At 48.6% G+C, this 144,179-nt stretch overlaps 1 protein-coding gene across 4 annotated transcripts; it reads right to left on the bottom strand.

Moving 5' to 3' along the window:
• Nucleotides 1-42,788: 42,788 nt before the first annotated feature.
• Nucleotides 42,789-131,066, bottom strand: Igsf3 (immunoglobulin superfamily, member 3). Of its 4 annotated transcripts, none has more exons than XM_039102064.2 (12): nt 130,875-131,066; nt 129,586-130,274; nt 80,548-80,925; nt 77,836-78,246; nt 74,274-74,663; nt 72,891-72,950; nt 70,193-70,594; nt 65,884-66,288; nt 53,654-54,064; nt 51,296-51,703; nt 48,109-48,582; nt 43,191-46,409 (listed from the first exon to the last, which is right to left on the bottom strand). In XM_039102064.2, exons 2-12 carry the CDS (start codon nt 129,626-129,628, stop codon nt 46,159-46,161), a joined length of 3,633 nt encoding a protein of 1,210 aa, XP_038957992.1. In that variant the 5' UTR covers nt 129,629-130,274; nt 130,875-131,066; the 3' UTR covers nt 43,191-46,158. The 4 variants fall into 4 exon arrangements, with proteins under 4 accessions (NP_001099925.1, XP_038957992.1, XP_063137703.1 ...); XM_063281633.1 differs by lacking the exon at nt 130,875-131,066 and adding an exon at nt 130,429-130,813; XM_039102066.2 differs by lacking the exon at nt 72,891-72,950.
• Between the last annotated feature and the right edge of the window lie 13,113 nt (nt 131,067-144,179).

Genomic DNA, 144,179 nt, shown 5'->3' with positions numbered 1-144,179 from the left:
AGCAGGAAAAGCCATCCTCCAAGCCCAATGTGGGAGGGCTGCTAGGCCCCAACTGCAGCATTTCCCCTGCCTCAGGCTGACCACTCTATTGCCCCTTCCTTCCAATTCTTGCCACCTTCCATGTTTGGCAAAATACTGTGGTGAACGACTTAACATTCAGAATTTAATATTCAGCTGTGGACAGGTCACCTGTTGACTTAGGTCTGTGGCAAGGCCTAAATAGAGGAAAACTGCTGACGCACAGAGAGCCAACTAGTGGAAGAGGGAGGGAGACAGAAGAAGGGTTGTGGGGAAGGAAGAGAACAAGAGAGGAAAAAGAGAGGGGAGAGCAACTGGGGGTGTGGGTGGGGAGCCCACCCCCAGAGACCCACTTCCCCACCTTCCAACAGTCTATTTAGCTATAACTCATCAAGAGATTAATGTGCTAATAGATAAGATTGTACCCTAAAGATCTGATTGCCTCACAGTATTGCTACAAGCTAGGGATTAAGCCTTCAACCCATGGTCCTTTTTTTAAGGATTTATTTTTGGGGTGTGTGTGTGTGTGTGTGTGTGTGTGTGTGTGTGTGTGTTTGTGTGTGTGATGCATACGTGCCTACTAATATCCAATAAGGCCAGAACATGGCATGGGATGCCCTGGAGCTGGGGTTACAGGTGTCTGTGAGCTGCCTAATATGGGTGCTGAGAACTAAACTGAGGTCATCTGCAAGGGCAGTACTTGCTCTTAAGAACTGAGACCGCTCTACACGCAAGCAGGCACACATGCATGCACCATTTTGAGTGGCCCTTTCATATCCAAACTAATTAGTCTCTCCACTGAACTTGATGGCCACTTAAAAAGGAATCATAGATTGGAGGCCTGGATTATCTGTAGTGCTGTTCCCTGGATTTTTCTCAACTCCACACAAGCTTCTCCAAGTGTACACTACTCTCCTGGGACCCAAATCCCATTGCTGTACGACTCTGATGGAGACTGCCAGTTCAGGCCCCAAGTCCAAGGCCCTGGAATTCCGGAGACTAGAACTCTGCCTCAGCCTGAGGTTTGCAGCTCAGCTCAGCTCCACTTGAAGCTCAGCCAAAGGAACCTTGTTACTTACCAGTGACTTTGACTGCATCTCTACTCTTGTGCCTCTGCCCTGGGCTTGGCACTCTCTCTTCCTTTGGCAAAAACTCTGAATTCCACCAACCTCACAAGGCTCAGCGGCAAAGCTTCCTCCTCCCGGAAGCTGCATTTTGTTTTTCTTGGGGCTGGATGGCAAGAGCTTCTTTGTTCCCCACTAGAAGGTGAGCTTCCCCAGAGCAGGCTGCGCTGGCTTGCATGCAGCATCTGCAATAGTACTGTCAGCACCAGCCTCCTTGGGGGTCTCAGAGAACGTCTGAAGAACTGAGGGGCAGAGCAAAGCCAGGGTACCATAGGAAAAAACATAGGAAAAATGTCAAACAGCCTTGAATGTGCACGGCTCACGGAATGACCTTCTGGGTATGCTGGGACTCACAAAATTGGCAAGGGAACAAGCATTCGGGCTCTATCTGAATATGCAAATGTGGGGACTGCCAACATGGAGCCCCTTCCGGGCTTGTGTTTGGGGATGGGGGAGGTGGGAAGCTGAGAGGGGTGAGGTTGGTAGTGGTTAAGATTGCTGTCATCTCTCCGTACCTATTTTTTAAATCTTGTTTTCCTTTTTGAGAAAGGACCAGGTTGGGATTATAGCTTAGTTAATCGCATACTTGACTTACCTACGTGTAGCCCTGGGTTCAATCAGCACATAGGTGAGGTGGCATGTGTCTGTGATCCCAGAATGTATGAGATGGAGTGGGGAAGATCAGAAACTTAATATCATCCTTGATTTCTTACTGGGTGAGTTAAAGGCCAGCCTTGGACTACACAAGATGCTGTACTGAAACAAAGAGAGGAAATAAGAAAGGAAGGGAAGAAGGGAGGGAGGGATTGGGACAGCAAGATAAAGAAAGGGAAGGAGGAGGAGGTCTCACTAGGTAGCCTGGCTCTGTCTCCCACACACAGGGATCACAGCTATGCAGTTAGAGCTATGTTTCACCATTATGTATTAATCTCTGAGGCTCTGTATTTGAGCCAAGAAAAGTAGAGCTTGGAATAGTGGAAATATTCAAATTAAGTGATCAAGACAAATGACTTTTCAGATGTGGAACCTCAGTCTTAGAGAAGGAAGACTGTACAAGCTGCAAAAGTCCTCTAGGCAGGCAGACAGCATTCACACACCGGCAGCTAAAGTCCAGTCCTTTCAGGCAGAAACCAGATGTGAACACCAACCAGCCTAAGGTGAGGCCCTCGGAAGTAGCAGGACAGGAGTGTGGGCTCAAAAGTCCCAATTACCACCTGACCTCTTTTCTTTCTTTCTTTTTTTTTTTTTTTTTTTTTTTTTTTTTTTTTTTTTTTTGAGCTGGGGACCAAACCCAGGGCCTTGCACTTGCTAGGCAAGTGCTCTACCACTGAGCTAAATCCCCAACCCCTCTCCTCTTTTCACCCTGCTACATAGCTACCCAGGAAGGCATCATCCCACCCCAAGATCACACCTCACCCCAGGAGCTAGATCACGAAGGTCACACACAGATGTGCATGCTGCTGGGCTCTGCTTTGTGTCTGTGGTGATGGAATGACAGGTTCACACACTGGAAAAAAGACATGTAGCCAGTCCACAGAGTTGAGCTTTTGCCTCTTCTGGTCACTCCTGTGCTCTGGGGAGAGAACTCAAGAGTGTTCCTGGTTACCCTTTGGGACCAAGGACTCTATCTAACAGCTCCAGTCTCCCCTCAGACTTGCAAGGGCTGGATTGGAAAGGAAGAGATAAGACCTGAGGGGTTAAAAGGCCCTTTGTGTGGAGGTCAGAGGTCAGAGGTCGCTAGTTTAGACCACTTAGCATAAGGTCCTATTCTCTGAGATGCAAGGGCAAAGCCTGGGACGAAATGTCCATGGAAGGGAGCAGGAAGCCAAATTGGACTCTGTTCATTCCGGGCCACTTTCACCTCCCTCTGCTGAAGGTTATGACTAAAGCTCGGTCCTCCAATGTAGTGACTCACTACAGGAAAATGACATGTGACGAGAACCTGGCTGTCATGGGACCACTTGCCAGGGGTGCCAGGACAGTGGTGGCATTGTTCAGAGGAGGCTCAGGAAATCAAACATCCGGAGACAGTACGCACAGTCAACTCTCCCACAGGCTGGGAGAGAACAGAGCCTCCTCTCCATTGACCAATCTGTGTATTTACTTGTAAAGGGCACATGGGTATTTATTCCCTTAGGTCTCGAGTGTGAAGTTTCCAATGCACTAAGGCAGGTAGAAGGGGCCATTAACCATGAAGGTGTTTTGCCTGACGTCACTTGAGAGTCTATCCTCCCAACATCCCTTGAGATAAGTGCTTATCACCAAATCTTATTTTGTAGCTGAGGAAATTTAAATACCCAGAAGTAAAAGCATTCATCTAGACCTTCTGGCCACTGAAGATGCCATCCTGGGCCCATGTTGGCAGGGAAATACACTCCCCGAGAGATTACTGGAGAGACCACAGGATGGCTCCATGATTCTGTTATCAAGACCCAGAAGGTACAGGGATGGCTGGCTATCTCACCTTTGGCCATAGAGCACAATCCTCTCCCCAGTCCTTCCTGGGTAAGGGTATTGATATTGTCCTGCCCTAGAACAGCCCCTTGCCCAGTGCCAACTTTAGGAGGATGAAGCAGGGGCCAACCAAATATTCCAGATCTTGGGCAGTTTTATCTCTTTTCTTAGTATTTACAACTCCTCCCCAGGCATCCATCTCTCAGCCTTGCCCCAGACCTTGGCAATGACCATTGCCTCAAATCTCTTCTAATGGCAAAAGCACCCCAGCCTCCCTTCCTCCATCCCATCCTCTTCCTTTCTGTGTGGTCGAGCTTAGGGACCAACAAAGATTCCAGAGCCGCCTCAGCATCCCATCAGCCACTCTGAGATCCTGGAGACATTTGGTTCTGCCCAGCACCACCCTTCATGTTGGCTTGCCACTTCCTGTTTTTAGTCCTATGTAGTCATACATGTTTTGCAACTTAGTTTTAAGAAGAGTTCAACCTCTCTTCTAGCCCACCACCCAGCAGAGGTAGTGAAAGAGAAAAGTTATTAGGATATGGGGGAAGTGGACCTGTTTAGCAATAACTCTTTGGGGGTGAGTTTTATCTTTGTCAGCAGTTCTGTCCCATAGCAAACATCAAATTCGATTCAGCAGCTGCAAAAGTCCTCTAGGCAGGCAGACAGCATTCACACACCGGCAGCTAAAGTCCAGTCCTTTCAGGCAGAAACCAGATGTGAACACCAACCAGCCTAAGGTGAGGCCCTCGGAAGTAGCAGACTGCTACAGGAACCTCATGAGCAGTTTCTCTCAGGGGCAACGTTACCACACGTTGAGCTCAACAACGCTATGTAAGGCAAACCAATACATGCATGTTGCTAGTAAAGAATAGCAAGGTGGGGCTCAGTGGTTAAGAGCACTGGCTGCTCTTCCAGAGGTCCTGAGTTCAATTCCCAGCAACCACATGGTGGCTCACAACCATCTGTAATGAGATCTGATGCCCTCTTCTGGTGTGTCTGGAGACAGCTACAGTGTATTCACATATAATAAATAAATATTAAAAAAAAAAAGAGTAGCAAGGTGGAGTAACCAAACCAATGCTCAGTGCTCGTCCCCCACTGTCTGTGGAGTCATATTTAGACTCCTCCATCACAGGTCCTTTCATGTGTTTGCTATATCAAAGCATCCTGTCACCTGTGTCTGCTTCAGGAACATTCTTTCGCATGTCTGCTTTAGCAAGACATCAGCTGTGCCCCAGCAAAACATCACTTGACCTAACCGACTTTCCAAGGAAACTAGAAGTTTCCACTTCAGTCCTAGGTCCACCTAGTGTACAGAGCCACCTCTTCGGCGGCTACCTGGGTATCTCTGTTCACACCTGAAGGTCAACCTGGGCCCCAGGGGTCTACGTGCCTTCCTGCCCTCTCCCCATCCTTCTGTGAGGGCCCTAGAGGTACCATTACTTTCTACTTTTATTTCTTAGGCCTAATATGGTCACACAGGTGGCCAGTCAATATTAATCGAATGTAGAAATGATGGATGATAAGTGACGTTGGCTCTGCTCTGAAAACATCTGGAACTACGGAAATGGCTAAGTGCTCACTGCACTGCACAAGCATGAGGACCTGAGTTCAAATCCCCAGCACATACAAAGTCGAGTTGGAGACAGGAGTGAGTTCCAGGTTCAGTGAGAGATTCTGCCTCAAAACAATGTGTGGGCTGAGGCTATAGCTCAGGGGTGCTGCTTGTTTGAGGCCCTGGGTTCAGTCCTGAGTACTGGGCAAAAGTAAGTTAAAAACAGTGAGTGCCAAAGAGGAACAGCGGCAGGCATGGTGGACACACCCACCAACAGAGCTTAAAATAAAACATTCTGCATGTCAGTCAATTCAACGTGACACGTTTTATTCTCACTGTATAAACAGGCCTCTGTACCAGACAGAACCAGAGCACGGAACAGTCAAACCACTTCATGACAAGCAGAGGACCAGAACAGGCAGGTGATTAGTGTGCCTGTATTCAAGATGAGCGAGGTGCCCCCTCCTCCTCCTCCGGCTGGGGATGCAGGCCCAGCATGAAGGGGTGCAGTCAGTGCACCTCCTCTTCTGTCTTAAGAACCCCAGGCCCCTCCTTTGCCTGGAGTCTGGTCAGCCCACGGGGCCATTTGGAGGCACCCTCACCGGCACTGTCCTTTTGAGCCTATTAAACCGTTGTCACTGTCTGAGCAAACATGGAAAATTCAGTGCAAGCTCATCTCATTCTGTTCATCTTCGGTGTGAGCGGAGGCTTCCTAGAAAACCAGGTCTCTGTCACTAGCGGTTTCCTGTGTCGCTTCTGTTAGAACCCACCTGATCCTGTCTCTGACAGAACAATTGGTTGCTATGGAAATGCCTACATCACCCAAGGCATGAGCCTGAGAGAAGCAAGAGTGTGCACATGGGGGACAGGGCAGTGTGGGGCGGAGCTTCAGGGACTCTAAGCATGGCTTGGGGCCTGATGCATGCTCACCATCATTAAACTATAACCCCAGCCTGAGTGTGGCTTGTAGGAAGTATTTATTCACACACACACACACACACACACACACACACACACACACACACACACACACTGTATTTTGGCCACGTTCCTATTTTCTCTTTTACCTCTTCCCACTCACCCCACCCCCCCTTCTTCCCATCAAACATCCCCCCTCACACTTCCACGTGTTTCTGTGGGGCCTCTCGTTGGCTACGTGTGCATGAGAGTGAATTTACCTGATCAAGGACAACACAACAGGTGGCTCCACCCCTGAGGAGTATGACTGGCCCTCCCCCCAGCAACCATTAACTTGCTTATGCTCCTCAGGGAAGGGAGTGGGGGAGGGGGCTTACGAGCCCCTCCCCCTTCGTAATGGATCCATTGAGTGCGGCTTTCTACACAAGTGACCAGTCCATCTTGGCATGCCTAGTTTGCAAAAGCACTTCCTACCACTTCCTACCTAAGGCTCAGTGTGTGTTCTGATGTGTGCACAGAGTTCATTGTGTCAGGGAGAAGCATCTATTTTGACACCATGGTTATTCCAGTTTGGGCTCTGACATGCATAACTAACCAGCCTAGACATGATCCCAAGGGCCTGCCTGCTGCTGGGAAGAATAGGAGAACCCACAGGAGCAGGGCACCTTATCTCACACCTGTCTCATCATGCCAGGACTCCTCTGCATGTGACCAGATGAGCTTCAACCCAGCAAGTCTGAGAACTGTGGGGATAGAGCAGGTTCCCAGCCTATTCAGGAAGAGCGGGGGAAGCTGATGAAGCCCTTCCATGAATCTCTCCTAATAGGACTCCATAGCTCCAGTTCATGAAGTAGGTGTTAGTGACTTTTTTTTTTTTTTTTTTTTTTTTTGGTTCTTTTTTTTGGAGCTGGGGACCGAACCCAGGGCCTTGCGCTTCCTAGGCAAGCGCTCTACCACTGAGCTAAATCCCCAACCCCCAAAAGATTTATTCATTTATTTTATGTATATGAACACACTATTGCTGACACACCAGAAGAGGGCATCTGATCTCATTACAGATGGTTGTGAGCCACCATGTGGTTGCTGGGATTTGAACTCAGGACCTCTGGAAGAGCAGTCAGTGCTCTTAACCTCTGAGCCATCTCTCCAGCCCCGTGACTTTTAAGTTCTTAGTAGCTTTCTTTCCTGAGTGTACAAGAGAAAGGAAGCACCTCCACAGCCTTCCACAGGGAGCAAAAGATATTCCAGGTCTTATGTTTGGTTAGCAACTTCATAAGAAGTCCTATGCTACCTTCACAAAGTTCAGCGTTCAGTTCAGGCTGTGTAGCTCACCACAAGATGAGTTCACCAACTTGGAGACAGAGCCACAGGCTGGTGTTTGAAATGATGGAAGGACCTTTCCATGCCCAATAAGAGCCCAATGACAGGCTCAACATCTGGGCCAGAGGTAATTACAGTTTCCAAACTCAGGAGTTCAGTGGGAGAGATAGAATGAGATCCCAACACCAGAACCCCTGCTTCAACCTGAGGCCCATCAGCTCTGACAGGCCGCAGCTGTCTCCCCCTGAGAGCCTCTATGTCAAATAAGAGGCCACTGGGGACCCCAGAGTATGTGGTATTGTCCTGAGGTCTACTACAGCCAAGTGGCTTCTTCACAGTGTGCTGCCGAAAACCCAATACATTGTGAGGAGAAGGACAGGGAGGCAGCAAGAGGAAAGTTCTAGATCTGCTGAAGCTTCTAAATCAGGTCCAGCTGGACTCGGAGGTAACTGCATTACAGGAAAGACTGAAGGGTTAATATGAAGCTGGCGGAAACCCAAAGAGAACAATTAGGAAGGTTAAGGGGCTTAATATTAGATTAGTTGCTGTGAGGATAAAGTCCACAACTTCCAGAATAGAAGTCTGACTCAGAAATCATTGTAGTTGATAGCTCTGGGTCTTTTCTTGTTGATAAGTCTCTCTTCCTGGTAACCAACAGGGGAAAATACCATATATTCATGTACCATTCATGTTCCTTCCCTGTCCTTTCTCTACTGCTTGGAAATGTCTGGTTTCCTTGGGTCTTAGGAGATCCTACCCATATTGGATCCCCCTGGAAGGGTCCCCTCAGCGTGATCTGTGATCCTGAATCTTTGTGGTGGATATATTCTTGGGATAGATCAGACAACAAATGGTTTCTGACATCAATAGTTCAGCCCAGGAGAGATTTGGGGGTTAACACAAACGCAGGGAAGCAGTTTGGGCAGCTGAGGAGACAGGAAAAGTTAAAGAAGTTCGGTGTATCTCAAACCTAGTAGCGCTTTCATTTTCCCTGTGAGAAGTTTCACATGCAGATTCCAAGGCCGAAAGAGTTAGAATCTAGCCAGGAGCAGCATGGGAGTTTGCATACCCTGACACTCTTCGGATGACATCATGGCCAGCCTGGTTCAGAGACCACTTGCTTGGGGCCACAAGGAAGAAATGCAAGGTAAGGAGGGCCAGGGACGCCCCAGATATGGGGCGTGGCCATTTATGTGACTTCCTAGTTCCTATCCAGCAAGTGAGCTTCCCTGGTCTCACCTCACTCTGTAATCCCCACGGGGCACCACACGCAGTTTGTGGGAGCAGAGTTAAATTTCAAAGTCCATTCATTCCCTCCTCAGACCCTGAAACCAGTCCAGGTTTCAGAGACCTGGCTAATGGAGGCCATGCCCAAAGCAATCCAAGCATGATCACACAAACCTGGGCTGAATGATTCCTTAGAGACACTACAACCCATTCAGTTTTGAACTGTATTCCTGGGTACCCTAGGGTTCCACATGAACTCTCAAAGACCACGGAGAGGAAAGGGCAAAGGCTCAGTGAAAAGCCTGCTGTAAAAGAGGTTTTATTTCCCGTCCCCAGGCTCCTGGAATAACGACTCTGAGACTTAAAATATATTTACAAACAACTTAACAATAAATTTTCCGACTAGAATAAATAAATATCACATTTATTCTGATCTAAGTTTTGCCATGAGGCAGGTTACCTCCACTCAGGTGTCTGCTTGGCTTCTGGGAGTCAAATCCTCCCTCACCAGGCTCTATCCCAGAATCCTTTCTGCCTCCCGGATGTTCCGCCTTCTATTCTACCCTTTCCTATAGGCCATAGGTGTTTTTATTGACAAGTGAGGCATCCATACAATACACAAGATATCCTCTCCACAGACTGCAGACCTCCTCTGCCTCTGGTTCCCTTACTTGGGATGTTGCTATAGCGATTACCTGTCAATCCATCTCCAGATGCTGCCATTGCTATCCCAACCCCAGGGCCTTGTTACTTTCCATCCAGTGTCCAGCATGGTTGCTTTCAGACCTGAGGCCAGTCATGTCTCTCTTCTGTTCAAGACCTTAACATTGGGTTTCTGTTACACACAAATGTCAATCCAAGGTCATCACTGTGGCCTGTGCATCCCTATGTGTTCTCTCCCACCTGCCTTGTCTTCAATCTTGCAGGTCGCTTTCAGACCTACCTGTACCAAACAGGCTTCTACGCAACTGCCGGTACTTCCTTTTCCTTCTGTCCAAAGTACTTGCCTCACATACGTTAGGCAAGTGTTCTGTCGCTGAGCTAAGTTGCCCAGGCTGGTCTTGAACTCAGTCTACTCAAGACAGACAAGCTTTGAACTTGCAATCTTCTTGACTCAGCTTCTCAAGTTGCTGAGATTATAAACACATCAAACGGGGCACAGCTCTTTTGTTTTCCTTATTGCCTTTTAGACAATGAACCCTTCCAGACTCACTGGCCTTTCCAAAGCAGGAAGTGAGGGTTGGTAAAACAAAGCCCCTAGGCCAAAAACAACTCACTGCCCATTAAATTGCCCATTATACTAAAATAAAGTTTTATTGAAACACAGCCATACTAGTCTGTTTATATATTGTCAGTTCACTCGCTGTGTGGCCCTTTATAGAAAACGTTTGCTAAGCTCTGCTCCAAGTAACAATGTGGCTAACTCAGAGTGTTACTTTTAAAGGTGTCTCCCATTTGTGCTGGGTTGTTTAGTGTCAACTGGACACAAGCTAGAGTTATCAAAGTGGATGGAGCCTCGATTGAGAAAATGTCTTTATAAGATTGGGCTGTAGCCAAGCATGTAGGCGTTTTCTTAGTTATTGATCAATGGGAGGACACAGCTCATTGTGGGTGGTCCTGGGATCTACAAAATAAGCAGGCTGAGCAAGCCAGGGGGAGCAAGCCAGTAAGCAGCACCCCTCCATGGCCTCTGCATCAGCTCTTGACTCCAGGTCCCTGTCATGTTTGAGTTCCTATACTGAATTCTTCAATGATGAATAGTCATGTGGAAGTGTAAGCCAAATAAACCCTTTCCTCCCCAGCTTGCTTTTGGTCATGGAGTTTCATTATAACAATAGTGATCTGACTAAGACACCATTCACCTCCACTTTTACTGGAAGTCATTTTGATATTAGTCCCAACTGTTCTACAGATGAGGAAACCGAGGCCCAGAAAGGAGATGGCTTGCCCAAGATTACACAGCCAGCAAGAGGCAAAACTAGAAACCAAGCCCAGACACCAGCTCTCTGAAGAGGGCTTAGTGAACAACTACAGCTGTTGCTGGAGCCTGAATCTGCCTCTTGATCTGCCCAGCAGCAGAGCAGTGGCAGCTCTCAGTGTTGAATGTGAGAAAGACATAGGAAGCAACTGTACATTATGTAGATACCCATGAGTAGTCTCAACTAGCAGTGAATGTCACCAGGAGCTTCCTGTGCATAAGAAAGAAGGCTAGCTGAAGAGGCTGTCCACTGAAAGCCAGGTTTGGCTTCTGTAAATCTATAAGAGTTAGTCATATAATTGATAAAGCCACAGCAGCCTTCCCACCTAGGCTTCGACTGGCCTTTCTCTGCTGCCAAAGGGCTGCTCTAGAACGTGAACAGCTGCCACATCACTTGTGTGAGAGTGCCCTCTAGTGTCCGTGTCTGGTATTGCCTCCAGTGTTGCTCTCTTCAAAGTTCCCAGAAGAGGCTGTTACATGCATAGCCTAACAACACTATCATTTCATGGGCTTCCCTTCAGTCCCGGCTCTGTGGCCGGCTCCATGAACTTTCATAGGCTTTGGAGTTCAGATTGCAGACAAATTTGACTTTGCACAACAACTGGACACTTGGGAAGTGGTCTCAGTTGCCTTCAGCCAAGCTTTGTTTCAGAAAGTATTTGTGTTGTCAGTTTGGGATAGTTAATTTTTGGGGAGATTTTAAAATATTTTTATTGCATTTTATTAATTTATTTTGTGTTGGGGGGTATGCACATGTGCTACCATGCTTTTTGTGGAAGGCAGAGGACAACCTGAAGTAGTCGGTTCTCAATAAGTGTCCCACAGATCAAATTCAGACTCGGTGCCAAGTGCCTTGAACTTGCTGATGCACCTTAGTGTCCTCAATTTCTGGGGAGGGGAATGTTCGGGATAGGGTCTTGCTATGCACCTTAGGCTGGTCTTGAACTCCCTGTCTTCCTACCTCTACCTGCTTTGTACGGGGATAATTGGTGTGAACCACCACCTAAGCTGTCATTTTGCTATATTTTAATTGTTTGTCAATACTATACACATTGGGATTGTAGCAATGGCTGGAAGGACCAGGCCATACTTGTTTTGAGTCCTTGTGCTCAAAAGTACTCAGAAGCAATAGCTGAGGCCCAGGAGCTGCTGTCCCATCGGATAGGCAAGGCATTCTGTAGAGGTAAAAAGTCCACAACTTCCTGTTGCTGATTGCTCCCACTTAATCATAGAGAATCATCCTTATGAGAGCTGATGACCTGGGGGGGGGGCAGGCGCGTGCTGACAACCCCCGCCCCTGCCCAGGTGCTCTCACTTCATGGGCTGATTACCAATTTGCAAATGGGACTCGAGTTCGAAGCTCTAAGCAGCTTGCCCACAGCCCAACAACAAGCATCGAGTCTATGTGTCAAAGTGCCATGGCCAGAGAAGCCTGGACTTTACCCAGAAAACAGCAGCCGTCGGACCACACCTCCCTCAGTGCCCAGGGTTGCTCTAAATTCCACCTATGAGCCTGAGCATCTCCCCTGTGGAAGAATGGAGTCCTTTCAGCGTTTCGGGTCACGTGACCGACTCAGGAAGAAGTTCCCCATCACAAGGTTTCCCTTTCTTTCTGTACACAATGAATTTGAGAACAGTTAACCTCCCGCTTTACCAGGAGGAAGGCAATGGCTGGGGGTAAATACACATGTTCCCTTTGCTTTCTCTGAACATCTGCCTTGAGAGCTTTCCGATGCTGGGTGTCCGATGATCTGAGGTCCTCTGAAGGGCCCCAAGGGGCATAGCTTTGACATGGGGTTTAGGTCTGAACTCTGAGTTTTCCCCTGTGCCCTGTGCTTAGCCTGATCAGCTGTTTGAGAGGTAAAAAGCTAATGAACTCCTTAGATCTCAACCATCATTTACTGTTATCCCCCTGTGGGAGTAACCGTGTACTCCTAGGAGACTGAAGGCCCATCTCTTGAGTAAACCCAAAGGCTTCCAGGTCCTTTCTCCAGGCCCTTCATCCTTCCCCTCCTCCTTCCCATATTTATCTTCCTGTCTTCTAGTTCTTGTGACACTCTTGTCCCCATCTACTGAGGCTTTATTAGTCCTGTCCTCGGCCAGGAAAACTCCCCTCCCCCACCTCCCGCCCTAAGCCGTAGCTGCTCTTCTGACCTGTGGCTCTGTTTAGCCACCACCTCACAGGTGGCATCCCACGGGCCTCACAGCCCCACTCAGTTCTGCAGCAGCCACTGGCACTCCGGGACTCTCCTTACCTCAGGCCTACAGTCCTGCGCTTGTTTATTTGATGACCGTATTCCACCCTACCAGGCCATGAGGTCCAAGATGTCCTCATAGAGGAGCTGTATCTGTTTCTACTCACTCTTGCACCTCTAGTGCAGGGCATAATTCAGTTTTGTAGAGAGGAAGTAGACAGGGTGGGGGAGGAGAAGGATATGGTCCCGAGCTTACGCCAATTCAGCCCAGGACTTTCCACTCACCGTGGCATGAAAACCATTCCTGAGTGGAAACTGGTCTCGGGAGTTCTGCTCTTTTCTGGGCTGGTGATACCCGGTAGCCCAAAGTACATTGCCCGGTCGCTGCCCATGACAGGAGGGTGACCCTGCCTTCCCCGGAAGTACTGTGGTGGGCTTGCTAGCTGGGTAACCAGCCTAGGAGAGGGAGGAGGAGGAGAAAGTAAAGGGAAAGCACTCAGAACACTATTTGGTGAGTTGTGCCCCCCCCCCCCATTTTACAGGTAATAAAACTGAGTCCAAAAGTTGAGTTAGCCAAAGTCACATAGAAGTCAATAGGATAACTGGTGGCAGATTCTGCACAATCTTCTTTCTTTTTCTTTACATGGTCTCATATAGCCCAGGCTAGCCTCGAGCTCGCTATGTGGCCAAGCCTGGTTTTGAACTCCTGCCTCCACCTCCCAAGTGCTGAGATTTCAGATGTTGACCGCCATGGCTGGTTCAGATTCTGAGCAAAGCCTTATTCCATGAGGCAATACAGGATCAAAACAGAACAAAATGCCTGCACGCCTCCCCAGAAATGCGAAAACCAGCACAAGGAAGAACCAGATGGAATGAGCGGTTACGACTGGAAGTTCACAGGAAGCTGCTGACCCAGGGTGCCACAGCCCCCAGCTGAATGATACCAGATAGCAGACAGAGAAGAGGGGGCAGACCAAAATCCAGGGTTAAAAAAAGGCCCCACTAGCCAGACATGGTGCTGTACACTGGCGATCTCAGCGCTGGGGAGGCTGAGTCAAGAGGCTCATAAATTGAAGGCCAACCCGGAAAACAGAAAGTTGGGGGAAAACATAGGACCTTCATTTAACAACTACACAAATTCAGTGTGCAGTCTTAATTCATATTCTTGTGATTTGTCTAACCCAAATCCTTCTGCCCTCAGTTGCTTTCTATTGCACTAATGAACACCATAAGCATCTTGGGAAGGAAAGGTTTCTTTGGTTTACACTTCTGGTTCACAGTCCATCCCTGAGGGAAATCAGGGCAGAGCTTCAAGCAGAGACTGTGGAGGGGCACTGTGCACTGGCTTGTTCTCTCCTTTCTTACACAGCCCAGAACCTCACACTTAGACACAGCACTGCACACAGTAAGTAAGCTGTGCTCTCCTATATCAATTAACAATTAAGAAAATGCCTCACAGACATGGCCAATCTGGTGGCGGCAAGGCCTAGATGGAGACTTCCATCAGGTCGACAGCCGAAGACAGTGAGAGACGGTCCTTCCTTCTTAATTCTTTCTTAGCAAACTACTTTCTGTGGAAACATGAATTCTTTTGCAATCGTACAGCAAAGACTCAGGGAGAAGTTAGCGTGGGGGGCAGTCGTACATCTCAAAGGAGATGCAGTGCCACTCCATTGGTCTGCGTGCAGCAGCTTTGCCACTTGGTACTGAAAGGGGACGACGAGGTGGGGGGTGAAGGACGGAGAGTTTTTTAAGTGTTCTCACCAAGAGAAAGCGCCTGCCAGGGGCCTCTTCCAGGGTGGGTGACTTTGGCACTGACTGTTCCGACCTTCTTTTCTTAGCCATAGAGGCCGAGATTCCCAGTCTCTTCTTGTTCTGTGACAGGTTTCATGTAGACCAGCCGTTCTCAACCTGTGGGTCGCAGTCCCTTTGGGGGTTGCAGATCTTGCACTGTCATAATGACTCACGACAGTAGCAAAATTACAGTTATTAACAACAAAATAATTTTATGGCTGGGGGGGGGTGTCACTTAACTGCATTAAGGGGTCGAAGTAAATAAATTAGGAAGGTTGAGAAGGACTGACGTAGCCCAAGCTGTCATCTAACTCACTATGTACCCAAAGGAGACCTTGAATTTTTTTAATCCTCCTGCCTCCACTCTCTGGTTGCTGGGATCGGTGTGTGTCACCACCTGGCAACCTCTAAGACGTCTCAGCACAAGCCTGGGAGTAGAGGCCGAGAGATAAAAAGATGGTTGGGGGTCACCCGAGAGAGAAGTGGTGGGAGAGACAGCCAGTGTGGAGGTTGCCGTGTAGCTGAGTCACACGTGTATGAGGTGTGTGCGGGGACTGTGCAGTGCACACTTGTGACGTGTCCAGGGATTGCCTCCACTCTTTCATGTTTAGTACCAGCAAGCACATGGAAGTGAGCGCTAACGTTCTGCTACACAGATGTAGAGACCAGGTGCAGGAAAGGACCCTTGCAAGCTTACACATGGAGTAACTGAGATTGAAGCTCGGTCTGCTGATGCAGCCCCATAGAGGCCTTTCATGGCCTCATAGGCACAAATCAGACACTGACCTGAAGGCAGGGAAATGTCCTGGGCCACTCCCTGCTTGGCGCTGCTCTGGAAGCCCGTTGCTTACACACACACATACACACACACACACACACACACACACACACATACACACCATACCACACCACACACACACACACACAGAGACACACACAACATACACACACACATACACATACACACACATACACACACACAGAGACACACACAACATACACACACATACACATACACACACATACACATACACACACACAGAGACACACACACACACAACACCACACACACACACACACCATACCACACCACACACACACACACCATACCACACCACACACACACACACAGAGACACACACAACATACACACACACAGAGTCATACACATACACACCACACACGCACACACATAGAGACACACACACATACACATACACACACACACACACCATACCACACCACACACGCACACACACATACTGTGCTTTTTGTTGTTGTTTGGCTAATTGGCTAGTTCTTTTCTTTTAATGATTATTTGTTTTTATTTTACGTGCATAGATCTTTTGCCTGCAGGTCTGTCTGGGTGAGGGTGTCAGAGTGTCAGATCCCCTGAAACTGGAGCTACAGACAGTTGTGAGCCACCATGTGGGTGCTGGGAATCGGACTCGAGTTGTCTAGAAGAGCAACCAGTGATCTTAACTGCTGAGCCATCTCTCCCACCCCTAGTTGGTTAGTTCTTTAAGAGAGTCCTGCTATGGAGCATGGGCTTGTATCAACCCTAAGTTCATGGTAAACCTCCTGCCTCAGCCTCCAGAGTGCTGGAATTACAGGTATATGTTAGTTTACACAACTCACCATCATGTTTTTGGGGGAAGAGAAGTACATGCCAGCATGGAGTAACACCGCCATCCTGCAGGGCAAGTGGTAGTCTCTGCTGCCCCCTTAGCCAGCGAGACCTTTACCTTTACACTGAGACCTCAGAGACATTTGTACTTATAACTCCTCAATGCTCTCTGGGACGTCCACTAACCCCTGTGAGGCAGGTGGGGTTAACGTGATGGCTTCAGGGGGCTTCTGACTTGATGGCAGCAGGCACGTGATCTGTGGGGCTGCCTCAGCTTCTGCACTCATGGCACCTGCCATCGAAGAGGCCCCCTTCCCTTCACCTGTGGGCCACAGGCTGTGGCCGTTCAGATCTCTCTGCATTTTGTTCTAAGAGGTTCTCGTTATGGGAAAGCTGATGGGGGGAGGAAAGAATGTCAGCAAGAGCAGAAGCACTGATTACAAGGTTCTACCCTCACTCTGGGGCCTGAGCCAATAATAGTGACAGCCTCTTAAGTACACCCACCCTTAAACTTGCTGTGACAGTTACCCCTCCCGGTGATGCCCAGCTGAGGGTGTGAGGCAACGTCTGGGCGGGCTGTCCACTTCAGCTGACCAGATGTCACTTGACACAGTGACCCTTGCTAACAGTATGTGTTACCCCTCCCACCCCACCTCGGGCCCTGGGAAGCCAGCCTTATATGGCTGAAACCAGCCGTCTGGTCCCCTGGGCAGCCTCAGGAAAGTGCCCACACCCAATGTCAGCACTCCTGATCCTTCCCGTTTCCCTTCCAACTCCCACCCAGGTCTCACTAGGAGCCCAGCCTCAATCAGAACCAACTCAGTCCCCACTAGGGACAGCCCTTCTGGGTGGCTCTCAGGCTAGGGGCATGGAGTCAGGCACACTGGAGCTAAATGATTCTACACTAGCTGAATCTGACCTTTGCCCTGCTGCCTCACGTCTATAATTCTGCTTTTCCATCAGTACCAACGACTGCTACTGCCAAGGCGTAGGAAGGGCTGAGAGGCAACCAGTACACTTAGCATAGAACCGAACACAGAGAATGGCAGTGTGTGTGTGTGTGTGTGTGTGTGTGTGTCTGTCTGTCTGTCTGTCTGTCTGTCTGTCTGTCTGTGTGTCACTTTGAACTGACTTCATGTTTTCATACCATACTAGTTTGTGTCCTACACGACTCATAATTTCTATCTTTGCCCATATTTTATAACTCCTTGCACTTTCTAGGCTCTTCTACATGGTATACAGGCCTTTTAAGCCTTTGTTTTCTGTCTGTTTTGAATGGTTTCTGATAGCAACAGAGTAATATTTATTACCACTTAAGTCTAACCCATCAGCACAGAACTGAAAGCTATGATTCTGTGTGTATCAAGTTTTCCCTTTCTGCTTTATTTTCAGTGCTGGGGACAGAACCTAGGGTCCTGTGCTAGGGAAGTGCTTTACTACTTTGCTATTTGAAATATTAAATGTGCATACTGACTATGTATTTCTGCAGAAGTAAAAACCCATGGCTGTGTGCATGGGGTGTATTCTGCATTCTTGTTTATGGTGGGAGGCAAACTCAAGGCACACGACCTTCAAATGCAGAGGGCTCAGGACTGATCTTCAGATGTTTAAAAAGATAATTTAGCAATGCCCTCAGATAATTTGGTAATTCATGAATAATTGAGATCAGACCAAGTGCAGAAAACTTGAGTGTAAATCTACTGCATTGATAAAGTCATGGTACCTTCCCCACGTGTGACTGATACATGGTACCTTCCCCATGTGTGGCTGATACAGGGGTAGGGGAAGGACGTCAGGATCCAGGCCCCATTGCTGTCCTGAGCTCTGCTAGCTGGACAGGCTTGGGCAGAGAGGGGAAGAAGGAAAGGAGAGGACAGAATGCACTGAAACAGATGCGAAATTCGAGCTCTAATCTCACTTATGAACAATGTATGACAGGTATAGGAAGGTTCGCGTATCTGTCTGTCTGTCTGTCTCTTTGTTTCTTTGTTTTTCAAGACAGAGTTTTTCTATGCAGCCCTAGCTGTCCTGGAACTCACTCTGTAGACCAGACTGGCCTCAACCAAGAAATCCCCCTGCCTCTGCTTCTCCAGTGCTGGGATTAAAGGTGTGCGCCACCACGCCTAGCTTCCTCAAGATCCCTTCCTCAAGATCAGAGCCCAGATCTTCACTTCGAGCAAGTCTCTTTTGGGGGCTTGAAGTATCTCTCCCTTCATATAGTACCACACCCTGTGTGCCATTTCTAATTTAGCTTTTGAAGAGGAGGTGAAAATGTGGTGGGCACACAACTTCAGCATGGGGGCATTTTAAGTGTGCCGGCCCCCTTCACCTCTTCCGTTGTCTTGCCTACACCCCATTCAACAATCATCTTTTGAGCATCTCTCCTCTAGTAAGTCTTTGTGAAGCTGTCAGCTCATGATTTTTTGCAGAAACAATGCCTCCCTTTCTTTTGCTATCCTACCTCACCAGTTACCTGACATGGAGGAAAACAGAGGTAGCACAAGAGGCTCAGTAGCGCTGCTCCCCTCAGCGTGCACAGCGACAGGAAGATGTCTGTGCTGCCTACGGTGACGTGGGCTGCCTTCTGGCCTGAACAGCCAGTACACCCACAGCAGGCAGAGGGAGTGTGCTTCATAGAGGAGTGTAAGGTCATGTGACCTGGTGAGCCAACACTAGAAGCAGAACTTCTCCTGGAAGCCCTGTGTGCTAGGAGGTAACTCCTAATCTTCCTATCTGGCTGTGCTGTCATTGCCTCTGTAGTTGAAGTGCATGACCTCATGCTGTTGCTGGATCTTGACTGTCCTCCATAGGCCTCTGTGTGGAAAGTATCGGGGCAGACAGCCTATGGCACTCACTGTCTTACTCAAGGTTTCTATCCCTGCACAAAGCACCATATCAAGAAGCAAGTTGGGAAGGAAAGGGTTTATTCAGTTTACACATTGCTGTTCAATGGAATTCAAAGGAAGTCAGGACAGGAATCCACACAGGGCAGAAACTTGGAGACAGGAGCTGAGGCAGAGGCTATGGAGGCGTACTGCTTAGTAGATTGCTTCCCCTAGCTTGCTCAGCTTGCTTTCTTACAGAACCCAGGACCACCAGCCCAGGGATGGCAACACCCACAATGTTTTTAAAGGGATATGCCACAGCAGCAGTAACATCTGGGATATTTCATACTTGGACACATCTGTAGCAATGAGAGGCAACCAGGGACTCTACCCTGCCACAAGGTGCCATACTCCTGGGGAAGAACCCACTGAATGGGCAGGGACAAGGCTCTAAATATTGCTTTCTGGTCTCAGACTAGACACTAAGATCTAAATAAATCTGACGCCCCCTAGCTTCCATAACTATTTCTGATCCGAGTTCATATTTTCCTCAGCTGGTAGAAGATTGAAGCCCAGGCTTCTCTGCCCCACCCCCATCCCGTTCTGGCATAGTGGATAAAGCTCTTACGTTATGAAGGAGTGTATTATGTGTATTCCTTGCCCTGCACAGACTGCTCCCGGGATATATCTGAAGAACACGCCTCTTCATGTATTAGGACCCAAGAAGGAAATGAGCTCACGGCCACAGAGCAGAGCAAGCCTTGTTGGGAACTGCAGGGAGATGCCCCCTGTATCAGACACTTCTCTCACTGCTGCGATCAAATGCCTGACCAAGAAAACTTAAGGGAGGAAGGATTTAGTTTCACTCACAGTTCAAAGGGATACAGTCCATCACAGTAGATGAGATGGCCGCAGGAACAAGAGGCCAGCTGGTTACACTACATCCACAATCAAAAAGCAGAGAATGGGGGATTCTTGTGCCTAGTTCAACTTCTACGTTTTTGTTCAGCCGGGATTCCAGCCCATGGAATAGTACCACCCATGTTTAGGTTGTTTCTGCCTGCCTCAGTGAACCTACAGGTAATCCCTCACAGGTACCCTCAGAGGCTTGTCTCTTTGGTGAGTCTAGAACCTGTCCAGTTAATAACAATTGCTATTAACCACCACACCCGTCTGAAGACAAGTAATAAGAAAGGTTTAGCACTGGGAAGGTTGGGATCAAACTCAACATGGTAGGCAGAGAGCCTCCTCAGTGCTCTGTGAACATGTGGGGACTGCGCCCTCTGCAGGGCTCTGCTGGGAGTGTTCATCCATCTCTCAAACTCGAGAGTTCCCTGCAGTCACCAGTAAGTCCTTCTCTGCTCCTCTAGCCCTCCTTTGCTGGCTTCCCTAGTTGGTTCTTCTCTGTGGACCTTGGCATTGTTGTTTCCTGTAATGTTTAGCCATCCTCACCAAAGGCAGCTCCACGAGGTGGGTTGTTGTTGTTGTTGGACATTGGGCTGTTCACTGTTGGACTAATGAATTGGGTGCCTTCTTTCCTTCCCTGCAACACTGGTGCTAACCTGAGCTGCTCAGCCCCCTGGAGCTGGAGAGTAACACATTTGTCTTGGGAACAAGGTTTAAGGAAGCATCAAACGTCCTGTGGATTTTACTTGTAGATAGGGTCTCATGTTGCCCAGGCTTGCCTCAAACTCGTTTTGTAGCTGAGGGTGACACTAAATGTTTGGTCCTCCTGACTCTCCCTCTGGAGTGCTGGGAGTATAGATGTGTGTCATCATGCCCAGTTTCTAAGGTACTAGGATGGAGCCCAGGCCTTCGTGCATTGTGGGTAATTACTATCTGAGCTGCATCTCCATCCCAAAATGAATAATGGTTTAACACAGCTTTTTCCCAGTAGCGGGGCTGAATTTATAGCCTCACACATGCCAGGCAGGCACTTTGCCACTAGGCCAGATCCTCAGTCCTCTACCTACGTTTTGGCTTGAGGCAGGTTTTCACTAATGTTTTCCATCGCTGGCCTTGAACTCACTCTATAGCCTGGCAGCTCTTGAATTTCTGATCCTTTTGACTCAGCCTCCTGGATTGCTGATATTTCAGACATGGCCACCCAGTCTGTTGTCTCAAGAATTTTCTCCCTAGGCAGGAACAAGGCAACTCCTTCCTTCTAGTGACAAATCCAAGTTGGATTCCACCAAAGTCGATCCTGGGGAACCCAAGGGTTAATCTGCATTAACCCTTATATGGGTTTGGAGTTTCTGTCAGGACTGTGAATGATCTTTAAGCAGCCACACCAGAAGGTCTACACCCAGCATGGATGACGGCTCCCTGTGGCTGCACAGGTCGAGTTCAGCTTCTCCACTCCCCAACATACATTCATTAATATATGGTCTAATTAATTAATATATGTATTAGACCTTTCCACAAGATCATGTGAAATTAGCACAAAATTGAATAAAACAGTTGGGGAAGGTGGCTAGAAACTCAAGTAAGAGTCCAAAGACACTTCCTAGTCACACTTTCTACAAGGGACCCTCAACAGTCAACAGGCTGAGCTGTAATGGTCTGTGGCAAGCAGACACAGTTGAGCTCACAAAGATGGCTGCTGTTTGGTTCGGAGGGTAGGTCTGTACAATTCCTGGTCACAATGCACCACTCTTTGAAAAGTCACAGCGAATGCAATGAAAAATGAAGAACAAAATGATAAAATATCATTCAGAAAACTTGCAGTGGAACGAAAGTTAATTAAAGACCATTAAACATCGGCACTTGGTCAGGAGAAATCCCCAAAGATGGCAAGGTTCTTAATTGATTAAATTAATTAAAACAAGATAAGCAAAGAAGTAGATATTGAAGTTTTTATTAATGGCCTTTCTTCCATTAATGCCAGGGAAGTAGTATTTTAATGTATTCTAGTTTTGATTTTTTTAATAAATAAAATATTTAAACTTAAAATAATGAAGAGTTTTAATATACTTACATTTCAATATTTTAAAGCTACCTTACTATTCTAGAACAATTAACTATTAATAAGAGACATAAAGATATGCTGGTGAGAGCACACATATTTTTCTTTTGCTCCAGGCGCCGTCTGTGCTGGCTGGATGCCAGATCTCAGGAGCCACGGGCTGATGAAGTAGTTTAATGAGCTGTCCCTCCCAGAAAGATGCCTGTGAAGTCCAATGTTACATCACAGACATAACACACAACTCGAGGAGAGTTGAGGGGACCCCAGAGGCTGGTGAAAGAGACCTTGGTGACTGGGGTGCTTTTCAGCAGTCTCCACATCCAGACCTGACGGCCAGCTCTGATGAGCACTCTCCTTCCTCTGGCTTGTAGGTTAAGTGCTCCTGGCCGCTCTTTCTGAAGACCAAGGTTTAGTTCCCCGCACACACACGGTAGCTCAAAACTGCCTCTAACTCCAGTTCCAAGGGACCCAGTGGCCTCTTTTGGCCTCTGCAGGCACTGCATGTGTATGGTGTACTCACATACATGTAAGCTAAACACACAGAAAAGAACATCTGAAAAAAAATACATTTAGAAATTCGTCCTCTCAAAACATTGTACTCCTTGGGTAAAAACTTTTTCAACTGCCTTCTCCGACATTGTTTAGTGGAGAGCCAACAGGCTGACACTGCGTACCAAGGGGGCTCTTGGTGCTATTTATAGCTTGTAATATGGAAACAGTGCCTTGGGAAATTACATTCAAGTACTAGTGCTCTCAAATAGCCCCTGTTCAAACTGGCAAGTGGAGATTTCTGCACTGATGGACTGCACACCAGCCACCGCTCACCACCGCTCACTACCTTGCACTAAGCTATTCTATACACCAGCCACCACCATGCACCGAGCATTTGAAATGTGCCTACCATGAGGCCGAGGACTGAAATTTAACTTCAGGGGTATGTGCTGTTTTTGTTGTTGTTTTGTTCTTGAGGCTTACAATGTAGTCTTAGCTGGCATAGAATTCACCATAAAAACCAGGCTGGCCTCAAATTCCCAGAAATTCACCTGCCTCTGCCTCCCGAGTGCTAGGATTAAAAGCATATGCCACCATGCCAGTCTAACTAAAAATGTAGACTTAAAATATAAAAGCACGATTGTATTAAGTCACCACATGTGGCCCCTATATAGAAATGGTATGCTTGGGGAGGCTGAAATCTGGCTTGTAAATCTGATTGTAGGATCCCGGAAGCGAAGTGGATCTGGGTCTTAGATGCCATTCACTATCTCAGGGAGAATCTTCCTGTGGGGGGGAATCGGTTTGGCAATTTCACTTTGGTGATGGCTGGTGGGAATCACTTGCCCCTCGCACTTTCATCCTGGTTGATGTCTTTTAAGACTTAGGGGGTTCCTGGTCAGTAGGAAGGACAGGCTGAGACCAGGTCACCAGTTTTTCAAGGTACATGGCTGCCTCTAGTGCTCCAAGGGGACGGAGATGTTAGGAAAGCAACACCAGCATAATTACTACATGCTTCACGTCAACGTCCCACTTGGTACAGCTCCATCATCCCTGGACGGCGACCTTCACCATCCCGTGGAAGTTCGACAAGTGGCCGGCAGCAGAGAGAGGCCCTTGGCAGAGCCTGGCTTCGGGCCAGAAGCAGAATGTGTTGAAACAGACCACAGCCACGGGGAGGCATTGGAATCAGTCCCGAGATCCCCAGGCTGTGTTACCAAGTCTACAGAGCGCTCTGTGACTGCAAGCACTGAGCTCTGTGGAGGACCTGGCACAGCAGACAGCAAAGAAGACAGGAGGGCTTTTGTTTCTTTTCAACTGCCTAAACCGTCAAACTTCAAATTCTTCTTTGAGACGTTTAGTTTCTAGCCTTTGAAAAGTCAAGTTAAGTTTGAAATTAATTTTCTTAAGAAGCGTTTGCACCTTTTAAAAACAGAAAAACGCCGGTCACGATGACAAGTAACAGAGCTGTTGTGAGCAGCAGCCTGGACCCTGAATAAACAGCACAAGGGGAGAAATGGAATTAGCCAGAATAATCAGAAGAGAGACTGTCAAAACAGGGCATGCTGCTATCCCAACACTGGAGAGACTGAGGCAGGGGCATTGCTACTGAGACCAGCCTGGGCTGCACAGCAAGACCTTGTTGCAAAACAAGACAAACAAGCCACCTATACTGGGGGCCAGAGAGATGGCTCAGCTGTTAAGAGCACATTCTAGTCTCCCTTCCAGAGGACCTGAATTTGGTGCCCAGTACCCAAGTCAGGGAGCTCAAAACTGACCATTAACTCCAACCCCAGGGGGTCTGATGCCCTCTTCTGGCCTATTTAGGTACCTGTGTTCACATGTACATGTGTACACACACATACACATACACACACACACACACACACACACACACACACACACACACCCTACCCCAGCAGTGTTCCTACTTGAAATTTGCCCCTTTGATACGATGTGTGTGTGCTTTTTTAGATTTATTTATTTATTTGATGAGAGTAGTATTCAGACACACCAGAAGAGGGCATCAGACCCATTACAGATGGTTGTGAGTCACCATGTGGTTGCTGGGAATTGAACTCAGGACCTGCTGGAAGAGCAGTCAGTGCTCTTAACCTCTGAAATATCTCCCTAGCCCCCTTAGCTGTTGTCTTAACAAGTCTTGAGGTTGCAGTCAATTTATTTTTTGCCATGCTTTTTTTAATGTGTTTACGATTTTTGTGTTGATTTTGTGGTTTTAAACAGTTCCTATGTGTGGTGTTGAAGCATAGCTAGTCCCTAACTGCAAGAAGGCCATGATGGGTTAATAATAAATCATGTGTGTTAGCCAAGCCTTCCCAGGTAGAAGCTGTAGTGTGGCTGGCTGCGAGCTCATTACTAGTAAATGGACAGTATGTGTGTTGGAGTTGCTTTTCTCATCCCTATGACAAAATACCTGACAAGAGTAACTTCCAGGAGGGGGAGGGGTTTGCTTGGACTCACAGTTCAAGGATGCAGCCTGTCATGGTGGGGAAGGCATAGTAGTAGGGTGAAGCAGCTGGTCACTTAGCAACCTCAGACAGCCAGGAAGCAGGGAGAGGTGAGTGCTGCTTAACTTGCTCTCTCCTTTTAATTCATTCTGAGGCCCCCAGCCCTCAGGATGGTGCCATCTTCAGTGTAGATGCTCTCCTAAGCCTTTATGAATAAACTGCCTTAGACATACCCAGAGTTTGTTTCCATGGTGACTGAAATCCCATCAAGTTGATAATCAACATTATCCATCTTTAAACAGAAGCATGGAACAGAGTTGCCGGGGCTCAGGGGGTGACTAATGAAAATGCTGGGATCAGAGGTTCCTGGGACTCTAACCCTACGCGCCTTAGGAGCAGTGCTTTGGGCTCACTAATTCTGTGTTCACTGTGACTTCATGGGGCACAGCTGAGACAGAACAAACAAGTCTTAGTTAGGGCGACTATTGCTGTGATGAGACACTGCCCATGAAACCTGGGGAGAAAAGGGGACCTGAGTGGCATGTAACTGTAATTTTTTTCAAACCTTATTTTTAATGATAGTTCTTAAACTCTTAACCTCCCTTGTAGATCACCACCCACCATGGATAGTGGGAAAGAAAGGATACGGGGGCCGGTGATGGACCTGTTTAGAAAGGTTCTTTGGAGCAACTCCTGTCTGTGTTTTTGGAAATCAGCAGTTCAGTTCACAGATTAGCAGGCAGCGGCAGATCAATATCTCGATCCACTCACAAACACACCATGGATACGCCAGCAGTGCAGTTCAGTAGAGTTGGATTAGCAACAGTAGTGGCGGGACCTAGCAGAGACAGCCAGGCCTCAGCCTTGGCTCAGGTCAGCAGGAGGGACCAGCAGGGACATCAGGAGAAGTTCTCAGCTGTGCCTCTCTCAGGAAAGTGAAGACCAGCGAAGATACGAGACCCACAAGTGTTGCACAGCTAGCTATACCAGCCACCGAGGGGTCTTGTTTATTCCCTCCAAATATCACTCGTCCTCCATGTGCCTTGCCAGCACATGCATCCAGTCAGCCTGACTCTGGAAGAAACAAGAAGCCACACCACACCAGGGGTTTTTTGGTGCATTTCTCTCTATGGCGTCCTGACAAATGCAGCTCAACTATGCAATGTAAGGCGGACCAACACGTGCATGCTGTTAGCAAAGAATCCTTTATCATGTTTCCTGTCACATGTTCATTTTAGCAGAACATCCTCTCTCCTGTGTCTGCTTCTCGAGTCTGCCTTAGCCTTTCACCTGTGTCCACCTTAATGAAACATTCCTTCACGTGTTTGCCCCAGCAAAACACCATCCAACTGACTTTCCAAGGAACCCTTCAGTTTCCTCTTCAGTGGCAGCTGAACTGGCCGGCACGCCAGCTCTCCCTGAGCCACAGCACCAGGACAAGCTCACCAGCCCTGCTCCATCTAGGCAACTCCATGCTACCACAGGCAGGAGGCAGGGCCAGCTCCACTGTGGTGCCCAGTCAAGGAACAGGGCCCACTCTCTGAAGGGCTGCAGCCTGCGAGGGGCTGGGTCAGCTCTCCACATTCACACCTCTGGACTGGCTCACCAGTGCCTCTGCCATCAGGGCCAGATTCACTGTGGTGCCCAGGCAAGGTGAAGGGCCAGCTTTCCTGCGTGCTTCAGCCAGTGAGGGGGCAGCAATGGCCTTCCTACTCATGTCCTTGGGGCGAGCTCTCCTGACAACCACAGGTGGTGAGAGGGAGAGGGTATCATTCCTGTGCCCGTGCCACCTCATTGCAGACCAGTGGCAGGGCCAGCTCTACTGTGCTCAAGCCCATGGGGCCGGATCACCTCTGCCTCCTCCATCAGGGCTGTACTGTGTGGAGGTGCAGGTGAGATGCAGGCCCTGCTCTCCCGAGTGCTACCACCATGCAGCATAGGGCCAGCTCTCATGACTGCCTCAGGTGGCGAGGAGTAAGGTGGCGGAGAACACCACACACACACACACACACACACACACACACACACACTCACACGCACTCACACACACATATACTCAAACACACATATACACACCACACACACACATATACACATACTCACACACACACACATCTGCACCACCTCATTGCAGACCAGTGGCAGGGCCAGCACTTCCTCTCAGGGTTGGCTCACCAGCTCCCCCTTGACCAAGGCCAGCACTACTATGCTACCCAGGTGGTGTGTGTTTTCAAAGAAAGTGTCTCATTATGCACCCCTAATTGTCACTATGCAGACCAGTCTGGACTTGAACTCAAAGAGTTCTGCCTGCCTCTGCCTCTTGAGTGCTAGGGGTAAAGGTCTGGGCCTCCATCCTCTATTCTCGTCAATAATCTTATGAGCCTGTCAACCTCTCTCGCTATATAATCTAAGGTGTTCATGGATCATAACGGATTGACCTGCGTTGGTGAAACACCTTTAATGTGTGTGGGCGTTTGCCTGTACGTGTGTCTGTGCACCACTTGTATGCCTGGTGCCCGAGAAGGACAGAGGGCATTGAGTCCTCTGGACCCTGAGTTACAGATCACCATGTGAGTGCTGAGAATTGAAGCTGGATGTTCTGCAAGAGCGCCCCTGCCCTTCACCACTGAGCTGTCTCTCCAGCCTCTGAAACAGCCTTTGCCCCGGCGTTGTTCACTGCAGTGGCTGACAAACCGTTCCTCACACATGCACGGATTCTGTATGCACAGGATGAGGATCCAGGAGTGGGACTAGGGTTGCTGAATCAGAGAGCAAATCAATGTTGTCTTAATAAAAGCTGCTGCACTGCTTGCAAAAGAGATGCTACCGTTCCCGTTTCCATTAGGACATATTTTCTCCGTGCCCTTTGGTTTGCGCATCACACTTAGCCACTGGCCACCGGCAACCTTTCGCTGATATTGGAAGCCATGCTTTTCTGACCTTTGGGCTGGAAGCATCTTCTCTGGTGATGGCTTACATCGCCGTTCCTGAGATCAATCTTCACATCCGTTGCTGTCTTCTTGTCTTTTTTCTCATCAGAGTTTAAGAGCTCCTGAAAGATTATGGTTTTCTTTTTTGTTATCAGTATTAAAATGTTTTAAAACCCATCTCTGCCGGGTGACTTTAATAAATGGATGTCTTCTGCATAAAGTTTCTAAATAATCAAAATGTCTTTCTGTCCTGGCTTGGCGTGGGAGGAGCAGAGTGAGAGAGAGACCAGTCAGCAGATCAGTTGGGATACATAGTAAAACCCTGTTTCAGAAAGAATGTCTCTACAACACCCCCATTTCGGTAGTTCAATTATAAGGACTCACAGTATAACTGCACTTTGATTTTTTTACTTTTTTTTTTTTTTTTTTTTTTGGAGCTGGGGACCGAACCCAGGGCCTTGAGCTTGCTAGGCAAGCGCTCTACCACTGAGCTAAATCCCCAACCCCCACTTTGATTTTTTTTACCTTTTTATTTAGAAAATGTGGTTGCTATGCTTCTACCTACGCAGCTAATGAGTGAGAACCCCTCAGCCCCAGCCCTAGACTCTTCTGGCAATTTTCACCTAACTCTTGGGGTTGTAACTGACGGCTGTTTTCATTGCTTTGATCTGATACCGTATGATACATACTTAGGGGCAGGCTAACAGGTCTTACAGAATTTGGAGGGCAGAATTTCTTTGAGTTTGTTCTTAGAAATAAACAAGTATTAAAACTTTATTTTCATTCTCCTCGTGGCCTATAGATTTAAGCAGTTGTGATGCTTAATTTTAACTGTCGATGTGACGCAAACAGAAATCACCCAGAGGGGCTGGAGAGATGGCTCAGTGGTTAAAAACGCTGCATGCTCTTCCAGAGGTCACCAGCACCCAGATGGTGGCTCACAACCATCTATAATGGAGTCTGGTGCCCTCTTCTGGCCTGCAGGTGTACATGCAGACAGAGCACTCATATACATAAAATTAATTAAAAAATTTTTAAATGTTTAAAAAAAAATAATTACCCAGGAATGGATTCTCAATGAGGGTTGCGCTGCCCTGTGGAAGCCTGTGGGGGAGGAAGGGTTCTTAATGAGGTTTCTGAAGGGGAAAGGCCCTCCTGCATGTGGACTTCATCGTTCATGGCCTGGACCTGGAATGAAGGAAAAGGCTCGAGTGAGCTAGCACTGTCACCCATGAGTGTTATCTCCGTTCTTGAGGAGGAGACCACCTGGGTAGGTGTTTTATGCTACCACCACCACCCCACCCCACCCCCACCTTTTCTGCTATGATATCCATAACCTGGAACTGTGAGCTAAAATAAATCTTCTCTCCCCCGATTATTTCTTTAAAAAAAAAAAAAAGTCATCTGACAACAAGACGTCTCCCAGAGTTTCGGCACTCAACTCTGTAGTTTAGATCTTGCCGTTTCCTTCTGGATGTTGATATCACAGGCTAAAGTCTCGTCCCAGCCCTGAGACAGAGGGAGGCAGCTTTGTTCCTCATCGAGCGTCTCCTCCCTGTGGCTCCGGGACCACACAGTGGTTCCTCCTTCCTCTGCACATCTGCATCACAGTGCACGTCCATGAGAAGCTCCTTTGGACAATCAAAGCAATGGCCACCTGGGAGCTATGTCTTCCTCCACATATCTGCTCATCCGCAGGACAAGAAATTCTTCAAATTTCTAGGCCTTATGACATCCAGAACTTCTCAAGTGAGTTGTTCCCAGTTTGTGGGTGAGCCTGCTCCTTGCGTATGTAGAGAGTAAAGAAGACAGCCATTGTCCTTATGCTCAATCAAGTTTGAGTAGCTCATTTCTTCCACCAAGCTCTGTAGAAATCCACTGCAGTGAGACTTAGGCTAAGTCCCTTCGGAAGGAATGTTTAACCGTGGAAGCTGTACAAACATTTGCAGAGAGCTCACTATGTGCCAAGCACTTGTTCTTAGAGATTTACTTACCAACTAATTTAATCCTCAAAACTCCGAGAGTCGGTCTTCTTCCTTTATTCATTAATCAAATGTTTGTGGAGTCCCTCGTATGTGCCAGTCACTAAAATAAGTGAGGCACGCTGGTGAGCAGGGAAGACACTGAGGACGCTGGTGAGCAGGGAAGACAGACCCTTGTGCTCTTGGACTCCACACTACAGTGGCACAGAACACACAACACCGCAATCTCCTATGATGGGTGGTATTAAGTGCTGGTGAGAAAACACAAGCAGAATATGGGGTGGAGGCTATCGAGTACAAATGAGGGGGCTGTGGCTGAGCATGGGTTGTCCTCAGCAGACACCCGAGCAGAGCCCAGATAAAGAAAAGGTGAATCAGAGAGCATGGGCGTGGTAAGAAGGTAAGAATTATCACACTATAGATGAAGACTGTCTTAGAGTTTTACTGCTGTGATGAGACACCAAGACCACAGCAGCTCTTACAAAGGACAGCAATTAATTGGGGCTGGCTTACAGTTTCAGAGGTTTGGTCCATTGTCATCATGGCAGGTAGCATGGCAGTGTGTAGGAAGACATGGTGCTAGAAAAGGAGCTGAGACTTCTGCTTCTGGGTCAGCAGGCAGCAGAAAGAGAGCCTCTGGGTCTGGCTTGAGCTTCCGAAACCTCAAAACCTATTCCCTGTGACACACTTTCTCCAACAAGGCCACATCTACTCCAACAAGGCCATACCTCCTAATCTCTGCCAAGTAGCACCACTCTCCAATGAACAAACATTCGAGGATATGAGCCTATGGGGGCCATTCTTACTCAAACCACCACAAAGACTGAGCTCAGAAGGACTGTGAAGCTGACAGGGGCACTCAGCTAGTCAGGGGACAACAGACGTCCTGGCTTTGACAGTAGCTTTGAGCTAAGTGACACCTTGGCTGGAGTCATCCCCGGGTTAGCATTTTACCCTCACGTTGAGTTGATGACCTCACTTCTCTCTGATGGGCAGAGGCAGAGATCTTCCTGTTTCAGCCATGTCATCACGGCTCACCAGTTCAGACCAGAACTGCAGCCAACTGCCCTGCCAGTAGGTTTCAGACTTCCTGGAAGCTCGCCTCACGTGTACCCTTGACAGCCAATCTAGTTCTCGACTGGTTCATGCAGAATTGAGCTGGAAAATCAGTGTCCTTTTGTGTTTTCTTTTTCTAAAAATATTTAGAAGATTCATTCTATAACTCGTGTGTGTGTGTGGTGTGTGGTGTGTTGTGTGGTGTGTGTGTGTGTGTGTGTGTGTGTGTGTGTGGTGTGTGTGTGTGTGGTGTGTGTGTGTGTGTGTGTGTGTGTGTGTGCACATGTGTGCTCCTAGGTACATAAGCACAGGAGCAAGCACAAGAGCCTGAAGAGATAGGAAGCCGCTGTGTCCCCCAGAGCTGGCATTACAGGTGTTTGTGAGCCACCTGATGTGGGTGCTGTGAACCAAATGCCCAAGAACAGTGCATGTACCTAACCTCTGAGCCATCACTCCTGCCCACTTCTGTGCTTTCCAGTCTCCCATCCAACTGAATTTTTTCTTTTTATTTATTTTTTCTTTTGTTTGTTTTTTGAGACAGGGTTTCTATGTGTAACCCTGGCTGTCCTGGAACTCACTCTGTAGTGGCCACATCTCCTGATAGTGCCACTCCCTGGGCCAAGCATATGCAAACCATCACAACTGAGGTTAAGTAAAATGCATTATTAAAATTAATTTTACCTGCTCCATATTACCTGCTCCATATCTGTATTTGACTGCTCCGTTCCAGCCTGGCCTTTCAAGCCACCAATCCCATCATGCTTGAGGGCCACTTCCCACTCTGCCTCTGTTAGGTGAGAGGGAGCAGAGCTAACGCACATTTGGAGGAAATGACTCTTACAGGGCTATTTAAAACTCCACGAGGCTTTTAAACTACTCTCCAAAGTCTGATACATGGTATTTCAATACATTATTGATCGTTCTATTAAAATCCTATAAGATCCCTGCTATTTTCTAGATACCCAGTGCCTAGTTGGGAAACTCGACTGCAACTCATCCACGGTGCACAGCATTGCCTTCTTACTAATCCGAATGCTTTACTATTTTCTGATTTTATCTGTGGAACTTCTCACCTTCATCTCAGTTTTAATCGTTGCATGGGGAAACATGCACAGACCTACAGATCAGCCAGCTCAGAGGAAACTCAGGCACATATTGGGAAACCCACAGCCATATTGGAGAACACTATGTGTTTTCATTTGGTTTTACAGTGCTGGGGATTGAACCCGGGGCCTTGGGCATGGCAGGCACATGCTCTTCCACTGAACTACATCCCGGAGTTTTGGTAACGTTATGAAAATAAAGCAAAAACTCAGTAGGATCAGGATGCATCCACTTTCTGAGAACAAATCTCTCTGGTTCCCTCTGATGGATATGGAAGAACATAATTTTATACAGCGCTCCCACTTTGATGCAGAAAAGAGGCATGCGGTCATTCCAGTGACTTTAGGCAAGAGATTCTCTTCCTTGCCCTGGCTTCTGTTTGATCCAAAGAACCATGGACTCAGGAACCTCAGCACAGGTCCAAGCAAGGCAAGAGGTCAAGGTAGCAGTGTACAAGTCTCTCTCTCTCTCTCTCTCTCTCTCTCTCTCTCTCTCTCTGTGTGTGTGTGTGTGTGTGTGTGTGTGTGTGTGTGTAAAAAGAACGAGGTCAGAGAAGATGACCTGGGCACCAGGCATGTTTCTCCCGGGCTAGCAGCACAGTTGGGGTGACCACACAGCTCTTTTCCTGACCACACGTCATATGCAAACAGTTGTGTTTGACTTTCACTCACAGGCTTGAGGTGGATGGTTTCATTCGTGACTATAAAATGTGAGAGGCTCCCTCAAGTCCAAGTTTCTGGTCACCACACAGAAGAAGCTAAGGACAGTCTTCTGCACCCAAGCAGAAAGGACCTGGGAAGAAGCCCGGGAGAGAAGTATGTAAAAGCGCTTTTCTTGTTCTAACTGTCGCTTCTCGCTTTGGTAGTAAACAGGCTCGTGAAATGCAGTTGATGCTGAAAGTGCAAGGTTTAATGGAAGCTTCACAGCTCCCATCTCAACGCCAATTCTAACTGCACAGAAGTCTGTTACGTGGTATAGTCTTCCAGTCTGTTTAATTTCGGTGTGTGGTGTTTTTATTTATTCCCATGGTTCCTTTTCTAATAAAGTTAATAATAATAATAATAGTAATAGTAATAATAATAATAAGCAATTGTTCACTGTTTTTCTAATGCTTGGGGAGGGTGGTGGATCCTGTAACTTTCCAAATCTTCACTTCTTCCCTCTCCCCAGGAAGGAATGTGTCGGTTCAGAGGAAGCAGCTACCGCATGCTCAACCCCTCCCTGATCACACATCCTCCCCAGCCCTCTTTCCACATTGTTCTCTAAGGCTTGGAATTGGTAATATAGACATCAGATTATCTTCTTTCTTTTAGTTTACGAGTCTCTGAAGCAGCAAGGGCAGCAGACAGGACCAGCAATCAACGGGTGCAAACACAAATTATCAGAAGACATATTGACAGGCCTATCACACAAAACAGTAATGGCCTCCTCGCTGGGGCCTCCCACCTCCCTGGCCACAGGCTTTTGCCTTGTTTTGCTGTTCTAGCCAAGAGTTCCCTCCTGTGAAGCAGGCCATAAATCCCACCAGAACACCACTGACTGCATTCCTAACCGTGCTGTATCACACCGTGCAGTACTGGCAGTATAGCAGCTAGGGTAACAAGTAGGACTGCTGGTGACCACCCTCCCCCGACAGCATGTCCAGCACCTTCTCTTACTCCAGAAGCCATCCATCAGGGAGGGAGGGAGTCATGAGCTCAGCCTCGGCTTGATTTCCCTGCAACCAAAGCATGCGGTCTCTTTAACAGTGATGTTAGCATAAAACCAATAACTACAGCAATAACTTTTATGGTTTAGGGGACTTCAGGGGGCCTCCATGGCTAAAAGTTGTAGAGAGATTAACTAACCCTTGACATGGGGATTTCTGCCTACATGTATGGCTTTTGAGACTGCCTCTTCCCACCCACACAGGATGTTTTCATTCAAACTCTTTAGCTTCTGTTTTTGCTGCTCTTTCGGCTGCTTCCCAAATCCATAGTGCATTCAAGTGTTAGCGTTGTGGAATGGAATCCTTCCACAGAGTGTGGACCGGGCCATGGAAGGCCGCCGGTCTGCTACGAGCAAGCGCCTGTTGGCCTTCCATGGCTAAAGAGATACTAAAAACACGGCAGCATGCGCAGACCGACACTTGTTTCAACACAAGAACAATGAGTGGGAGACACTGCTCCTGTCTAGCCTTCCGAATCCAGTCTATTCCCATGATGCATTCTGCTTCCTATGCCACGTGCCATTGCTCTTGTAGGGATACTATTCCTCGGTGGGACTGGCTTATGTTGCTTAGCCTAGATCACTGTGCTGGACCAGGATCTGACAGGCTCCAGCTAAAAACGATGGCTCTTGCCTTTCCTCTGGCCCACACCTAGCTTGCGAAAGAGCCCTGATCTGGATGAGCAGTCTCCGTCTCCACACGCCTGTACACTTACTTTTAGGGAAGAAATGTCTACCTCATACTTGCAGACGACCATTGCCCACTTTTCAAGCAAGCTGCACGTGATTCCAAGGGAGTATCTCCTCTCTCCCAGCAATCACTTTCTGCATTTATAATCTTGGAGAGGGGCCTTAAAAACCTTGCGTGTTCCTTCTCTTCATAAGTCTTGCAAGTTGTGAAAGTTTGTTGAGTCTCATGACCTCTGTACCCTCCAGGAATGGAGAGGAAAAATTATACACAGGTAGGCTCAAGCGACCATGCCATTAATGTACTGTGTGAAGTTGGACCAGGTACTTAACCTGTCTGCTTTGCTCTCTTTACCCAAGCAAACTGCCGTCACACCCATGTGCACCAGCAAGCACCTGAAGTCTTGAGTTCTTGGGAGCCTGAGACAGAAAGACAGTTTAAGATCAGAAATTGAAATCCAGCCTAAACAACATGGGCAGACTTTGGAGAAAATGGTAGTGGGGAAGGGGAAGGAAAGAAATGCATGGGAAGCTAGAGAGAAGGATCGGTAGTTAAGAGCATTGCTAGTCCTCCAGAGGACCTCGATTCGGTTCCAGGAACTCACATGGCAATCCACAACCATCTGTTCCTCCAATTACAGGGAATCTGATGCCCTCTTCTGACCTCCATAGTATACACAAAATGAAATAAACCTAAGACAGAAGATGGTGTCTATAAGAAGCATACAACAGGGGTTGAGGATTTAGCTCAGTGGTAGAGCGCTTGCCTAGCAAACGCAAGGCCTTGGGTTCGGTCCCCAGCTCCGGGAAAAAAAAAAAAAGAAGCATACAACAATGTTTTGCTGCTACAAATCGTTACTTACTTGCCCACCCGGCTATAACAGCTTCCACTTGAATTACTGTTTCTGAAGAAAAACACAAGGCTGTCTGCATGTGGCTACAGCAAACCATGTGGACCTGTGTCATACGAGAGTGTGAAGCAACCACAGATGGAGAGACACTGACAAACGTTATCCTCTAACGCTCTCGTTCAACACTCTATAGTGTGAAAGGAAAGAAACCAAAGCAAGTCCATGAGGGGAAACCTCTGAAAGAGGAATCAGTTCCTCAGTGCAAGGAACACAATTTCTGAACAGGGAGACAACCAGCAAGTCGGGGCTTAACCACAGCAGAGTGATCACAGTGTGCTAAAGGGTGTGGATGACAATAAAGCCACTAATGTTGCTTGGTAAGGCCAGGTTAACTTCAGTAGAATATAACACACACTTCAGAAAACATTTCAAAAACTAAGGCTTAGACATTTAAACATTGGCCGGGCAGTAGTGACGCACGCCTTCGATCCCACTGCTTGGGAGGCAGAGGCAGGTAGATCTCTGAGTTTGAGGCCACCCTGGTCTACAGAGTGAGTTCCAGGACAGCAACACAGAGAAACTCTGTCTTGAAAAGAAAAGGAAGGGAAGGGAAGGGAAGGTAAAAAGAAAAAGGAAAAATACCTACACGACGGATTTTGTGTCATATAAGGTATCATTTGGACAATTCTTGTCTTTTATTTAAAATAAAATATAATCCCATCTACCTCTTCCCTTTCCTCCTGGGGGCCTCACCCATGGCCCCCTTTTTAGGCCCTCTCATATCTGGGACTCCTTTCTCTTAATCATTTATGTATACCATATCTACATATTTATATATGCATGCATAAATATATGAATCTCACCTGCTGAGTCTGTTTAGTGTTGCCTTTATAGACCTGATTTCAGGGCTGACCACATTGGCTTGAACCCCTGCTCACCCCCACACAAGCTGAGAAACCCCATCTGCTCTTCTTCCTCCGACCCTGCCCACACAGTTAAGACTCCAGGCCAGCATGTCGTCACTCTTTGTCTCTGCCTTTCCACCCACCCACCCAAGAGTACCTGCCCAGGGGCTCAGTTTTTTACCATTTTCATGCACAATTGCAGCTCCTAGCTTACATGTTATCATCCCCATGCCCAAGACTTAAAGCCCTTGCTTTAGCCCAGGCTTGCAACTCCACTGGCGTCCTCCTGTGAGATCAGTGAACTCACCCGAAGAGCTGCCTCTCAATAAACCTTTTATTCTCTTGATTTGGCTTGAATTGGCTTATTGCATCGGTGGAGAAACCTATTACACAAGGTATTGGATAACCAATTAGAGGACTCATCCGTGGGGAAGACTAACTCCCCCTTTCTTTCCAATTGAAAGTTGCCTATAGTCCTGTCTAGGGTGGGGTCCCACGAGGCCTCCCCCTTGTCACATTAGGTTAGTATGTTTCCTGGTACTGTAACTGTAATTGTTTGTGTCTTATTTAAGCAGCTATATCATTGCAGCATCCTCAGTATAGCTCCCCTGGCATTTCTGGGAGAAACCATTGTAAACAGACTTCCATTCCTCTGGACCTTATGTCCACCCGCTCTTCCCTGAGCCCTAGATGCAGGACTTGGGTTGTAAGCGTTTCTGTCGTGGCTGGGCACCCAGAATCAGCTCTTCTCTGTACTCTGACCAGCTACAGTTTTCTTCGATGGTCTCTGTTGCAAAGAAAGCTTCTTTGAGGGGGGTGGTGGTGGTGGTGGTGGCTACATTTATCAGGAAAAGGCAGCTCGTGAACCACACCCTACCAACTTTTAAGCTCTTGTTTCTTGCCCAGCACAAGCTGGGTCCTGTCGGCATGTCCCTGAAGTCAGCCAGTGCCAACCTGTGCTAGTTCTGCCTTCACAGCAAAGCCAGACATTTCTTGCTCCCTCCGATGCCAGGCCAAGCTTCCACTCATTTTGTATGAGCACTGCTTCTGGGGCCCCTGATCCTCTCTCTCCTCAGGCCAATCTCCACTCAGCAATAAAAATATTAAACACACACAGGTGCGCATGCATGCACGCACACACACACACACACACACACACACACACACACACACGCACACGCACGCGCACATGCATGCTTGTTCTCTCTCTCTCTTCTTAGTACATATTATATTGATAAATCATCATGTGTTCATTCAGCCTTTGGATAAAAAGAGACTCTGGGAATATGCAGGGTGGGCCCTGGGGATCCTTTGTCTCTTTTCCAGAGAAACCCTGTTCCAGTCCAGGCTGGCCCCTTGGCTGTGTAATGGGGAGAGGGAAAAACAGCAAGCCGCTGTTATTAGAAACATTGTGTCCTTGAGAACAGTTAGAAAGGAAACCTTTTCCAACAGAGGTTACTGTTGCTTATTTCAGGATATAAAAATGCCTGCTGTGGGAACAGGAAGCTGGACGCCTATCCACAGAATCTCCCAGGTGATTCCAAGTCCATTTGAGTTGAGAATGAAGTTTAAATACCAAGGAAAACTATTACCCTGACTTGAATGCACTTGTGTTCTCGTTCTCTCTCTCTCTCTCTCTCTTTCTCTCTCTCTCTCTCTGTGTGTGTGTGTGTGTGTGTGTGTGTGTGTGCGCGCGCGTGCGTGCGTGCGTGCTATTGTTATTTATGCTATTGTGTTATTTATCAAAGGTGAAGCTACCAAAGGACACAGAAGTTGAGTAACTTATTCAAGTTCATGACTAAGATATAGGGAGCCAAGGTCCACAACTCAGTCCAACTACAGAGTTCGGGCTGCTTGTCACTCTTTCAGGTGTCTGGGGAGGCAGGCTAGGCCCCCAGGGGGCACACCTCTAATGGGACCACAACGCTCAGTTGCAAGCACTCTTCATTTATGGTTATGCAGAACAGATCCTATACACAGATTTGCTGGCTGAGATGACCCGTGGACAGATTCATGAATTCAAGGGTACAACATCGGGTTCTAGAAATTCCAAAAACCGAGTTCAGGCATCCATCCCAATATGCCAATGAAGAGGGCAGGAAGGAAGGAAGGAAGGAAGGAAGGAAGGAAGGAAGGAAGGAAGGAATTAAAATGATAAACGAAGGGAGACTGATTCAATGCAGTCATTGAGAAGAGGAACAAATAAAGGGGTCCACTGACCCCATAAGTCCATATTTGGGGGTTCTGACATGACCCCCAAATAGAAGGAACAGTTAAGTATCTTCAGCCCATCACTCTTCTATTGCCCTGAAACCTTCTCTAAGGTTCCTGTAAAGCCCTCTCTGACTGTCCCATAGCCGTTTTCCCTAATTGGGAACACTTCGTCTTGGCAGGGGAGAGGCTCAGGGCACATGGATGCAGTCGTCCTCCATCACCCTTCACGCCGGGGGAGGCTTTGTGGTGATGCACTTGCCTCCAAGTCCCCCATGCTCCAGCAAGCCCTTGTCTATGCTGTGTGTGACCCTAGTAAATCCATCTGTTCACCAAGTTTGACTTGAGTGGATTTCTTTCTGTGGCCTACAGCAGCAGGGCCCTGAGTGCATGTGTGGCCAGGGGAGCTGTGGGACTGAGGCCTGGAGCAAGAGGAGGGTGGAGAATGTCCAAACCCTAGAAATCCTATATCCAGAGGTCAGTGGTAGCCAGGTTAAACTTCTTTTCCCCTTGTAAGGCCATGTCCGGCAGCACTCGAAATTCTCCTTATGGGAATGATGTATTCCCAGCACCCTGGCCAATGATATGCACTCACCCCAAAGCCTCTACCCACCGCCCAAAGGCTGGCCTAGTCTTGTTTCTCCCACTTAAACCAGCTTCACAGTGAATCCGGGTGGGAAGGACCAGTGCACAGGCATTTGTCTGTTCACATCTCCCTGGGAATGAAGCTCCCCCTCAGGTGTTCCAGGGATCTTCCTTATATGCTCCCAGAAGCCAGCTCGGAGCAGCTGGTCCAACAAGGAAAAAAGAAAAAAAACAAAAAAAACAAAAAACAAACAAACACTTCTAAGGCAGGTAGTGGCTAAGTTCATGTGGCTGGTTTTTAAACCATTCTGTGGAGCCTGACCACAGAGCAATGGCTGGGGCCCGGATAGTTGTCCAGTTGGATGGCTGTCAGTTTATGTCCTGGAGGTGTGGTGGGTTCATTTGAGAACACCTGGTGGAGAGCTAAGGTGCCTTGGGAAGGATCCTGAGATAGGACAAGTTCCCAAACTGCAAGGAGCCCAGCCCCTCTCCATCCCCAACAGAATGCCTGCAGTCAAGGTTTTCCTCCATGATGAAATAGCCTCTCTGAAAAAAGACTCCTGCCCATTGACCTTCCCTACCCCTACAGACCTGAACCCACCCAAATCCACCCACCCAGGAGCCCCAGGGACCTCTTCCACAAGGGGAGAGTGGCCACGTGACCTTCAAGTCCCTGCTCTGCTCACACTCTTCCACCATTCTCAGAGGTCAACTGTTCGGTCCCTTGTCTCTGGACCTTTTGTCCCCAGCCACCACTGTGCTCAGGTCCCACAGTGTGTTTTTTTTTTTTTTTTTTTTTTTTTTTGGTTCTTTTTTTCGGAGCTGGGGACCCGAACCCAGGGCCTTGCGCTTCCTAGGCAAGCGCTCTACCACTGAGCTAAATCCCCAACCCCCCACAGTGTGTTTTACAACCCAGTGACATCTTCCTTTGAGCTCCACAACTCCAGCATTTATCCTAGACCTGGGGGTTCAGGCTGGGACTGTTTCTCCTAGAAAGCTGTGCCTGTGGGACTGGTCTTGAACTGACATGATGACAGGACAAAAGGTATCATTCCATCGAGAGGTGCTTATTCTCCTTCCCCATTATTCAGTCTGCACAAGATAATCCTCCTCCTTCCCCCTCAACTATTAAAAGGGGCCCTTTGAGACAAGACAACTGCTAGAATGTGGGGGTTCCCTGGAATGCCTCATACAAGCTTCTTTTCCTTAATCCCCCAAGTGCTACCAGTAGCCTTAGTTTCCCTCTTTTGTTGCCCTGTTGCTGGCTATGTGTTTGCATGAGTGCGTGTACACCATGTGCATGCAGTAGCCCTAGGATGCCAGAAGAGGGCGACAGAGCCCCTGGAACTGGAATCACAAGCTCTTGTGAAGCACCATATAGGTGTAAGGAATTGTTGATCTTGGTTCTCTGTAGGAATTGCAAGTACGCTTAACTTCAGAGCGCTCTCTCTAGCTCCTTGCTTTTTGTTTACATACAGGGTTTTTGGTAGTCCGTGCTAGCTGAGAACTTGACATGTCATGAAGAGCATCCTTGATTTCCTGAGCCTCCTGTCTCCACCTCCCAAGTATTGGGGCTACAGACTGTGTTCTCAGTACCCACATGGAATGCGGGGCGGGCAAGTACCCTGTCAGCTGAGCTACATCCCCAGCCCCTCTATCCCCACTGTGCTTCCATTGTGGGATGCCTTCTCTCCCTCAGGATCCCACCTCCCCTACCTCCTGCACCCCAGAAGCAGTCTGTTGATTTAGCTTTCACAGGCTTGGACTCATCCATCCCACTAGACCCCAGGCCAAATTACTATTCTCAGACCTGCACCCTCAGATCCTTTCTCCTTCCCAGAGGTCCCCATTCTTGCAGAGAAAAGCATCATGCTTGACTCTGTGCAGCTGAGAGTGTGAGGGAACACGGTAGTGCGAGCGTGACTCTCTGCCGTCCAAATAGACCAAAGCATGTTGTCACGTTGTGAACGTGAAGCATGCTCTTGCTGTCGTCTTCCTCCCTGTCAGGTGGGGGCCCAGTCACACAGGCAATGTGAACAGGAGCCCCTGTGCCACGTCTCAATTCAGTCTTAAAACCTTAAAGGTCCTTCTGTTGGCGAGTTCCTGGGAGTTCACTAAAGCCCTACCCCATGAAATCTACTTTACATCACCTGTAGATCCTGGGAACCAGGTGCCGGGTGTGGCCCAGACAGTGAGAAAATAAACTCTCTCCCCGGTCCTTGTCAGAAAGGCAGGGGAGGCCAGACTACACAGTCCATCCAGACGCCTGTCAGGTCTTTGCCTTGGAGCTAAACACTGAACATGTTGGGGCGGGGTGGGGGAGGGGCTGGGCAAGCAGATTACCTGTCTGGATATTACAGGATTGCTGCCTCTGTCTTTGCAGTGAGCAAGCTGGCTTGGAGAAAACAAATGGCCTATGGAAGACACAGCACAGAGGGGCCGAGTCGAAAGGCTCTCCTCTGGTCTACCCACACAAGAATATACTGAGATGAATGGGGTTTGGGAATGAGCTGCAGGCCGTTAGGGCGAGCCACAGAGGGACTGCCCTAACTCCCGGGGTGGAGGAAGTGCCTTGGGCCATGGTCTCCATGTACTGGCTGAGGACGAACTTGTTAGACTTTCCGTGATTGTGCTCTGCCCCGTGAGCTGTGCCAGCACTTTCATTAGGAGAAAGGCCATGTTCCATCAAGCCTCTCTAGATGGATGTGCGGAGGACGGGCCCCGCCTAGCAGACTTCATGAATCAAAAGTGGCTTCCGATGCCCCATAATGAATTCACCAGAGAGCTCCCTTCACATGCTGAGATCTGTCTCTCCTTCCCTTTCTAAAAGGATTGCTTGGCGTCTGTTCATCCTGTGAATGGTGTTGTGTGGTCCAGTTTTCCCTTCTTGTCACTGTAATTGTGGATGCGAAGGGTAAGAAAAGATGGCCTAAGAAGTCTGGACGACACTCAGAGTGCACACCACTTTCTGTTGTCCTCGGCTTTAGTTTACCAAACATTTGGAACTATAAAATATAGGGATCTGGAACACGGTGACAAGACGCAGCCCTTAAGCCCAAACACACAGACGTCATTTTCATCACACAGGTCATAGGCATGTACAGGTTCACTTAACCAAGGGCTTCCTGGGGTAATGTCACTACACAAGCCTCTACTTCCCTTTCTTAAAGGTAGCTCCTGGTAGAAAGAGGGCATTTTGGGTGGAGGGCATCATGAAAAAAACAACGCATAAGACTTAACAGGGAGCCATTTCGTGGGTACCTAAGAAATAAACAGCCATATTTTCACCTCATAAGCAAAAATCACGCATTTAAGCCTTAACATGGAGTCATTGTGGGCACCTAAGGGATAAGCAGTTGCAGTTTTAACTTGTGGCCGAGTGAGCAGCTGCAGGAAGGTGATAAGAAGAATGCAGCAAAAGAGGCTGGGACCAGAGGAAAGCACAGGCTGAGCCTCTGGAAGGTAGACTGGAAAAGGGAGGGGGAAGAGAGGAGATGAGAGAGGGGAGGGGAAGAGAGGTGGAGGGGATGAGAGGGGACAGGAATGGAGGGGAGGGAGGGTGGGAGGTGGAGGGGAGGGGAGGGGAAGGGAAGGGAAGGGAGAGATGGGAAAGGGAAGGGAAGGGAGGTAGAAGGGAGGGGAGGAAGGGAGGGGAGGGGAGGGGAAGGGAAGGGAGAGATGGGAAAGGGAAGGGAAGGGAGGTAGAAGGGAGGGGAGGAAGGGAGGGGAGGGGAGGAGAAGGGAGGGGAAATCTCCTCTGCTTTCAGCCTTCTGTCCCCCCCCGCCCCCCGCATGTTCTACAAAATGCAAAGACCCAACTAAGTGTGATCACTTCTGGGGCCTGCAATATTCCAGTGTTTCTCAGTCAGCATCTGACAGCAGTAACGGGTGCCCAAGTCTCACTGCCTGGACTGCCCAGCCAGGAAGAGGGCTGTGGTCCACTTCCGCTCATGAACATCATTAATGGGGCCTAGGAAGGATGTCTGGCCGGGTCTCGCTGCAGAGGCCCTAGTGAGCTGGAAGGCTGTTCTCACGGGTGCTCTCTTACCCTACATTTCCCGCCAAAGAAAAAAGTTACACAACCCATAGCAATGTCAGCTTTCCAGTCTGCCTAACCGGCCCCAGGGGCCCCTGTGTCACAGTTCCAGGGCTGCACTCTTAACCTGGTAGGTGGAGCGTTGTGATACATTTCACCATGTGGCAAAAGTGTCTTGAGAAAGGTTTTTTTTTTTTTTATCATTTGTACAAAAAAACCATAATTTAGGCTGGGTAAGGGCATGCATAGAAAGGCTACAGCTTGTAAAACTTGAATCTGGTACATCAGTGCCAAGAGCAAAACTCCAGGCCACCCACAGAGCACAGTCCCAGAGCAGGGGGCGGTTGGTTCAGTGAGGGGCAGGAGGACATCAGACTCCAGAAAATGTAAACAGCGTATTGTCAACATAATTTACTACAGGTCTCTGCAGTGTATATAAAACGTCTTTGTGCAGTGGCTTACAAATAGCTTCTCCTTTTAAAAAATGAAACAAACCAACAGTTCTCTACTTCATGCACAGATAGTCTTCTTATCCCGTCTCTGTCTTCAACATGAACGCAGAGACGCCATTGTTTGAAACAAATATGAAAACTTGCTACAGAAACACCCTGATGAGAGAGGGTGTGGTCATATAGTGTCCTGGGACATGCCTAGCACAGTGGAGATTTTCATAAATCTCTGGAGAGGACAGATGTCAGGAGTCTCTATTGAGTACTCAAGAGGACCAAAGCCCCAACAGACAATATGCAGTGAAGCCTTCGAGCCACTGGAGGGCGCCATCACCATTTATCTGACAACACATGTCCACAGAACCAGCCACAGAGAAGTCCTGAGGGTTTGGGTTTTTCTTTTTTTTTCTTTTTCCTTTCTTTTTTGTTTTTGTTTTGTCTTGTTTTGTTTTCATAGAAAGCTCAGAGTTTAACCTTTGATTGCATACCCCCGCCCCACAGAAAATACACGCAAAAAAGCAGTTGTTAAAATACTGACATAGATTTCTTTGCTCCTTGCAAACGTCCTGCGGTTGCTTCACATATTTACTTGCAGCGTGAGTTTTCTACGGCTACAGAGCCGATCTGAAATCTTAATCCAGGCCAGCCCTCTGGCGTCAATCTTCCCTCATTGACTCAGCCTAAAACTCAGGAGTCAGCAATTACCCACCAAGAGCCCACACCCATGAAACGAAGGAACAGAACAAAGGACATTCTTTCTCTGTGACTGGGCCAATTTGGTCCCTCTGATGTGTTTGTGCAGCAAAAATGAGAATCAGCAGGGCAGGCACAGGAGGGATTAAGGTGGCACTGCCTGGACACTTCTCAGAGAACAAGAGGACCAGGAGGGAAGAGGAAAGACTGTCAGGCTGCACCTTACCTCCCTTCCTCTGCCCAGCACAGGGCCCATACCCAGCAGACCCCTTGGAGGGCTCCATAACCATCTGGCCCAGTGGCCTGGAAGTCCTGCAGCCTCTGTGTTGTCTGTTTATTCTCAGGAGAAATCACTCATTGCATTTACTCCCATAATCTTGGGTAGCTTTTTCCAAGGAGCTCTATCTTGGGACTCGGGATGAAAATTCCCCAGAGAAGGTATGGCCACTGAAGGATGGGGAAGAGAGGGTTCACAAGATGGTCAGAGTGAGCAAAAGACAAAAGGGAGGATTTGCAATTGGTGAGGTTCTGGGGCAGCTAAGCAAAGTGGAGACAGCGGAGTTTGGATTTGTGGGCTGAAAATTAAAAGCCACCAGTACAATCAAACAACCTGAACGAACACACACACACACACACACACACACACACACACACACACACACACTTATACACACACTCCAACAAAGGAAAGCGACAACTCCTGGTCTGAGTTGTCAGTTGAAAGTAGGGGACAAAAACAACTGCAAAGGGCTGTGCCTGGTCCTATCCTAGGACGATATCCCCACAGCACTGAGATTTGGGAAGAGCAGCGATGGATAAGGAAGCCCTCACCATCTCCGAGGAAAGGCTCACTGAAGGGAAGATAGAGAGAGAAGTGTTCCTCCAGCCTCTCAATGTCAGGCTCTAGAACCCCCTCCCGCTCCCCACTCTCCGAAGCTCAGTATGATAGCTCACCCCACTCAGGGCAGCCCCTTCTAGCTTCACTAGACATGTCCCCTTGAAAATCTGGCAAAGCACCTACAGAAGAAAGCTACCAGCTCAGGGGTAAGTCAAGAGACTGATCTGGCCAAGTCAAGCCAACAACCACCCCTCTCCTGCCCCCAGTCATGGCCTCCAGTACAAAGGTAAGTAAGTATGCTCAGGGCAACCCTCAGAAACAGGTGCCTTCCGGAGCCCTTGGCCCACCCTCCAAGTTGGCTTGTTTATTTTTTGGCAAGGATAGGACTGAAGCCTTTTGCTGCCTCCCTAACCGACTGGCTGGCTGGACACCATCTACTCCTAATGGGGTTCTGTGGGGGTTTCTTCTGCACATGTGCAGTCCTTTGAAGCGAAATTCAATGCTTTCATCTTGACTATAAAGTGGTTCCAACGACTCCGGCTGAGGGAAGAGATAAGATACAAATTGGGCCCACGCTACACATATTTTTCAAGTCTTGCTAAGAAAGTAAAAAAAAAAAAAAAAAATGTTTGGGTGTATTTTGATCCACGGGTGGCATTTTCAAATGTGCAAAAACAAAAATGTCTTGGAAGAGATTCCTTGTTACTATGAAGGCGTCTTCCTCTTGCTTATCAGCTGTGAGAGAAACTCTTCCACAACATTATGGGATCCAAATGGAGAAGACCAAAGGGGCTTCAAAGAGTACATTACGCAGAAGAGGAAACCCCGTAGCACCGATCTGAGAACATGAGACAGACTGGCCAGTAGATGTGGCACCTGGAGCTACGCACTAAGTTACCGAAACCAAAAACTAGGAACCTAGGACTCTGGCGTCACGACACCTGGGTGTGAATAGCTAACCAGTACCCCTGCCGGAGGCAGTCATCTCCGTGACCGGAAGCTTCCAACTCACTCCAGGTCTGACTGGTTCCTGCAGCGAAACTGCAGAGTTCGGGTGCTGTCGCCTGTCCAATCACAGAGCACGAAGCAATGAGGAAAAGCCCACAAGGCTTCCCTGACCCGACCCTGCCATGGGCAACGTCTGTTGGGGGAGCAACCTCCTTAGTCTATGGCTCCAGGGTGGATGCTGAGCACAGGAGGCTCCAGGCAAGTCGGGGAGTAGTTGAGGTGCGGCTCCTTGATCCACAACAGAGGCACCCCGTTCTTCCCCTCTGAGTTCTTGCTGGAGTTCCGGCTTTTGAAGCGCACCAGTAGAATGGTGATGATGAGGATGCCAAAGATGGGGAAAGGGTAGAAGAAGACAAAGTAGAAGAGGGCATCGTTGGAGCAGATGAGCGACTGCAGGGTGGAACCTGGAAGGCAGCAAAGAATCGTGAGGGCGAAGCTTGGACTCTATGGGCCTGTTGGACTCTATGGGCCTGTCCCCTGCTCCCGAGAGCTCACCTGCCCTGGTGAAGCTACACCAGGCACCCTCCCAGCCTTCCCCTGCCACCAGTGACTGGGAGACTTTTGCCTTGCTCTTTTTCTCACAATACCCCAAGTAGTCATGACTCTTAAGTTCAAATGATGCAGTGCCTCCGTTCCCACTGAGATCCATAATGTCTGCTGGGAAAGCCATACATGGAAATTGAGCTTATTGACTGTGAAACTGACGGTGTCTAGGGTGGTGAAGAAGCTCACTCCCATTCCTTCTTACCCTCCTACATTGTAAGAGGGTGGATGACATGTCTGTGCCTAGTTCTACTTGGACTTCTATCTCAGGGAATCTGGCCGATTCCTTTCCTGCCTGCTTCAGGGAATGTCCTAGAAAAGACACTTGCTGAACATTATTAACTCACATATTGTTGCAGACCATTGATGGTGTCTAGTGTCTGTGGCTCCACAGAGTGGACTTACAGCTGGGTATAAAAGAGAATGAAACCCAGAGCCTGACAGCAGCTCAGCGCTGCTCACTCATTATTAGCTTTGGCCTCTCAGTGATCCTATGTTCCTGAAACTTAGTTAACTACAGATGTCTGCAAGGTGGGTCCACAGGTCAAATGTGGCCTCAACATTCCTCTTATTTCCCACACCAAATGCACATTCCCTTCAGGCTTTCTCCATCCTCCCTTCCATTAGGCAGTTGTACACCATCAGAATGACAAAAAGTCAGCACAGTTTACTCTTACAGTTTGCTAATGTGTATCAAATTACTGATGGTCAACCACTTTTAACCCATTAAAATTTCAATTTTACTTAACATGGTGGTAAGGAGGTGGTACAGGCAAAAAGTGAGCCTGGTAGGCCAAACCTCATGCCGAGATAATGAAGTAGGGCATTTTGTTGGAAAGAGGTTGAGCACTTGAGAATTCTTCAGAGCCAATTCTACTAGAACTAACAGCATTTTTGGCTTGATCTCCTCTACATTTTGACAGATGGTCCATCAAAACAGACCTCAGTCTCTGTTCGAGTTAAAGTTCCTCACAGGATGGAAACGGTGTTTGGGACCATTCGGAGGCGACAGGTTACTCTTGCTGCCTCCAAACTCCCAGCTCTGTCCTCCTTCCAGGCTGGTCCCAGTAACCAGGCAAAACGTACTGTAGCCGCCCCTAAGTCAGCCTCCAAAATAAAAGTGATCCAGAAACATGAGGGGAAGTATGAGTAACAGGCGTTACCCCTTCTCCCTCCTGTGAGTCCAGAAACACTCGCTAATTCATGGCATTCTAACGTATGTAACAAAGACACATTGAACAAGACACCTGCATAGTGAAATCTTACTGAAGTGGACTCAGGCAGAGGTCGGGCTGATCGCAGGCCATTGGCATCTCATCACTTTAACTCCTAGCCCTGTTTGGTTTTTTTTGTTGTTGTTGTTTTGTTTTGTTTTTGACATGTGTAACTGGGGGCCAGCTATGTAGGCCACTGTGTCAAATTTTATGTCTCAACCCCTGCTAACAAATGCCCATCGCAGTTCAGAAAACTGCGAATTAACCCACGACCAAGCTCTGCATTTACGTCATAGACACCTCGGGGACAATGATGACACCCTCCTCTGTAACTGGGGAAACTCACTTGTGTCCAGAACCCGGATACCAATGGGGGCAGACTCCTCCTCCGTCAGCCGGTACCATCCCTTCTGAGGGCTGGGCAGCCACTCCTCCACGTGGCAGGAGTAGTTGCCTGTGTCCTGAGGACTCGCTTCGAGCACCGTGAGCCGGTACAGCAGGGGCGAGAGCCTCTGGAAGCGCAGCCTGCCCTCCCAAGGGCTGCCTTCAGGACCAAAGACAGCATCAGGCCCCACACTCAGCAGGACTGTCCTCTCTGTTGGATCTTCGGAGGCCTCCTCTTCCGACACCTCCTCCTCCTCTTGCTCATCAATGCCAAGGCTGCCTCTTTTCCCTCCGCCTTTAGTCCTTAGGGAATACCAGGCCACAGCAAAGCGGGAGTCCTGGCTTGACCGAGACAGGATGCTGCAGTCCAGCTGGAAAGTTGCCTTCTCGGTCACCGTGGCATTGGGGACTACTGTGTCCACCTGGAGGGCAGCATCTGGGGAGGGGCAAGGAACAGAGGAGGGAGAAGGGGCTCATTCATTTCCTCAGAACAAACAAAACAGGACAGAAAGGTGGCTTGGCAGGTAAAAGAGCTTCCCACACTGGACTGACAGCCTGAGCCCAAGCTGCCCCAGAACCCATGTTACTAAGCCAGACACCCTGGGTTCGAAGGAGGAAGGGGTGTGCTGGAGAAATGGCTCCACGGTTAAAACACCTGTTGATCTTGCAGAGGACTGCTGCCATTTCCAGCACCTAAATGGTAGCCTACAACCACACTTAATTCCACTTCCTAGAGATTCAATAACTTCTGCTGACTCTGCAGGTACCAGGCATGTGGTACAGACACACACACACACACACACACACACACACACACACACACACCACACACACACACACACCACACATACACATACACACACTCACACACACACCACACCACACACACCACACACACACACTCACACACCACACATACACACACACATACACACACTCACACACACACCACACCACACACGCACGCACACAAACTCACACACACCACACATACACACACTCACACACACACACACTCACACACATAAGCACACACGCACACCACACATACTACACACACACATACACACACATACACACACACCACACACATACACACACCACACACACCACACACACACACACTCACACACACGCATGCACACACACTCACTCACACACACCACACATACACATACACACTCACAAACACACACACTCACTCACACACACCACACATACACATATACACACACACTCACTCACACACACCACACATACACATACACACTCTCGCACACACACACACACACATAAGCACACACACACACACACACAAAATTTAAAAATTTAAGTACACCTTTAATCTCAGTACTTGGGAGGCAAAAGCAAGCAGATCTCTGTAAGTTCAAGGCCAGCCTGGTCTAAGAATTCCAGGACAGTCAGGGCTACATAGTGAGCCCTTATGAATACATCACCCTATAAACAAATTAATTAAATAAATGCATAAATAAACAAGAGATGAAGGGTGGGAGGGAAGAAAGATGGAGGGTGGATCTAGACTGTGTACAGGGTCTCAGGCTTGGGGCCTCATCGGGATCACACAGATGGCAAGATGGCAGACACTTGCATCCACTCAGTTTCCTTTTGTCGGCTGTGTAGAAACTCCCTTCAAGACTCCTTTCCCTTGTTAGAGAAATCGACTACTGGGAGTTTGGGGAAGACTGAACATCAGTCTAACTGGCTTGGGCATAGCTGGTTCTCTGCAAATGTCTGTCTTCTCCCATTTCATGGGAGGTGGGGGGAGGGGAAGTTCCCCCGGTGACCTACCAAATGGGTGGGAAGTGTGGCAAGTGTGTTCATCCACCATTTTCTGCACTTCCACAGAAAGGCAGCAGCAGTCTCCAGGCAAGCTTTAAAGCAGCAGCCATAGCAGCCAAAACCAGACCGCCAACTATACACACAGAAAACCGTAATTCTGGGAGGGGGCATCTCCTCCAGCCTGGGCAGCTACAGGTGAAGCTATCAATGCCTCTCTCTCAAGACAGAGGTGGCTGAACGGGGCACAGCACAGCTGGAACCACACTGAGTCACCAAGGACAAGAGCAGCTCAAATCAGATTCGGTGGCACAAGGAGAACTTGCAATGGTATGAGGACTGTGAGAGTGAACCTCAAGACAGAAGACACGAGGCAAAGCATCCACACTGACAGGTCACAAGTTCAATTCCGCTCCCTGTCCCTTCTGCTGCGATAAGGATCAATAGTGTTGGGATGCTGCAGGAGACACGGGGACTCTGCTCACCTTAGCCCTGATTATATGTTAAACGTAACAATAATTGCACCCAGTAATTATGTGCATTTGCACACTTTAGGAACAGCCATAGAGACAAGAGGAACAAAAGGCCACATGGAAAAGTCATTAGTGACAATGGGATTACGGGGAGCACGGCGGAGGCTAGAGGTCCTGGCCACTCTCCACTTAAAGAGTCCATTCTTTCCCACTGAAAACCCAGCCGCGTAACCTCTCAACACATGGCTACTGCTTCAAGATTCCTGCCACACTAGCCACCTGCTCTGACCAGAATGTACGCCCTAAAAAGAAAATATTCTTGGGGCCTAGAGTAACTAATTGCTGGCTTTTATTCTAATTAAGAAATCTAATCACCTGAGGACAAAGCCAGATATACAATTTTCCATTCACAGGACAAACAAGTTGAGAATCTAGAATACAAATGTGTAACAGAAATGTTCATGTGCTCAATGGCAAATTCTTTGGTAAATAAACTCATCAGATTCAGGACTGTGATAGTTAACCTTTACTCGTGACTGTATTTGGAATCACCGAGGAGACACACTGTTGAGCATGTCTGTGAAGGATTTTCCAGAGAAGGATCCGGAGAAGGCCCACTTACCTGGGATGTGGGCGGCATGACCCTACGGGCTGGGGTCCTGACTGGACAGAAGGCAGAGGAGGAAGCTGCTAGGCACTGGTATAGACATCCCTCTGCTCCTCACCGGATGTAGCACAACCCGCTGCCTCACACTGTCAAATCAACCCTTCCTCCCTTAAGCTGCATGTCAGGTATTTGGTCCCTGTGGTGAGATGAGTACCTAATACAAGCATCCGAAATATTCTTAGGACGAAAACACGGAAGACGAGGGGTCCTACCAGGTCGCATGACTGTGACGGCCGTCTGTCCAGCTGTGTCCTCAGCCCGTTTATACCACACCCCGCTGGGACTGAGCAGCCACTCCTCCACTCGGCAGCTGTAGGTCCCGCTGTCCTGCACCGCCACATTCTGGATGAAGAGCCTGTACACGCCGGAAGATGGGCTCTCCACATGCAGCCGTCCCTTCAGGTTGTTTTTGGCAGCCTGTTCGCCATAGTGGAAGGTAGCATCTCGGCTCAGGTGGGCCACTACTTCCCGCTCTGGGTGGTTGGGCTTCCACACAAACCACTCCACCACGAGCTGGGAGGCCATGCTGGTGCGGTTCAGGACCACACACTCCAGCTGGATCTGCCGGGTCTCCAGAATAGACAGGCTCCCCTGGGCTTGGCTGAGCTTCAGGCGGCTGTCTGAACAGGGGGGAAAAAGACACTGTGGCAACCCAGCAAGCAGTGAGCGGCACCCTAGAGAGGTGAACAGCTGCCCCTGGGGTGCAGGAGAGTGTCTCAGACATGCCTCCCTGAGTATGCTGCATCCCCGGCTATGTGGGAGCCTAGGGTTCAGCAACAGCTGTCTCTGGTTTAGAACCCTCAGGGGTCCAGGTGTTTGGGGGAGGAAAAACATGAGCAATGAAAGACTAAAGACATAGCCTCCACAGCGTGTGGCTGATGGACGGGGTAGCTAGCAAGATAAGGGGTGGGCAGGGCAGAGTGCCAGCTCCTCTCTTAGTGGGGTTAAAGCTGAGGTTGAACCAGGGTCTTCCAAATGCCAGGCACACACTACACTACTGGAGTATCTGTGGTGGTTTGAAAGAGAAAGTCCCTCAGAGGCTCATGTATTTGAATGCTTGGTTCGCAGTTGGTAGAACTATTTGAGAAGGATTAGGAGGTGTGGCCTTGCTAGAGGAGGTGTGTCACTGGGGGAGGGCTTTTGGGTTTCAAAAGCCTAGACCATTCTCTGCCTGCCTCCCTGCCTGCCTGCACCCCTCCACCCTCCTTCCCTCCCCACTCCCTGGAGTTTGAGGATCAGAAGTAAGCTCTCGGCTACTGCTCCAGCACCCAGCCTGCCTGTTGCCATGCTCCCCACCTTGATGGTGGATCGTGGACTCCCTCTCTGAACCTGTAAGGAAGGCCCTAAGCAATCACTTACTGTCATGAGTTCCTTGGTCACAGTGCCTGTTCCCAGCAACACAACAGTGAGGGGTACAATCACCAACCCTTTTAAAATGGTGTTTTGAGACAAGGTTATACTACATTGCCCAGGCTAGCCTTGAGCTTCTTTGGCCTGGCCAAAGTACACAGAAGAGTACTGGGGCCTACATCCCCGAGTGACGCGTAGGACATGCTCACACTCACTCCAGTGCTATCTAAATGTTTCAGACTGCATAGACAATCACTTGCCAAGAAAAGGCCGAAAACAAAACGAAGAAGGAAGCCTATTTCTCAGCAGTTTGGCCAAAGTATACATGTAAGGTGTTAACTCTGGCACTGTCTCTGAGGGCGTTTCACTGTGGATCCCCACCTCACTGCCTGCAGAGGCTCGGTAATGTGTGCTTTCTCATCAGGATAAAGGGGGAGGGGGACAAGGAACAGAAAACAAGAGAAAAAGATGCAAACCATAAAGTCAGCTGGAAAAGCCAAAGCTGTCACAGTGAGCATCCTGTGAGTTTCCTGCAAAACTCACCACCGGAGAGAAGCCGTGGCACTCATGACAGGATCTTTATGGCCTTTTGCTCTGTCTCACTTAGGTCCATGGCAGCCTCAGACAGGGAAACCCCTCCAGTATATTTAGGACCCAGAAATAGCTTCTTGGCATCAAACCAAAGGAGGAAAGGAAGAAGACTGGAGAACAGAGAGGAGACCTTGGAGGTGGGAGCAGAGCACTGAGAACAGCATTATCCTAATGGAGACGAACTGGGCTGGAAGGCAGACACAGAGCAAGCAAGAGAGCATGCGTAGGCCGGACCACAGCCTCAGCTCTCAGAAGCCCCGAGGCAGCACAGAATGTAACCTCAGCTTCTTGGGGGCTGAGGCAGGGGGATCTTAAGGTCAAGGTCTGCTTGGATTATGTGGTGAGTTGAGAGCAGTCTGAGATTTATAATGTGACCTAGCAGGCAGTCAGACCCCAGTCATGGTGATGGCCACAGGCAGCCCCTCAGAGGTGGACCTCCTGCTCTATGCAGAAGAAATGGTTATCAGAAAATGTCACTGTGTGGGCAGAGGGGATCCTAGAACGCAGAGTGAGTTGAAGGGAATGGTGTCTGTTTTCAAATCCAGCATGGGTCAGGCCACAGAGCTCCCCAAGCCCTAGAGTTTGCAGGAAACCCACAGGACAGTGATGGTCACACCTTCCAGTCTTACCTGGCTGCTTCACGGTGACTTCTGTGCGCCCTGAAACCTCCTCGGCCAGCTTGTACCAGGCATAGTTAGGACTCAGCAGCCACTCCTCCACATGGCAGTAGTAGCTGCCACTGTCGCTGACCTCAGCTCTCTGCACAGTGAGGCTGAACAGGCCCCCTGACACATGCCTCTCGAACTGCAGCCGGCCTCGCAGGCCTTCCTCCTCCGCATAGGTTCCATACTCGAAGGCTGAGTTGTGCGTGGTTTTGAGAATGAGCTTGCCGTCCGCGTCCGAGGGTTTGTGAACATACCACAGCACGGCGAAGTGCGAGTTTGGGCTGGTCTGGGACTTGACTGAGCAGTTCAGCTGAATTGGACGATTTTCCACCAGTGTGAGGGTTCTCTTTGATTTGCTCACCTGAAGCTTTGTCACTGTGAAGGGAAGAGGGCAACTTAGAAGGAGTGACATGGAGCCTGGACCTGTCCCAGGCTCACTTCTAGGCTGGGAGACTGGTTCTGTCCAGCAGGGAACAGCATGACTGAGTATCCTCAAAACCTCCCCAGTATCAGTCGCCCATCTACTGGCCTCTATCACATACTGTGCCCTGTCCACTCTCCCTGTGCCACTGCCCGCACCCAGCCAAGACACCAGTCTGCCCAGAGCCTGACCTTGCTTAAAACATTTAATGGCTCCCAACTGTCTATAGAATCTAAGGGAAAATTCATTTGGCCAGCACAAAGCCCCTCAGAACCTGGCCCAAGTTCAACTGTCTTGACTCATCTCCTCGGACGTCAGCAACTCCAGCTCCCCTGACCCACACACTCTACCCTGAACCCTGGCCACTGTCCCGTTGTTCTGTCTCCTCTGCCACCTCCCTGCCAGACCCTGCTTTCCTTCCCACTCAATCTCTTTCTGCCTCCCATTCCTTCCTCGGTGCACTCTGACACCCAGCTGCCTCCCCGTCTCTCTTCTCCCCTAGACACCGAGCACCCAGGCACAGAGAGGAAGCTTTTCCATTCGTCAGATGATATTTCCGATCATCCCCTGTTCAGGAGACACCCTGAAAGTGGGACAGCCCCAGTCTCAGTGCTCCCTGCCACTGTGTTTTCTCACTCCTGTACCCACAGCCTTGCACAGTGCCTAGGCTTTGGAAAGCAGAAAAGGCCTCCCTTGGTGTTCACTCAGACACAGAGATGTGGGAGCAGGCAGTACAGGAGGCCAGGGCAGGTCCTGAAGCAGTGAGGATAGGGATGGCCAGGGCAGAGCCAGCACCAGCCTCACCTCCCTTACTGTCCACGTCCAGAGGCAACAGGGACGGCCAACTCCAGACAGTGAGAATAGGGACGGTCATTGCTGCCCTGCTCATAACAGAGCAAACATCCATCTTTAAGTTGCCAAGAAGCCAAACCCTGGTAAAATGTATGTTATTGGAGATTATCGGTGATTATTGGAGACTCTCCCCTATATATCATTACCCCTGTGTTCCCTACTAACCTGAGAAGAAAGGAGAAGGCAATTCTCTTAGCGAGCTGGTATTGAGAGCAGCCCCCTCTCCCCCCTTCACATCTTAATTCTGGGCCACTCTGTCAGCTGAGGAAAACCCAGGGTGTGGTACGGGTCCCACAGCGAGGGAAGAGCCAGTGCTTCTGCCGACCAGGCTGGCCCATCTCCAGGCCCTGCTGAGCAGCCCTGGCCTCCTCAGGGCTGGAGTCAGGCGCTGGAATGTGCAGAAGCCATCCGGGTGGACGACTGCACCCTGGCTGCGCCCTAGGGTTCTGGCCAGTTAGCTGGCCTGCTTTGTTCGAGGCTCCAAGGGCTGAGCCCCATGTGTAGGGAAGGAGAGCGTTTGACAGCCACGCACTGCTCCTCCGTGTGCCCATGAACACACAGACAAACGTACAGGATGGACTGAAGCTTTAGTGAGAAGGCACAGCAGGTCCCACAGCCAGCACTATTACTACAAAAGCATCCCTGGGGACCTGTCTCCGGTTGCTGAGGCAGACTGTCCCCTGACGGAGGACCTCTGAATTCACACACAGACCTCGAGCCATGGCGAACACTTCAGGATGGGCTGTGGCCTTGTGCTCCAGTTTCATTGTGTACCAGTCTTCACTTTCCTCTTTCTTCAAACACAAGGTCCTCCAGGGCACTCTGGGAATCCTAGAGCCTGGACGGGCACGGCCTACTGGTCAGCTTTCCTGAGTGGACTCCTGTGAGGCCTGAGGCAACCTGTTCTCTTTTCATCCCTTTCCAACCCAATTCACCACTTCCAAATGCATCTCAATCACCAGACGACACCACCTGAGTTATCTGGTGTTTGGCCAGACGAACTCGGTTGTTCTGTGTAGAGTAGAAAGAGCTTTAAAATGTATTATTAATTGGGGCCAGATTATTTTTGCAACTGTTACTAAGGAAACCTCAATTGCTATAGTAACTGCATATGTTAAACTGGTATCCTATGACTCAACTTCTATTCAGTCACATGGCCAAAGAACCACAAGCCAAGGAAGAGACATATTTCAAAGCGTTTCCAATTTCTTCTTGTTCTCTCTCTCTCTCTCTCTCTCTCTCTCTCTCTCTCTCTCTCTCTCTCTCTCTCTCTCTCGCCATCCCATGTCAAAATATTATGAAGTGTTGGGGGAGTTTAAGAGAGAGGTACTTTTGGAATTTGGTGCATGCCTGACAGATGGGCAGGGGGTCAGCCCTTACTGTAAGCTCTGCATTTCTTCTCTGTCTCAGGGGTGGGGAGGACGCATCCTGGAGCCCCGAGGAGTCAGGAGGTTCCACAGCTCATTAGGAGGCATTCACAGGCAGCCTCAGCATCGCCCTGGGCAAGGTGCTTCTGTAAGCTCCCCGACCTCCCCCTCCCCTTCACCCTAAGGGAATCTGGCCTTCCTGAGGGCCAGTGTTTTCACCTGCTAAAGAGAACAGGGAAAGTGTGTATCTAATTCACCCACAGTGCCCTGCAGATTAAATGCATTAGCTTTGGAGGAGTTTAGTGTGAGGCTGCATGGACCCTGAACAATGGGGAGGTTTTAGCTCTCCTCACTCCTTCTTGGTTTGTGTTTGTGGTCCCAAGCTCAAAGCTCATAATTAGGGGAGACACTGAAAAACCGAATTTTTTTCTTTTTCTTTTTTTTGTTTGTTGGGTTTTTTGTTTTTCTTTTCTTTCTTTTTCTTTTTCTTTTTACAGAGTTTCTCTGTGTGACAGTCCCTGGATGTCCTGGATTTGCTTTGTAGACCGGGATAGCCTTGAACTCACAGAGACCTATCTGCCTCTGCCTCCAGAGTGGTTACACCCAATACAACTAAATTTTTTTTTAAATTAATTTTTAAATTTACTTTATATCCCAATCACAGCTCCACCACCGAACTTTTTACAAGTATTACAGACAGGGCCATCAAGATGGCTCAGAGGATACGGCGCCTGCTGCCAAAATCCAAGGACCCAAGGAAGGAGAAAACTGACTCCTGAGAGTTGTTCTCTAACCTCCACGTGTATCCTATTTCATGTACCTGCCTTCTCCGCACCATATATATGCAAAATAAATAAAACTAATAGAATAAAGTTAATTCTAGGTTAGCAGAAAGGCCCAAGGTCCAATTACCAGCAACCATATAGAAACCCACAATTGTCTGTAACTCCAGGTCAGGTTATCCAATACCCTCTTCTGGTACCAGGCATACACAAAGTATACAGACATACATGCAGGCAAAACACCCATATTCACAAAGTATTAATAAGCAAAACCCAAAAAATCCTAAGCACTATGGATCAGCAGTGTGAGATCCTTTGGGTGGATTTCTCAGAAACAGACTCTCAGACCTACTGCATCACGATCTTCACGAGAACAAGGTTCATGGAGATCCAGACGTGCCTTCAGCCTGGGAAACCCAGAGTGTGGCTGCTCAGCACGTGAACTTGGGAGAGCCAATGAATGCAGAGGTAAAAGTAAGTAAAGACATGCAAAGGTAGGCTTGGTCGGTCCCCTCCAGGAGAGGAGAGAATGCAGCAGCAGCAGGAGGGCCAGGCAGGCTGGATGGCAATGCTGGCCCAAGCAGTACACAGTACACTGCAGCGTCTGGGCAGCTTTCTTCCCAGGACGATCAAGGCTAAGGGAATCTGTCAGTCCTTGAAGGCTGCTTTGCTGGGAGGCAGAGGAAGGCTACAGGGAGGACGGAGAGTGAAATGAGGACTCAGCAGCAGAGAGCGGCAGTTGCTTCCCTAGCCAACCTGCCCGAACTTTGGATGAGTTTTATGTGTGCACTGCTCATGCGGAAGGCACTTACTCCTTAGTAAATGATTCTCCTTAAACTCAACCATAACTGCCTTACATCAAAGGCCATTTTTAAAAGGACTCCTCTTCGTGCAAATGCCTGGGCAACAGCTATGACCCAATGATTGCTAATCACATTAACTAATAGGTGACTGAATTAAAAACCCAATTAATCTCTTTTAATAATTTTTTTTTTTATTAACTTGAGTATTTCTTATATACATTTCGAGTGTTATTCCCTTTCCCGGTTTCCGGGCAAACATCCCCCTCCCCCCTCCCCTTCAATTAATCTCTTAAAATTAATTCTGACTGTGATGAAAGAGCGAGAACCTAGCAAAAAGTTGTGATCCCTGAACCGGGCTCTGAGAAATAAATGAGCAGGGGTCCCACAGGTGAAGGATGAAGAGAAGAGATCAACCAGAGCAGGCAGCAGGGCCAAATTCCCGGTGTACCGATTCTGGCAGGAGCCAGTGGCCAGGCGTGGCAGATGACGTCAGAAAGGGGCAGGGCCAAGATTGGAGGCGGGACTAGTTCTTGACCCTGCCCACCGTGGCTCTCAGGGGGGATTTGATGGATGGCACAGCTACCACAAGTTAAAACTACAGTGGATCAGAAATGGGGGTAAGAGTGACTCCCAGGAACCTGTGGGTTTGTGAGCCTGCAGGCTCTTCTGCGTGGCAGATTCCGTGCAGGCGAGCAAGGGATGAGCAGAAGAGAGTTGAGGAGAGATCAGGAAAGAATGAAGTTAAAGGAAGGGAGACTGCTCTTTCTAAAACATGACAGGAGTAGCGGGGACAGAGGAAGCCAGTGGCTGGGGTGGAAAAGATCCTTCAAGTGCAAGGAATCAGGTCAACCAGGAGACTAGGGGAGAATGGGGAGCTCTGGGGATACCCCTCCCTCAAAATGCACACATGCATGCATGCATGCATGCACACTCTGGGAAGCAAGTGGAAAAGGCACCTGCCACTCATGAAGTTACTGCACTTGAAGTGTCCATGTCCCTCCCTGTCATGCCTTGACATGCCCGGCCATGACCTACCTACCTAGTCCCTAATAAGCTCTTCCTCAGACCTCAGTCTGAAGACAAGACTCCCAGCCTCTGTCTCAGCCTTTCTAAAGGGCAAGTAAGACAGTGGTCACTTCCAAGCTGACGGCCTGAACCTGGGACATCAGTTCTCCACAGGGCAGACAATGCCCCTGGACCTCGATCACCACAGACAATCCCACACCACCACAGGAGTCTGGAGGCAGACGGTCTTGATTCTTACATTGGTTTAAGGAGTGGAAAATATTTAATGTCTCAAATTCTCTCCAATAGAGCTCTGTCCTGTGTCCTATGTCCTGTGTGATTTTCAAATGACACTCATGAGAATTCTGCCTTTGAGCCTGGAGCCTACTTTCCTTTTCTAGTAAACACAGCATTTTTTTTCTTCTTCTTCTCCTTCTCCTTCATGTTTTTAATGTATAGGGCCGACCAGGAGAGACCTTTTCTTTATCTTCTTCAGTCACTCTAATGTGATGGCTGTCATGCTGCTGCTAGGGGCAGCAGTCACAGCCCCTCTGGCCATGACTGTGTCCCTTGTTACTGTCTTCAAGTAATTATATATGAGAGGATGTATTTCGCTAAAAAACTTTATATATATTCATTCCTCCTAGCCAGGTATGGTGGCACACAGCTCTAATTCTAGAACTTGGGAGTCTGAGGCAGGAGGATTGTGGGTTTGAGGCCAACAAAACCAAATGAAAACAAACAAAAAGCGCCACGGGGCGTTGGGGGAGCTGACAGCGGTTAAAGATTATGTGACTAGAGATGTTGCATTGAATCTTATTTAATTTCAGGTTAGCAAAGACTAGCCATCACTTAATATGCCATCTGAAAGGAGTAAGGAGTGCGAGCTGCTCTTGGAGGGGTGTTCAGTTCCCAGCACAGGTCAGACATTCACAACCACCTGGAACCCCAGCTCCAGGAGATCTGACGCCATCTTCTAGACTCTCTAAGTACCTGCATTCCTATGCAAATATACACATACATACACACGTGGTTAAAAATAGAAAATCTTTTGAAAGAGGTATATCAGCTATACATGGCCAAAGCCCCAATTCCCCAGGTTAGGGCGCTCTGACTTAATAAACTTTTGTCCCAGGCTCTCTTCTACCATAAGCTCTTTACGAATGTTAACTATGCACTCCTCACTGGTCCAATCAAGTGAATATTACTCCAATTTTACCAAGATTCTTTCTCAGTCACAGAGCCAGTGATCTGGTAGGCTTGGACTCCCACCAGGCCATGTGGCTCACCCTCATCTTTAACAAGAATGAACTGGGGCCCTCCCAGCTCCCACACATCCATTCCTGGTGCTGGTGCAACCTCCATTCTGGAAGGTCTAACCCTATTCCCATCCACAGTCCACACTGAAGTCCCATGTGACACACCCACAGCTGTAGTGCCAGTAGGTGCTCAAACGTGCCCAGAAGGGCACCAGCAGGTGGGCAAAGGGAAAGCAGCAAGGGTTGGGAGGTAAACATTAAATTGGGAGAAGCCAGGCACACCCTACCCTGCTCAAACTGTCTACAGACAGAGCATTGACCTTAACTGACTGCTGCCAGTAACTGACATCAGGCAGATACCTGCTGCCACCATGGCAACAAAGTTGAAGCATGAATGGACCTTCTCTTAGGGCTCTTACACTCAGGCTTGCTCTGTCCTGCATAGACACCAGGCAGGCAGAAGCTGCAGGGGTTGGAAGGAGGAGAACACAGGCTGTCCAGGGAGAATGCCAGGGCACTTCTCTGGTAAGGACAGCCCATGCTCACATACCCCGGACTCTCAGCTAGCCCAATCTGCCAGGTCAGCAGAGAACATGAAGAAAACAGATTCGGCAACATGCAGAAGGCATTAAATATTCATGCGACTGCCCATCAGTCCGATCCCAGCAGAATATACCCACTGACAGGCAGTCTTCTACCACCGGACGCTGTCCGCCTGGAGGCTTGTTTATTGCTTTGTCAATTTTAATGCACAATATTTAATAGCTAGACCGAGGGATAGCCATAAACATTTGCAAAGTGAGTGCTGACATTTCCCTTACTGCTTCTGTATTTAGCCACGTGAAATCGGAGGGTGTTTTTGGAGCTGGAGAAAATCAGAAGAAAGCAAGATGATGCTTCACAACTAAAAGAAAAAAAACTGAAGGAGAAGAGAATGGAGCACACTGGACTGGCCAAGTCTTGCCTCAGTGTCCCACGGGGTCACAGTATGGGATCAAACAGATAACACTAGACTAATCAAGGACAGAAAGGGAGGCTAACTATCGATCATCGATCGATCGATGATCGCCTTGGGGATCACAGGTTCTGTAGCATGCCTATGGATTGGAAGTAGCCAATGATAAATCTGCAGCAAGCACCTCTGACAGCAAGGCGTCCATGCCAGCCAGAGCCTGAGGAAGGAAGTGAACGGCAGTTCTGCAGTCCCTGTCAGCAGCTCTGGCAGGAAGTAGTCAGGGTACGGACTACACAGAATGTGTCAGGGACAAAGGCCTTCACAGCAGTGGACTGAACTAGTCACCAGGGCCCGAGTTCCTTGTTAATTCTCCTCAGATGAGAACATTCACTAAGATACTCCTTAGGGGCAGAAGACGCTAAACCAGGCTTGGAGAGTCAGGCTCCCCAGGGAGGGTGGAACCCAAGCAGGCCAGCCCTGGTTTCCCTGGTCCTAGAGCCACCTTGTGGCAGAATTTAGAAGAAATAAGGGAATCTGAAAGAGATGGATATTTGGGTTTGTCATTAACGACTTATGTCTCAATGAAGCTCCAAAGGTTTTGTGGCCTTAATGCTACAAATCAAATACCGAGGGAATTCAGACGACAAACCAGAGTGGACACTCAGGGAAAATACCTGGTCTTGGCATCCTGGGAGTAGAATGCTTGTTTGCACACAAAAATCCAAACCTGCATCCCCCCACCCCTGACACACACGTACGTATGCACAAATGCATGCACACACTGTGCCATAGGCTGCCAGGGGGAAAAGAAAGCATGAGTCAGTAAAAATTTGACTCATTGTCTATAAAGTATATAATAAAATTAAAAATTTAGCTCTGGGCCCAGACTGCCTGTTTAGACTTGAATCCTGGCTCTGCCACTCATCATGAATCACCAGGCAACTCATTCACCCTGGGTGGCAGAGTCCTCATCTGTAAGCTGCGCCAGGCACCCACATACCCATTGACCTTTCGTGGATTAAGGAAGACTCAAGTTAGGTTATCAGACGTAAGGCATTCACAATGCAGACAGCCACACATTGCTACTGTTGTTTTAAATCCTACCACAGCTGAGGCTCCGGCATACCAGGAACATGCAAGGAAAAATATGTTTCATAAAGGATGTCATGGGTCGGCTTTGGAAGGAAGTAGCTGAGATTACATGGTTTAAAAAAAAAGGGCGAAGACTTTCCGCTAGCAGTACTCTTCATTAAGGCATGCCTGGGTTCCAATTCCAGTCTCCCACTCACTGCTGAGGGTGTCTCAGTTGGACTGAGAGGGCACTGTTTGACTGTTCACTTAACAAATGGAAGCCGCATTCCTTCTTCTACCTGGGGTTCCTTCAAAGACTCAGGGAGAGAACACACGCCAAGTACCCAGTACTGTCTCCAGCACTCGGTCTCCTTTCCCCCAGACGAAAGCACCTGTGCTAGCCCGTGCATTTTAGAGAAAGCTCTTTGAAAAGTATTCGGTTAGGAGTACATAAATAATTAGCACAAGACAGACGGTAACACTGAGGGAGTGCACTCTCCTGCATGCCTCGGCCACGCTGGGCTCTTCCTAGTCTCCAAGGGGCCAGGACATGTCAGATCTCCTGCTGGCTATTGCCAGGACTCTTGCCAGAGTAAGGACAACACAACATCTCACTCCTTTAAGGTCCCAATGTCAAACCAGAATTCAATTCTACTCAAGTTTGCCTGGAGGAACCAGGATTTTATTTGGCGTATTGACAAAGCAATAGGCCAGGGGTCAATAGGAGGAGCATGGCCTTAGAGCAGCCACACGGGAAGGTCTGCACCTAGCAGTGATGGTGGGTTTACCACAGCTGTGTAAATGGCGTTAGTTCACTCTCCTAAGTCTTTTGGCCACACATATACTCTACCCTGGCCACGGACCACTTACAATTAATGCAGAACTGCAATACAACTAGTTGGGAGGGGTGTCAGGATACTCAGGTCAGAGTATGACCCTTCCTGATCCCTCCCTCCTTCAGTGAGAGAAAGTCAGAAGCCAGCAAGCCCCGGTGTGATGATCTTTTGCAAGCAGGGCCAGCAGCCTCCTGGAGGTAATGGCAGATGCTCAAAAACCCCCCAGTGCTATCCTCTACTTGCACTCACTTCCCAGTGAAACCTCAAACGGTCTCAGAGCCAGGCGGACGCTCAGGCAGATGCAGGTGCTGGATACAGCCTTCTCAGTGGCGGTCCAAGTTTGCAAAGTGGCACCTGCCCCTCCCTGGACCCCTCCATCCCATGAGCATGAGACAGAAAGACCATCCTAACTCTGTGGTAGGAAAGCCAGTAAGATGGTGCAAAGGGCAGAGGTGGAATCAAAGGAATCTGGGCTCTAACCTCAGGCTGAGCTCTACCACTTAACTTGCCTTTGTCTAGGCTCCTGGTGCCTCAAAGTGTCATCGGAAATTTAAATCAGAATCCCAACAATGAGCACCTTAATGAACTAGCTGTGCACCTGTGCTTCAGGGCTCCAATCTTAGATTCTGAGCAGTAAGAGAAACAAGCCAACAGTAGGAGCTTATTCAGCAGGGCAATGACAAGCAAGGTCTGGGGGTCACTGTCTCTGCCACCTTCCCAAGCCGTAAAACCATGTGACAGGTACTGCTGCTCAGAACACTGACCTTGAGTGACAGACAAGACAAGAGAGATGCACAGTTACCATCCCGAGAATCTACTCCAGAAGGCAGCGGGAAGAAGCCACATCTTCCCCAAGTGCTGACATCAAATGGGGTCTCCGCTTAACCTCCCATTAACCCGAACAGCCTCTTAAGAACAGCCTCTTCTCCGGCATCCTGTTGGCCCAATTCAGCTCTAATTGACCAGATAGAGTGTCAACATTTCAAAATCCCATTTGTTCCAAATGTGGTACAGAAGAGGCTTCTGTGACAGGGTCAGGCAAGGGGAAGGATGAACTTGGACACTGCTGAGAACTTCCCTGTCTGTGGCCCTCGGAAGTGACCAGGCTGGACACCAATCATAGCAGTTAGTGCGGGAGGGAGGGTGCTCAAAGCATCTTTGCAAAGTGGGTACATCAGAAAGACAGGAAAGGGCTGGAGAGATGGCTCAGTGGTTAAGAGCACTGACTGCTCTTCCAGAGGTCCTGAGTTCAATTCCCAGCAACCACATGATGGCTCACAACCATCTGGAATAAAGTCTGATACCCTCTTCTGGGGTGTCTGAAGACAGCTACAGTGTATCCATATACATTAAATAAATAAGTCTTTAAAAAAGAAAAGAAAAAGAAAGAAAGACAGGAAAAACAAAAACAAAACAAGAGAAAACAAAAAACTCTCTGTAAGGTTTAATCAACACCACTGGTCATGTGGGTGCCCTTTCTATACTGGGCTGAGAAATCAGAGGGGCACAGGACCCAAGGCTGGGCTCCTCAGTTCCATCAGCTTCCAATGTAGCCAGCCCCTAGGACGGACGGAAAGTCCAAGTTACTCCTCAAGCCAGTAGAAAACCCTGAGGAGCTGTCTGAAGGAAGTCCCTGCAGCCAGATCCTCAAATTAGCACCTTCTGGACCACTCAGCTTATACAAGAGAAAGGAATTCAGCCCATATGATAGGATCCGAGGCAAGAAAAGACTGACCCCATGCTTCCTCCAAAGACCAGCCTCATGACCTAAGGCTATCCTTTAATTCTCCCAGGGAATGTGAAATTCTAATCAAATGGCGGATCTTGCCTATGGGGCCCAAAGAAGCTCAGCAAATGCCACTGTTTGTCCTTTCTCTGATGAGTTCCTTTATCTAAACAAGGAACCAGGACTCCTCCTGCACACGGTAACTGCCAGGATTATAAGAAGGGTTTAAAGGTTGGAGTGGCCCACTCGCGTTTTAATGTCAATGTGGTAACACACACAGAGGCTGGGGACTGTTCTAGATTAAGGGGGTGTAAAGGGAAGGCACAACTCAAAGTGCTGGGTGATCTCTAAGTGAAGTCTCCTTGGAGCTGTTAGTGCATGAGTGGGGGAGGGGGAGTGGCACGCTGGAGAACAAACACTGCTGGGACAAATGGGGAATTGTGGGTAATGAGACCATACCAATACTGAGCTCTTGAGTGTGACAATGGTGTTGTGGTTGGGTAGGACAATGTCCTGCTCTTAGGGGTCATTTATGAATATCCTCCACCTACTAAGGAATGCAAAAAAGGAAAGGAAAATATCCAAGCAGGGAGAAAACACAGGCAGCAAAGCATGACCAAGCAAAGGGATTGCAGGGGATCTGAACTTCTCAGAGTTGGGGAAAACAAGCTGGGCTAGGGCTCAGGATATGTTTTTCTTTCTTTCCTTACATCTCCCAGTCGTTCAAGCATATACCCTTCATGCCTTACCTTGCCACATAAGTAGACATGGCTCATGTATCATAGAAGAACATGCCCTCATATGTTATACTGTGTCAGGTAAGAAAAAGTACTTGTATCTCGTGTCATATGAAGACACATCTTCATGTCTCATATCACATAAGCATGCGTTCTTGTATGCCTCATTACATCATTTGAGCATACATCCCTGTGTCTCATTAGATCACATAAGCAGGCACCCTCGTGTCTCTGTCATTAGAACACACACTATGTCTCCCATCACAGAAGCATGCATCCTCACAGGCCTACCATATCACGTAAGCACACACTTGTCTCTCCATGCCTTGCACACACACATGGGCCCGAGAGCCTCGAGGCCCTGGATTCTGAGCACCCACCTGGCTGCAGCACCCGAATCTCCAGCAGGTTGGAAGTCCTCTCCGCCAGCCTCGTCCAGGTATTGTTGTAATTCCTCCGCCACAGCTCTGCCACACACTGGTACTTGCCCGCCTCCGTGTCACTGGCCCGGCTGATGCTCAGGCGGACATTGTTGCTGGACTCAGCCTTCTCGATGGCAGTCCGAGTTCGGAAGGTGGAGGACTTGTCTCCCCACTGAACCCCTCCATCTCGTGTGAAGGTCACCAGGTCATGGAACTCAACTGTGCCCACTGGCTGGAACCTCCATGTCACAGACACGGGGACTCTGGCTGGGTAGTGGGGTTTGATGATGCACTGCAAGTCAAAGGAGTCGCTGTAGGTGACCCCTGGTGTCCGGGAGATAGCTGTGACCGCAAAGCCCGTTTCTGTAGGGAGAGCAGAGACATGAACCAGAAACAGCATCTGGCTTTTCTGGGGCAGTATGCTACAAATTCGGGCCTAGTGTCAAAGCTAGCAGTCAGAGCAGAGGCTGGCAGGTTCCTAAGCCTTCTTGTCACAGATAAGCTTTGACTTTGGGTACTGTGTTGGGGCCCAACTCAACAGTTCTTAAGACTTCACACAAAGTGGGTCCAGGCTGTTCCTCTGAATAGCCCAGCCCCACTCCTTCCCAGTGAGACCTGAGATCCTCATGTGGGTTTACAGTACATTCTTCTCCAGGGCAAGACACCAGAACCCTCTCTCAGTGACTCATACCGCACAGTCAGGATCATTACTAGCAATCCCAGAATTCTGTGCAAAAACAAGAGAAAAAAAAAGTTCCAAAACCAATTTCCTTCACTGCATGTACCCAACACCCCGATACCTGTCCCTGGTCTTCTTGTGCATGGCATCCTGAAATAGGCAAGTGGGGAACACTGCTCGCCCCTCCTCTTCTTCCCCAACAAAATCTAGGTTCAGATAGGTTTCAAGGGACATACAACAGGAAAGCCTAGTTGGACACCTGAGGTGGGGTGAGGTGTTACCCCTAAACCCAGGGCCCTGAAGTCTCAACGAGAATGTTCCTTATAGGCTGGGAAGCATCCTGACCTCTGAGTCACAGCTCCTTCAGTGTGGACGAGAGTATGAATAAAGGTAACAGTGGCCAGTCTGTTCGGAATGCTACATGCCAAACCTAGGGCTGTTGGAGGCTCTGTTTTCATCCCTCACACTAAATCAACATGTGTAGGTCAGGCAGGCTTGCTATCCCTTCTGCAGGGTGCAGAGAAGACAAACAAACTGTCTGATATAAGTGATAGAGTCAGGCTACAGAATAGCTACGTGCACCTCACTCTAGGCCCTGCCTGGGGCTGCTTTGCCCAGGGGAACGAACCATCAGTCTGGTTAAAGGCATTAACTCTGCTGCTATCACCTTCTCCAGACACCTCCTAGCTCTGTGACAGACACTAAGCCACTGGTTCTCAACCTTCTTAATGCGGCAACCCCTTAATATAGTTCATGTTGTGGTGTTCCCAACCATAAAATTATTTTGTTGCTACTTCATAACTGTAATTTTGCCACTGCTATGAAACACACTGTAAATATCTCACACCCAGGATATCTGACATGTGACCTCTGTGGGAGAAGCGACTCACAGGTTGAGAACCACTGTATTAAGCGAATGCTCTAAGTCCACCCTGCCTATGTTTTCCTTTCTGTACAGGGTTCTTGTGAAGGTTAACTGAGTGTGTGGTACATCATATATAGTCTACAGAATATGTAGTTTATTTAAGAAACAAAGGGGACAAAATATTAAACTCTGCAGGAAAAACACAAGGCACAGAATCTTCTGGATCTCCCTGGGGAATCATTAGAGAATAAGTTGGCGAATTTTGCTGAACTCTCTGTATCTTCAACTTAAATAAAGGACAAGAGAGCAGCACTGAGTGGCTGTGAGGGTCAGCAGTGTGTAGCACACATGACACGAGACTGGTACAGACCAGGGGGCCCTGCACTGGGTATTCCTGACTTTACACACGAAGCCATGGTGCCCAGGCCTGACAGTGCAGAAACCAGAGTGCACATAGCCAAGGTGTCCCTCCACAGTCATGGTGGTTTGTGGTCTATTAGTTCATCCACACACCTGTCATCGCTGAGGGGGATCCACACCCAACAGAAGCAATCCAGAAATTTGTGTTTACTGCTTAGACAAAAGACTAGGACTAGTGAGACAACCTTGGTCCTAGTTCCAGAGGCAATGACAGGGTGTCAGGTGAGCAGAGCTGGCCTCAGGATCCCAGAGGAGTACTACTCAGCACGTCCTGGCTGTGGGAGCTGGCAGACATGGAGTGAATTTACGAATACTCCAAGGACAGATAACGTGAAACCGTAAAATTACTTCCAGGGAAACAACCCTGAATCACCCTTCCCTGGATACCCCTAATCTCCCAGGATGGGGGAAAACCATATGCAGCAGATCCCAGAGCCATCCCACAAGTTCCTCTGCCCGGGTCCACAGCAGTGCCAAGCACAGGCACAGGGACTATGATAACACTGGAGGGAGTGTCTAGAAACAGGAATCCGAGCTCCTAATGACTACGGAAGGCAAGCCCTTCTTCGGTATGAAGCTTTTAGGAAGCAGATATAATCGCAATGAAGTGGGAGAGGCTGCAGAGGCTGCCTCTGGGTTTTTACCTGATGCTGTGTCTGTCCCAAGTCCTGGACAGCAAACCAGTCTAACCAAATGGGCGCCATAGCAAAGCACCAGGGGTCTGGAGCCGCTTCCTGTTTTTTTGCTGTTTGCACGTTTGTTTTTCTTTGTTTTTACTGCATGCCTTGCTTGGGGAGACACCTTGTTACCTTGAAAAGCTCAAGGATTCCTAAAACAGTGGCATGTAACTTTCCCCTTTGCAAAGCAGCTGGAGGGAAGCCCTGGCACCAGGTGGGGGTTTAAACAGCACATGGATAATGTTTTTATCACCATGCAACTGAAAACAGATGTTTGAGAATTAAGCAAATGCAATTCCAATCTCAGAAGGGTGAACATGGATGAGGGTCTTGGGCAGATCTTCCCTGGGCTGCCATCTTTATTAGGTATGCGACAGCACCACCAGCCCTACCTGAGGAAATGTGGTGACATTGTCTGGGGCAAATGGAGACTGACAAAGCATCCTGACAAATAGAAGGCCTGACATAATAAGTTATCTTCCCAGCAAAGTAGCAGGCTGGTCTTTTAAAATGTAATAGACTGATTGCATCTGGCAGATAACACGAGCGGAAACCTCTTTAGATAGCCTGTGAGAAGCAAATCTAACATTACTTGGTTTTAGCAAACCTCAAGGTATCTTCACTCCCGGGCAAATGAGGAAATGTTTTTCTTAAGTGGGGGCTTTACAGAGAAGGAGATAAAAACATAGGCCTAAACAGATCAACTGAGCTGTGTGCTAAGACTCAGGCGGGCGTGGGCCAAATCCTGTATTATTGGCAATGGGATCCCCATCCTGTTCAGCCACACTTTTGGGGGACTGAGTTGTGAGCAGCTGGGCAAGACATTCTGTGAACAGGAGAGACTTGTCGCTGGACCCAGCCACTCCCCTCTTCCAGGTCAATTTTGCCGAGCCATACTCCTGCTGGTTGGTGGCATCAGTCTGTCTAGAATCTTGACATACCCAACCCCAGGGGTGGTAACAGCCCACCAATGTCACTAGTCCCCCATTCCCCACTATCCCTCAACCCTGTGCATACTACCACAGAGCCCCTTCAATGAACCCTCTGGAAGATACCATTATCTCCGATCAAAATTTGTTTGTCTTTTTGCAGTGTGTGTGTGTGTGTGTGTGTGTGTGTGTGTGTGTACTTGTGTGTGTGTGTGTGTGTACTTGTGTGTGTGTGTGTGTGTGCTGCACATATGTGTACATGCCTGTTTGTATGTGTCTGGTTGCATGTGCATATATATATATATATATATATACATACATATATATATATATATATATATATATATATGCATGCACAAGCCCATAATTGCCATCAGGAGCTGTCCTCAGTTATTCTTCCACATTATCTGCTGCGGCAGGGTCTCTCAATCAAACCCAGAGCTCAGCGGTGTGGTTGGTCTTGATAGCTAGCTTGCTCTAGAGCCCCCATGTCTGCTTCTGGGGCTGGAATTCCAGCACGGTGCCGAGCCTACTCAACATTTTACTTAGGTCCTGTGAACCTCATGTCCAGATCCTGATGCTTGCCCAGTAAGCACTTTAGCCACCGATGTCTCCCCAGACCCTCCAACCAGAATGCCAATAAGATGGGAAGGAGTCTGACAGGAAAGCGTCTGCCATGATCCTCCTGCCCACTCACCAAGGGCTGTGATGGAGACCAAGGTACTGGCGCGGCGCTCTCCCACGATCTGCCACTCTCCATCCACAGCCCGAACCCACTCTGTCACGTGGCACTCGTACTGGCCCTCGTCCTCCTTCCTGCTGCTGAAGATGCCCAGGCTGAAGGAGTTGGGCTGCACCTGCTCCATCTGGATGCCTCCATAGCTGCTGCGCTCCCAGTACGATGAGCCCGGCTGCACGGTGCCATCCCGGTCTAGCCACATGACATTGCTGCGGCGGTTCTGCCTATCCACGAGCTGCCAGATGACAGAGAAGCGGGCCTGCAACCTGCCCACCGTGCGGACAGTACAGGAGAAGTGCAGGTCCTCACCCTCAAGGACGACACTGGCGTTGCTGGCCACCTCCACGGACATGCTGCTTTCTGGGGAGAAGAGAGAATGCCACACTGGGGGTTTACGGTCTCCATGTGCGCCCTCCTCATGGATGACGCAGGAAGAAGGGTGCAGACCGAATCCCATGATTCTGACAGTGAAGCTCAAAGAACTCAAAACACTCTGATTTGTTTTGAAACACAACTTGCTGTTGTAAGGTCTGGCTGGTTCGAACTGGGCACTGCTCCCTAGATCTGTAGATAGCCTAGAATGCTCTTTGCTTTGTGGGGTGGACTGGGATGATGAGGCACTAAGACCTAAAATTGAATCAGAACCTGGAGAATATGATCCAATATCATGGTGTTTAGGACAAAAAAAAATTATTTAAGGGTGACCTGCTCAGCTGCAGCTCAGGGCTTTTGGCTTGGAGTTTCAGCATGAGGAACTCCAAGATCCTACTGCACCTCAATCTTCTACCACTTGAAGCTACAAGAGTCACACAAGAGTTCTACACATCCTTAGTGTGCCATTTGGATCCTCCAGGGAAATATTAGGAAGTAGAAAAAAATGTCAGGAAGTATTTGGAAGATGCCATGTGCATATGTGTGGAAAATGGGGCACAGATGGTCTAGTCTCGTAGAGCGTGTGGAGAGCAAAGTTTCGTGCTTTCGTTAACAGAGAAGAATGAGCCGTGGCCAGTGGCTCTCCGATTAGATCCACTCAGCCTGCGGGCACCACTGCTCTGTACCCTGACAGTCTGCCAGACACAGGTGGGCATGAGAACTCCGCCCCCCCCCCCCCCCCCCGGCTGAGTCTAGCCTTTGTCACTCCTTCGGATGGCTGATCTCAGTCGAGGGATGATTTAAACTCTACGAGCCTCAGCTTTTTCTTCTGTAAGATGCTATTTTTAACCCACAAAAAGATGAAATAGCGAACGAGACAATGCATCCAGATTGTGCAGCGCACAGTATGTTTTTAAGATGTGGTACCCACGGTCGTGATTGATTTTACCATACTTAGGAATATTTCTGCTTCCGTAAACAGCATGGCTAACACTTTCTTAATTATGCATATGTTGACCTGTATAATTACCTATATTGAGTTCAACGAGCTCATAAGAATTACCACAATACATAGTGTCATAATCAATTTGGATCCAATTTTCTAGGCACCATTCACAATTGATTAAGTCAAAGCCCAGATCGAGAAGCGCACCCGATTACTGCAGCGTTTGGATCTACGTTATTCTTCTCCCCTTTTATTTCCCCCACAGGCAGAAACAGGAAAGATGAGCACAGGGCCTGGGCACCTAGCCTTTGTCACAGTGAATATGCTGTGCTTGTGTCACAGGAAGGGGATCTGGACAAGGTGGGAACAGCAATCTTCAGGGCAGCCTGAGCAGGACAAGGCTTTTGTAGAGCCACTGCCCACAGCAGAAATGGTTGGGAGCTTGGCTGCACTGCCTTCTGCCTGTATTTTGGTATTCTTACTACCCAAACCTCAATTTATCATGTGCGAAGTTCAGATCCTGCTAGCGCCTCCTTAGGGTCGTGACGCTGAGGGGACGAGAAGGAGAAGGCAGAGCAGCACTGAGGGCTGACAGCTTCCAGCATGCTCCATAGACACACTCTATGGCTGGATGCTCGCCATCAGTCTGGATTTTCTTCCTCAGTGTTTTCACCTCAAGGTGAGAGACGCAGAAGCCAATTTCAGTATCAAGAAAGAAAACCTTCCTGTCTGTCTCATATAGAAGAGTGGCCTGTAGGACATCAGTCATGTGCCCTCCTGTCACCCTAGCAGACTCTTACGGACATTCTAGATGGCTATTTGGAGAGAGCCTGGAAAACCTAGCCAGAAGAGAAGCCCTCTGGCAGCCGAAGCATGGAGAAACATGGATCTGGTGCTTTGTAGGCCACTGTAACTATTTACACAGAATCCAGGCTTGGAAAGAGGTAGCCTACAAGGTATTATCCTCCAGACCAAAGGAAGACTAGGACAGAGCTCGTGAAAATCTGAGTGTGTGCTCACAAATAAAATTTCCAATTAGGAGGCTGCCGGCAGGGCACAGGCTAAGCACAGAGCAGCAGGTACAGAGTTAGAGCGAATGTTCCTAATGCAGTTGCAAGCTCAACCACAAACTGAAAAGCCGGATCAGACACTTCCTTGCGTGTGTTCTGACGTCTCCATTCACAAGATGGATGTTGCACTGGCTGGTACAGGATTGCAGGACTGGGAGCAGGGAGATCACATATGCAGAAGCACTTTTGGTTCTTAGGAGGAAAGGTGCCATTAAAATCCAGGGCGTTATCACCATTACCATTGATTGTTGTTCTTCGGTAGACTTACCCAAGTGGCCTTGGGGCAGGATCTGGTGCTGCTGGGGGACTTTAACTACCCAGTTATCTGCTGGAAAAGCAATATAGCAGGCCACAGATCATCAAACAAGTTCTCGGAAGGGCTGGGGGAAATCTTTTAGTACAAAAGATACAGGAAGCAAACAGTGTGGCTGCCCCTCATGCCATCCTTAGGAAACAATGAGGAATTAGTTTCAAAGTGTAGAGTCTGTGGTTACGGCAGGCACAGGAAAACAGTATAAAGAGTGTGGGCATTCAGTAATAGTTTCGACTGTACAGACATTTAGCAAGCTCCTACTCTATGCAAAGCACCATGCACTGCGAGGAAAGCACAAGAAAGAGGTCAAGGTTGCTTGTGTGTGTGTGTGTGTGTGTGTGTGTGTGTGTGTGTGTGTGTGTGTTTCAAAATATAATAAGTATGACAGAAAGCAAGCCTCCTCTATTTTAGACTTCATACAACAGAGAGACATTTCAAATACATAAATGTGTAAATAAATAAAAAATGTAAAGAAACAATTACAGGGCTAAGAGGAGGAACAGACCTGGGAGCTAAGAAAAGGTTAAAGGTTAGTTCTTAAACTGGACCATCTTGTTTAAAATCAGAGCATTGTAAGTTTTGATTAACTTTCTGCTAAAAACAGAACTGTGAGAGAAAGGAGATTAATAAGAGCATCTCGACACTATGGATGTTTAAACACGGCATGCACACACTGTTCATCTCTGGAGTCCCCAGAAAAGGGTACCACCCATCCAGACACCGCGGTTCACATGGAGACGGAGCCCCGGGAACAGCCCTGAGAGGTCTGAGCTCTCCGAGCACATCCCAGGAAGACAGCGAGCCTGTCCACTGGCTGCTGTGTGTGCACATTAGGCTGAACCTAACGCCGTGTGCACCCACTGACTTTTAACAGTGCAATTTCAGTTCAGAAAAGACAATTAGGGAAATGCCCACATTGATACCTGGAAGAACCCAGATGGCAAATCCTTCTTAATAATGCAGTTGATGATCTCCAAATCCTCCCAGAAGAGATGAGCTCTCCTTAAGTAAGATTTCAAAGCAGGCTTCTGCCCACTTCTGGGATTTAATTCCCACAAAGGTGCAAATGACTTCCTGGTCTTGCTCCTAACTGAGCTGGCAAGGCTGGTGTTTTACGCCAGGTTGCTCGAGGTCAAATGTGTGGGTACCATATCTCTAGCCCAAGACATGGCCCTGCTGCTCTGCAGACCCGGGGCTGGAGGAGGTGGAAAGGCCCCCTCTCTGGTCAGCTTTACTCCAAATTTTGCCCCTTCTCCCTTTACCTATTCTTTCTCCCACTTCTCCAAGATGTCACTAGTCACCGCACCAGAAACTAGTAAGTGGCACGCTTCTACTTACTGAGGGGGAGCACGACGATGGGGATGTTCTTGGGCCTCTTGCTTTCCTTGTCGATGAACTCGCCAGTGACGGTCTTCTCTCGCTCAGTCACCCGGCAGTTGTATTTGCCACTATCTTCCTGGCGAAGGTGATATATCTTCAGCACAAAGACACCATCACCCTCTTTGGCCACCTTAAGTTGTCCCTTGGCTTCACGGTGGGCAAATTCGCTGTTGAGGACTGGCACAGCATTAGGTCCCATGGTGGCAATGAGTGAGCTGTTGAAGGCCCAGGAGACGGCAAAGTACCGGTCTGGAATGTTCTGAGCCTCTAGGATACATCTGAACTCCACCGGCTCACCCACTGTGTGCAGCCTCTTATCTGTTTCCAGTCGCACGGTGAACTCTTTGTCTGGGAACACAAACAAACTGATGCATTCTGGGCAAATAAGAGCTGCAGCCTACCAAACTGCTTCAGGAAATCCTACTCCCCTGACCTTCATGGCACTAACCACAGAGAAGACTCGGTACTCATCCTAAGAGAAAATCCAACTCTAGCCAAGGATATCTGAGACCAGGCAAACCCTTAAATACCAGAATCCCAGCCAAATCCAGGCAGTTTATTTTTGCTTAGCATTCACACTTAGACCAATAGGGTTCTGTCAGGAGGCACTCACAGTGGAGGTGAGGAAGAGGAGTTAAGACTGGGAAGTGGCCTCATCTCTCCTTGCTGTGGGAGGCTCTGGCTCCTAGCTCCTTACAGTTCTAGCTATGTTCCTTGCAGAGAAAGTGGACAGGAAAATCACATCACAGTGGTGTGTGAACTTTTTAGAGATTCATCAACCTCAACCACAACAGCCCTCCCTCTGCAGCATTTCCAGGCTATCACTATCACCTTTGGATCCATACTCCTGCCATCCCCAACCCATCCTTGGCACGCTTCAAGCACGAGAGTTCTCTTTTCCTGTGGAAATGGATCATGTGAGCCAAGAATGCACTCCTCCACTTTAATCCAGCTCAGCTTCTACGAGTCTTTTCTTCACCTCCTCTGTCCCACACAGGCCAGTCTCTTGAGCTAGCTGGTCATTTCTTGCCAGTGACCAGCTCCTCCTTGTATTACCCAAACTTCCTAACAGATCAAAGCTCTCTCAGCAAGGGGTCAGGGAACCACAGCTGGCTTCCTCTATCACCTCTCTCTCCTTCTGTCTCTGGCACCAGATCTCATCTCCCAGTCACCACCACAGCCTGGCCAATGAGTTCTTTACAACCCTGTCTCTTGACTTCACACCCAACCCTTGTTACCAACCTCCACATGTCCTCTTCCCCTACATCTCTGAGCTCTTCCTCCTAAATTACCCAACCAGGGGGTTAATCCCTGACTAAAAATCTCTAGCCTCTGCAGTGTGCATATTGAAAGTTCATCAGGAGGTGTAAGGAGAGGGGGTCTCCTTTATTTCATATAAAACTTTTACTGCTCAATAGGGCAAATATCTGGTTGAAGCAAGAGAGGAACTCACAGGTTCTTGCCCTCTTCCCACCGGTCCTCACACGTGCATGTGAGCAAGGGCACTCAGCCAACCAGCATCTCTCAGGCACTCCCACAGACCTCCTAAAGCTCTCAGAAGAATGGCTTGACAATTCCTGGTCCACAGAGTCCAGCCCATGCTCTACCTCACAGCTCACAGCTGCAGGTGACCTTCTTACTCTACTGCTCCATCTAGAACGCAACATCCAATCACATGGCTTTCTTCTGCCTGACAGCTACGGAATGTCTGATGCTCTTCCCCACTTCTGGCATCTGTCTGCTCAACCTTGGCACAGCTCAAGTCATCTGAGGAACTAGAATTCCTAGGTTTGCTGTAATAAACATCTTATCCAGAGCAAACATAGAGCAAAATCAGCCTTCAGTATTCACGCAGCACTTAGCACCTGAAGTGCACTGAGCGATGTCATGTATCTTGGCATCCCGAATGCCTCGCACAACACCTTCAGCACTGTGAAGACTAATGTCTATTAAAATAAACATGAAGAAACAGACTCGAAGGTGGGGTTGTAACTCCTTAGTCTGAATTAGAACACACAGTGAAGTTAGCAACATTTTTTTTTAATTTCCATTAAAATTTCCCTTCCTTGGCTCAGTCTGGATACATTTACAGGGCAAATTCAAAATGTCCTAATTCCAAATTGGTAAGATTAAAATAAAGAAGATTAGCTGATGCAACCTAATTTAAAAGCATTAAGACTGGAAATTAGGCCCAGACTTTCTTGACACTGATCTTAAAACCAACCAGTAAGGAACATGATAAACAGGAGCTAAAGCCTTTTGGGTAAATTTCTTAATATTAGAAGATTCAGAAGCCAGGAAGAGCTCTGAGTCCTAAGTGTAGATCGAGTGTGCCCTCTCACCAGGATCCAACCTCCTTTCCTCTCACATCCATTAGTTGCCCAGAGGATCCTATTAGCTGATCCTGAGAATCTGCCCCAGCTCAGCCAATGCAATCAACAACTGCTCCAGTTCAACACTGGAGGCACAAAACCCAGAGAAGAACATAGAGTAACAGCAGACATCAAGAGAAGCTGCGGGGACTGCAGTGTGCCAGGCCACCAAACTATACAATCAAGGCTGGGTAGAAACCCTGGCTTGGGATTAAAACTTTCTACAACAACTGTCATTACCTCAAACATACTATTCTCCACCCTCAGGAAACCTACCCAGGTCTTCCCTTGACAATGTGTCCACAGCAGGACCTAATACGCCACACTGGCCTCATGGCACAAACTCTGGGATCACACGTTACTCCTGGTGTAACACTACAGGGTGCTCTGTAACTTGCCTCACAGACATGACAATATGTGTTAAAGCATTTTAGAGGTCTTGTTTAAAATGGTAGAAATATCAATATAAAAATAATGGTACACTAACATTTTCCTAGCTTACTGTTTCATGCACACAACAGAAGAGCCTCATCATCTCAAATGTCCTCTGTAACGGAAACATCATCAAACCGGGTGACATTCATGGCTAACAGGACTAAGAACCCAGAGTCATAAGATAAACATTTTCTGTGAAATCACTCACTTGGAATTTTTTTTTAAAAAAAGATGTACTTATTTCATTTTGTGTGTATCTTACCAGCGTGTGTGGATCACGTGTGTGCTTAGAGACCAAAAGTGGACAAAGGAGACCCTGGCACTGAACTTAGGAATAGTTGTGAACCACCATGTGGGAGCTAGGACTTGAACCTGGGTCCTCTGCAAAAGCAACAAATGCTCTTGACCACTAAGCTATCTCTGCAGCCCGATTTTTCTGCAAAATCTCTCATTTAAAAATGTCTCATTCAAAATAAAATAGGACACCATCTAGTAAAGCAAATGTGACATTGAGCAGAGGCCAGCATGAGCAGCTGTGTGCAGCTCGCTGGAAGCTGGGTCTATGCACCTGTGCTCTTCAGCTTAGGTTACAGCTACCGCTAGCCTCCCTCAAAACCCTACCATGTTGTTACGGTCACCAAACAAGGTGTCGCCACCACCTGAAGTATCTGACTCCCCACCAGGTAAAGGACAAGAAGCTGAGAGAGACTGACCAGTGGGCTGGACGTTGACCACGGCACCCTCAGAGCGCTTCCTGGTCATGGCGTACCAAGAGCCGTCTGGATCCTGGATCCACTCTGCAGCCTCGCAGTAGAACTCGCCCTGGTCGGAGGGCTGCAGGTGGAAGATGGTGAGGCGGAACGTGCTTCTCCCCAGCTTGTCCAGCCGCACCTCGCCCAGGCTCTGCCTCTGCGCATATTCACTGCTGGAGTGCAGGATGAAGTCTCTGCTCAGGGAAATGACCTCCACAGGGTTCTCGCCACCCTTTTGCCGGAGCCAGGATACCGAGAGGTGGGTATGCTGGAGGGTCTCGGTGGCCACTTCGCAACTGAGCTCCAGCGGGTCCTGTTCCACTTTGTGCAGAGTCTGGGGGACAGCCGTCGTCTGCAGGGAATCTGGGATCACTGTAACATAGAATGTTCCCACAGAGGACAGTTACAATGCTACAGAATATGAGACTCACTCACTCCACACAGAAACCACTGTTAATGCCACAACAGGGGCAGCCTCTGGCAATTGATTCAAGGCCACAGGCAACCCCAAAAGGCATATAAACCCAAATACACTCTTCTGCTGTGGTAGCTAAGATAATATTTTTGGCACTGACACCTGCTTGGTATTTTAATGACACTCAGAGCAAAGGTGGATTTTATTTTGAAAATGTATGAGAAGAGCTCCCTGAGAATACTGTGTAGGGATAACTGTTGACATCTAATAGGATTCCTTGTTGGTTTGGGTATTGCTCTGAGACAGCTCAACCTCACTTCTGACCCAGGGCCTTCTGACTTGACACTCCTATACAACTCAACCCTTCCCTTCCCTTCCCTTCCCTTCCCTTCCCTTCCCTTCCCTTCCCTTCCCTTCCCTTCCCTTCCCTTCCCTTCCCTTCCCCTAGACCTACTCTCAATCCCATCTCCCAGTCTTCCTCCTCAATGCACTGTCCTTAGAAGGCTATTTAAAAAAATACTGAGGAGCAGGAATAGAGAACACCATTGTCATTCTCCTTGTAGAGGGGCTAGAACCTAGGACCTTATGCGTAGCAGGCAAGTAATCTACCCACTGAGCTATAATCCCAAGCCCTACCTCTTTCATTTGGAGACAAATCTCACTACCTTGCCCAAGAAGGCCTTGATCTTGTGATCTTCCAGCCTCGGCCTTCCAAGTGGCTTGATTACAGATGGGCACCACGAGGCCTAGCCTGCCCCCTGCACTTTTCCCATAATTCATCAGAGTGGTCTGCAGCAGAAGGAAGCCACAGAGCACAGAAGGCTCAGGCAAATGGAGGTGCTGCCCTGTATCCTCTCTCTGGAGTTTTAGTCTGACCTTTATCCTTCTGAAAACCACGGGCAGCTGCCCGCTCTGCGGTCTGAGAAAGGCATTCACTACAAGGGTTTGCTTTTCTGCCTATACGCATCCCAAGATCGAGGCCTAAAGTCCTCTTACAAGGATACATGCTCTTATAAAAACGAGAAATAAACAAAGGCAGCGTCCTTATTGACAGAAGACCCACCGACATGCCCTGCTTAACTGGGAAAATAAAAAGCAGAGATCTGGACTTCGGTATAAACCGGAAGAGCCTGGCTGCGGTCTGTCCTCCCTCCCCGGCAGCGGGTGGCCAGGCAGGTCCACCCTAAAGGCTCCCTATTCTTCTAGCTTCATCTTTTCCGTCATTCAGAGAGCATCGTGGGGGGCAGGCAGTTCACGGCTTCTTACACGCAGCCAGGGAGATTCTGCACTGCAAAACCTGTATTGTCTGCTTTTTACTTCTGAGGGTGAAGTCTAGGGAATCTCACCCCCCAAAAAGGGACTCTTGTCTGCTGATCACTTCACATTAAAGAAAGACTCTTTGCATAGCGGTGGATGTTTCAAGCAAAATATTCTAGTGCCTGTCTACCCAAAGAGCAGGCCTGTTGAAAACACTCTCGTTCATTAACTTCCTATCTACTGGCAAGGAAATTAAACACGACTGTACATGGTGGCTTCAGTCACAAGCTACTGTCTGTCTCTGAGATTCACTCAGTTACCAAAAAAACCACTACCACCGTCTGTCAAACAGTCCGGGTGGTTCACTAAAATCACTGTGATGCCTCAAAATGGCCCCATCCTGTTCTTGTTCCCTCTCCCCTCTGAGCATCTGGAACTCACTGGGTTGTCTGAGCAGAACTCTCCTGAGGTTCCCCTCACACACATTACTGCACTGCTGTAATGATCCTCCTGTCCTTGTGTGTCTACTGTGGCCTCCCGCTGGCCTCTGGAGGGGTGGGGCTTTTGCCCTTGCTTGTATTTGGGGCGTTGCCTCTCTTTCTGCTGGTCTCATCCACTTTACCTTCCAAGCCACACCCACACATATCCTTGCCATAGGGCAGTCCCTACTTCAGCCTTCTGGATGCTGGGGTTACGGGCATTAAGTCACCACACTTGGATCTCGAGTCTACAAACTTACTCTGCCTTTCACGAGCAAAGGTCTGCTTAACAGCTGAGGTTCCTAATGTTTTTGCTCAAGAACTTTCCAAGTGTCAGCCTCAACTGACTAGTGTTCACAATCGTGCATAGGCACCATGTTCATTCACACTCCCTCCCTCATGCATTTTCTAAGCTATCTGGGGAATTTTTTTTTTTTTAAGTCATATTGGTATGTTACAAAAACTCGTGGCAACAAAGGGACTCGGGCCTGACGCTGGCCTGGTGAGAGCAGAGTCACTTACCCACTAGGTTCATCTTGGCACTGTAACTCCCAAAGTAGCGCTCATCGGTGTTGGGGGTGTGGCATTCATACTCCCCAGCATCCCGGGCTTGCAGGTCTGTGATGTGAAGTAAGGCTGAATTCCCCTGGATTCTCTCCACGTAGATCTTCCCGCCTCGGACTCGCTGAGTGTAGATGGCATAAGGGAAGGAGGAGTCCACCGTGCTGACAATCTGTACCTCACGCTCTGGAGCAGAGGGCAGGTAAATGGACCACTGGAAGTTCTGCTCAGCAGGACCCTGGTAGCCACTCACGTTGCACCAGATGGTGATGTGGGAGCCCTCTGTGCGGTATAAGGGTCCTTCCTGGACGGTGACCTGCCGCTGCGCTGACACCGCACCTAAGGGGGAACAGACACAACTTTTCTGACCAAATGCAAAACAGACAGCAGTCCCCAGAGGGCTGTTTATTTGCGAGACATGATGGCAGTATAAATAGGTTACTGGCCCTTTCCAAGGCACTCTGTGATTTATAAATATTAATTAAAACAGTGTGGTAAAGCTGGGCATCTAATTTGCATATATGGGAATTTGATAGAGCAAGGACGTGGCTCTGTTACTTATTCAACGCTGACCCTTGTGAATTTCATTTGGTCTCTGTCATTTATACGGCAGCTTTCTATCTATTTATTAATGCTGTTTATAAACTTTTTAATAAAATGAACAGGAAAAGTTGAGTCCTTGGCACAAATCCAGGCGAAAACAAATAAAGGCAGCCTCCTTGTAATCTGGTTGAAATTAAATGTTTCTCCCATGATTAGCAGGGCTGGCCCAAGAAAGCCGCTGAGTCTGTTACTGGGGCGGGGGTTGGGAGGGTGCTGCATTTTATTCCCAACTCATCCCAAGGAGCACCTCCCTCTTCCCTGTACAAACAGGCAAGCAGATCCTGCAGTGGCGGCCACTTCACGTGGAGTGAACAGGAGTGTAAAGGCTCGCAGATTCCCACCAGCCGGCAAAGCGGAGAGGGACAGAGCGGAGGAAGATCTGACACAAGTCAGTACCCTTGAGCTCTTGGCTCTGACTGGTCCACTGAGGCCCTGCCTTCTGGTATGACACAGCGTTCCAAGGTTACTTCTCCCTCTGCTTACCCCCACCCCTCCATGTCCCTCTCACTGCATCCTCTTCCAAGGGCAAAAATTAAATACGTCATTTGCAATGCTTCTTTGAGCAAGGTCTAAGTGTGTTCTCACAAGGTTTCATATGCTGGAAGCTGAGACCTTGGTGAAGTGAGGTGAGGTGAGAGGGACAGAACGTTTAAAAGGTAGAGCCTAGGGCAAGGTCATTAGGAACACTGGAAGGGATCAATGCTAGAAGCTGGAAAGAGTTAGCTACGAAAAAACCCTTTATGTACATCCGTACATACATATATACATACAAACACATGCACACACAAACACTGTGTGTGTTGTGTATATATATATATATATATATATATATATATATATATATATATACACACCACACACACACACACACACACACACACACACACGAACAAATCCTCCATCCCTGGTTTCCTGCCTCACCAAAAGACGGCACCTCTTTTTAAAATAAAACTCCACTTTAGGTACTTTGTTACAGCAATAGAAAACAGATTTGGCAGTCAACGCAGCATTGACGATCCCTAAGCCACTCAAACATGGGCAGGCATCTTTCCACTCCCTGGGCAGCAGCTGGGTGTGGCAGATGCCAGGGACAGCCATGTGTGGCAGAAAGAGCATCTGAGGTGTGGTCTCAGAAGTTAGCACAGCTCAGCCTAGAGCCGGCCACATCATCTCGGCCTCCAGACCTTGGCCTCATCTTACAGAAAGGACTTCAGAGAGGACAACGCTGCAGTGCTGGCTTTGTCACTTTCCAGCTGAAACCTTGGACAAGTGACAAGGACCATGAGCCTCAGTTTCCCCATGTGCAAGATAAAAGGATTGAATAAAATGTCTATAAAGGCCCTGACTCGGGGACTAAGACACAATTAGTACTCAATAAAAAAGATGCCAAGTCTCAGACTGGCTAAAGCAGCCAACAGATCGAGAGGTGGAGACAAATCTTGGTCAGTAACTGCTCAAGAGCATCTCAGTGGCCTCCTGGGAGTGCCACATCTTGGCTGCTCACATCTATCCAAGCTGCAGCCCACTCCTGTGAAGCCTTTCATTTTACCAAGTAGAAGCGTATCTGCAGCAGACTCAGCGGCTAAGGAGTGGATAACACCAATCCTAGCAGTGTGCAGCTCAGTTCAGCCCAGAGGGCCCTCGGGCCTCAGAGCAAGCTGGCCTAATCTGCAGGACCATAGGCTTGCAACGGCCAGCTCTGCAGAGCAAAGGCCAGTGCACTTACACTGTACAGAACTGTTTCAAAGTCTAACAGGGAACTCCATCCTGGTTTCAACAGAGGCAGAAAAATGAGAAAAATAAAAAAAAATTGGTTTTGTTTGTTTTTCAAAATGCAGGGAGAGGATGAGGAGAGAACTTAGTATTTACTCTTACCATGCAAGAGTAAGTCCCCAGCACCTACTGGCTAGGCATGGTGACCCACACCTGGAATCCCAGTTCTGAGAAGGTAGCAATAGAAAGTTGCCCTAGAACTTGCTGACCATTTAGCCAACTTCTGGGGAAGGAGCAGAGTAAGGGGTGCCCAGGCTCAATGACAGACCTTGTCTCAAAGAATAATGTCAAAAAGTGACTAAGGAGGATACCCATCAATACACATACACACACACACACACACACACACACACACACACACACACACACACACACAGAGAGAGAGAGAGAGAGAGAGAGAGAAACAGAGACAGAGACGGAGACAGAGACAGAGAGACAGAGAGAAAGAAACAGAGAGAGAGAAACAGAGAGAGACAGAGATGGAGACAGAGACAGAGGCAGAGAGACAGAGACAGAGAGACAGAGAAACAGAGACAGAGAGACAGAGACGGAGACAGAGACAGAGGCAGAGAGACAGAGACAGAGAGACAGAGAGACAGAGAGAAAGAAACAGAGAGAGAGAGAGAGAGAGAGAGAGAGAGAGAGAGAGAGAGAGAGAGAGAACGAGAGAACACTGCTGTCAGACTTACGATGTAGTCAGGTCCCCAAATGAATAGGTACATTCTAACTTACAGCTCTCAATACTTTTAAATTCCCAGGTTTGAGGATTTCACAAAGTGCCATCTCCTCTTATCCAAAGAAAACAGCTGAACCCCATCTGATGCAATCTGGTAATGAGCTTAACCGGTATGCATTCCGCTCACAGATCTCATACAAGCATGGAGTCTATACTGCCCCCCCACACACACACACATGAAGGGGAAACAGTGTTCAATGACCTGAATGAGCCAGGACAGCTGGGTCAGAACAACTCATCCAGACCAGAAGCAGATTATAACCAGTCCTGACAAACAAACAAACTGTCCATTCTTCCACAGTCAGCCATACCTGTTGGTTGGTTAACTATCTCTGTCATTTCCCTCCCACCCTACAAACAGCTCTGCATCCCTGAAAACAGGGCTGTTCTTAGAAAGTGGGGTTTTTATTTGTTTTGTTTTACAGTCAGGGTCTTGTTATATCCAAGTGTTGGTTTTGAGCCTTTGGCAATCCTCCTGGCTCAGCCTCTCAAATGCCGGGATTCCAGGCGTGTACCACCATTCGCAACAGAGAGTGTGCTTAACACAGAAAGTGAATTTTCTTTCAATAGACCCACTCTCCTTTCACACCAAACTCTCCAGTGTCCTGGAAAGTCTCTGCGATGCTAACCTCTGCTGCCTACAAACAGACTGGGTCCTCAACTTTGCCCAGGGCGGCTGCCTGACCACCTCCCTTAGTCTACAACAGCAGGCTCCTCCCCATGAAGACTGTTTCTTTAAAAAGGAATAGTTATCCTTCAGACATTCTGCACCCTTCAGGTTGCTCTGTAATAGGCAAATGCCACTTCTGCAGTGAAAAGGACCCAGTCTCATCTGTAGAAAGGACTAGAAGGTAAATACAGGGCCATAAGACAAGTAATTTTATTTCTGTTTTTATACTGCTCTCCTCTGCAAGGCGTGTGAACCAAAGCTTTACTCCAAAATACAAATGATGCTAACTGCTGTATAAAGCTTCTTCTATAGCTACTAGTCCAGTGCAAACAGCATTTGCATGCAATACATGTGTGTATGTGTGTATATATATGTATATATGTGTGTATATATAACATATATGTAATATACATGTGCATATGCTTCGCTTACACAGATGCTTGGTCTAAACCCTAAGACCTGAGCTCCTAACTCCCGTGCAGTATTAATAACAAGAGGCTTCTGTACCCTGTGAACCTCTTTCCAACCACATCAGAATTTGTGCTGATGAGATAATTCAAGGTGGCCCCTTAGAGTTTCCAAAGTTGGCCATGAATTGCAGGTTGGGAATTTCAGCTCCAACTCAGACCTACAGAAGCAGGAAGGGGCTGGAGACTGAGTCTAATCACCATAGCCACTGATTCAGTGAGGCATGCCCATGCAACAAAACTCTACACAGACACCCTCAGTGATGGCCAGGCATGGTGATACACACCTTTAATCCCAGCACTCTTGGGAAGGCAGAGGCAGAAACAGGCGAAACTCTATGAGTTCGAGGCCAGCCTGGCCTACATTACTAGTTCCAGGCCAGTCAGGGCTATACAGTGAGACCACCTTTAAAAAATTAAGAGGAGGAGGAGAAAAAGAACCTCTCAGTGGTGGGTTAGGATGCTTTCCAGATTCATGAACACACTGTCCCAGAAGGTGGTCCCCAAGGCAGGCACAAAGGCCCCACACTAGTGGCTCCATACTTTGCCTGACATGCTGAGTTCAGCTGACCTGTGGGGACACAGGAAATGCAGAAACCATGCACTTGGCTTCTGAGGGTCAATCTGCCTGCTCTCCCAGACCACACGGGCTGTGAGGACATCAAAGCAGTCAGATGAGGGCCACCTGAGGCTTGGTGCCACCAGTCAACACTAACCTGTGAGCAGTGGACAGAGCCACCAAGAGTGGATCTTCCAGCCCTAGTCAATCTTTCCCAGAGAAAGGCTGGCTGGCCCAGAGAAGATCTGGACTGTTGCTTCCCGGGAGCCTCCAAGCCTGAAATACTACTGAATTCCTGAGTCACAGGGACACCACCCCTAAATGTCAACATTTGCTGTTGTCATTAGAGCTAATTCATTCTGCGGGATCTCTCTCTCTCTCTCTCTCTCTCTCTCTCTCTCTCTCTCTCTCTCTCTGTCTAGCTATCTATCTCCATCCTTCCAAGCCTAAGATTAAATGTATAACTGCATCATATGCATACTTACATATTCTAGGGGGGAGAGCCTATGTATTTCCTTTCTTTCTTTGTTTCTTTCTTTGTTTCTTTCTTTGTTTCTTTCTTTTTTAGAATTATTTATTTATTTTAGGTATATGATACACTGTAGCTGTCTTCAGACACACCAGAAGAAGGGCATTCAATCCCATTACAGATGGTTGTGAGCCACCATGCACACAGGATCTCTGGAAGAGCAGCTAGTGCTCTTAACCGCTGAGCCATCTATGTATTTCAAAAGGATTATTCCAGGCCCAAAAAGAGCCACGGTGAGTGGGCAGGTGAGCTTGTCAGTCTCAGCTGTATCAGTCACCTAATTAGCTTTCAAGACTGCTTGTCCAGGGCTAGGGAATCTTCAGTTGTTAAAGGTCAGGCTTACAACCAAATTACCAAGACATTCCTTGTCCAAGGATGCATTCGCATTCACTGTTAAAATCCTAGTGTGCCTGGCTCAGGGTGACATGATTCAGCAGTTCATGGCCAGGGAGCAGCCAATACGCCTCACATTCATTTCTTGGAACATGCCTTAGGATTCAGAGACATACACCTCTTATTACAGGATCTAATTTTTTATGTTCAAGATGTATGACTGAGCACGTATTCAAACACGTAGACCATGGGAATAGGGCTCTCATGTGACAGCTGTGTCAGCGAAATGCTTGCACTATGACTCGGGGACCTGAGCGTCAGCCCCACTCTTAAATGTTTTTCTACATGTGACTCAAGCACACTGATTGACCAAAATACCTAGAATATATGGGAATGGGGCTCGGGTAACAGCTCAGCCAGCAGAATGCTTGCCACATAAGTGTGAGGACTCAATTTTGAGTCTCAGAACACACATTTTAAAAAAAAAATCTGAGTTCGAGGCTAGCCTGGTCTACTAACTTCCAGGATAGCCAGGGCTACACAGAGAAACCCTGTCTTGAAAAACAAAAACAATCAAACAAAAGGCTGGCTGTGGCAATGCCCACTTTAAACCCCAGCTCTGAGGATAGAGAAGGGCATATTGCTGGGCCTTGCTGGGCCTTGTTGGCCAGCCGGTCTAGCCTGCTTGGTGAGCTATGGGCCAGTAAGAGACTCTATCTCAAAAACCCACAGCTGGGGGTTGGGGATTTAGCTCAGTGGTAGAGAGCTTGCCTAGCAAGCGCAAGGCCCTGGGTTCAGTCCCCAGCTCCGAAAAAAAGAAAAAAAAAAAAAAAGAATCAGCCTTCTCTTGGGGCTGGAGAGTTGATGGCTCAGTGGTTAAGAGCACTGACTGCTCTTCCAGAGGTCCTGAGTTCAATTCCCAGCAACCACATGGTGGCTCACAACCATCTATAATGGGATCTGATGCCCTCTTCTGGTGTGTCTGAGGATAGCTACAGTGTGCTCACATACATAAAATAAATAAATCTTTAAAAAAAAAAAACAAAAACAAACCCACAGCTGATAAGGTCAGAGAGCTGGCTCAGTAGTTAAGAGCACTGGCTGCTCTCCCGAGGATTTGGGTTCAATTCCCAGCATCCACATGATGGCTGAGAACCATTTGTTAATTTTCGTTCCAGGGAACCCAGCAACCTCTTCTGACATCCGCAGACACCAGGCACACATATGGAGCACAGACACCCATACACATAAAATAAAATTTAAAATAATAAACAAAAAGGTTGGTGGTGCTTACGGAACAATACCCAAGGTTGACTTCAGACCTCCCAGTGTATGTGCATGCACGTGTGCACACACACAAACACACACACACCTGCATAGCACATATATACACATACATACATATGCACGTATATACATGTATAGAAATAGAATATGGGGATGATGTAATGCACCATGCACCAGTCTCCTGGGGAACCCTGGAGAGCAAATAATACTTGAAAACCAACAGATGAGTATTTTAAAATTTCATCTCCTACCAATATGAGATATTGATCTAAAAATGGGTCTCATGAAAGCTCTAAGTATAGAAGTGTTAAAAGGAACATTAAACGTTTAACTTTGGGGTTGGGGATTTAGCTCAGTGGTAGAGCGCTTGCCTAGGAAGTGCAAGGCCCTGGGTTCGGTCCCCAGCTCCGAAAAAAAGAACCAAAAAAAAACGTTTAACTTTGGGTTAAAGATGCAAAATGGACACAGTGGCTATGTACGCAGTGTAGAAAACCCTGTCCCTGGAAAGTAACAAGGCACTCACAATCCTGAACTGAGCTGCTGAGTGTCGAGGGCAGGGCTGTCTCTCACCTGTTACAAGAACACTGACAGCGATGTCTCCTGTTCTCCATTTTCTCGTTTCCCCTCCAGCTTTTAAATTAGCAAGTACATGGCACTTGAAGATGAAGATGAATGGGGCCGGTGAAGGGCCCTGCCCTCATAGCTTTGCAAGCGTCACCTCACCTGCACTCGTCCTCGACTGAATGAGGTCGATTTCATTACAGCCACACTTACCAGAGGAGGAAATGGTCTTCAAGGTTAAGTAACTTTCTCCATGACACCGAACATGACTAATGGCTTTCCCAGGCACCGTGGCTTAGTGAATCTCCACGATAAGTGATAAAGCGTCCATCTGCCCTGAAGGAAACGGTGGGGGACCCAGAGAGCCCAGGGTGTCTAAGGGAACCTAAACCAAGCCAGCTTCAAGACACACCACCTCCAGAACGGTGACTGCATCTGGGGTCTCAACTGGGAGAAGCGGAAGTGCTATAAACTACAAACTGATCCTTGGTTAGAGCCCTTCCAGGTCAGGGCACAGGTAGACACACTCATGTGAGCTCGCCTCGCCGAGCCCTGAGGAGTATGTGACACTGTTCTACATGCTCTGCACAGATGACTTAACCCTCACAGCAAGTTATGGGTTACACACACTTGGTGGTGGTACAGTGCAGAGGCAGAGCCTGAGGCAAGGACTGGAGGGTGAGCAAGTGGGGCTGAAGGCACTTGCACTAAATAAAGTTCATTAAAATGAAGATCATGTCTGGGTCAGCACTGTGTCAGGCTACCTGGGCTCTAGATATGACACCTGGGGTGTGGAGAGAGCCGAGGATCACTGTGTAATGCCACGGGCACATGATCCTGTATGTGCCCTCACAATTGTCCCTTCAGGAGCAGGAGAGGAGAGACAAAAGAGGGTACAGGGATTAGAGGTGACAAGTGTGATCCAAGTATGCAGTGTGTCTCCCAGCCTAGACTCCTCCCCAGTTAAGGCCTCAGCCACGCCCACTGCTCTCAACCCCAACTTTCCAATCCACAAACTCTGTAAACATAACCTGGTGGCTGCTCTAAGCCGCTGAGTCCTGGAGTGGTTTGTTACTCAGCAAAGCTAACCAGTGCACATGCTCCTCTCTCCCTCCCTGTGGTTTCAGAGCCCATCATGTGATGGGCGCCAAGACACAAACGTGAGGGGAGGATAAATAAGATGGTTCATCTAAGCTGGTGTCCCCAATAGAAAGGACAGTGACTACTACACCCCAACAGGGTATGATTGGCAGCGGGGTGCCAGATGAAACCCCCTCAGCCTGGTCCAGAAGCTGGGGGAGGGGAGGCATCTGAACTACGTTTCAAAGGATGCGGGGCAGGACTTGACACAGGATAGCATCGCTGTTGTTCCAGGCTGAGCAGGATGCCAGCCTAGATCTATCCTGTGACTTCAGGGCACTTCCACTTCAGTTAGGAGAGGGCACTGAGAGACATATTCATAAAGGTGATCTTTCTCCAGGACTGGGGAGTTGAGGAAGGCTCCGAGGTAAACAGGGAGATGGATTAGATTCATGTTTCTGAACCGGAAGACAGAGCAGAGGGCAAGGCTTTAGAAGCAAGGATACCAAATTAAGGGTAGAAGGAACCAACAGGAGGCCTGCCTGCTGAGAGGCTCAAGGGCAACAGTATCATCCATTCATCTTTTCAGTGTCCTCCAGTGGGTACCCAAAATAGAAATGGCTAAAAATGATTAATAAGTGTTAAATTATTAATGCCACTTCTAAGAAGGTGTAACTACCAATGATTCACTTTGCCCCAGATGACTTTATGATCCTGACACCTGCACTGCTGAGTGACCCAGCACATGGCCAGTCCACACAGACACTCGGCTCCTGTATGGGCTGGGTGGGTCTCTGTTATCAAAGCTGACGCTGCCAAACCACAGCTTGGAAGCACTGGGCACGCCGAGCTCTTTACTCCGGTCAGAAGACCAGCTTCGCGTGGGGTTTTTGTTTGCTTTTTGTTTTCAATCAGAATATCACGAATTCTTCTGATCGTTATACTAATCCTGTCCCTCTCCATCTCCTCAGACCGTCACAAATGAACCTCAGGGGCAACTCTCTTAGACTATTGATAAAGGGCTGTGTGCAGATAACCAGTATAAACACAGTATTGTTCAAATTTTTTGCACTTTAGGGGCTGGAGGGATGGCTCAGCAGTTAGGAGCTCGTGCTGCTCTTACAGAGGACCCCAGATAAATTCCTAGCATCTACCTGGTAGTTCACAACCACCCATGACTACAGTTCAAGGGGATCCAGCACCCTCTTCTGATCTCCAAAGGCACCAGACATTCGTGTGGTGCACAAATATACATGAATAAAATAAATCTCAAAGCGTTTAAATGAATACACTTTATATCAATGTATATTCCTTTATGCAGCTATATAGTATACCATCATAGGGTCATCTCCAATTGATGGATATCTGGATCATATATGTATGTATGTAATTTTTCTTATTACCGACAAAACCCCTTTTTATGTCTTTTCCTCATCTGAATTAATATGATTCTCTTACTTTTGTCTCAGTGACCACTTAGTGCATGGTCCAGGAAAAGGACGTTGTTGCTCAGGCTTGCTTCTAGAGGCCCTCACTTTTTCCTCCCGTGACAGGCTCCGCATCACACAGCCCAAAGACTGCATCTCCCGCATCTCCCTCACCATTAATTCTGCCCAAAGAGCTAGGGGAAGTAGCCCAGAGTCCCACTTCCCTCTCATTCCTCTCCTTCTTTCCCCCTTACACCCATGCTAAAGATGGCATAAAAGAAGCTTCCAGAAGGATGGGCAGCAGTGGACAATCTGCAGCCTGTCCTAAAACCCAATGCCCACGGCCACAGGGTAAACACTTCTCTCCCCACCCTGCTTGGAGTCAAAGCGGCTGTCAATCACAGTGTTTCTGTCTGAGTGTAAGTGTCTGAAGGCTTTCTGTTTTCTAGATGGGGGTATTAAAGGATATGATCAGATTACTTGCCTGTAAATGCTCACCTTATAATTACCCTGCCCACTCTTTCTCTGGTCTCAGAAATGACAGAAACAGGCAGAGTTTAGGATGCTTGACACGAAGGGCAGCCTTGTGGCACCACAATCTGGGGTATAGTGGATCACAGGCTTAGCATGAGTTCCTATAAAGGACTGAAGCAGAAAACCAGCGGAGGCCAGGCTCGCCAGCACAGTGCATCCGTAACTCCTGTGCAACGATTTTGGCTCCAGTCTCCCCAGATTCTCCATCTCTGGCAAAGTGGTTGCAGTGTTTCTGCATCCTCACTGGCCCTACCATCCCGCCCGCACAAGGAGGCTCAGAAAAACTAACTCCACCTCGTCTTCCAGCATTTAGTCCCTTCTTGTGTGTCCTCCCAAAAAATGCAGGGTGTCGTCTGCATGCCCTAGTGCATGATGCCCAATGTGGCCACTAAAGGAGGCTGTTAGGCCTGGCCCTTGCTGAAAACGAGCTGGGTGCTTCCTTGGCGCGAGGGGGGGGGGGGGCAGGGCTAGAAGGGCTTCTCCAATGGCCTTCGAAACAAGGCCTAGTTATGGAGGAGTTACCACTGCTCCAGGAAACTCCATCTGCTATATCCATCAACACTCTGTCTTCATTCTGTTCCCTAGCACCCAGGCAGTGGAGTTAGAAAATGGGGTATACAGCCCTAGGGGAGTAACTTCAGGCTTTCAGTAGGGATGGTTGGAGAAACAGAGTCTTTCCTACACCAGGAAGCCCCTCTAGCTCTCAAAAGCTCTCCTGTGCAAACCTCCAATGCTCTTCTCACTCCAGGGCCAGTTCTGTTGGCCACTGCCTTCCTGACAAGGTCCCTCTGGTCCCTGGAAGTGCTGAAGTAGGCCTCCCAGTAGTTAGCTGGAGCGAGCAGGGATGAGTCCATACTGATGACCACCGAGTGTCTGCACAGACAGCAGGCCGTGCATATGAACCGATGCATGGCTGGATTTCCGAGTAGCCCAAAGGATCAATGTCACTTGTCAGCTGGGTGAGGAAGAGAGACTTGTCCCCACGCTGTAGGAGACACAGCTTAGAGAAAGCATTGGAGGAACCAGACTTGTTAAACACTCAGGGTTATTTGCCTCAAAGGAAGAAAACTACTGACACCTGGTCACCCAGAAGGCTGGAGTGGACGTTGTCTGACAGCCTGGTGATCTTTTCGCTATTCTATGGAGCCAGCCTTCCCGAACCCTCCCCTCCTGGGCATTGTTTAGACCCTGAGCTTGTCTTCCGGTGAGAAGCCCTCCTTATGAGAGGCCCCGTGTACTTTGTATCCCCATCAACAGAATCCACTCTTTGCCTATTACAAATCCTTCCTCCTTAGCCCCTTACCCTGAGCTAGGTTTATCAATCAACAGAACACGTTCTTACTGTAAAGGTCACGCAGGTGCTTTGCTACTTTGCCGGGGAGTTTCTATGTCGCTCTACCTAAAGATTAGTTGTGGTGATTGTCATGTGGAAATCTCCTTCCAAAGTTTTACTGTGCTTAAATGTGTTAAGGAAAAAGTAGACCGAGAGGTGAGATTCTGGAAGTTTTGATCCGAGTCTCATTCTTCCTTCATGCTGCTAGGTCCCCTGCCAGCCGTGACGTTGGCAGGGCCCACGGCCTTCACCCAGCCACAGTCTGAGCTCCAAGGGCATTAGCCATCACTGCTGCTCTTAGTGCACATGTGTGTGTGATGTGTGTGGGCAGGTGTACTATGGCCCATGTGTGGACATCATGCGGCAACTTTGTGAGTCTGTTCTCTCCTCCACTGTGGGTACCAGGTCTCCAAACTGTGAGGCACGCACTTTAACCCCTTGGGTCATCTCAGTGGCTCAGTTTTGGGGTTCCCCAAGCTTTTTCTTTTAAAAGCACCCTCAATATCATGAGTTTGGAGTCATTTATGGCATGAATTCACTCTACCTAGGTTGAGCTGTGTGTGGTCAGCTGGACACCTGGATCGTGTCATCCAGACTTAACTGCTTACAGCAGTGACTTAAGCATGGGTGGTCAGGCCCCTGAAACACATCCAGCATTTTCCAGAGAGCAGTCTCTGCACTCAACTAAAAACAAATAGCTGTGAGCACGACACAGCTCCTGGGGATTTCCCGTGCACCTGTCACTCGCTTGTGGTGACATTCATCATTTCTCTTTCCTTCTGTCCCCGGTGTTCACTGTTGGTGGTCCAGGCTGATGCACACTGCCCTCACCTGTGGGAAGCCCTGGGGTTGCGCAACTCAAGGAGGACACAATGAGTGACTACACATAGGGAGTGACCTCTGGGGCCCACCTGGCTTGTTCTAAGGAACAAATGGTAGCCAGCATCACAGACACATAAAGTAACGCTGGGGGAGAGATACATTCTGCAGCAAGCCAGATGGGAGAGCATGGGGCCAGGATGGGTGGATGTGGCAGACTGTACTGTGGAAGGAACTCACTAAAAAGGGAGGAGGAGGAAGAGGAAGAAGAAGAAGAGGAGAAGGAAGAGGAGGAGGAGGAGGAGGAGGAAGAGGAGGAGGAGGAAGAGGAAGAGGAGGAGGAGGAGGAGGAAGAGGAGGAGGAAGAGGAGAGAAGGAAGAGGAGGAGGAGGTCCACTAAGAAACAACAAATCAGACAGGCTTGGTTATACACATGGGGAAGCCCAGCACTTGGGAGACAGAGGTATCAAGAATTTGAGACCAGTCTGGGCTGCGTAGTGAGACCGTGTCTCAACTCCTTAGAATGAAAAAAGCAAACCAAAGAACGAATTAAGTAAATCACAGCATCTCTTCACTAGCGAAGTATTATCTGGCCATTAAAAATCACAGAAAAGACACTGGGGGAGTTAGCTCTGCAGTAGAGTGCTGTGCAGAGATGTGTTAGAAGGCTCAGAGGAGATCAACATGGAATTGAAAGTTTAATAACTCAGAAAATAAGTTTTCAGGAAGTGACTGAGTTCAGTCCCACCACCAACCCCCAAAAAATCATAGAGAAAAATAATGACATCTAAAAATGCTTGAAGCACATTACCAAGTAAAAGGGAAAGAAGTTATGAAAGAAGTTGAAAGTAATCTTCTGGAAAAAAACAAAACAAAAGACAAAAACCCTGCTCCCTTACCTTCTAAGTGTGTGGGGAAACACTGAGGGCTCCATTTCTTCCCTGCACTGTGTGTTCTAATTCCACCTCGGTTGCCTTATGATCACAGCAATGGATCAGGCCAGTTTCTCAGATTGCCTGCTTTGTAGAGCCCACAAAAGGAGTCGGAGGGCAGTATTTTGTTGCAGACCACTCTGAGGTTTGTGTAAATGAGATGGGAATTGTGACCAAAGGCGAGAGGTGGGAGCTGGGGACAGAGTAGGAAGAAAAGGATGTCTGGAGTCAGCACAGCCACCTGGATAAGCCGGGCAGGTGAGTGGGTGTCAGCGGCCCTCTGCTTCAGAGTCTAGCTGCTGCCTGGAGGGACAGATGTGACCTCATTTACTTATATTTTTTTAAGCCAAGTCACTTTTCTGAAAATTCCTTATTTTCTGAGTTATTAAACTTTCAATTCCATGTTGATCTCCTCTGAGCCTTCCAGCACATCTCTGCTGTTGACAACTCCCAGTTGGAGGCCTCCAGGCCGTATTAACAGACACCAGAGCCCGGATTCAGATCACCCTTCCAGGACATAGAGAGGGCACCTGAATGGAAGATGGCCCCAGGAACCCTGAGAAAGCAGGAGCTGGAGCATTTATGTCCAGGCCTCTTCTGACTGACTCTGACAGGCCAAGGATGGGACACACACTGCCCAGCTCTTTCTAAACCCCTGCAGTGAGGGCCCTGCAGCAGCAGAGGTTGCAGGATCTGGGCTGTGAGCATCTGCAGCAGAGGCTGACCCAGCAGTGAGGGTTCAAAGCCTCCCCCCACCATGATGCAGATCCAGCTCAGAATCTGTAAGGGATTCCCCAATGTGCACCCTTCTATTTCAGAGTAGTTTAAGCCTTCTCTAGAAGACAACAAAAGTTATGAGAAGCATTATCTGAAGCAAGTCACCCTTGCCTGGGCTTTGTCTGTTCTTGGTGGGGTTACTTTTTCTGTTTGTTTTGCTGGGAAAGGGGGTTGTTTTTTGAGAGAGGATATAAGCCAGGCTGACCTCCACAGAAATCAGCCTGCCTCAGCCTCCTGAGCATTACAACTAAAAGAGCTAAATCCTGAAAACCTGACTGGGGAAATCAGGCAGCAAAGAAAGGCCAGAGTCAGAGACAGAAGAGCTAGGATAGGATGGGCCTGGAGCTCTGATGGAGACACAAGCAGCAGCAACTGAGAAACGCATTGGCTTTACTCTGAACTGAGTAGACAGAGTAAGGAGGCTGGGTTAGCTTATCTCAGTGGGGGGTCTCTGCAAGGGCACATCCCCCAGGGGAAAGCTGCAGTGGGATTTTCTGTACACAGGGTCAATAGCTCTCTTGGGACCAGGGTTTGCTATACCCATGGGCCGAGGGCACTGGGGTCCTTCATGGCTGTGCTCATGTCCAAACACATCCTTTCAAGATTTCACGCACTTCCTAGAGGCATGCCCCACCTCGACGACTTAAGGTTTCACCAGGAAAAACGGGGCTTGAGGAGCTGGCCTTCCAGGCAGCATCCAAACCTGACTGCACTAGGACTTCCACGGGTGCCTCCTCGTGTAAACTACCTCAGCATCTTGTGAGCAAGTGTGCTGCTCCCATTTTACACGCTGAAGGGACTCTAGCCGGCCCAAGCATGCCAAGCATGGCTCTCCCCATTCCCTCTGCATGGCAGTTTGAATAAGCTCGGCTCAGGGAGTGGCACCTATTTGGAGGTGTGGCCTTGTTGGAGGAAGTACATCACAGTGGGCATGGGCTTTGAAACCCTCCTCCCAGCTGCCTGGAAGCCAGTCTTCAGTTTGCCTTTGGAACAAGATGTTTAACTCTCAGCACCTCCTGCACCGTGCCTGCCTGGATGCCGCCATGCTCCCACCTTGATGATCATGGACACCCATAAGCCACTCCCAATTAAACACTGTCCTTTATAAGAATTGCCTTGGCCATGGTTTCTCTTCACAGCAATGAAACTTTAAGATACTCGCCTGGCTAAAAACCATTAGATAACATTCCTAAAGCTGGCTGCCAAGGTATTCCCTTATTTAACCACTTCCTCTTCCTGAGGCTGAGGATCAAGGTCCAGCTATTAAAGTATTAAAGTCCTGCAATCAAAGCCCCTTTGGCAGCCCAATTAAAAGTAAACACCTTGTGCAAACACGGGGTTTCCCCCTCTACCTTTATAAACTGTCATTTGCCTATGGGCCACGGCGGTCTCCTCTCTATCCAAACTGCTGTTGGCATCCCTCCCCCACTTCCAAGCTCAGTTCATTCATCCCACAAATATGTATGGTGCCTTTTCTTTGCAGAACAAGATGCTAAGTGGTCAAACTACAAGACTACTCTCAGCCTAGGAAGGAGAAAAGGTACATGGTGCTTTGAAGGACACATGTTAGACAAAGTGAGGAGTCCTTTCCCAAAAGGGGGCAGAGTCAGGAAAGGCCTCACAGAAGGTGGGTAAGTAGGGAAGAGCAGAGTCAAAAAGGCCTCACAGGGGGGTTGGTATTTCCAGTGACACAGGATCTCAAGGCAGTCTAAAGATAAAAGCCATGCTGGGGACCTGGAGGTCCAGAGGACAATGGCTTGTATTGTTGAGTGGCAGGCATACATGGGCTTAGAGGAAAACCAAGAAGGAGCAGGGCATAGCAGCCTGATCTAGGGGCCCAGGATGCTGGCTGTTGAGTTTCAGCCTGTGCGCAGCAGAGGACCACGGAGGAGGAAAGGGGTGGGGCACTGCAAACTGTCTTAGAAGAAGGTTCTACAAGGAATGGTCACATCTAGAGCTGCTGGGGTCTCAGCTGGAGCAGTCAGGGCTGGAATGCAGGAAGTAGGGTGTGGGCAGTCCACAGGGGAGATGTTACAGAAATGTGGGCAGGAGACAGGAGATCATAAATGTCTTGAGAGCCCTGGGGAACTCCTCCCAGGTTTTGAGTGACTGATGCAGGGAAGAGATCAGCCTGGCCTTGCAGCTCTAAAAATCATCACCTACAGCCAGCGCTCGCTCGGCAAGACAGAAGGAGAAGAGATAACAATCACAGAGCTAACCGGATGGCAAGCATTCTGACACCAGGAGCCTTCGTAGGCTGCAGTAACCTGTCCATTGATTGCAGACGGATGCCAGAAGACAGTCAATTCAAGGCCACTTTAAAATACCTGCCATTCGATCCCTTCACATCCCTGTCAGCTGTGTCCCCGAAGCTCCCACAGAGCTTTGCTGTCCACAAAAGTCAAGAGAGAGGAAGAGTCGCCAAAGCAGGGCCTGTTCCTGGAAAGCAGTGGACTCCAAATTTACACATTCAAACAAGGAAGGGCTCAGAACACTGACTGAGAGGAGGCATTCATACTGGAAAATAACCCTGGCAGGAGGGAGGGGGTTGGCCTCAGTGGCAGCTTAGCCTAGGTGAGTGGCCTGGGGTTCATCTCTGGCAAAACAAAGGAACAAGCTAGGAGGGGGAAAGAAAACAATCCCACAGATTTACACAGACTGCTGTAAAGGTTGACACTCTGACGGAGCTGCACGTTTGAAATGCCTTTTTGAGAACCAAAACTCAGAACTGATCAGTACCCCCCCCAGAGGATTCCCACGCTACCTGCTGCTGACAATGGGAGTTCTTTTGTGTACAGCCAGGTAAGATAGGGATCTGAGGAGGGGGCCAGCATCCCTCTGCAGTAGCAAGGCAGCCCCAGCTCCAACATAACTGCCACCTAAGGCTTGAGCATTCATAATGAGCAGCCCCCACCCCAGGAGGGGGTACAGCACAGACCCACAGAGCAGCAAATGGCTAAGTGCATCTGAAGGGTAAGTGTTCAATACTCCTATTCGATCTTTTTTCCAGATTTAGGAGAGCCACCAAAGGAAGTTCAGCTCTAGCGTGAAAAAAGAGATTATGCCCATTAATTGTTGCTGACCTTGTCTGGCAGGATTAGCTGGCTATACCTGTCAGCCCCAGGGCTCAACTCCAGTGCATGGGGGAAGCAGGCCAACCCAGGAAAATGAAAGGCTACCATGAGCAACTGTCAAGGCCAGACAGAAGTGGTGTTGGAGAAGTTCACAAGTGTGTTTACTGGGTATTTGACTTACTTGCCAAGGCAAAATTTCAGAAGAAAGAGAGCCTGGAACCCGTGTAGAGTTTCCCACTGCCACTATCCCTGCCAGGCTCATTGTAAAGTAATGAATTTTGTGGACGCTCGCAGAGAAAAACAGCTTCAAATGCTTTGGATCGATGGTGCGCACTGCAGAAACAGCTCTTGGCTTCCTCGAGCTACTTCTGGGTATTACCCAGAGTGCAATGGCAATCTGTCCTTTGAAGGCCAGCTAAGAAGTCAGCTCCGGGCCTAGGCAGGGCACACAGTCCACACGCCAACCACTGTGGATGCCCAGGGCTCAGGCATTCCTCTCATAGCTGAGTCAAGCTTTCCCTCCTCTTCCAGGCTATCGGTTGGGGGGAGGGGCCTCACAGAGAGTCACGCTCTACCCTATACCATTCAGCCAGGGTTCCTTTGGGTCTGAGGGCACTGTGTGTTGCAGAGGGGGAGATTTGACATTATAATTTCCTTTCTAGGGATGAATTCTATATACCAATTTAAAAAAAAAAAAGGAACAGAGATAATCCTTAAAATCTCATCTGAGCTCCAAGACTGTGTTAATTCCAAGAACTGAACTGTGCATTCAAAGCACCTGTGTTTCCTAACTTACACTCTCCTCCCAGCCAGAAGAAGACACTCCCTTACGTGATGGGAGGGGGACGTGCAGACTCCTGGTCTCAGGATCAAAACAACTCTGAGAAACCGTAGAAAGCCAGATGCTGAACAGTGTGGAAGGATCTGACTGGAATGAGAAGCAGCAGCACTTAAAACTGCAGGTTTAGGAAGGGCTGGACAGAATCCAGAGCTAAGGTTATCCCTGAGCCTGCAGGTTCCGCTTTCTCTGAATGCCCGTGACCCTGGCAAGGCCCGCATGCTATGGGGCTGAACCCAAAGGCTTCAAGATGGGCTCAGCTTAGGTGTGGGCAGTTCACATAAGAGTTAAAACTGGTGGAAGACAGACCAGAACCCAGGTGTGGGGGGTTGAGGAAGGGCATGAGAAGCCAACTTAATCTGGAGCCACACTGACCTTAAGGTCAGAGAGCTCCACCTGCCTCCACCTCCCACGTGATGGGATTAAAGGTTTGTGTCACACACCCAGCTTCCTTACAGTCCTTTTAGGTAAGAACATATGTATCATTGCCTACTCAAAAACACATGAATAAAAACTCAAGCTAAAGTAAACCAGGGAGACGGTAAAGACAGACAGAACTAATTTTAAACTTTTCCTAATAAAATATTGCTTTAAAAAAATCTTTGGGTAATACACACAAAAGAAAAAAGAAAAAAGAAAGAAATTAAAAATAGGGTTTAGGTGTGGCTGGAGCAGGCAGAGAAAACACTGGAGAACAAGAGCATGTCCGACCCGGCCCGCCTCCTTCCCGTCCTCACTTGCCCACATCAAACACCCATGTCTACCCTGGCTCCAGCCCAGAACACCTCCTGATTTTCCTCCGTCCCCCGCACAGCCCTGGGTCATCTGTTGCTTTCCTGTCTCCTGGCTGCCACCAAGCCTCTGCCAATGCCTGGCGCGTTCCTCCACCTCTAACCATGCAATGAGGCAGCTCTCTTGCTCACTCCCTTTCCCCACCTGAGCCACGGGTGGCTTCTCAAGCCGGTAACAATGCCTGCTTCTTCACCCAGCTGACAGGCGACACTGATTCCGCCGGAGGGGTGGGCTCCGGGCAGTCTGATGAGCTAGGATTCTAGCAGAAGTCTAGATAATAAAAATTATACAACTTCTGTGGCAATCTAGGGTGCTCGTCCAGAGCCGGGAGCTGCTGTGCACACTCTGGCTCTAAGTCCACCAAACTCTGAAGAAGCCTGTGCTAGCACCAAATTCCAGTTCCCAGTCTGCAGACCTGACTGCAACCTGAGCCAGAGCCAGCTCAGGAAAGCCACTAAGACTTAAGGTAACTAACTGGCCTCCCTTCTGCCTCTAAGCAGTGGGCCTGGAAACCCCGCCCCTTTTCTCCATCCCTCACCCACTCTTTCTTACTGGGCTCAAGGCCTCGAGCCACAATTCCAGACACTAGATAAATTCACCACCTCAGCTTGCTCTGCCTGCGCCCCAGACAGTCCGCCATCGTGGCTTCTGACCCTTGCTCTTTCTGGCCTCCAGGAATCAGTTCTCCCCTCCTTCCCCAAGTTGACCCTCACTCAAGAATTGTCCCTAACTCTGCTCATTCCTAACACCTGGTAGCCAGGCCTGGCCCTCTTTCTCCATCCTCCTGTCACAGCCTGGCCACCTCCCCAGGCACCTGCACCTGGGGCTGCATCAGCCGCCTTCCAGAACATCACCCTTTCCAACTCCCCACACACAGAGAAAAAGAGACTATTTTTTATTTCCCACCCACAGTGTTCCAGAAAAGACTTAAGGCAATGGCTCACACACCAAGAATTCTCCTCTTCAAACACCATAATGCCCATCCTCTGGGAGCAGAGAACTATAGACCCATCATTGCAGGAACTAAATGAATCCACAACAGGATGGGGACCTAAATCACTCAAAGTCCTTCACTTGGGACAAGGTCTGCTCTCCACACTTCACCCAGCTCATGGCTAGTTACAATTTAAAATCCTTCTGTCTACTCTGCTGGGAAACTGCCCACACCTCCTCCTCCAGGAAGTCCTCCAGAGCAGAGTCCAAGCTACACTGAAATTTCCCTCCATATTCACCTACCTTACTGGGTTGAAGAAGGCCATGACCACCCAGAGCCTTATCTTTCCTCATCCTATGTCCCCTCCATGCCCCAGGAGGTCAGTGCCCAATATGAATTCGTTTAAGCTGAATCACCAGCCTTCCTCCTGCGGCCCCCAGCCCAGCGCTCCAGGAGTTTAAAGAACAGCACTCCCTTGCCCCGTGCTCCCTGACGGCATCCTATCAAGCTACACCCCATCCTGTCCCCTGAGCCCCATCCCTGGGAAGGAGCCCTCCCCCAGCTAGCTCTACCTTTCTTTGTCACATGTGTACCCTGCTATCCACATGTCACAAATGCTTCTTTCCCAGTTAGGCGTCAAACGCATCAAAGGCAAAGGCTAGAGCAAAGTCCTACGTCTGAAGAAATGCACTTAAGTCACTAATAAAATAAGGGTGGTGTGTGTGTGTGTGTGTGTGTGTGTGTGTGTGTGTGTGTGTGTGTGTGTGAGATGTTTTGTCTAAAGGCTAAAAATACCGGTACTAGATCCCGAGACCCTAGAGTGTAGTGTCCCACATTAATAAGAGCTCAAAAAAACCCTAAAAATCTGTTGGTTGTTTGAAGGAACGAATGAATGAATGGTCACCCTGCTTTAGAGAGGATGAGTTCTGCCCTGTCCCCCCTGTACCAGGCACCATGACAATCACCAGCAAGCCCACGTGGGGATAGCAGGTACATCTTCCTGGCAACACAGCAGCCTCCTCTGATCAGTCCTGGGTTTCTCACCGCCCACCCCTTCCATGATCCAAATGCAGGATCCATGGGAGGGTCTGGACAGCATCCAGGACTATTTATCTTCCAGAGTTTAAAACAAAGTGTGACAAATGGCTCTGCAGATCTGCTGGGCCATGGTACCGAGCAGATGGAACTACAATTCACACCACTAGCTCAAATTCTATCTAATACTCTTTCAAATTAGGGCATTTTATCTAGAAATTTTATAAAAAGCATTGTTTGAGGGTAGGATTACACTTGTAAGTTTGCCAGCTGCCTTCACTGATCAAAGAGTTCCCTCAATGTCCTCTATGTCCCCTGCCCAAAAAGCCCAGACATGAAGGAGAAGGATGGGTTTCTAGGGTGCAGGGTTGTAAAGTACCCCCCTCAAGCTTGACTGCCCTGTCTGCACAGACATCCCTCCATGAAGGTGAGGTCTCTACTGACAGCAGCCCAGGCGAGGAGCTCTTCCTTCAGGACTGGCAATATTGCTCAGTGGTAAGGGCTTGGTTAGCACACGTAAGACCCAGGCCAGGTTCCTGCCAGGGAGAGGAGGAGGGAGGGAAGAGGAAGGGAAAGAAGAGGGGGGGAAGAGGGGAGGGGGAGAGGAAGGGGAGGGGACAGGAGAGGAAAGGGGAGGAGGGGAGAGGGGAAGAAAAGAACGTCCTCTTGAGCCAACACCAACAGGGCTCTGAGGTCTTGGATACGGGACAAACTCAATCTCATGTATCTATTCAGTGGGTAGCAGCTGAGTGCACACCACCAACAGGATGCTGGCACTGGTACCAACACCCCAGGACATCATGGGCACAGCCTGCTCTTACTGGCCAGGGCTGTCCCACGCCTCTTACAAACAGGCTCCAGCCTGTCCATGGCCTTCGGTGTGTTGTCAGGATTGCATGCTGTTTCTCTCCAGGGCTGACCAGGATGGAGCAAGCAGACCCAGGGGGACAAGACAGCGTTGTCTGGGGACTTCACTGCTCAGGCGATGCCTGCCAAGTAAAACCTTCCCTGTATCCCACCAGTCTCTGCTGCACACAGTGCGCATCTGGATTCCGTGTCCAACAGATCCAAGCCAGCAGCCTTTCCCCTTCTTGCCAACCTGAACACCAGCTGCCCTTCTTGCTTTAGAATCGCACAGTAAGGACTGGACACATGGCCTGCTGTAGAGCGCTCAACCAGCCTGGTGAGACTCTGGATTTAATCTCCAAGACCAACAGACACAGGTATGCAGACAGACAGACACTCAACTTAGTACAATTCCTACTTTCATCAAACTTACTAGGAAAATGCAGTTAAGAGTAGACTCCCTCAACACACCCAGACAGAAGACCATTCTTTCTCTGCAGCGTTCAAGGTCTTATAGTATTTTGGAGGTAATCCGTCCTGGCTCCATCAATCCACTCCACCAGACAGATCCAACATGGAGGGTATAAACACCAAGTACAAACTCCTTGTCTGAACACTCAAGGCTTTGACATTTTATAAAAAATAATTATCTCATGTAGCCCAGGCTGGCCAGGAACTCACTCTATAGCTGTGGATAACCCTGCCACCTGAGCCTCTTGGTAGCTGGGATGAATCGCAGTTATACACCTGGCTCGAGGTTTTGATTTTCTGGCCCCACTCCACCTCTGCTGCCCGTCTCCCACTGACCCCTCCAAACACTGTTCTGTGACCTGGCGAGCTGATGCCATCACCCCCAAGCCCAATTTGTAATGCACAGCTCTAGGTTTTTCTGTATACTGTCATTATGGGCAAACAAACAAACCAAAAACAAAAAAAACAAAAACAAAAAAACAAAAAAAACAGGAAGGAAGAGAATGGAAGGGACGAAGTACAGAAGAGCAGACAGAAGGAGGAACAATGGGGAAGACTGCGACCGGCTTTGACAGCCCAGGCCCTCCACTAAGGGCTTTCCATGTGACTGCATTCAACTCCACCAAGGCCATAGAAGAAGATATCACAAGGCCGGCGGGGCAAACAGATCTGCCCAGGGTCCCACTGAGCATGTGCAGCCTGAGCCATTCCATCTCCAACCATCTAGCTTCCCAGGGAAGTCCCAGGAAAGGAGACCAGCATGGGATTAAGGACAAAGCAGATTTGGTACCAATGCAGCTCACCCAGGAGACACCTTGGCCAGAGTCTGCAGTGAGCAGGCAAATCTCACGGCCCAAGAGCAGGTACCAGGGAGCACCATTTCATTCTGTATGATTGGTCAGGGCCCTTGTGGAGCTAAGGACAACAGTGCATCACTGAGATGGGGTGTGGGGTCTGCTGGAAGGGGGTGAACATTCGAAGTGGCAGAGGTGAGCAGACAGCCAGGGAGAGGCCTGCTGGTGACCGGCTAGAGACAGGTCCTCCATCCTGTAACGTCTATTCAACCCTTCCTTCTTACCCGTCTAGAGCCTACTATTCCTCTGCAAGGCTCAGTTCATGTCCCATTTCTTCCACACCCATCCTCCCTACTTGTGTGCAAACCACAAGTGTGGAGACAGGTGTGAGCCAACTGTAGGTGACAGCCGGGAAGCCGCCTTTCAGATCCGATTTGCAGAGGCCTGAAGAACTCCTCGCTCTGCCTTCTGTCTCCACTGCTCCTACCTTCTCCAGGAGGAAAGGTGAAATCCAGCAACAAGGCTTCCCCGGACCGCTGGGCTGTATGATCACCTGGCTCTGCTTTCTCCACCCCTCAATACAGAACAGCTAGGAAATGCCTGGAGTCACGGGCCTCTAGGACTCAGGACATGCCAACAAAGCCACGAACTATCCTTGGCTGATAAAGAAACGTATTTCCTCAGGATCAGAAGACCAAAAGACGCTGAGTTATCTGACCCCAGTCAAAAGAGTAACAACAGAAGACACAGTGCCCCCCAATCTCCCTTTTTAGAGATAAGGGTCCCACCCCCTTACATTGCTTATTTTGATCAGGCTGGTCTTAAATTCACAATTCTCCCACCTTATCCTCCCTCAGTAGCTGAGACTACTATAGGCACATGCGCCCTACCCACCCAGTGGTCATCTCAAGCATTTATTTTAAATTCTTTATTATATATGCATGTGTGCATGTAGCACATGTCACAGAGCATGTTGTTAGAGGACAACTTACGGGAGTCAGTTCTCCCCTTCAATCAACTGTGTCCTGGAGTCAGACTCCAGGGCATCAGCTTTGGAGTCATGGACCTGTACCCACTGAGCCATTTTACCTGCCTCTGTTTATTTTAGAGTCAGGATTTTGCTACATTGCCCAGGCTGGCCTGAAACTTCTTCCTCCACCCTCTGAGTAGCTAGGACTACAAACAAGCAGAATTGTACTTGGATTACTTTTCCAATAGGGAAGATTTTAAACATTCAGCAAGTGTAAATAACAAATGCCCACGAACATCCATGGTGTGCCAAACCCTAACATTTTGCTCCCTTTGCTCTATACCAACGGTTCTCAACCTTCCTAATGCTGTGACCACTTAATACAGTTCCTCATGTTGTGGTGATCTCAACCATAAAATTATTTCATTAGCACTTCACATATCTGATATACAGACAGTCTTAGGTGACCCCTGTGAAAGGGTCATTTGGCCCCCAAAGAGGTTATGAACACAGGTTGGGAACCACTGCTCTAAGCTTTGTCCCCAGGAGGAAAGCACTGTAGATTCAACTCGGGTTCCTATTTTGCCACTTTCCCAATCCTGTCACTCCCCCTTGCCCCAGAGTAGCCATAGTTATCAGTCTTACACACTTACACTTTTACTGCACAGTCGTAAACACAGAACTTTGCATGTCTTAAAACTGTCAAAAATGGCATCACCCTTCAGGTCCTGTTCTGCACTGTTCTTTTTTGACTTGAGGAAGCACTTTCTACAGTAATCCTTGTTGACCCAGGTCAAAGTCTTTGTTTTGACTGCTGTGTGTAAGAACCTGCTGTACTAACATTGGGTGCTGCCCAACGAACTCATTTTCCAACTGATGAACCTCCATCTGGCCTCTGACTTTCCACTGCAATGTAGAGTCTTCTAACTGTCCCCGAGGGACCTCTCACCCACACCAGGTATTGTTCAGATCTCTGCAACTATGCTGCCCTGATTTATAGTCCCCAGACAGCACTCCAGTGTTCTGAACTTGTGCCTTCCTCAACTCAAACTACTGTTTGACATTTCCACCGATCTAGTGGGATTGAAAGGTTACCTTCTTGTTACTCTGAAAATGAATTTTTAAGTGGAAAAATAAATGCCTAATAAATGCAGCTTAAGAGACAAGAGTTTTGAACAGTACGTGGGGGATACACTAGCAGACCTTGTATTTTCTTGGACATCATATTAGGGGGAGGGGTATGTAAAACAAGTTGAGCCATGAGCTGACAACTGTGAGAAACAGGTGCATGGAATTTCAATACCTGACCCCCGCCCCCACCCCCACCGCCCTTGGTGCCCATTTGACATTTTCCACAGTGGTAAAGTAAAAGAAGGAAGGCTGTGATGTTATCTGCCCAGACTGTCCAGAGAAGGGCAGCCAGCGGTGACTGTGGGAAGCTGAGACTACAAGTAGAGGTGGTGTCTGCAGGTGAGACTGAAAGGAGGCCTGGAGAAGTTGTAAGTTGTGTTAGGTTTTCACTCAAAGGTCAACCAACACTAGCAAACTCACATTCCTAGTGACCCTGTACAACCTGGCACCACTCAGCTGTTAGGGTTTGCCCTGGAGTTATCGGTATTTTGATGCTAATTCCACTGCCCCAAGGACAGCTGCCTAGTCGCGTACTCAGGACTCAGGACTCAGGTGACTTCACACTAATCTTCTCTCCATTTAATTTGTAAAATACAGGTACAGGATAGAAGGAGGCCTGTCATTGGACGAGAAGGAAGGATGGGCGGGAGAAAAGTTTGAAGGAAGGCTCGGAGACTGGAACGGGAAGAGGAGAGACAGGAAAGACAGAGAGGTTAGTCACAGTGGAGAGAAAATGGAAGCTGACGTTAAGATTTCACTCTGTATTTACAGGTTGTTATTAATGTTCTTAAGGGATGGATGGTTCTGGGCTTTGAATGTTTAGGAAGACAATTAAATATTATCAATTGGGTCAAAGGTTATTGTGTTGTGTGTTCTTTCAAGTGTAGATTTAAGTGTAATGGAGTGTGGGGCGGGAGAGGGGCTGCCACGGAGTTGGGATGTGTGTTTCTGGCATAGAAACCTGCCCTGGCAACTGGATGGGTAGAGAAATTGCTGATGGCTCAGAGAGAGGCCTTCGGCAGTGTGATATGGGTTGGAGCAAAGCGGGTGAGAGGCTTTGCTGACTGAGACTTAAGATATCCAGCAGATATCTTGGGGCATCATGGTGTAGACCGAGTGGGAATAAAAGACAGCATTTTGTTTTTTATATTTTTACAACAACACTCAGCAAAAGGTTTTGAGATATTATAAAAAGCCCTAAAGCTGGAGAGATGGTTCAGTGGTTAAGAGCATGAGTTTAGTATCCAGCACCCAATTGGGCAGCTCATAACCATTGCTCACCAACTCTGCCCTTTGCCCTCTGCCCTCTATGGGCACCTGCACTCTTCTGCACAAGCACACAGACACACACACATACACAGACACACACATACACAGACACACACAGACACACACACTGTTAAAAATAAAATGAACTTGAAAACTAAATAAATCTTTTTTTTTTAAAAAAATTGCTAAAGTCAGGGATTATGACATATACCTTCAGAGATAGACACAGGTAATCTCTCTAAGTTCAAGGCTAACATAGTCTACATAGTAAAATCCTAAGAAAGGAAGGAAGGAAGGTAGGTAGGTAAGAAAGAGAAAGAACTCAAATTTTTAGCACTATATTTTTTATTTGAAATAGATTTATTGAATTTATTTTTATATTCTGCATTTAAAAACCCTTCTGTCTGAATTAGTTTTTGAAACAGAGGCCAGAGAAATGTCTCCACATGTAAAGGCGCTTTCCACACAACCTTAGCAACCTAAGTAGAATCCCCAGGGCCCACAAATGCCCTGGGGAGCATCTGTAACCCCAGCACTCAGGCAGAGGCAGGAGACTCACCCAGAAGCTCGCAGGCCAGCTACACGCAAGCGTAAGGCAAGGGAACAGAAACAGGTGGACAGAACACCATCAAAATCCTGTCCTCTAACCTCCACATTGCACATAAGCCTGGAAAAGCACAAGGATGCACACATGTGTGCACAAACACGCAGGCACACACATGCTTATAGATATAACACTCTTCACTTGGGGAGAGGGGCATTTGAATTTGCTGGATTCTGGGGAGGAGGGTAAGTTTGGGGTCACTTGGCAAGGATAAGAGATCAAGCTATCTTCTTCCAGATGGAAATGCAGTGATAGTCAAGAACACCAGAATTCTGGGTCTCCTGACATCTGGGAGGGAACCCTTGCTGAATGAAAGGGGTCCAGGAGCTAGAGTCGGTCAGGGCTGGACATGGGAACATCAAACAGAACAGCAGAGCATGGTGCGACACATCAGTGACCCAGGACTAGGAAGAGAGGCTGAGGCAGGAAGACTGGATTCCAGGCCATTCTGGGCCACAGAGTGAGAGACCCTATCTAAAAAACAACCAGAGTGGGATTCAAGCCATTTGCCCTGGAAGGAAACGAAAGTTCTCGTACCAGTAAGTAGCACACTGGCTCAGCGGGGGAGGAAGGTACAGAAGGAAAAGGCCCTAACAGGAATTTCAGCCCATGGACTGGAACAGGGAACACGGAGACCATCAGCCTGTGTCTGGAAGCCAGGGCCCGTGCATGCAGCAGGCGCAGGGCTGCTCTGCAGAAGCACTTCTGCAGTAGTACCATCCATCACTTCCCTGTGCTAGACCCTGGGAGCCTGGGTAGCAGATGTCAGCAGGGCCGTCGTCATCGCCATCAGGGCCACTTGCCAAGAAGCTATGGGCAGAACTGCTTAGCAATATCTTTCTTGGGTGCCTCTGCCCAGTGTGGTCTGAGGACATCTCCCTACCTGGACCCCTCTGTCCCGAAGTGGGCAGTCCTCCCATCCCCACCTCTGTCCCTGAAACAATTATCTATGAACCACAGAGACTTTCCACCCAAGAGGCTGCCAGAGGAGGCAGCACCTCTCTGTAGCTTGACTCCCTGGTGCAATGAGATCATCTGATCCTGTTCTCTTCTTACAGAAAAGGAACTATGAGCCCGACCTCTGCAAGGTCCACCCCACCCCCCAACCCTGCCCGTCCTAACTCCTGAGAAGACCCGGGATCCTAGGTTTCCTGTTTCCCAAATCCATGATCTCGTCTCTGCTCTCAAGACCCATTTAGAAGCCACTCCTCCGTGTAGCATCACAGCTATTTCTCCCTCATACTTCCAGGCCAGTGCCATTTCCACACCTGCCTATGCTCAAAGGCAGGAAGGGAGTCAGCCTGCCAAAATCAATCCTAGGCAAAGGGACCTCTTGGATGGACAGGCACAGGGACCAATGGGTTACAGGGAGAGACAGTCGTGGCTTTCTGAGTGCTGCCTTTGCCTCCAGTTAAGCACATGCTCAGAGACAGGGCCACCTCTAGATGTCACACTGTCACATAGGTTAAAAGGCTTCTGGTGTGACACATCCTCTCTCCCCTTGTGAGACTAAATGGGACGTCTATCCATGGTAAGGAAGGCAAAGACTGGAAAACCCAGATCAATCCACAGTTGCTGATGCCGGCAGGAGCAGGGAGCGGGCAGGAAGAACTTTGAATCTCAGGTCTTTATCCTGGTCTTTTCTAAACTCGCACTGCTGGTGAGGCTGCTTCTAGATGCGCATACTGCAGGATGAGCGTCACACTGGCAGCAACAGCAGCCTAGAAAACAAGGCTTGTGCTTCCCTTCGCTGGAGCCTCTGAATCAGAGAGAACCTAATTATCAGTGTGGCCCCTCAGGAAATGCTGCCTCAAATAAAGGGGAAAAAAGTAAATCTGACCACATGTTCCTGTGTTCCCTCTCCTGTTCAGACTCCACACTGAGCAGAGCTGTAACCTGATAGCGCCCCTGTCTGGTTTTGGCTCTTTCAAAACTCAGGGGACCTAGCAGGAAAGCAATGCGGGGAAACTACAGTCTGGCTGCCAGTCAGGAGGAGCCCTGAGCAGGGAGAGCCTGGCCTGAAATGGGCCATAAAACAGGGGAGGCCCTTCACAACCTCCACACCAGCAACACACACACACACACACACACACACACACACACACACACACACACACAGAGGTGCTAAGGCGCGTCCCCAGCGTCCCACGGCTTCTTTCACTCCCGTGTGTGTAACTCCATCTCTGGCCGGGAGCCAGCATCTTAGGAGTCCACAAAGACATGGGAAGTGGGCCACACAGCATGGATTGTTCCAGGAGCCACAGAGTACAAGCGGGTCCCCATCTGAGCAGGGAGGAGCTCCACCAGTGAATCTTAATGACAGCCAAGGCCATAACAGAACTGAAAGCCATCAGCAGGAGGAGGCAGCCTTTGGGGAAAGCAGCCCTGTACTGGCTAAGGGTTTCCCCAAGGAAATATTTCCATCACCAACTGGCTCCCGGGGGGTTACACTCTGCCTGATACCCTATGTTAAAAGGCAGGCTCACGGCACAGGGATGCACACCAGCCAGGGACACTGTAATGTAACAGCCGAGGCTCTGGGTTCTAAGTCAGATTTCAGGTTCTTTCCTAATAGGACTGGTGGACGTGTGGGTTGGTACGGCCACTCTGGAAAACAGCCTGAATACTCCCTATAAAGTTACTGGGTGGCAGCAATCACATCCCTAGGCATTTACCCAAGATAAACATAAACACCTAAGTGTCACGACAGCTTCATTCCTAATAGCTACAATCCGGAAGCAACACAAATGTCCAGCTGCTTCTGGAGAGAAAACCATGTGACACAGAAGCCATGGACTTGGAAAATCCCTGGACTCAGGGAAGCCACAGATGTGAGGAAATCAAGGAAGGAGACATGGAAGTCAGAAGACACATGGACATGCTGCTTGCTGGGGTAAAGGAACAGCACAAAGCAGGGGTTTGGTGGTGACAACCCAACCACTCTACTCAGGGTCAACCATTGGTTTTCGCATCTCATTTCCTGGACCCTTAACGAGGGGTTGTGCACATGCCCTGCCCCACCCTAAGTGCAGCACAAAGTTCCCTTTATAGCTTGCTGTGACTTAAGCTTGTTCCCCCTTGTTCTGCATGACTCCTACGGCTGGAGCATGGAACATGGGCTTCAGCAGTTCCCTGTCATTTCCCACAGGCATCAGTGCAAACAGAGCACTCCTTGGTGTAGCCTTGAATAGAATGCTTTTTTATCCAGAAGAGGGAGGCTTTGTGGGAGATGAGCCCAAAACAGAACAGCTCCAGACACTTCAAGAAACTTGAATACGTGAGGACACATGGGGTCACACATGGCAAGAAGTGGAGCTCACACCTCTTAGCACAGCACGACTTAACCATCGAGACAAGGGCAGTGCTTGGCTTACCCACAGGGAAACAAATTTCCTCAACTAACTGAAAGGGAGCTGGAGCCAGGTAAAAGTAGGGTTGAAACACATTCCAGGTGTCCCAGATAGCCAGGGGCAGAAGTGAGTGAGTTGTCATGTGTGACACTCAGAGAGAGATGGGGCTCAGCTGAGATGTGAAAGACAGCTCAGAGAATATGCCTGAGGCCACTGCCACCAGCCAGGACAGCCTGCTGGCCCGCCTGCCATCCTGCCCATTACCTGCCGATACTGGAACTCTAACTCAGGTAGCAGAGGGACCCTCCACCCACCTTCCAGTAACCAATCACGTACGTTCCCCAGATCACCTCTCTAAAGTGCGATAACACTGCCCTACACTCAAGAGGGCAATGCTGGCTCCTGCCTCACACACAGCCTAGGACATGAGGGCTCAGCCCTGTTCAGTGTACAGGGAGAATGGCAGACAAAAGATATCCTCGCCACCATGCCAAAGGACAGGACTGCCAGGAGCCTGGAAAGACCAAGAAGGGTAGAAGTAGAAATGTCCAAATGATAAGTGCTCAAAAAGGTCACACAGAAGGGCGACAGAGTCTCGGGCAGTGACATCCAAATGAAGATGCTGAAGGGCCACCTTGATGCTGCCTGCACTCACCTGTCACCTTCCAGACTGGCAAGCACTCAGTGGCCACCAAATATGGGCTCAGCCTTCTGGGGTGCAGTCACGATGGCCTTATCAAGACAGAAAGAAGAAAGAAATCCCAAGGGAGGCAGCAATATGATCAAAGGTCACATCTTTATGGCTTGGAACTATGTACTAGGGCATAATTCCAAGCTCCAATAGACATTCCATGCTGAAGACAACCTGTGGCTCATCAGCTGAGTAGGGTGGCAACCCTGGGCTGGCCAATACTAATGGTGCCTACCACCAACTAGGGCAGGAGCTGTGCAGCAGGGCCTGTGCAATAGGCCCTGTGCCAAGTAGTTTCCCTGAAGCTACCTCTCATGGCCATGCTCACAGCTCCTCATTTATGGGCTTGGAAAAGGGGTTCAATAATCTGCCCAAATTCATGCTGCTGTCTCTAAATGTTTGCTGAATGCTAGATATGTGGATGACTAGAAAGACAGACAGACAATTGGAAGACTAGTTGGACTGATAGTATCACCCTATTCCAGGGAATAAACCTAGACATGGGCTGTCAGAAGAAAGAAGAAAGCTCAGGGCATAAAATACAAGTGGCTGCCAGTGAGCAAAATGGCCTTGACAAACACTCCTGATGCTCTGGGTTACTGGGAGAGCAGAGGGAACAGCGCTCCGCTCTGTTAGGAAGACAGATAGTGAGTGCTAGAACCGTCTTTAAATTTTTCAACTCAGAGAGAAAAGCTCCAAGTGGGCAATGGCATCTGTCTCCTGAGCCTGAAGGGTTTTCTTCTGGGTGCTTCTGGAGTCAACAATGGGAGCTCAGAGAGCCAAGAGTGAAGGGGGTGGGGGGCCCACCTCTGCCTCAGCTTTGTTTAGAGAAAGAGCCCAGACTCCCCCACGTGCACTCACTTACTGCCTGATGAAAACCAGATGCCAAGTGCCCCCCCCCCCCCCCGGCACTCACGGGGCCCTGTGCTTTTAGGAAAGTAATGGGAGCCAGACAGCAGACAGATTACACCTTAACTAAGTGTGGAGCACAGGCTGACAGCGCCTAGCTCTGGGCTCCAGACCCTTTAACAAAGGGTGCCTTTTAGATGTCTTCGGAGCAAGGAAATACAAGATGTGAGTGAAACTTCAACTTAGCTGGGACTAGAGCTTTTTTCCTGAAGCTGGCTGACAAGCCCATCATGGTCAACCAATAGATGACAGTCACCACACAGTGCCCTCTGCAAGACACTTGACTTTCTACTGACCCATGGAGAGAACAGTCACAACACTCACAAACAAGGGTCCTCTCCCTGGATAGCCCAAGGGACCTAAAGCCAGGATGCAAACCTGCTGTGCAAAACATGGAGAACCCCAAGGATAAAATGAGGTTGGCCTGTAAGCTCTACCCCTCTGCAGAGCCCTGAGGAAAGCCAGACAGCAAAAGAAAGCAGCTACAGCCTGAAAACCACGTGGCACTCAGACCCTGCACCAGCAGACACCAATAGTGCCCGCCACAGTTCAGCCTGTGTCTACTGATCCGTGGTTTGTTACATCACAGTAGCTCCTGGCCTCTCATTCAGAGTCTGGTTCATTGTTTCACTGAATTTAAGGTCTCTTTACTTGGATCTCCCATCACGGTCTCAAAGCCCCAGTGGCAAAAACCAAATACTATCTCCTAAAATTCCACCTCTTCCAAATTTCCACTGCTTGTCATTTTCCAAGTCATTACACGTACGGCCCCAGAGTCAGCTTGCAGGTTTCACTGTCCCTCAGCAGCCAAGCTGTCGTTCAATGGTTGCTTTATTCCTTTACAGTCTTCCTGGGATACCTTCACCACCACCCCCATTCCCTCTACACCTCCCAACTCAGAACTCACCCCTACAAATGAATGCTTCCACTGCCCACTTAGCTTTGACTCCCTCCCCGTCCTGTCAGAGTAGTTCATAGCTCCTTAATCCTATTCCCACCCCAGGGTCCCTGCTCACTAACCTCTCCCCTGCCCAAGGGCCCACAGTACTTTCATGTATAAATCAAAGTCTACAGGCTCAGTCTGAGGTTCTGTAGAATCCTGATGAAATCTGGACCTGATGCCACCAATTCTGGGCCACCTCCACATCCATGCCTGTCTCCATGGGTCTGCTCATGCTAGCCACCACCCCCCCCCCAAGATGCTCCCTCCTCCTCTTCCACACAAACCCTAATCCTTCTTCAGAATCCACTCCAGATGCAATCTCCTCACTCCTGTGTTCCCTGTCAGCGCATTTCCCGCTCTTCTTTCCGGCTTACTGCAGGGCTGAGCACTAGCTCCAAACAATATGCTTTTTGATGGCAATCTGAATGGCACTGTTTTATGAAAAGAAATCCCATTTCATGCTCACTCAGGGAGTGTCTGATATAGGTTGCCTCCAACTATGAGCAGTCAAAAATATCAACTCGTCAGATAAACACGGAGAACAGAAAGTATGGAGGCTGGACTGCTCCGTCTCAGAGACCTCAGTCAAGCACCATAATCCCTCACAGTTTCTTCTCTGCCCATGTGAACAAACTTGCCTTCCTCCTGGTGACAAAACAGCTGCCTCATCTCCAAGCATCGAGTGGGAGGAGCTTTTCCCTTTCCTATGATTTCTATGAGAAAACGTTTTTCCCAGAATCCCTCGGCAGACTTCTCAAGTCTCATTGGCCAGTCTCATTGGCCTGAGTCTGAGTGACAGACTGCTGTGACTAGCTTAGATGGATCAGCACTCACTCCAGAGCTTGAAGGAGGATCATCTTCCTGCAGGGAGATACAGCATCCAAACCAAATTAGGCCCCACCAGCAGGAAGAGAAACGAAGAGCTGTTACACGAATAATCAGTTGTCCCTGAACCAGCAGAGGCCAGGTCATACATCTGCGTTTCCCCTCATGCTGCAGCCCCATCCTGTGCTGGCACAGGAGGATGCTCGGCAAATAACTGTGGGCTTGAGCAGAACTAGAAATTACCCCGTGTGTGTGAGAAAATGCTGAGCATCATAGCATGGTGGTACAATTGGACATTTGTGTACAGAAACGACAAAGGCAGCCATGAAATCCTAACAGATGCAGAGACATTCTCATAAGAGAAGGTTGGGGTAGCTCTGATCCAACTCTAGCCTGGGCCCAACTCCCAGTTCCACAGATAGGAGCTGGGACCCTAGCCAGAAGCTGGGCTTCCAATAGGCCCAGCTGGGCTTTTTCCTCAGTTCAACTCTTGCCTCTGATGGACTAGCGGGCCCCAAATGAGCCCACAACTCACCACACATAAGCTCCAGGCTGAAAGGAGGTTCTTGAGGAGGAGCATGAGTGTTCTGCAGGTACCTGAGCATCCTGTGTATAGCTGGCAGTTCTCCTCTACTGTGACAAGATGGCCGAGACAATCAACTTAAAGAAAGGTTCCCTTGAGCTCCAGATTTCAGATTCCATTGTTGCTTGGTCCTTTTGCTTCCAGGCTTGTGGCAAGGCAGAACGCCATGGCAGGGAGCAAAGGTAGAACCAAGGGGCTAGCCTCCTGGGGCTGGGGACTAGGAAATAAGGACAGGAAGTGGCCTTTTGAAGAGTATGGCTCTGAAGACCTAACTTTCTCCCATTAAACCATACACCCTACAAGGTCCCATGGCTTCCCAGTAGCATCAAAGGCTAATGAGCCAATCTTTACCACCTGGGCCTTTGAGGGATAGCCAAGATTCAAACCGTAGTGCTGTGGCCACACAAATCTCCTGAGAATGCACAGGTGCAGGAGAGACCTAGGGAGAGCTCCCTCAGGCATGCCTTCTCCTTCCTCTATCCCAGGCCAGCTAACCGCTACCCCTGCTACCCCTCCCCGCCTTCCCATACAAACTTCTTGCAGACTCTCCCAACTTCTCTGGCTATTGGCATCACCCCAGACCCCAAATACACATGTCCTCACATAGGGCTATAAAGGGACCTAAAACCTTCATGGAAACCACATAGACAGCAAGGCTCCTCAGCCCCTCCTTGCTAGCATGTCCCCGAGCTGCATCACAAGACTACATATTCTAGCTACTTAAAGTTTGGGGATCCTTTCTAGGTTACTGTAGCTGACATTTCCTTGGCTAAAGAGAGTTGCAGGAAATACGCATTTGTAAGCCAGCAGGCCTGTCCAACCCACAGCCCACAGCCTGCTTGAGTCTGGCCCAGCACAGCATCACAAACTCATTTACAGCATTGTTAGACTTGACTGTGCCATTTTCTGGCATTGCCTTTGTCAATGACAAGGTCATGTTGCAGTATCTGAAGGTTGGACACACCTGAATCATGCATTCAACTTCAATACATATTAACTGAACAAGCACTGGGTTGAACCCTATGGCCCTGCTGATACTTGGTTCTTTTTCTGACCTTTGAAACTGGCACCATCACACAGTTTACCTTAATATCAACCCTGTGCCAGGCAAGATAGAGAATCTTGAGATGCTACAAGAAGTAATAGATATAGTCTCTATAACAATAAGTGTGTACAGTGTGGTATTATACCATTAATTACAAAAGTAACCCAGAGTATACTGGGTTTCTGTAGCCTCAGAGCTGTCATCAATGGCAAATGCACCAATCATCTATAAATGGTGTTCTGTGGACTGCCTGTTAGCACTGTGGAGGCTGGCACTGACGGCTGAGTCCCCTCCATATGCACACACACTGCCAAGCACACAGACCACTCTACACGTGCACCAAATGTATTGGTTTGTACCGTGACAGACAGATCTAGGTGTGTGGAAGCATTCAGAAGGGAAAACTAACCTAATCTTCAGGAGGCAAGGATTGGAGACGTCACTAAAATTCTATCTCTGATACTGCCGATCCAGTTGAGTTACGGCTTCATGATACAGATCTTCACACAGCATATAAACTACCCGCATCCGGGAGTTTCACGGGGACTATTTAAAATACTTAGGAGAACAAACGGTTCTCAGGCACAATCTAGTATCACAGAAACTCCATTTGCATCAACAATGGGTCTGCTAATTGCAAATCATTCCTACTTCTCTGCTATAGCGGGTCCCCCAAGGATCTTTATTAGGCACTCCATTAGCCTGGTCTGAGTTACAATATTTACTTACAAGTAATAACGGTGAATTTCTTGAAAAATATTTGGTAATTCAGGCATTTCCCTAATTTGAACTAATCTTCCTCATTAGTCTCAATTGTTGGGGATTCAATCATTCTACCAAGAGAAATGACTGGGGCTGCACTTGGGGGTCTTGGCCACCGAATTCTTTCAAAGGGTGTTACCTGTGGTAGTGGGAACGTGAGCTCACATTCAAAGTGGGTGGAAACAGAAAATCAATACACGACAACTTAAAGAGCCACTGTGATCCAATTTAGACCAGCACACAGCATCCGTGTGAAGTGACATCCAAACCATAAGCAAAGCACACGGAAATGTCAGCTCCTGCCCTCTGATGTTTGATCAGCCCAATCTCATTTGCGGGCAGCAGGCCTCTCATGTACTTAGCTGTATCTTCTCTGGAAGCCAGCTCTGGACACACTGCAGACTCATGAGTGAGCTTCCTTCCCTCCAGTCTGGCTTCTTATTGTTCTGGATACCAGCATGGAGGTTTAGACGCACACTGGTCACATTCATGGGGCATCCTGAACTCTCTTGACATAGCAAATGAACACCAGGCCTTGTCCCTGTGCCAGTGACATGCAAAGCAAAACCTGAGGCCAGACAGAAAGACACCCGGCCTTTCCAAAGAACGCCAGGCCCTATCCACCCTCCTCTGCAGAGCCCTTACAAATCTCCCAGATGCAGGCAGGATGCTCATGGGCTGGGGAGATTACGTTCTGAATGTCTTAAGAGATTAGTTACTTAAAATCCTCTCCGTGACTTCAGTCATCCTTGCTACAGATCACGGAGTAAAAGCCTCCTTGATTAAAGCCAAATGCCTACGCACTGGCAGAAGGGAAAATATGCAGAAGAAAGCGAGAGTCGGATTCCTGATGGGCACAGCACCAGCTCCAGGATGGGAGCTGAGTAACAGGGGTGGGGAGGCATGCATAGGAATCTATGTTCAGCAACAACACCAGGCTCCGATTCGCTTCCTTTCCCCCAAAACAGAGATATCAGAGATGGAACCTGGATTTATTCCTGAAGGAGGCCCTGTTCTCCCAAACACCAAGTATGGCAAGCTCCTCTGTAGTGGCTAAGAGTGGAAAGGCAGTCTATCTGGTGTGATGTTTTAAGTACAATACAGCTAATGTGCAGAGATGACGCTGGGGAATTTTCTAGGTCTACTTCCACCCCTTCACTCTCCTCCCTTAAGACCACCACCAGCCTTTCCTTCAGCTCTAGAATAATTTACCCCTATAATTAAGAGGACGGCACAGGAGATCTGCCAGGATTCTTCTGAAGCAAATTCAAGTCTAGGGACACATTAGTTCTGGGTTTACCTTCTCCTTCCCAGAAGCCCACTGTTCTAGTCTCCCAGCCAGAGACTATCACCCATTCTCAGAGAGACACAGAGGACAGGACAGGCTGGGTGCTCAGAATAGGATCTTGCTTTTTTCTTCATAGTGCAATACCACAAGACAGCCCACAAGACTGTCCAGTGTACAATGTTTCATTCTTAAACACCAGAAGACAATACAAAACTGTCCAGCAAATCGTCTCTAAGCAGAGTCAAAAAGGGCTGTCTACTTTGGGGGTAAGCCTGGAACTGATGCATAATGGCCCCACCCCACACACACCCCAAAATAACAAGTGTACGTGCATCTGTACAGTAGAATTCCAACTGCCAAAGAAAGCCAATGAGGAAAACCAGAAAGGCCTGAGGCAAGCACTGCTCACAGCGAGAAAGCAGACCTGGCACAGAGGCTCCCAGGGGCAACGGCTGCCTGTGCTGGGCCACGGCCATGGCCACCAGGCACAGTTTAGACAGCTTGGACTTCCAGGCTTAGAGATTACTGGAGTCCAACGGGAACGTAGGAACAGTGCAGAGGTTCTCAGAGTCGCCACCACGGTTGTAAGTACATGCAGCAAGGGCGGAGCCCAGCTGTGGTGTGGCCATTCTGTCCCACAGCAGACTGGGAGAGATGGAAGGGTGCAGAAGAGGAACCAACCCTACCACCAACACTCTGAGACATGGAGAAAGCCCGGTGTGGGCGCTGCCTCCTGTCTGAAGGGAAGTGAGCCTTTTTTCTACTTCTCTTTTATTCTGGTTTCCTAGGAATTCCAAGGCAAGGGTGAAACTCCCAGTTCCCACAAGAAAGATGGCATTCCTGACAGTCAATAAAAAGTCAGTCCCCTCACCCCCAATGGAAGGGTTAGGGGAAGGACTGAAAGAGCTGAAGGGGATTACAACCCCATAGGAAGATCAACATATCAACTAACGGAACCACCCAGGGCTCCCAGACACTAAACCACCAACCAAAGAGCATACATGGGCTGGCCTATGGCTTCAGATACATATGTAGCAGAGGACTGCCACATCTAGCATCAGTGGGAGGGGAGGCACTTGGTCCTGTGGAGGCTTGATGCCCCAGAGAGGGGAGTTGCCAGAAGGGTGAGCTGGAGGTGGGGGGGGGGGTGAGAAATCATCCTCTTAGAGGCAAATGGAATGGGGATGGGGTAGGTGTTTTGTGGAGGAGACTGGGAAGGGGAATAACATTTGAAACGTAAACAAATAAAATGATTAAAAAAAAGTCAGTCCCCATACCTCACAGCATCCCCAGGAGTCAGTAACAACAGTCAATCCCTGTATCCAAACAGCATCCACACAGGCAACAGGAAGAGTCCACATATCCAAGGCAAATTTTCAACAGGAAGAATTTCCCCTATCTGTTACTTCCACCTCCCAACAATCAGCAATATTCTAAATAAATGTCCTTTGCCATGGCTACCCTGGGTACTAGTAATCCATGGCCATGAAAAAACCGATGGGCAAAACCCCAAACAAACAGGAAGTAAGTGTCAAAGTGACAGCCAAAAACCAGGCTTACTTTAGGGATGGAGAAGGAGAGGGAGGGGACGGGAGGGAGGTGGGGAGGAGGAGAGACAGACTCTTTGTATCCGAGTGTTTTAAACTAATCCCCATATTTATTAACGATTAAAAATACTTATCAGGTGACCACTGAAAATGCCGGTCATGCTGCTAACTTTAATTCTGTGGCATTGGAGATCAGGGGACAATGAACTCTGGGAGTAGACACATGTTTGCTGGGTGAATGGATAAGAGGTTTCAGGGAGTCTTAAAGTAGATTGTAACAGAAGAGGGCTCCCCCGGTGGTCTCGGGAAGGGTGATAGAAGGTCAGACTCTGATATTTCAGAGTTTCCTCTAGGATAGGGAATCAGAAAACCATCCATTCACCCAAAACAGCGGCTATCTTTAAGGTAGTGGGAAAGTGAGCCAGGCTCTGCAAAGTCACCCCGGGGAGCCGGAGAAGTAACCCATGCTCTGAGGCAGAGAAGATATGTCTTCACAGCAGCAGCAGCAGCAGCAGCAGCAGCAGCAGCAGCAGCAGCAGCAGCAGCAGCAGCAGCAGCAGCCTCCCCCAGCCACCACACTGCAGGCAGCAGGGGGAAGGTCTCTTCCTTGGCTGAGCCTGTAGTGAGGGACCATCCACTGCCCGTGAGCCTGAGGCCAGCTGCCTCCACTGTAAGTTGGGGGAAGCCATTTGGAAATGGAAAACTCAGTTCTTTTCCAGTTCACAAACAAGAACGTTTGACTGAGTCAGACACAAAACCCAGTGTTTACTGCTGTCTCCTTAACAAATTCTCAACGGCTTTCGTTTTAATCTAACATTATTTCAACATTATGACAAACTGGTCAGTAAAACACGAAAGTACTTAATTTGTCAAATTTATGTGTTTTTTCAGAGAAAATATTCAGGATAAACATGTCGATTATTCTCATTAAATACATTAACGTTTAAGGCTAGTGTTTTTATTATGACTCTTGGTTGCCGGATAATGGGGAGACGAAATTATTCTGTTGTATAGCTACTGAATGAGTTCACGATTCCCCAGTGACTTTACAAATTACAGCTTCAGCTAGCTATAAAATAAGCAAATCATTTCTGATATGACTATAAAATTAAGCCTGAAAAAAAAGAACGAAGGTAAATCACCCCTTTAAAATCATGTTGTGGAACAGAATGTTCTGAATGGTTCCATTTATGTCAGAAAAATGTGCATTTGAGTATACACACAGAAGTGTCTGAGAGACTATATACTAATCATAAGGAAGATATATCAAAGCCAATAAGGGGTGTGGGACAAAGACTGCAATGTGCACATTTTTAATGTCTCTTCTTTCTCACAGCAAGCGCTGTGCCACTGAGTGAGCCTCCAGCCCCTACTTCCTATATATCTTACAGCAGAGTTATGTTCCTGTTACCTCTGCCAAAAAACAAAGGGCTCGAAATTAAAAAATAATAAGGCAAATATACACTATCATCTAAATTAAAACCAGTATCTCATCTTCTTACTTTTATACAATACTCTAGCCTACAGCATTTTATTAACTGTTTTAAATTACAGCTTAATTCAAACCAAATGCTCTGTTTAAAAAAACAAAAAACAAAAACAAAATCCTCTACATTTCCTGTGGGTGGGTCCTAGCTAAGAGACTGACATTTCACTCTCTAGAAGTCTTTTTCCTTTCTCTCCTTGCTCCCCCTTCAGACGGATAGAACAGGCACGAGTATTTACGGAGCTGACTGGGTGTTTTGATTACACAATGTGTACATTCGCTAGAAGTCCTTTAGCAAACAGTCCTCGGGGCAGGGCGGGGCAGGGCAGGGCAGGGCAGCCTGAGCTGAAGCACCAGGTGATGATAACTCAGTTCCAGGTTCCTCTCCCCATCTCCATGTAAAGTGCTTCCTGGCTAAGTCAATCACGGTCAGTAATTCACATACTATTGACTCACCCCGGGTCCTAGAGGCCTCAAGCTGCACTGTAGTCAACTTGGCCACCTTGAGGGTGATTTCAAAACACTTGAAAGTGCCGCCACTCCAAGACCAGGCCAAGGGGCCAACACTCCCGTATACAGGTGCGTGTAGACTTCGGCCATCTTTGCTGCCCACAGCAAAGGCCTGACAACAGGATCACATGAAGGTGAGCTACCCTACTGATAACCACATAGGAAAGGCACACTAATTATTACCTCATAGACATTGTCTCCGAGAAAAAAATTTCAGAACGGGCAACTCTCGGGAATGAAGGAACGACAGAACAGGCCCCATGAAAAATATGGAGGTTGTAAGCCTGCTGTAGAGCCGGGTCCTGCAGACAGCAGAGGTCACCACACACAGGAGGTGGCAGTGGACAGCACTCTGGAGTGTCAGGTAATGGTACTATGGGCAAACACTGATCTGTATGCAAAATAACACCGACCTAAGGCAAGCCTGGACAAAAAGCATCAGAGAATCACCACCAAAAGCACAGAGGACCAGCACCCCTTTGGGTTTTGTTTTTTTCGCGTTTTAATAAAGAATATTCATTTATATGAGCACCTGCAGGCAAAGGCGGTGAGGCAAGACACTACCTTCTTTGAATTCCCAGTTCTGCTGCTACTTTTGCTCTGGTTACCCAGTGATGAGCACTGGACTCAGTGGCTCAGGGGCGGGCAGGCACCCTCCCTTCTACCTCTGGCAACCACCTGGGAACTTACTCCCTGGCCACGTCTCTCAGCGACCCATCAGGATTCCCACTGACAACTTTCTGGTCTCTTCCACCTGTCTCTGACCCCAAAACCCAGTTTCCATACCGACTGTCTGCTCCAATTCTTGGCACCACGAGGACCTGGCTCACTGACAGACTTTCCTGCCCTCCTAGAAGTTTCCACGATCCTGCCAGAAATGTCCCTCCCCTAAAATGTCTAAAATTGAAGCTGTTTCAGAAAACATTTCCAGATGGAACAATGACCAGCTTCTCTCCAGAAGGAAGTCTTTTTGCTGCTCTTGCCCGGCACCCCCAACACGAGACACCCATCCTCTAAGAATGTGTGATGTCAGAATTAGCCAGTCTATCTGCCAATCAATTTACCGTTTCTCTGGTGGCCTTCGATCAGTGGTTCTCATCCTGTGAGTCAAGACCCCTCTGGGTTACATATCAGATATTTACTTTATGATTCATAACAATAGCAAAGTTAACGCTATGAAGTGGCAATGAAAATAATTTTATGGCTGGGATGGGGGTGGGGGGGTCACCACAATATAAGGAACTGTAATAAAGGGGTCACGGCATTAGGAAGGCTGAGAACCAGTGCCTTGGATTATCATGTCCTAGAGGGCTGGGCACACTCAGTGAAGCCTCACCTGGATGGTGGAGAAGACACTATCCAGAGAATTTAATTAAAGGGCCGGGCAGCAACTTGGCCTGAACTCTCATTATTATGAAGCATTTTGTAAACGCATCTGACCACCTTCAAGCCAGGTAGAGTTAATATAATTCAATCTTCGATCTAGGATCTTGCAGGGTCCCAGGCTCAGCATTCTTTCCTGCTACTATAATTACAGATGCGATGCTAAGAGAGGCTGGGTGGACAAGTGCGTAATATGCCTCTAGCTTGTGAGGTTTGCCCTTCTGAAGGCAGAGCTAAAGAACGAAAACTAACTCCACTCTGGGGTAAAGGGGGGTCCTCTGGTAATGTCTTTGTTGAGTACCTGACTCTGTGGTTCACAGTTAGTCACTTAATAAAGGGTCCTTGGTGAGGGAATTTGGCAACCTGTGATTTTCAACAACTACACGCTTGATTTTTGTGTAACTGTTCATTTCTTTGAAAATCAGGGGGGTATTCACACACAGGTGTCCTGAATTTCCTTAAATTGGAAAATCAACATTTTATAAGGAATTGCCGTGTCTCGCTGTGAAGCTGCAAAGAAACAGGTGTCTGCTTGTGGCAAATGCGGAACTCCCAAAGGAAGCTAAAACTGTGGGCCTGGGAATGATGCCCGAGAGCACCTCCGTTCTCACCTGGGGCCCCTTCCCGAGCGCCCCAGTGAGAGCAGGTTAGGCTCTGGATTCTAAATCCAAATCCCAAATTTATTCCAAGCTACCACCAACCTCTTTCTAGCATCATCTAACCTAAACCGGAAGCTTACACTTCAACCTCAGGTTAGTGGGTCATCAGCCCCTCAACTGTTACCCCCACCATTCGCCATAGGAACTGCTCACTCCTGTCCACCCCTCCACACCCTGCCCATTCTAAACACTGGGAAAGGCCCGCATTAGAGAGGCTTTGAAAATCAAGGAGGCATTCATACGCAGGCGATCTACATCTCCTTAAACTGCGAAGCCAACACTTAGGAATTCCATTATCCAGGCTTCTCCCCCATCCAGCACTACATGGCTCTGTTGGACTTGCTTTTGAACCCCCGTCAGCCTGTAGGGGTGTGTGGGGGGAATTCAGCTTGTGTGTAAACCTAAAGAAGGAAATTCTATCTTTATTCTCACTGGCCTCTACGTGAACCTTTGCAAGCCCTTTGGTTGCCCCAGTCGTGTTTCTAGAATCAGTGGTTTTTCCAAGTACAAATCACATACTTCCATACTCAGTGAAGTAGATTAACCCCCAAAACACCAAACACTCGTCACTATGCCAACGTTGATGCTCATTAGACCCGCTGTTAGGGGCTGCTAGTTTAATAGTAAGCATACTACTATAACACATAGTTCTTTTTAACTATTTCGATAGCTCTCTTTCCATATAACTGATGTCCTTGGGGTCGGGTGGGACTGCCCAAAGGATTCTCACAGAACAGAAAAGATCCTGCAGCCATGTTTGAGAGACTGTAGGCTTGAGTGCCACAGTCCAAAACACCTGGCTTCAAATCCAGACCCTGCCAACTTCCAGCTCTTTCTAGAGCAAAATTACTTCCCCTCCCTCAACTTTGAATTTGCTCAGTGTGGGCGTGGCGACAGATGAGAAAAACAGGATTTACTTGGTGGGGCTGGGGACACAGCTCAATGGTAATGGGGCACTGTGGGTGTTCCAGGCCCAGGGATCTGTCCCCAGCAATGCAAAGCCAACCAAATAAAAGAATGTGTATTTACCTTGTTAACCCACTGGCCAAAATTAACTGAACCCCCGCTTACTTGGCACAAGACAGTTCTGAGGCTCAGGTACAGAGATAATCCTTAAGTGTTTATTCCGGAGGCCGTAGCATGGAAAGTGTTAGCTCAGGTCACCCTATAAGCTACACTGTGAATTCGCTGACCAAAAATTAAACGAATTCTGTGTGACTTATTTGGTAGCAGGCACGACAAAGCTCTGGGGCTCATGAACAGACACCGTCCTTAAGCACTGCATACAGAAAGCCGCCGCATTGGAAGCATGGGCACGGAACACCCTGTAAACACAATACTCACTTCAAACGTCGTCGCAAAGGTTCTTTGTAATTATATGCTGGCTTATGGGGCTTCCTCGGCAACGACTGTTGGTTCGTCTAGCTCAGGTCTTCCCAATAAGGCTCCTTATTGGCCGGAGCCTGGGCCTCATTCACAGAAAGTACTGCTTGTGTAATAAAAGAACACAGGATTTGATCCTGACAGTCCTGGCTTCAATGCTCTCCTCTGCCACTTACAAGCTTGTGGCTATGGTAGAGGCCGATATTTGTCAGGCAAAACCTCCACTCTCCTTAAAGCAATGCAACCCCATGCTTTAAGCGTGGCCCTGGCACTTAGAGTGAGCAGCACACTTCCGAGCCTTTCCTGCAGTTAAGTATAGCCATTATGTCCAAGTTCAAGCCAAGGAGAATATAAGCAGAAGAAGTGTACGTATCTTCCGGTAAGTATCCTTAATATACAAATTTCATCATGAATCCTTCATTAATCCTTTCTTTCCTCCTGATGGCTGGAGCCAGAATGGCCACACTGGACCCTAAGGTAGTACTGGGAGTAAACGCCGTACACAGAAAACAAGCCAGAAGGAGCCTGGGGCCCAAATACTGTGTGATGCATTAACCGGGCCAGCCATCCATCTTAGGAAAGTTAATCTTGCTGGACTTCATGATCACCATCTACAAGAGGATGGAAATGTAAGGTGCCTCTCGCCTAGAGTTGCTTTGGAGACTGAGTGATGGGTTTGGCTCACAATAAGGACTGGCGTTCGGAGAGCTGATAACCACCCCTGCTCTAGTAATAAACTGTAGCTCTGTTCCAGTAGAGCAAAGGGGACAGAACACAGCCCCGGCACAGGGAGGAGACTCAGCCCTTTTTATAGTCTAAAGATGCTATTGTGAGGATCTTAAATGACCCTTCTATCTCCAACGGTTTGGAGCACAGGGTGGCTGTACTGGGAGAAGACGGTACCTTTCAGAGGTAGGGTCTAGGGTGATTGAGAACGGTCCCTTAAAAAGTACAGTATGGTGCAGCTCCTTCTCCTTGTCCATTCCTCGGCAGTGGGGTGATGAGTGCTTTTGCCTGCCCCTCCCCCATCACGATGCTCTGCCCAAAAGCAACAGAGCCACCCTTAAAACTGTGAGCCCGAATGAAGCTGCTCGGAGTCCGTTATGTCAGCTGTTTTGGTATAATGATTGAAAGCCGACAAACTCAAGAGGCAGCCTAAGCCAGTCCTGGCAAGGATTCCTTTCTCCAGCACCTTCATCAGATAAGTCTTATGAAGCAAAGTGCACCGCCTTTTCAACCAGTGGTGCTGGCTCATCCATTAATCACACCACCCATCCCAGCTACTCACCCCCAGTGATGTAAACCCCTCCGCTATCATCTGCTTTCTCCTTCTCCTTTGCCTTTGATCATCTTGATCCTGCCTCTGAGTTCATGCCTATCGAGACATCAAAGTTTCCTCCCATCTCCTTTGGAAGCACCCTCTGCTCTCTGCCTAATCACTGGAAGTGATAACTTGATCCCATCCTGTTCAAACATGAGGCTTCTCAAACTCTATAAACAAGTGTGTGGGTTCACTGGGGAAGACTCAAACACCCACCAACCATCCGGGGGTTCTCCTCTGTGGGCCGTCTTGTTTGCAACATCTGCATTGGCTTGGGAGTATAACTCTTCATGGTACACAAAACCGAACCACGCTTTCTGTGTCTACAGTCTACATCTTTCCAGAGTGGTTTTTTCCTGCTCAAGGCGTCACAATCCCCACCCTCTTCTCTCATGCTCTGCCATCTTCCCACGTCACATTGACACACGTGGGCTTCACCCCGGCACCAGCGCCAGTCACCCCGGCTCTCCCACCCCATTCCCTCTTCTTCACACTCAGATGAGCCCTCACTGTCTCTCTCTCATCTTCTGCCCTTCGGGCTCCATCCGTCCCAGACGGTGGAGACTCTGCTGTTCACCAGCCCAGACCTAAAATGCCTTTAGAATGGAAATGAGGGGGTGGTAGCAGCCAATGGCTGAGCTTGGAGGAGCCACCTGGGATTCCAAAAGGACAGGAGACTCAGCAGTCAGGAGAACAGGGACAAAGAATTGAATTATCTGTGTCCTAAACAGGCAATAAAAGAGAAACCTGAACCAAACTCCAGACGAGGCAAAGGAAGGGAGCCGAAATCTGCAAGCCCAACGGCTTCTCACATACGTCCCACAGACTCACCTTCCAGTCCTTCTCACAGAGGGGTCACGAGATTTTCTAGCTCAAATTTTCAGTTTCTGGAAGGTCGTTACCTCTATCTCCCTTTTACAGAGCTTAGCCTGACTCAACTTTTATACAATTTTATTCCAGGTATGTGACCCACATGGGTTCAAAACCTTGGGGTTCTTTATTACTGTTTTAAATTCATACAACACATTAATTCACATCACACAGAAGGAATGCTGACATGAATCAGACCATACCGGGAGGCCACCAAGCTGGAGTGTGTTTGTTCTCTCCCCACTCTGTGTTTCTCCCAGGTGAAGACTAGTACAAGGCAGGCCTCCCAACCATGTAGTCAGCTCTCCAGTGATAGGCCAAGGGCTTGGGAGCCCCTCAGAGGGGCTCAGAAGGGAGCAGGCATTAGTGTGCCTGTCCACGGTTCCAAATATCTCCACTTTCACACAGATCTGGCTTTCCACCCCAGGAACCCTTTCCAGTCACCTGGAATCCTCCAGGGCCTCTCAGGGGTGGGTGGAGTGGGGTGGAGGGAAAATAACTGCACTCTCTGGGTGCCGGGGTCCCAGCTCCCCTCCACAGAGGGACCTGGAGAGGGGGACAGCAGGGAGACCAGCAGGCAGCCTCACATTTCCTCAACAGCCAAAAAGGAAAAAAGAAAGAAACAAAAGACACAAATGTCATAGTTCCTTGTCTTCCCATTGGTGGCTCCTCCTGCCCTGAGCCCCACCCTCAACCACACAGCCAAGCCTGGGAAGCGCGGTGCGTGCGGGGGTGGGGCTTTCCCAGTGAGTGTCCTTTTCAATCTCCATGAATCAGCAGTCGGTGATTCAAGCTGAGATCCAGTGACAAACGCTGGACGGCACACATAAATATCGTCTCTAAAGAGGCTGGCCAGGAGAAGCCCGCCTCCTGACTTCCTTTACCTGAGCACCCAGGAGACATGGGAATTCTGCACCCTAACAACAGGCCAGACTGACCAAACTCCCAGCCACACGTGTGCTGGGCAGGGAAGGGCTGGCACTAATGAGCTCTCAATCCAGGGACTTTGGTTTTACTGCTCTGAGGAGGTTACCAGAATGCCAAGATTTGGTTTTGGGTTTTTTTTTTTTTTTTTTTTTTTTTTTTGTTGTTTTAAGATGCCTTAATGATACCAACCTATGCCTAAGTTTGAGTACCTCCGAATGAACACATGGATTGAAGCTTCAAACATGTTGCGAGGCAATCAAGATTTCTTTCAGGACATCTTACATCCCTTAAATGCAGACTCACTGAGACTCCCGTGAGAATCAAGATGAAACTGAGATGGGAATTCAAGACTCTAAAGTCCATCCTCATTCCTGATGCCAGTTAACTTTTATAAGGGTGCAGGTAATTCAGAGTCATCCTCCACGGATAAATTCTGTAAGTGCAAGAAACCTAGCATGGAGAAGCAAGTGGCCAGCAGCAGTAACTTCTCTGAATGCAAAGTCACACAGAGAAGGTAGGGGGTGTGTCCATTCTTGAGTGCTGAGGTGAGAATGCACCAGGTGCCAGCTATGGGGTTTATGATAAACCAGGGCACTGGAAAATACACAGTGGAGATTACTTAAACCAAGAAGAGACAAGGGGTTGGGACTCTGTACTGGGGATGGAGGCCTGCAGAGAGGCTCACTTCTGAGACCACAGTTTCTTCCTCCTACTCTGGGCTTCCAGACTTTTTCTCTGAGGGCATGGAAAACCAATCTGACCACACCCCCTGACCAGGCAGCTCCCTATCTTCAGCTTCACCTCCTGCAAGGACTGAGCTAGGCTTCCTCGGTGAGGAGACACAGGAACTAGTGTCTTCAATACACACTTAGCCTACAGACTTCTTAGGCAAAACAAAGCATCCTTTCAACCCCCATCCCACCCACTCCCACCTTCCCCTCCAAAAACAACAATTAAAAAAAAAAAGCACAGTCGTTCATGAAAGCACCATTTCCAACACAGTTAGGAATTATGTTGTAACTTCCCAGGAACCGATGCAGACCAACACAAAAGTAAAGACACTGGAAGCTCTCAACCCACTCACCATCCCTAAGGCACAGCGTTCCAAGTGAGGGGCTTCACCCAAAGGCCCAGGGCAGCTTAAAGACAACCAGAATTCCACCCTTCTTTCTGGGTCAGAAACAAACAGACCCTCTTGGAACTTTAATCCACTCTGTCACACTATGGCTACCCCCTTCTGCCTCCCGAAACCCAGTGTTGATGGGAGAGAACCACAAGGAATTAGCAATGAGATCGGGTTAAACTTTCACAGCTATAGAACTGATAAGCAGTCACTTACCCAGCACAGCCAGACAGCTCAACACTGGGAAAAAGCACTTCATGTCTGCGGCGGCGGCGGCGGCAGCAGGAAAAGGACACAGCACAGGGCACCGTGCTTTTCCCACTGCCTAATCTCTCATTACTGCCAATCCACTTATAGCTCCAGGGGAACAGTTTGGAAACAGAACTTCACGGGGAAAATGAGAGCCAGTCAAAGACAGAGTAGTCAGAAGGAGGGAGTTGGGGGCCGGAGAGGGGAGTGGCATGTGCAAGAGTCCTTTACGCCTAAGGCAGGGTCCAGAGCAATTCCGAAGGCGCTCTAGGTTTCTGCTACACTGTATATGCCTTGCAGTCTCCACCGGAACTGTAGATTCTGGTGGATTAATTCTCGAGGAAAATGGGAGGAAAGAGAGTCTGAGAAAATCCTTTCATGCGCTGATTATACAGAAATGTCCTTGGCTTCGCACTGAAGGTGTCTGAAATCTCTCATTCGGATCCCCCAAAGGGAACCAGGCAGGTTTTGTCAAAACCCGAGACAGCCAAAACACCCTTACTGGTAAAGACACTTTGGATTTCTTCATCAAAAAGTCCATCTCCATCCATGGTGATAGGTCACCGTGCCGTCACCTGCCCCAGAACCTCCCAGGGCATACGAAGTAAGCTGGCATTTGGTAGCCCGAGAGTGGTCCCACAAAAGCCCGCAGATTCCTAAAACAAACACAACAGACATTTATCTAAGGCCAACACAACCGCCGCAAAACCGAGAGAGGCCAAAGCGCCCGACTGGCCAGCCCAGCTACCTGGGTCCCCTCCCTGGCCGAGGGCAGCCCATGTGTGCATCCTGACCTTGTACAAATCTTACCTTCTGTGCCCTACGCCTCAGTTTCCCCGCCCAGAGCAGGGCAATTATGATTGTTCTCAAAACACTTTCACCAAATGCCTCTCTTACTCGCGGGCTTTCCCGTCGCGGTCTACGGAGCGGGGCGCGGCGGGCAGCCCCACCCTCCGCAGCGCGGGTCGCCACGGGGCTGGCGCGGGGCCGCGACTCCGGGCACGGGCCGTGGGAGCTGGGGCGCGCCGCGTCCCAGGTGGCCCGCTATTGTTTTACCTCCCCGGCGATTGAGTCTGAGACACTGGCAAAGAAAAGGCTCGGAGAAGGGGACTCGGGGCTCCGCTCGCTGTAGGCTGAGCCTGCTCCGCGCGACACGGGTCCAATGGAGAAAAGGGGCTTGGGCCCGGGGCGGGACGCCGATCGCCACGCCACGGTCCCCGCGCCCCCGACCCCGATCCGCGCCCGCCCGCGCTCACCTCGCCCGGAGCCCCGCAGCTCCCAGCAACCGAACGGTCGCCCGTCTGTGTCCCGCACGCCTCCCAAGACGCGCCGCTTCCTCCTCGCCTCCCGCAGCGGCTCAGGCCGTCCTGCTCCCGCCCCGCCCCAGGCCCCGCCCTCTAGCTCCGGCCTGGCCCGCAGCTCCCCGCGAGGCGAGCAGAGGAGAAGGCGGTGGCCTCACGGGGACACGCCCCCACTACGCCCCGCCCACCGTCCCAGCGCTCTGGCTGCACCCGCCAGCAGCTGCGGACCACCTGGGACGAGCTGATGGAAAGTTAACCCGGGGTTCGCGCACCAAGGGCCCTTCCCAAAGCCCAGACTCCAGGAGACACGTCGTTTGCCCGATAAACAATAGCAAAACGCTTCGGCTGGAGACTTGAATCTATTTTTATAATGAACCTCCACATTGTGCTTCACTCTAGCATAGAATCTGGACCCCAAAGACAAGCTGGGTTCATAGCTGTGGGCCTTAGCCCGGTTGCTTAACCTCTCTGTGCCTCAGTTTGCTCATTTGTTACAAAGAGTATCCACATCATACTTGTAAAGCACTTAGAGGAATGCCTCATATATCAAAAGCACTCAGTTAAAAATGAACTGTCCTTATTTTAAGTGCTATCCATGCATTTATTCAATATTACCAAACACAAAGTGCTAAAAAACGACTCGTTACAGGAGCATAAGCAGGTCGGATCTTACTGCCCCTGTGGAGCTTGTGGTCTGCTTGAGAACACAACAGTAGGCCACGCATAAACTGTGTGGAGGAAGGCTTCCAATCCCATGTTCCTGGGGTGAGGTGCTGTGCAGGATAAGGCCCAGGAAACCTTCTCCTAGAGAAAACTGAACTACGGAGCAAGTGGGGAGGAAGTACAGAGGACAATCACGGGCCCTGGAGAGTTAAGACTCAGTACTGTGAGAAAAAGCCCTGTGGGGCCCTAACTAGACTGGAGGGAAGACTGAGGACATGAGCTATAACAAAGAATCAGAAGCCAGAGGGGCAAAGGGTTGGGCTTTAAGCTTGTGTCCAAGAGAAAGACCCCGGAATGGTTTGAGTAAAGAACTGTGGTAATCAGAGATGCATTTTAGAAAAACCACTTGACCTAGGAGTAGAGGGTGGGTGGGAGAGTTTTCCAGAAGACTGAAGATTTTGTGGTGCAGGATGACTGAAAAATCCAGGAAATGGAAGTGACCACACAGGCAGCTCCAGGGACAGAGAGGCCTTGGCAGCGGGAGGTGGTCTACATGGAATGTCTAGGTGAGTATGTGAGAGGCTCAGTGTCTGAGATCAGGATTTGGAGGAGACAGAATGATGAAGAATGGGAGTTTGAGAGGTCCAAGCCCTTTATTTGGTTGATAGCCACGTCCAAAGAAACAACCAGGGGATTTCAGAACTCAGAGAGGGGCTCGAAAAGTGTCTTCATCCCATGGGACTATGTGACAGCAAAACACTGTCCTGAAAGAGTGCAGCCATGGGCAGAGGAGACAGCTCATTTGCTAAAGCGCCTGTCCCAAAAATGTGAGGGACTGAGTTTGCTCCCCAGAATCCAGGTTAAAAAAAAAAAAAAGAAAAAAACAATGTGGCCGGCACCTGAGAGACCATGAATGCCTGAGGTTGTTGTCCCCCGGGTTCTACACTCTTGGGCATATATATGGACACATATCTATAAACAAAATGACTATGCTGGTAACTCACTCATCCCCCCAAATTCAATACCTCTATTGTACAAGACAATGAAGATCTTGTCACCATAGGGGATGCCGGGATAAGTGAAAGTCTTTATCTGTCCTTTCCCCTCCCCCTTGGCTGTAAATTTCCTGAAGGCAGTCTGCCCTGTAATTATCACATAACCCCAAACAACTCTTGGCATTTGATCTGCATGTGTAATTGAACTATAAATACACCTATCGTATCAAATTGAATATTTATCACATGTTTAAAGCATTGTATTTAAAAATTTCCTCTCGAATATTACACATGCCCTCTTTGCCCCAAGGCAGCAGTGGCCCTCCTGTCTCTCACCTCCTGCCTACTGGATCCTTGTATTTACTTCCTAAACATCTACTCGTGAAGCGATGTCTTGTTCTCCTAGTACCTGCTTGTGAGAAACCCAGACAACGAAACTAATAAATATATAACACAATGACATGTGTTCTAAAGAAACCAGGCAACAGGATTGTGTGTGTGTGTGTGTGTGTGTGTGTGTGTGTGTGTGTGTGTGTGTGTGTGTGTCTAGTGGGTGAGGTGGGGAGAGAAGTTCTATTCTAGGTGGGATTGAAGGAGGATGTCTCGGAGAGATATTAGAACAGAAACCTGATTTAGAGTCAGGGAGGCGGGGAAAATGGTATTGTCTGTAGGAAGAGTCTCAGCCGGAGGAGATGGTGTGTGCTAGGACGGTTAACCTGTTCTGAAATTAAAATTATTTCTAACACAGCCTGGAAGAGAGATGGGAGGAGTGTGATCCGAGAAGCCGCAGAGGACCTGGCAGTCTGGGAAGCACTTCGGGTCATGGGCTACTGAGAAAGAAGAACAATGGGAACAGAAGAGGCAGGGGGATGACGGAAGACAGACGGAGGCCTCTGACATGGTGCAGGCGAGTTGGGGGAGCATCATAGCTTGGCTAAGGGTAGTAAATGTGAAGCTGGTAAGGAATGGCTGGAGTCTGGGAGCCTTTCAATTGCATTCTCTGAAGACCTGAAGATGGATGGATGGATGGATGGATAGACAGACAGACAGACAGACAGACAGACAGACAGACAGACAGATCAAAGAATCTTCTTGAGGGCCCATCTCAGACAGCTTGAGAGCTTTCTGGTCCTATCAAGCTGCCCTACCCCTTCTCAAAACTCATGGACCTCCAGTCTTGACCCTCTCTACACTCAAAATAACCCCTTGTCTGTTTCCAGCTTTCCCCTTCTCCATCTGCCCATCCTCCACCTCTGGGATCCCCAGCAACTTTCTCTTTCAGCCTCTGGCCTGCACGACAATGGCAGACTCCCAGCACCGGGTTCTTTCTACATTCCACATCTGGGACTGTGCAGAGAAATGTGATAACTGCTGGACAGGGGGATAAAGGCACAATTAAAAGAATTCCTTTGCCTCCCAGACACAGAAGCAATGAGATGAAGTCAGTGTGAACCCGGAATTCGGTGGCCTCTCCAGGAGATCAGCAGCAGGTGCAGAACTGAGCTGGGAAGGGTCCTCAGGGAAGCAAAGACATCAACAAAAAGGAAGGAAGGGACAGATGGCCGGTCAGCAAATCCACCCACCCCACCCAGCCAGCCCACCCCACCCACCACACCCCCATCTGCACATTGGTGGCTGGCTTCACAACACTTTACAATTCAACTTCCAATCCTCCCCTGAATTGGCCTGAAATAAGGTGGGTACTTTGTGAGTCTTGGAAGACCCCTTAATCTCCATCAGAGAGCTTAACTCAAATGGAGGCAGACCTCGGAGAAACAGCAACGAGGAGAGCTGGGATGGGGTACTCTGAAGACATAGCCCCTAAGAATCCCAACCAAGTACTACCATTAAGCATGAAGAATCCTGGTCCCTGAATTTCCTACTTCAAGAGAATCAGGAAACCTAGACGTTCCTAGCATTCTTCCTGGTTTCTAATTCTTTAAAATGTTTATTATCTCGGGTGCGTGTGTGGAGATCGAAGGACAACATATAGAAGCCATTTCTCTCCTCTCCCATGTGCATTCTGGATGTCAGACTCAGGTCATGAGGACTGAAGAACTGGCAGCAAGCCCCCTTGCCCACTAAACCATATCAACAGCCAAATGTCTCCTACGTTTATCAGTCAAAAATGAACGTGTTCTTTATTGTTGCTTTGACAATCCTGGGGACTGAATTTAGGGTTGCCCACATGCTAGCCAGGTACTCTACCACTGAGATACAGCCACAGCCCCCTTCTGATTTTGAGACGGGTGTACTGAGTTACCCACTCTGGTCTAGATTTGCCTAAGCCTCCTGAGTAGTTGAGGTTACACGCTTGCCTGCCCTCAGTGTTTACATTAAATGCTGTGGGGAACAAAATTCATTATTGGGTAGGGTATGACCAAGAGATTCCATGAGTTTAATACTCCCAAGCCCATAGACAGTTATAATCAGAAGGATCAATTGCAAACCAAACAGCAAAATGTTCAAGTTTTAAGGAAAAACACAAACAGTTGTCTACCAAAGTTATTCTGTCACCTGAAAGAAAGTCTGGGGCAGAGCTTGTTGTCTAAAGATAGCCGGCGCAGACTAAGCCCCTCCCCATATCTCCACTGTTAGTGCTGACTGCTCTTCAATGAGCCAGGAAGTGTCCTGTGAAAAGAGCAGAGCCTCCTACCTCACAGCTCAGCCTAAGCAAGGCTCGAAGTGTGTGCCGAACAATTCTCCTGAAAGCCAGCCTTCCTCAGTGATTCCCTCCTACACAGACAAGGATCCCCGGAGCTGAGACTAGGAATAGCTTACACCGGCTGCCATCTGTCTTCAAACACACAGAGACTATAATATCTTGAGACCAGGGTAGAGAGTGGGTAGTCCCCAAAGGCTTCGCCCACAGGTGGGTGCGCAGAACCTGGGAAGCGCCACCTAGCGTTAGAGAAGTGAGTAGATTTGCCTCATGGAGTTCTGATGGCTGGATTAGCCCAGCAGGGAAAGTCTGAGTTCATTTAGGGAACATTCTCCATTCTCCACAAAACTGGGCTTGCTTCCTTCATTCTTGACAGAGAACAGTGGTCCTAAAGGATAGTGCAGGTGCCAAGGTCTGTGTTTATTGACACCTAATTCTGCATCAAGCTTTTGTTTTGTTTTGTTTTGTTTGATAGGTTCCTAAACTCTGTGTCCCAGACTTCCTGGAACTCACTCTGTGATCCATGCTAACCTCGAACTTGAAGCAGTTCTTATGGCCCAAGGGCAAGGGTTGTGGATGTGAGCCTCCATTCTCAGCTACGTAGCGTTTCTTGCCTGAGGTTCCTCTTTATAAGTGTGGGTTACAGTAGAACCCTCCCTCGAGTGAGGCTGCAAGTATAAATGGTCTGATGAATGGAGAGAACCTAGCCAAATGCCTCACTAGCTCTTCTCTATACTAATGTGTACTTACTAATCTCCAACGTATGATGGGCCCAGAGTCAGAAAGTCCAGCTTCCCATCCAAATGTAGATCCTTGAGTGATGTTCTAAGAACCCTCTGGACCCCAACTTCTGCAAAATGAAGTTGGTTACACTAGCTAGAGAGTCTTAAACGGACTATGCATGAGTCACAGAAGACCTGTTAACGTATAGGCTCAATGGGCGGCCATGCTGCCACACACCTCTAATCCTAGCATTCAGAGGCAGAGGCTGGCTGATCTCCAAATTCAGGGCCAGCCTGGTCTACAGAGTCAGTGCCAGGGCTACACACAGAAACCCTGTCTCATAAAACCACAGCAAGTATAGGTCCCCTGGCCGACCTAGAAGATTCTATTTCTCAAGACCTGCTTGAAACTTGGCTTCAAAAGACTTTCAACACATCCAAAACATTGGGATGTGCTGACTATGGTTTGAATGTGGTTCCTTGAAATATGGCTGCCAATGGCATTCTGTTTAGAGGTGGTGGGACCATGAAGAGGTGATTAGATCATGGGGTTCCACCTCTTCAAGAGGGGTCACACTACAGGAAAGAAAGCAGGCTGCGTACAGCTTGCTGCTTGCCCTCTAGCTCAGTCTCCCACACAGGCTTTCCAGCACATCCTCACATACCCTCCAACAGGTAACAGTATGTCAAGGGCTCTCACAAGAAGCTCATGACAACGCCACTGTCTTAGATCCCCAAAACCACAAGCTAAATGAACCTCTTTCATTTATAAACCACCCAGTCCTTTTTTATCCGGTGGTGGTGGTGGTGGTGGTGGTGGTGGTGGTGGTGGTGGTGGTGTATATTCCTCACTATATAGACCAGGCTGGCTTCAAACTCACAAAGATCCACCTGGCTCTGCCTCCTGAGTGCTGGGATTAAGGGTGCAGGTGGCTGTCTTTTGGTTGGTTCTTCCTTCCACCCTTCTCCACCTTTTCAATCCCCAGATACTAGATAGGAGAGAAAAAGAATTAAAAAGGAAAGAAGGCGGCGTTATCGTTAGACTACTTCCTGCTGATTAGGGGTAAATTTGATCTTCAACATCAGGATTCCTAAATTCTTCTTTTTTCTTCTTTGCACATGACTACTTAAACCTCGAACAATAAGCAACCAACCACCAGCCCACTACCCTCTCTCAGGGCCCTAGTATTTATACAACCTCTGAAAAGTCCCAGGTTTCCAAATGTCACACAAATGCAAAAACTGTCGGTACCTGGCAAAATCACGCCCCTGCTAGAGCATGAAGCAAATCATAGCCGCTGTGGACAATCTGAAGCAGCCCCATATCTAACACCTGGATTAAAAGGAAAACATATCCTTAGAGTGTTTCTGTGTTTTTGAAAGCAACCAATATTCCAAAATTGTCACCACAGGCGTGTGCCACTTAGCCTGGTTTATCTCATAGTCTTAGGTATTTTACAGCAATGGAGAGACTAAAGTCAGATTCAGTCACATCCTCTCTGATTTAGCTACATAGCATCACCTGGAGCCAAAGAATCAGAAAAGCCAAGTATGATCCAGAGAACACCCTTGGTCCCAGCCTCAAACACTGAGCGTTTCATTGGTCTCCCTTCCGGAATCTCAATCTCACATCCTCTTTCGTTTTGTTTGTAACCTAACAGCCTTAGCCCACCTCCTTCCCTTGCCCAGCTCTTCCCTGTGTGAGATTCCTCCCTTTGCTAAAGAGGCTGCGGGTAGGCTAGACGCCACACTGCTTGTCATGTCAGAGTGACTTCTCCGCATCAGATTGGCTGATCCCCAAGCACTCTCCCGCTCTGTGTCGCAGGGCTGCTGGGCCGAGTGCCCAGGCTGGCTGCCACTTCCAGCCATGCTGTGGTCCAGGTGAAGAACTCTGAAGAATTTTTTCTTGGTCCCCCTGGTAAAGAGAAAACGTCTGATTACAACCCCTGTCCTTGTGCACAGGGAGGTGTGTCAGCACAGGTCTGAGATTCTGAGAACCCCAACTCTGAGTGCAAGGCCTAGCAGAACCTTCAGATGGGGTGATTTTTCTGAGACATCTGCTACCCCATGATCGCCAGGGCTGTCTGGGCTGATTTGGCTGGCATGCTGCCTCTCCTCGTAAAAGAGTGCAAAGACTTTGGCAAAACCTCCCCCAAATATACATGAGCCTGGCTGACAGTCTCAAAGTTCGCTTGCAAGTTAATTATTTGGAACTCAGAACATATTTTCCCATAACAGTAATATGATAGATGCCGATTATATTTCCAGAATGACATGCAAATGTACTTAACCCTTCATATGCCTAAATGTTGCCCATCGAAGAAGGAGAAATAAAAGCAGTGAACCAACAAGGTAGTTGAAACATCAGGTATTCGATAAGACTGGAAATTAACGTGGGAGCAAGTCATTCGTCCTTTGAAAAGAAAAAAGAATAAACATTCAGTTAGTGGAAAGCAGTGCTCTATGTCCTGGGGTGTTAAGGAAGGTAGTCCTTGCAGCTAGCCAGGGAGATCACTCAGCAGTTAAGAGCACTTGCTGCTCTTACAAGAGGACCCAAATTTGGTTTTCAGCACCAAAATCAGGCAATTTACAACTACCTGTGATTCTAGCTCTAGGGGATCTAAAACCTTCTTCTGGCTTCCATCGGTACCCCGCACATGCAGCAGACAGACACACAGAAACACTATATAGATAAATAGAAATAAATCTTAATGAGAACAACAACAAAAAAGGGCTGTCCTGCTTTCTGTCCCCAGGGGGTTCTGTCTCTGTGAGCTTCTCTGTTTACTGTCCCCATGGGGTTCTGTCTCTGTGAGCTTCTCTGTTTACTGTCCCCATGGGGTTCTGTTTCTGTGTGCTTCTCTGTTTACTGTGTGTCTTTCCAGGAGGGTGGAAGCTCTGAGTAGCTGGTTCTGCTCTGCCTGGTTCTCCAGGGTGTGCTCAATACTTAGAATCAAGGCTAATGCACAGCCTGTGCTCAATAAATACTAGTCGAATGAATAAGTAAAATCAAGCTGGAGGGAGAGAGATGGCAAGTCAGCAAAGAGAGATGCTCTCAAAGCTGGATGTGGAAGCATCCTGGAGGCAGAGGCAAGTGGATCTCTGGGTTCAAGGTCAGCCTGGTCTTAAGCTAGTTCCATATTGTCCCAGGCTACATCATGAGATGGTGTATTTTTAAAAAAAGAGAAGACCAAATACTATTGGAAGAAACACAAATCTCTACTAGGGGGGATGGGGCTCTTTCGTGGCTAAGAGCACAACTGGGAAGGCCAGGCTTGGCCTGTTAGAGGAAGTTAGAGTGGTGGGAATGATCGAGGCAGGAGGCAGGCATGACAGGAAGGCAAAGGCAGATCACGTGGGTCTTGTGGGATTCTTCTGGGTTTTGTTCTGTGTGAAGATAGGGGTGGGGGGGACCATCAGATACTTCAGAGCTGTGGAGTGACAAGCTGTGGAGTGTTTGAATGCCCACTCTCTTTCACCTGCCTTTCCAAAGATGTATCTTATCTCAGTACTCCAGGCAACTGAGGCAGCAGTACTCTAAGTGCTGGTTTGGGCAAGCCTACCTTATATAGTTGAGACCCGGCTGAAAACAAACAAAAACAAAACAAAATAAAAACAAACCATCCCAAAAAGGGTGTGCATATTTCTAAAGTACAGGCAGGATCCCTCTGAGGCTGCCGCATGCTTATGTAAGATTCTGGCTTCCTCCAGTGGGCTCTGAGCATCTCTCCAGGCTCCCTGATTGCTCCCCAACTTCCCTATGTTCTTGGTTCCGCCTGTTATGAACTAGGGTTACCAGTAAGCTGTGGTTTCCAAGCCATGCCTGTGTGTATGCCAGGTACTCTGTGAGGTGAGTGCTGCCTTCTGCAGCTGCTGCCACTAGCTTGGAAAACTCTCACCCTTTTTAATGAGTGGAAAAAAACCAGACCTCTCCTCCTCTCCTTCCGGAGTGAGTTCATGTCTTCACCAGCTATGTGCTCGGTAGGGAAGTCCAGGGCAATGCTTTCCCACTGACTTAGGCACTTTGTTTAATGTGTGGGTTTTCCTAGTAAGTTTCTCGAGGTCAGAGACTGCCCACTGTAACTGTGTAAGCATGCAGGCATGCAACGGAAGCATTACAGAATGGATTCGGGATAATTAACTGATCCCATGAACGGATGCCTTTGAACTTACTTTCACCACAGAGTGGGCCTCTAGCCCCTGGGCTGGATGATGCTTAGGTAGCTGGGGTGAGGGAATCTTGTAAGTTTTCAGGTTGAGTGACTTACCACAGTATCTGGCTCTCTCCTTAGCAGCTATGGGAAGCAATTCACACAGACACTAGTGATCAAACTTTTTGTTTTGACTTGTATAAAGAACTTTAACTACTGATCACTCTCTTTAGTTCATCTGTAAGAGCTGGAAAGGACTATCTGCTGGGGATCTCCAAATTCCATACCCTGCCCTAGTCCCAGGGGCTCTTGGGAAGTAACCACCACCACCAGCAGCAGCAGCAGAAGCAGTAGCTTCCCCTCCTCCAGGCTAGAACTTAGGAACCCACATGTGGACCTTAAGTTCACAGTGCAAATTATCTCATATGGATGCCAACAAGCTTTCCCCAAAGTCGCTTGTAATTTTCACGACACTCAATGATCCCCTCATCCTCCCCTTCTCTTTACTTACTTATGATTTGCTATTTGTGGATGAGGGCTGGGGAGCCACAGAAAAGGAAGAAAATTGCTGGGAAAAGAAAGGGCAAACCCAAGGAGAATTGGAAAGGGCCAATGCAGAGGGTCAGAAGGGAAAGGAAAGAAACGAAATGAAAAAAAGAAAAGAGGAGGAGGGGAAAGGGAGGGAGGGAAGGAGGCTTGAAGTAGCCACAGATATCTGTGAAATATGTCTGAAGTATTTCAAACCCAGCAGGGACCTCACGGCAGATCTTCCACAATTAATTGCCCAGAGAATCCAGCACAGAACAAAGCCATGTTTTTAGCAATCACTCATATGATAACCCAAATGCAGGAAATGCTATTTTTCTCCAGACTCCATCAACTACAGCCATCTGTCTTGGTCCTGAGCTGTTCAAAATCATTTTTTTCCTTCACATGTGAGTGAGTCTCTCTCTCTCTCTCTCTCTCTCTGTGTGTGTGTGTGTGTGTGTGTTCTCTCTCTCTCTCTCTCTCTCTCTCTCTGTGTGTGTGTGTGTGTGTGTGTGTGTGTGTGTGTGTGTGTGTGTATGTGTGTGTGTGTGTGAAAGAGAGAGAGATCAACAACAGAGCCAAAGTACCCTTTACTACAGCAATGGATGCCTTGTGGAATTCCTCAGTAACTCCCCTAGCCACCTCTGACCACCAGATGTCAGTCAGGCAAGCCGGCCTTCCTTTCATCCTCACCTACCACAGAGCTACTTTAGCTTCATGATAGAGGGGCTCACAGACATTTGTGGTCTCCACCACATATAAGGCCTGCTATTCTGAATGAGGCCTGATCTTGCCTGAGGCCTGCTATGGGGCAAAGGGAGCAGAATCACCTGGGAGTAGGACTGGACCAGGGGAGATTCGTGTCAAAGGTCCAGCAGCTGCTGCCTGATGAACGCTTGCTCCGTCTGGGAGTCTGGCGATTGCCACCAGGAGAAAATGAGAATGAACACAATACCAGTACATGTGTGGAGCCCGTAAACAGAGGACGAGGAGAAGAGCAGGGACCAGGGCTTCTTCCCACGTGTTGTTTTTTTTTTTTTTTTCCTCAACTGTTCACTGGGACCGATATCATCCTAAGACATCATCCCTTCTACCAGCTCGTCCATCTTTTTCTCTTCCGATTTCCGTTTTACCCATTCCCCTTCCTTTTTTCTTCTTCCTTTCCTTTCATAGCTGCTAATTTACAGTAACAGATTCAGAGCAAGGTTGTCAGATGTCCTACCACACAAACACACATATCAATCAGCGGGCCACAGAGCTGGTGCTCCTTCTGCGAGGACATGAAGGGACAGATGAAGACAGGTGACATTATGCTTAACGGTTAACTCAGACAACACTTCCTCTGTTACCTGTCAAACTGACAGGTTCTTAAACTGGAAGGCAAACCTCTCGCCCTGCCTCCGAGGGACCTTCCTTCTCCCCTCCCTCCCTACCCCTCTCTCACTACATAATCCTGGCTAGCCTGGAATTTGAAATGTAGACCAAGTTGGCCTTGAACTAACTCAGAGAGACCCAGATGGCTCTGCTTCCCTCCCGAGTGCTGGAATTAGAGACATTTGCCCCCTCCACCATGCCTGACTGGGATTATCCTGATTATGTTAATTGGTGTGCAAAACCCATCATAACTGTGGAAGGGGATCCTGATCGTAAGAAATGGGAAAGGAGCTCAGTTGCCCTCAGTGACTTGACTGAGGATGCGCTGTGCTGTGACCGGCGATGCTTTAAGCACCTCAGGCTTTGCCTTCCCCATCTGGATGCCTTAAACTGGGACCCAGAACGGAGTCTTTCTTCCTTAAGCCGCTCTTGTCTGGATATTTTATTGCAGAGACAGGAAGGGGAAAAAAATTAAAACAACTAAGATATTCTATTTCACTGGTGGAGGGGTAAAAAAAAAAAAAAACAAACAAAAAACCGTTCTCCTGCCCCTCGAAGGTTCTTTGAAATGAGTGAACAATAGACAGATTAATAGAAAGAAAAGGAATATAAATTTATTAACAGGAACAGGAGCTGGAAAGCAAGCACAGTGCGTGTGAGCGCTGAGTCTCCCCCAAGGGCCAGATGGTGAAGGCTTAAGTAACTTCTGAGCTCCAACGCCCGGATGCAAGAAAGGTCATCTCATTATGCAGATGAAGTCTTCTGTGTAACCTCTGCAGTCTTGGGGAAGAACTGTCTGATAGGGGCCTTGGATGGTTCTAGGGCTTAGATACTTCCTTCTCCTTCCAGGGGGGCTCGAGCTTTCCTAGTTCCTCAGTGAGAGTCCTCGGAGCAGACAGAAGAGAATTAATTACCTTTTTTATTTCTTCTGGAAAAAGCATTCCCCAGTCACACAAAGGAATTCCTGAGAAAGCCCCTCCCTGCATGCAGTAAAACTGGGGAAGGACAGGTCAGAGAGAGCCTGATTCCCAGGCCAATCTTAACCCTTTCAGCTGGGTCAAAGGTTCAATCCTGAAGCAGCATTTTCTGGGTTCTCCACATTGGCTGTGTGGCCTCAGAATTTTTTTGTTTGTTTGTTTTTGTTTTTGTTTTTGTTTTTGTTTTTGTTTCTGGAGACAGAGTTTCTCTGTGTAACAGTCCTTGCTGTCTGAAAACTGGATCTGTAGACCAGGCTGGCCTTGAACTCACAGAGATCTGCCTGCCTCTGTCATTCCAGTGGTAGGATTAAAGGCCCGCATCACATCTAGAGCTGTTTGTTTGTTTGTTTGTTTGTTTGTTTGTTTGTTTTTTAAAGATTAATGGAACTAACAAGTGGGTGCTGGGAACCAAACCTGTGTCCTGCAAAAATAAAAACCAACAAATGTGCTCAACTGATGAACCATTTCTCCAGCCCCTCCTCACTTAAAGATTTATTTTAGTTTTATGTATTTGAATATGTCTGTCTGTATGACTGAAGAAGCCAGAAGAGGTTGAGAATCATCCAATGTGGATACTGGAGACAGAACTTCATTCTCTGGAGGATGAGCGAACACTTTTAACCACAGAGCCATCTCTCCAGCGCCTGGGAGAATGATCTGAGCCTGTTACCTCAGCTGCAGAGTGAAGACCAGAACATCTGCTTTGTCCGGAGCAGGGTTAGAGATGTGGCTTGTCTACACTGGCAGCTAACTTGGAGTTTGCTAGGTGACACCCAGAGGTGTGTCTCTGAGGAGGTTTCCTGAGAGTGCGAGGTAGGAAGACATACCTGAATATGGGTGGCACTGAGGTCCTTCCCTGAGGAAAAAGAAGTGCGCTGAGCCCTGGGTTCCTATCACCCTGCTTCCTGGGGGCAAACACACTGTTACCAATCATAGCCTACTCCTGCAGCCATCGCTTCCTGCTAAGGAGCGTAACCCACACATCCACCTTTTGTCAGGCATTCTGTCACGGTATTGAAAAGAGTGACTGCTATAGTTAGCATGGGAAATAACAGTACACAGGCCGTGTTCAGGATCAGCCATTTACCAAATATGGTCAGGTGCCTGCTAAGTGCAGTGTGCTCTATTCTAGCCCACGGAAGAAGAGAAGACAGAAAGACACCCTGCCCTCACGGAACTAGCTCTCCA

This window comes from Rattus norvegicus, chromosome 2 (assembly GCF_036323735.1).
Source record: "Rattus norvegicus strain BN/NHsdMcwi chromosome 2, GRCr8, whole genome shotgun sequence".
In the NCBI taxonomy this organism is placed as follows: Eukaryota; Metazoa; Chordata; class Mammalia; order Rodentia; family Muridae; genus Rattus; species Rattus norvegicus.
Note: the sequence above shows the minus strand (reverse complement) of the source record. Positions and strands in the feature narration are given on the sequence as shown.

Excerpts from the sequence above, each read along its gene's own strand:
- Igsf3 (XM_039102064.2), bottom strand. The coding sequence starts at position 129,628 with ATGAAGTGCTTTTTCCCAGTGTTGAGCTGTCTGGCTGTGCTGG. Across the intron at positions 70,595-72,890 it reads CCTGCCCCAAGGCCACTTGG|AAAGCAGCATGTCCGTGGAG; the intron begins GTAAGTCTACCG and ends TCTTCTCCCCAG. Across the intron at positions 46,410-48,108 it reads TATCCGGGTTCTGGACACAA|GTTCCACCCTGCAGTCGCTC; the intron begins GTGAGTTTCCCC and ends GCTGCCTTCCAG.